General features: G+C 37.2%; 1 protein-coding gene across 10 annotated transcripts; it reads right to left on the reverse strand.

Annotated features, from left to right (window-relative positions):
- Positions 1 to 15,837: 15,837 nt before the first annotated feature.
- LOC129249796 (inhibin beta chain) lies at positions 15,838 to 110,706 on the reverse strand. Of its 10 annotated transcripts, none has more exons than XM_054889438.1 (5): positions 110,117 to 110,706; positions 81,732 to 85,290; positions 72,291 to 73,151; positions 20,077 to 20,300; positions 15,838 to 18,410 (listed from the first exon to the last, which is right to left on the reverse strand). In XM_054889438.1, exons 1-5 carry the CDS (start codon positions 110,150 to 110,152, stop codon positions 17,382 to 17,384), a joined length of 5,709 nt encoding a protein of 1,902 aa, XP_054745413.1. In that variant the 5' UTR covers positions 110,153 to 110,706; the 3' UTR covers positions 15,838 to 17,381. The 10 variants fall into 10 exon arrangements, with proteins under 10 accessions (XP_054745413.1, XP_054745412.1, XP_054745411.1 ...); XM_054889437.1 differs by having other exon boundaries at positions 81,732 to 85,293; XM_054889436.1 differs by having other exon boundaries at positions 110,081 to 110,706.
- Between the last annotated feature and the right edge of the window lie 33,473 nt (positions 110,707 to 144,179).

The following is a 144,179-nucleotide window of genomic DNA, read 5'->3' on the forward strand; positions in this document are numbered from 1 at the left end:
GATTGTTCCAAAGAAGCTAGGTGCGTGAAATGAACCAAAATGGCGCCTTGTAATCCACTACAGGAACAGCGTAACTACTGAGGATAGGTTTCCTATTCCAAATATGGAAGAAATATTTGATAAATTAGGAAGATGTCAGTATTTTACAAAGATCGATGTAGCTAAAGGAGTCCATAAGATAGAAATGGACAAACGAGACATACACAAAACAGCATTTTCTACAGCAAATGGACATTACGAATTCCTAAGAATGCCTTTCGGATTACGTAATGCTCCTGCAACTTTTCAAAGACTAATGAACCAAGTATTAAAAGAATATATTGGGAAAATCTGTATTGTTTACTTAGATGACATTTTAATATTTTCTACTAGCGTAGACGAACATTTAGAATCACTAACTAAAATTTTAGCACGTCTAAAAGAAACGAATTTAAAGGCCCAATTGAATAAATTCAATTTTTTTAAACAAGAAACAGAATTCTTGGGTCACCTGGTAACAAAAGAAGACATTAAACCGAATCCAAAAAAAGTGGAAGCAATAGATAGATTTTACTTCCTAAAAACCAAAAAGAAATTAAATCATTTCTTGGAATTACTGGTTATTACAGGAGATTTATAAGGGATTATTCGAAAGTTGCCTATCATATAATAAAATACTTAAAGAAAAACATCAAAATTAATTTGCAAGATAAATATTACATTGAAGCTTTTGAAAAACTTAAGTTGCTGATCAAATCTGATCCCATTTTAATACATCCAGATTTCAGAAAAGAATTCGCACTGGTTACCGATGCAAGCAATGTTTCGCTCGGAGCAGTTTTAATGCAAAATAACAAAGTTATTTGTTATGCGAGTAGATCACTCAATGGTCATGAGAAAAACTATAGTACAGTAGAAAAAGAGTTATTAGCTATTGTGTGGGCAACAAAATATTTTCGACCATACTTATTTGGTAGAAAGTTTACAATAAAAACCAACCATAGACCTCTTGTTTGGCTGAATAACTTAAAAGAGCCAAACTCTAAACTTCAAAGATGATGAATACGATTTCAACATAGAATATATAAAGGGAAAAGAAAATGTTATTGCAGATGGTTTGAGTAGAATTGTTGTCGATGCAGAAGTCAATTTAAATGAACTATTTGAGGATGATTTAAGTACCGTACACAGTGCAGAGACTGACAGTACTTACTTCATAAAAATAACAGAAAATTCAATTAATTTTGAAATACGCGCAGAAGCAGTAAATAACTAAAAGAATATTATATAAACAAAAAATTCGAACCATAATAAATGTGACATCGGAAAATGACATCTTAGAAATAATAGGAGTAATAAAGCGAAATTCGATCGCAATCCTATTAAACATAATCTTAATGTTACAAAAACTCCAGGAAAGGCTAATGATATAGTTCACTTTGATATTTGGTATCCACAAAGAGGCGTAATGTTCCTTACAAGTATCGATAAATTAACAAAGTATGCCACAGCTCACCTATTAAATGACAGAACATGGGTTTCCATATTAGATGCAATCAAACAAAGAATCCAATATTTAGGTGAGCCAAAAACTCTAGTAACAGGTAATGAACTAGATACGACGCCGATAAGAGAATTCTTGAAAGATAATAAAATTGAACTACATTTAACATAACAAAACCGGTAACGCAGATGTAGAAAGATAGCACTCTATCCTAAATGAACATGTGAGAATTTTTAACGCTGATGCGAAAAATTTTGATGATTTAAAAGGAAAGGTCTTCAAAGCAGTAATTTCTTATAACAACACAATACATTCGACAACAAGATTAAGACCGATTGATTTTATAAATAACTTGCTGTCTGAGCAAGACTTGAATAAGTTTTCTGAAATACTACATAAAGAAAAGGAAGATAAAATAAAAGCCTTGAACAATAAAAATAATAGAACTAATGACCAGAATTTCGAAAATAATTATATAAAAAACTATAGAGTTAGTAAATCACAGCCTAAATATAATATATAAAAATAAACAACTTTCAAAGAGAGGGGGACCATTTAATTTCAAAAAATAATAACTTCAAAAAAGGTTACAAAACACAAGTAAAACGAAAATTTAAATTTCAGCATGAAAATGTTAACTAAAGCTATGACATTAATTACGACGCTGGTAATCATCAACGCATTACTTCAAATAAACCAGATAGAAAATGAAGCAGGATACACAAGAATACAAATAAGGGAAACAGAAATTGTTAATAAAACAGCAACACTTCTTCATATTATTCATTCTAAAGAAATAATATATCTAATCGATAAAATAGAAAATAATATAGAGAGTAACTTAGACCAATTTATGGAGAAATAAAAACAATTAGAGCCAAAATAAATACTCTGATTCCAGTAACTAGCGCTAAGAAAAAACGGGGTTTAGTTAATATTGTAGGCACAACTTACAAGTGGTTATTTGTACTTATGGACGATGACGACAGAGAACAAATATTAAACCATTTAGAAATAACAGACAAAAATAACCATAATATTATAAAAACTGTAAACAAACATCCATATTCATGAGAATTTCAATGAGACTATTAATGTATTAAAAAAAAGCAGATGGCAGAACAAAAGTATTACATGCATTTAATGAATCACGGTTAACAAACAACAGAATAGCCAAACAAATGTTATTTACAGACCTAATGCTCAAACTTAAATATTTAGAAAATAAAATAGAACAATTGCAAGACAATATAGCGAAATATAATATTTTGCACCCTAGTATTTTAGCGGCGGAGGAAATTAAAACATTTAACATAGATTTTTATAAATTAAACTTAGTTGAAATGGGGCTTCTAACATACAAAGATTACTCTTTAATATTAGCAATAAAGCTGCCCACTTCATACATTAAAGGAGATTTAACATTAATAACTCCAGTACCAAACGAACATTTTTTAGAAATAGCAGAAGAAAATAAATATGTTGTCAATATACATAGATAACAAAATGTACGAATATAAAGAAGGCGTTAGTTTTAAGAATCTGAAGAAAACAAACATTTGCAACTTCAACACATGTAAATTAAGAAATAATAATAAAACAATTATAGAAAATATTGGAGAAGATACCTTAATTATCAAAAATGCGTTCGATATGAAAATAAAATAAAATTGTGATAACCGAAACATCGTAATAAAAGGAAATGTTTTGATAAATTTTTATAACTGTAAAATTGAAATATGTAATAAAACATTCTACAACACTAAAACTATTGTAAACGAAAATTACTTCTATCCAGAAACACCATCTAATGAATTGTACTTTGAAAATCAGATAACTTTCTCAGATATCCTCATTAACCAAGAAGATAATATTTCAAAAAGAGACGAACTGAAAATGCATAAAAATGCAAGTTACGCAATAAATGCACTGATCGTGATTTTGATAGGAATTATTGTAATTTATATTATCTATAAAAGAAATAAAGCTAAAATAAATGATAAAATTGTAAATCTAGAGTTAAACATACAACCTGCTTCAACAGAGACTGTTGAAACTAGGGGTGGTGGAGTCATATATGGGCCACTTGAGACACCTCCATAAAGACATACTTAAATACATAAACATAAAGACATACTTGCATACATAAATATATAAATACATAAATCCAAATAAACACACATACGTGCATACATATGAAGACACTTTACCCGCGAGTTCTAAAGACGTGACATAAACGTAAACAAAATGCAGGTGTATGTTATAAAGCTTCAAATTCGGCATGTGAACGGATCACAAAAAGCGTTCTCACGAAATGCCAACAAAAAACATATATTGTATTTTTATATATTTTCTAATGTTAGTTTAGCTTGAAAATTGTTTTGAAGCGAAAATAAATGCAGTTGAAGAAAACTACCGAAGAAGGAGGACTTCTTTCAATTCAACACTTAACTATATACCACAGAAGTATTAAAACAGATAATTGTTGTACTAACACTCATGAATGAAAAAAATAAAGTTATTGAAATGGGGATCTAATTTTTTAGCATTGCTTTTTAGACGTACTTTGGATATACAAAATTTATTCGATTTTGTAAGAGAATACATAAAAACAAAGAGTGCTATAGTATTTTTTTAGACTCCATAGTACCGAGTTAAGTCCAGGCTTAGTTAAATTGTTATAGTCAATTAAGTATGTACTATGTTTTATTAAGAACTAGCCATATAAAATATGGCTCATACTACAACAAGAACAAGGGTATGTTAACAATTTAACTAAACATTTTTATTCGATACACAGTCATTCGAAAATTTCATTTGATTTCAATTGATTCAATAAAACCAACTTTACTATCAACTTGTAGTGGGCTTAAATATTAACCCGGCTCTAAGCTAAAACGAGTTACTAATTCGACTATGTTTAAATAAACTGTGGTTTTTCTTAAACCTGTGATTATAAAAAATTGATTTTTGGCATGAATTCTGTTCGTGGGTTTCTCTTTTAAGCGTTCTCTGGTCTTTGCACCGAAATGAACACAGACGAGTGCAAAATGTTTTCAATGTCCAGCAAGCAGCTTGAAAATTTATACCTCCCGTAACCAATCGACAACGCCAGGCGAGGAATCATTGGCAACAAACTAGACACCCCAGAGACAAAAAAAAACTCTGAACTCGCTTACACAAGAACTCAAGGAACGAACGTAACACTCAACTACAAAACATTCTCAGTAACCTTGATACATCATCTGTTTCAGAGTACTCTCTTTGGAAAGCAAAGAGTTAATGACACCCTGGAGCTCATCCACCAGATGGACACACCCATAGAAACATTTTCAAAAAACGAAGTGAAAGAAGAGATAAAAATCTTGGAGCGAAGAGCTCCTGGATTTGATCTCATCACTGGAGAAGTACTCAAGTAACTCTTACCAGAAGGAGTATCTTTCATCTTGCATATATGTATATAATGCCTCAATATTAACTGGTTTTGTTCCTTTCCAATGGAAAGTCGCACAAATAAAAATGATCCTGAAACCCGGAAAAAGAGCTTAAAAAGTGGAATCTTATCAGCTTGTTGCCTATTACTTCAAAATTTTTGGAGTCACTATATCTGAAAAGATCGATGCCAATAATTGAAGGCCGAAAATTAAACCAAATCAAATATTAATATTTTATGATACTCAAATAAGAATACTTTTAATGATAGTAAACAGCTATGAATATTAAAGAATTAATATCTCACTTCCTAATGCCATGACGCAATTTCAAAAATATTTCTTTTAACTAGGTATTACATTGTTTGTGTTCTTTTTATAATACCTGTACAAGTATATAGTCATATTTTTTCAACTACAACAATTACTCTAGTTTAGAAGTTCTCAAGTACAAAACTTATTGGGCTTATCTTTTTAAATCCACATAAACTCCAAATTCAATGTACTGTTATAACCAGCCTCTAAGTACTCCACTTGATAATGCAATTGATATGCCCATGTAGTCGAACATAACAGCAACAGTTAGTGAGACGTCTCTTTTTTTTCCAGTCGGAAGGCTCGCAACGGTGCAGTCGTATGATTAGCAATAGCAGCGGAACTATAATCGGGACTATCAAGATATCTATTATTTTCTCTTTTCTTTATAAATCATGTTCCCAGTAAAAAAGAAACGAGTTGCATTTTGGATGGTAACAAGACCACCTATTGTTTACATAGAGGCTGGCATAAAAAATAAATTCTTCTCAAGACCGATGACCACTTAAATACTTTCTGAGAACACAGCAGCCTGGTCAGCAACGTTAACTATGGGAGCTAAATGTGAGTTGAAATCGTTTCAAGAAAGATTTGATGAATGGTTTACTGAATCATTTTGATTTTGGAGCAATCAACTTCTTCAATACGAGCAACCAAAAAACCTACCAGCACTAATATCATTTACGTCAGGAACACTTCATTAGTGAGGTGGCCATATTTAGCGGAGATCATAAAGTCATGAATATGACACATATGTATGTTCTAATGGTCAAAGGACACAATTTTGTGTTAAATTGATTTTCTGCTCTTTTCGCCCTAGGTGAATATTTTGTAAGTCATGTCTGATTGTTATCATTGCTTGTAAATAAATACTTAGAAAATTTTAAACTGTGTTCTTAGCGTTCTTTTAAGTTATAAGAACTCTAGTACTTTTCGGTTGAGAAATTTTGAAAAAAATCCAAAAACTAAGCATTTTTGGTGACGGCTAGGCATACACATCGAACATTTACATGCATGCATAGAATAAAAAATGAATGTTTTTTATTATAATCCTAGATTAATTGTTTTTATGTAAAATTTTTAAATTTGAAATTCTTATTCCATCCCTCTAATGTGAGCAAAAATAAGATGTCTCTTAAATTTTTGAGGCTTCCGGAAAAATCTTTGCGAATGTATTGTGTTAGAGACTATAGCATAATTTGGAAACGGTCTACAATCTACCAATATCGAATAGCCAATTTCGATACTTCCGATGCATTCCTAGTGTCGACTTCCAAAAATTAAATCAATAAAAAAATTGTAGATATCAAAAAACAAAGTTTTTTATTGTATTTAAATATATCTTATATTGTTCGGTATGACCTTTAAACTCTCAATATCTTCAATTTTCTTTATAGTACACTTCTCCCAATTAAACAAGGGCATTATTTTTAAACATTGGCTAAACATGATTACATAAAATTGAAAAAACATTTTTTTTTCAACCTTTTTCGCAGTTTTGCATTAGTATCTTATTAAATTAAAAAAAAAAATTTCAAAACTTTTCGAATTTTTTTTCAAAAATTTTCAAATGTTTCTTCAAAAATTTCACTTATTGAGACTATTTAACCGCTGCGTACCTTAATTTTACTAATGTTTATTTTATTGATACCCCCAAGACCTTATTCAGTACTCGATCTACGGAATTCGTGCAATAAATTTACATATTAAATTTTCTACTGACTAAATATACGTCCAAGCAACAGTTTTTTTTCAAAACTAATCTTTTATCAAGATAAAATTATTCAAAAAAATTTGAAATTTTTTCTTTCTTTTTATTTAATAAAATTTTAATGCAAAAATGCGAAAAAAATTGAAAAAAAAAATGTTTTTTCAATTTTATGTAATAATGTTTAGCCAATGTTTAAAAACAATGCACTTGTTCCTATACTGGGTTATTAGTGGAATATTGTGTACTGAGTTATTTGTGGAATATTAAACTGCACAAATCCCCGAAAACATGAGTTCTCGCATTAATATTTGTAAGTGAGCGATAGATTTTCTGAAAAACCGTAAAAAGGCGTTTTTTTGTGTTCACTTCAAACCAACGTTAAGGGTAACACAAAAATTTTGTCTCAAAAAATTAAATTAGGATCTTATAGAAAATTTATTCCACTTTCCAAAACCATTGTTTGATTTATTGTGGGGTTATTAGTTGTTGAGATATCAATGATCAAAGATAAAATGGTCTTTTTTCGTAAAATGCGGATATCTCAGAGAGAAATGATCGTAGCGAAAATTCAAAAAAAGCAAATTGAAGCTATATAATCAAGCTAGTTGACTTTTAGTCGGACAAATTTTTCCAAGCCCGTGCAATCAAAAAACAAAACAAAAAATTTCGAAAATTTTTGTGTTGCCTTTTAACTGACGATTACAAAATAAGCGTTACATAGAAAAAAATGTTGCTTAAAGATCTTAAAACTAGAGGTTTAAAACTTCTAAATGATTTTTGTCGGAACTCCGTGCGCCCATTTTTCACCGAGATACAACTTTTCAAAAAGACTAAAAAATTTAGGAAATTTTACTGTTCCCTTAATGTTTGTGAGAAGTGTATTTTAAATATTAGATAAATAATATTATAGTATTTTTATGGCACATATATGCGTTTTTTTCGCAAATGTTTTTAATTTCTGGTATGTGCATATGTATGCATTTTTCCATATATACATATGTATACATTTATATTCCGTCGATTTGTCGCTTATCTATAATTAATTTGAACCACTATACCTATGGTACTATAAATGGAGAGCAAAACTTATTAAATTAAATTAAAGATATTTTAAACAAAAATAGGACTTTTGAATAAATCGACTTATTTCAAATTATGCAGATATATAAAATATATGCATATAATGACTTAAATATAATAATGTATAGCAATTCACTATAGTATATAAATTACTATTGTTAATTTTAATTAATAGAGCGGCAACATATTTTTGGGACCATAAAATATAATTTATTAAAAGAAAATTTCTTTAAACTTAATCGAAAATACTGTATTTAACTAATGCTCGATTTTTACAAAAAGCTGAAATTTCTCACAAATCTGTCTGCTAGTTTTAATAAACATGTATTCTGGTATACAACTTCTAGTAATCCAACCTATACTATCATATTAAATACGATTTAAGAGGACACTGTTGAATAAATGCAATTATAATGGAATAAGGTAGGTAAAAAAAAGTGTTCAGTAATAAGTTCGTAAGAACTTACATTGATAGCTTTGAACATATTGGAGATTTTTTTTATTGCTCATATGATATACAGTAGGTTCTGTTTTTATGCGGTAGATACGTTCCGCAAGAAACAGCATAAAAAAAAAAAGCATAAAAAAAGCTACTAGTTCTATAGTAAAACTATAGATACGTTTCAAATGCTAAAACCGCATAAATCTGAAATAATGTAATAAAATCGCATAAAAAAGGGCACTAGTCCCATATTATTACTATAGATACGTTCCATAGACCGCATGAGTCTGAAATAATTAAATAAAATCGCATAAACAAAATATTGTATCTTTGAAAATTATATCTTTATATATCTTCCATACTTGTAGGGTTAGCATTTCTGATGTAATCTGTGATGAGTTTTTGCTTAGCTGGTTTAGAATCTTGTTTATATGTACAATTCCCGATAGGTCGACATGCATTTTGTAATTTAAAAAAAAACCGCACTATTTCAAAACCGCATAAAAAAAAGCCGCATAAAAACAGAACCTACTGTATTTATAACGTATAGAGTTGTTTAATCTGTTTTTTATCCATGCAGAGTTTCATCGGAACGAAATATATCTACATATATACATATGTGGCAATTTCACCAGAATATGCAGCGCTCGTTAAAGTGTAAAAGAGGAATATGTATGAATATTTGCTAAGCGAATTTTGTTAACATCCTATCACGTTGGTGTCACGTGGATATTGTGTAACAAGATAAGATAATGCCAGTAGAGCTTAATTTTGACCAAGTCGCTTAGTTATTTAGGAATGTTTCAATTTTGAGCTGCTTTATTTGTTTCTAACTCCATTTTACCTAATCAAACCTCTGATTTGTCAGCGTAGCTGGCATCAGTGTTGAATCATTAAACTTCTTTATCTCTACGGAAAGCAACAAAAAATTTAAAAAGACCAACCACAACTATCATTAAAATAGAAACTAACAAATGGGCACCTTATCCTGTCGGTCTCCTTGCCGCGGGGATTAGGCTTAAATGACGATTTAACCCCATGTTTTAGAGATTAGCTTACCACGAACTAAGAGGGCAGCTCCATATAGGAATTGAATATCCATCCGCAGAGCGGCGGAATTGGTAGCCACCCAAGTACTATGTGGAGAGTACCGTACCGACAACCTGGCAGGAGGTATAAAATGCATTTCCTACAATGTGGAGGTTAACCATGCTATCTCCTTTTCTGCACGAGGTAACCCATTTTCGGGAAATCCTCCCGTCGAGCAATCGACGCAGGTGCTGGTCTATCCGCAAGGCAGATCAAACGAAGAAGACAGAAGGCGAAGAAAGCCGAAGCATTAGCTAAGGTAAGTACTCAAGCTCCGCCAACTTCGACAACTGTAATGGAAACGGGAAGGCGTGGCAGAACAATTGCACTCTTCCGGAAACGAAACGGGGTCTGTGCCAACGAATGAACGAAGAAAGGCAAAGAAGAGGAAAGTCGAAAGACGGAAGTCGGAAATGTCTGCATCCCCGACCCAATCCAAGGCAGACAAACCTTTACCTGATAAGTCAACTGCTAAGGGACCTCAAATGTCGAAGTGTCTGGATTCCGGGTCCTTCCTGTAGTTCAGCAAAACATCTCACACGCATCCGTGTAGAGAGTATACTAGTGCACCAGGCAGAAATCCGCTACCACTTCCGAGGTGGGTTCCCACCTGGTACTGGATATCGATCTTGGGTCTCTCAAGGTGCTGAAGTCGAAGTACGGGTGCCATCCTCACCTACGTCTGTGGCGAATCCATTTCCGTGTCCAGGATGAGGTGGAGGACAAAGCGTAGATATACTCAGAATCATGACTGAAGTAATATTTACACAGATAAACCTGCAGCATAGCAAAGCGTCTACGGCTCTCATGTGCCGTCGGCATGCAAAATTGCAAGCAAAGCCACACATAATACTAATACAAGAACCATGGGTATGTCACAAGCGTATCTGTGGTCTAGGTGCTATGTCGTAGGGACAAATACTTAATTGTAAAGGGAATGTGAGACCGCGAGCATGTATTATCATGCCGAGGTTGATCGAACACACGATGTTAAAAGAGCTATGCTCCGGAGACATCGTTGTTGCAAAAATAAAGTACTGGAAGAGTGGGAACAGTCTTGCAGCTATCATAGTTTCGGCCTACCTACCCAACGACTCTTTACAGCCAGTTTTAGACGAATCAGTTTGACATCGTTCGTATTGAAAAGTCTAGAACGAGTGGTGGAGAAACATATTCGAGTGGGGTATTGCCGAGAAGTCCACTTAGTAGAAATCAACACGCTTACAAGAGAGGAAAATAATGTGAATCAGCCTTACACGATCTTGTTAGCAAGATTGAAGCCGGGCTGGAAGCTGACGAATACACAATGGGCGTGTTCGTGGACATTTAGGGGGCTTTTGATAAGGCCAATTTCGGCTCAATATGTTCTTCTGCCGAATGACATGGAGCTAGTCAAACAATTGTAAAATGGATACATTCCATGCTCTCTGAAAGCCTGTTAACCGCTGGTAAGAACAGTGACGAACTAAACCCCATCAGAGCCAAGCAAGGATGTCCCCAAGAGGGTGTTCTTTCTCCGCTGCTGTGGTGCTTGGTCGTAGACTCTCTACTAGCGGAGATGCAGGAACTCGGTTGTCATGTCCAAGCATATGCGGACGATGTCTGTGCGCTAACATCGGATAAATCCATAAGGAGGCTTTGCACGGAAGTGCAGAGGATTCTTGACAAAATCGATGACTGGTGCATGAGACAAGGCCTTTTCGTTAACCCGAACAAAACAACCACAGTCTTGCTTACGAGAAAACGGAAATTGGATTGACTCAGTCTTCCAACTCTGAAAGGTCTGACACTTGGTCTTTCCGATGAAGTTAAATACCTAGGAGTAATCTTGGATAAGAAGCTTACTTGGGAGATACACGTTTCACTGAAGGTGAATCGCGCATTGAGGATTTTTCAGCAATGCCGTAGAGCCTTTGGCAAAACCTGGGGTCTGAAACCTGCTGTGGTCCTATGGATATACACACACCAATCATCACTTACGCTTCTGTGGTCTGGCGGCGACGGATCGTGGTTAAGTCCACAATCCGGGAACTATACAGGCTACAAAGAAGTGTATGTTTATGAATCACGGGTGACATGAGTACAATCTCTGGTGATGCTCTAAATGCTACGCTCGATTTGCTCCCCCTGGATCTTAAGATACAACAAGAAGGAATAAAAGCAATGTGTAGACTCCATAAATATGGTTTCTGGCACGAAGACGGAACTTCGGGACACAGAGAAATCTTTAAGTTGCCATCTGATGGTATCCACTGTTTTTGGCACCTAAAGACGATCTGATACCCACAGTTTCGTTTGGAAGGAAATTTGATGTCAGATTTCCATTCCGTGAACAATGGGGTAATCCAGAATGCATGCAGGAAGGTTTGACGGATATTTTCTTTGCCGATGGGTCCAAGAATGAAATAAGGTCTACAGCCGGATGGTACTTAAACGAAAGTAATAAGTATCACTATGCTATGGGGGAAACGGCAACTGTTTTCCGGAAGTTTTTCCCATGCTGAAAGCAGCCGAATGGATAATGGAGAGGAGATGGAGCGGGAAACAGATTGGAGTTTTCAGTGACAGCCAGGCTGCACTGAATGCCCTGGAGAACGCGAAGTAAACCTCAAAGATTATTCAAGAATGTAAGAAGAAGCTTAATTCTGTCGCAAGACAATACAGGCTTGTACTTATATGGGTTCCGGGACACTCCGGTGTTCAAAGGAATGAAATTGCCGATGAATTGGCCAACCGTGGATCAGCGATTCCCCCATAAGAGCCAGAGTCAATAATAGGAATCAGTTCCACAGGAATCATGAATTGGATCAGCGGTTATGTGGGCAATTTACACAAAGAGCGATGGTCCGGTCTAGACTGCAGAACTGCAAACTGTTTTGTGACAAGTCCTAACAGAAAACTGTCAAACTTTCTACTAAACTTGGAAGGAAAGACGTTCGGTTGATGGTCGGTATCATTACAAGACACAACCCATGGGGTCAGCATATGACCACCGTTGGAATTATTGAGGAACCAATGTACCTGACGTGCTTGGAGAAGGCGGATGGCTCTGAACACTTTCTCTGTGAGTGTCCTGCCTTTGCTAGAGCACGGCTACGAGTTTTGGGTGCCGATGTCGTGAGAATGAGTAATATTCATTCTCTAAAATCGGAGGATATTTACAGATTTGCCAAAGAATCTGGAAAATTCTCACAAGACGAACTATCTCTATCCCTGTCTCTATTCTTTCCTATCTCTATCTCTGATACTTTTCTCCTTCCCTCCTTGACTATCTACCCTCTTTCCAGAGCTTTAAATAAAATGGGCTTTTCAACCTGAGTGTTTTAGGAGTCACCAAATTTCCTGGTGCTCCTTGGCTGGACCTTTTCAAATTTCAATTTCAAAAAATGGGCTAAAATAGATCTTGAGAAGGCCGATTATTCTGCCTCCACGAAATCAAGCCCTCTTCATGCACTGCTTTAAAAGTAAAAGACACCCACATCAGAAGGATCCACTCATAAAAAAATTCTCGAAAAAAGAATTTAAAGAAGTGATAAAGAAACTTAAAACAAGAAGATACCTGGATATAACATCATTGCAAGAGAAGTCTTGAAGCAACTCCCAGAAGAAGGATTCACTTTCTGTACGTACATATAAAATGCTACGTAATTATAATGCTATTACATTATCTGCCTTTGTTCCTCCTCAATGGGAAGTAGCTCAAGTAAAAATTGTCCTCAAACCAGGAAAAAGCGTCGAACAAGTTGAATCATATTTGCCCATCAGTCTATTGTGATATACCAATGTTATATTATACTCTACCATACACTATTATATATTTATTAAGTCCTACCTCGCAAATCGATATTTCTTTGTCAAGCAAAGCGAGGAACAATCTAAACTGTTATAAAGTTCTGCAGGTACCCAAGGCAGTATTATGGACACCATCCTAAACTTTGTATACACATACGATCTATCAGATTCTGAAGAAACAATTCGAAGGAACGTTCGCGGATGATACTGTCGTACTCACAATAGACTCCCACCCCCAAAACCTCCACAAAGGACTTGATAAAACAACGCATTGATTGAAAGAGTGACGCATTAAGCCAAACAACACAATTTCTTCCCAAGTCACTTTTGCGTTAAATTGAAAAACGTGCCCATCCGTTAAGCTTAATAACATAATCATCCCCCAAACTAAGGTCAGAAAATAGAAAGTGCATGCATATAGCAATCTTACATGAAAAAACAATATTTCCACCATAAAACTTAAAGGCCTATATGAGTCGGTGCGTGACTACCATTAGGAATTCAGAGAGAATGTAGGTTCGAGTCTCGAAAGACCAAATTAATGAGCGGTCGCCCCTCGGCAGGCAATGACAAACCTCCGAGTGTTTTTCTGCCATGTAAAACTCCTTATAAAAAATATCTGCCTTTCGGAGTCGGCTTGAAACTGTAGGTCCCTCCATTTGTGGAACCACATCAAGACGCACGCCACAAATAGGAGGAGGAGCTCGGCCAAACACCCAAAAAGGGTGTACGCGCTAATTTTATATATATATATTGACTACTACTTCTTATGTTTTCATCGAAAGTAAGCTTTCATTTTACTCAGCTATATGGAAACCGATATGGACATATGGCATTCAACTTTGGAGCACTGCAGCTAACTCCAACAACGAAATACTTCAAAGATTCCAGTCGAAAAGTTTCAGAGTGATCTCAAACACCCCTGTTGTATCACAAATGCACAAATTCATCGTGATCTTAATACCAAAAAACAAGTTTTTTTCTAACAGGGGTCGTCCCTCGGTAGACAGTGGCAAATCTCTGTGCGTATTTCTGCCATGATTTTTTTATGAAAGACCAGGTGCCTTCGGAGGCGGCATAAAACATTAGATCCTTACATTTGTGGAAGAATATCAAGGTTCATACAACAAATGCGAGTAGAAGCTCGGCCAAAGAACCAACAAGAGATACACTCGCTAATTATATACATATAACTACATATAAGTTAATATATTACTTTATTATTTTATATGCATCCTAGTTATATTATAATTTTAAAAATTTGTGCTCTTCTCGAGTACGATGTTAAAATTTGTTCAAGACCAACTTTATTCGTATCGAATCGTACAGCTGATTTGACTTTTAAAACTCGAATAAACAACGTTTCATCGTATTATAATTTTAAATAGCTAATACATAACTGGAATGGACCTAACGAAAAAATTAGGTTAAGTTTCTAAAATCACCTTATACCCTAGACAGACGGCGGCGTTGACCGGTATTACCGGCGCATTTAATTCTGATTAAACTTGTTATGTGACAAACGGTTGAATAATGAACAACTGATTTGTTTATTGGATAGTTTTATCAGTAAAAGATAGCTCGTAGGCAACAAATACGGGTATTAAATTACAATTTCTCAAACTGCTCCGAGATATGAAAACAAGTAATTTAATTTTGAACGTGTTAGTGCAAACTAGCATTGCATACAACCTATCTTGGTCTTCTCAACATGGTACTACACACTCCGTTCGCTTTTGCGTATGTCGCCCCACATCTGCATTTGCGATGAGCTATCACATACGAACTGTATTCCATGGTATTTTTGACGTGGGAATTTCATCACATAAATATTAATTAAAAAAAAAAAGTTCAGAATAAGTGCACTCACGAAAGTAAGCGTAGATTAGCGTACGAATGCGAGTGAGTGATTCCAAATCCTACTGAGAGCACCTTAAATTTGTATGGTATGCACGAGCAAGATCCACTTTCGAATTGTGAAAAATGAAAATTTAAGGAATTTACTAGACATTATGCATTTTCATTCATCTCTATGCTACTTAAAAAAATGTACATACAAGGTAAAATTATGCACCACCTTGTACAATGGAGTTAAGTTAGGCTACATATTTATATTTTAAATTGCTTACTTGGCTATTTCATTAACGCTCCAGTAATCAATACGCTACCTTCAAATGTTTCACAATAAATTTTGATATATGAAACAACTGAAAAGTAAAATAAGAACAAAAACTAATAAATGTGTGTAATATATATACATAAGCACACATGTGGTCATAACACATGGCCTATGAGCTCAACTGCCCATTCCATTTCCAAATATAACAAATTTAATTCATACAAATTGTGTAAAGTTGAGGCAGACAATTTGCGAAAAAAATTATTATCCCGCTACTTGAAGTTATATGTAACGTTAGAATTACTGCAATTGATTGTAATTATACAATTAGACAGACTTACTTATGTCAACATTTGTTATGTGAAACACGTAATGTAATTGTTTTCGATTAAGCTTTAATTTTCTTTTGCTGTTCTTAATATTAGTAATTGTTTATGTACCTGTGCAATAATCTTTTTATATCTAAATATTTCTTCATTTACATTCGATCACACATAAATATTCCAAAAAGTATTATTTACGAAAACTTTCGCAAAACTCTAAGGCACCGTCTTAATTTCTCGAATACTGAATAATACGAAATTTTTTATAACATATTGAAAAAAGCATGCCCATATCAAAGTGATTTTTAAATTAGTAAGCTATGCATGTAAACTAGTAGAACCAGGCATATAACTTTAAGTTCCGCTACATAGTGCACACATGTTTTCCAAAAATAAGATATTACACATTGCATGCATTTTGCAGAAAAATTTAATGTCTCTAAAAAGCTGCAATTTTGTGAGTTTTATATAATTCACTTTCTATGAAGAAGCGTAAATTACTTTCAAAGTAAGTCCCTTTAAAGTAATTATGAACTAATGCAAACTATATATAATATAAACATAACATGTTTGTATGCGCATATAGACATAACACAAGTGCTGAAAAGTCCCGGTCCTAACTCGTTGATGGCTCCATTTTTATCGCATTCAGCTCTTTTTCAGTTAAAAGTTATTAAAAAGACGGCTGTTAAAATTTCATGATATTCTGTTCATTAGTTTGTGAGTTATTGTGCTAAGAGCGTGTTTCGTGTTTCAATTTTACACTGCTTCTTGATGCGGAAAAATACCGTTCCAGCAAAAAAATGGCTTGAAAAGTGTTATGAAGACTCCGCTCGATCAGAAACAACAATAAAACGATGGTTTGCTGACTTCAAACGAGGTCGTAGAGACACCGATGATGCACAACGCAGTAGACGTTTAAATGAGGCGGTAACACCAGAAAACATCAAAAACATAAAAAACCCAAAATCGTTTCGAGTGATCGAAAAGTGAAGTTGCGGGAGTTAGCTTACATAGTAAAGATATCAAAAGAACGTGCTGAGTATATGGTATTGCATGATCATTTGACTATGAAGAAGCTCTGTTCAAAGTGGGTGCCGCGTTTGCCCACTGCTGACCAAAAAGAAGACAGCGCACCGTGCCACAAGTCAATCAAAACAATGGCAAAACTACTTGAATTGAACTTCGAATTGCTCCCTCATCCGAGCGATAACTGGCTGTTCGCAGACCTAAAGAAAATGCTCGCCGATAAGGAAATTCGCTCGAATGAAGAGGTTATCGCTGAAACTGAGCCCTTTTTTAAGGCAAAAGGTAAATCGTTCTACGAAAGTGGTATTTAAATGTTAGAGCGGCACTGAAATGACTGCGTTCCTCTTGGTGGAAATTACGTTGATGAATAAAGCTAATTTTGAACAAAAAAACGGGTTTCTTTGTAAGGCCGGGACTTTTCAGCCAATGTGGTACGTACGTGAAGTAATATGGATGTACGGATATTTGTAGGTATGTGGGTAAGGTTTAAAGTTCTGAGTGTATATATATGTACATTTGTATGGGCATTTTGGTCTGAGCAAACAGTCATAGCATATACTTATATTATCATGGACACCCACATTCATCTACTACCATCTTTGGAAGATCTCTTTTAATTATTCCATCATCGCCATAATATATTAAAGACATGCTCGAAAACTTTACTGGTGCACAGCAAGGTTGCATACCATTCAAAAGACCAATCTTCCTGTACTCTTCTATAAAATGTGCGTGAAAAGTTTGAAATGTATCAGGTGTGCGAAAGGGACCCGTACAGTCACCACGACAGTAATTAGCGAAATATCCACGTGGAGCAATGATCCAGTCGTCCCATCCTAATGCTTTAAATGATACATAAAACGATTCCTTGCAACATTGACCGTGGATAGCGCCAACGCAATCAATAGCACGACGGCGAACTCGTCTCAGACGTCTTGTTTCTGTGTGTAGGACCAGAAATGGTCGATTCGGATTTAGCAGTGATGATTTTGGGCTTAGTAAATGCATATCTCTTTGTCGATGCAAATATTGTGCATCTGGATGTTTTGAACGATTTGGTCTGCGGTGTTTTGCGTTTTTTAGTTGCTGTTGCTGGCTATTTCGCTCCAATTTATACTGTTGAAATAATTGCATTTGAATCTTTTTCAACTTATAATTTTCGACAACAGACGTCGAATTTTTCTGCACGTTGCAACCTAAAATAGAGTTGCAAGCCATTGATACATGTTTGGTAACCTGATGTCCTGGTAATACTCCTTGATTTACATCACTCTCTTTTTCTATGATATTGTTGTTTTTTAAAGCCCTGCGCCGTCGTGCCCATTGAACTACCAGATCATTTTGATTTACAGAATGCAAGTCTTGGTCTCGGTGTGTATAAGACTGTTTTCGTCTCGATACTTCAAGTGGCTGGTCAAACAAATTCAAAACATACTGCTTGCCACAACCAGTGCAGTCTATAAGTAGGCGTAGTTTTTTCATCGGCAACCGCTCATACCAGTCCCGGATAGTTGACGTTATATCGAATTTTTGCCATCCTAAGTTTATTGTATCCACGTTAAAAGTAGCACAAAGTTGAGGTGATTGATCGCAGCCCTATGGATAAAATGGGTGAGTACTTTGAAGTAATATAAAAATATAAAAAATAATAATATTTAATATTTTATATACTAAGTTAATAAAAATCTGATATATAAACTTCATGATATTACGAGGTACATGCAAATTATATATTCAAGAAGCTTTTTAATTACTGTACATACATATTTCTAATTTCTGAAGTGACCTAACCCTGAAGGGTGATTTTTTAAGAGCTATAGGAAAGTTTTTCAAAAACACACACGTAAAATTCAGAAAAATGCTTGAAATGTTTATTTAAATCGATAGTACAGTCCATATAATTTAATGTTTAAAGATTATTTCATGCAAATGTTGACCGCGACTGCGCTTCAAATAGTTCATCCGCAAGTCCAATTTTGGCATACTCTTTCCAATGTTTCGGCCGATATCTCACATATAAATGCTTTAATGTTGTCATCCAATGCGTTAATTGAAGCAGGCTTTTCTGAATAGACATGAGCTTTAACATAGCCCACAAAAAATAATCTAAAGGCGTTATATCGCGCGATCTGGGTGGCCAATTGACAGGTCCCGAACGTGAAATAAAATGTTCACCGAACTCGCCTCTCAACAAGTCCATTGTTACGCGTGATGTGTGGCATGTGGCACCGTCTTGCTGAAACCACATGTCATGCAAGTCAAGCCCTTGCATTTTGGGCAAAAAAAAGTTGGATATCATTTCACTGTAGCGCTCACCATTCACAGTTACGTTACGATTCGCAGCATCTTTGAAGAAGTACGGTCCAAAGATACCTCCAGCCCTTACACCGCACCAAACTGTAACCTTTTCTGGATACATTGGTAGCTCATGCAATTCTTCTGGCTGATCTTCACTCCAAAATCGACAATTCTGCTTATTTACGTACCCATTGATCCAAAAATGAGCTTCGTCGCTAAACACAATTTTTCGATAAAAAAAGTGGATCATCGGCCAACTTTCCAAGAGCCCATTCACCAAAAATTCTGCATTGCGGTAGGTCGTTCGGCTTCAATTCTTGCACCAGCTGTATTTTGAAAGGCTTCACACCTAAATCCTTTCGCAAAATTTTCCACGTTGTTCAGTAACAGAGGCCCAATTGCTGCGAATGGCGACGAATCGATAATTGATGGTCATCATTAACAGTGGCCGATACAGCTGCGATATTTTCATCAGTTCGCACTCTAGGTAAGCGTGTTGGTGGTTTGATGTCCAATAATGTAAATTTGGTTCTAAATTTAGTCACAATAGCTCGGATAGCCGCTTCAGTGAGTAATCGACTGGCCATAAAATGGAAGAAGCGCGCGATAATCTTTCTTAACAGAACACGCATTTTTATAATAAAATTCAATGATTTGCAAGCGTTGTTCGTTTCTAAGACGATTCATGGTTAAATTATAGACCAAACTGAAGATGTTTGACAGTGAAACGAAACGTGCGTCAGCTGTTTAAACTAACTGATTCAAAAGATAATAGCTAAAAAATCATCCGTTATCGAAATCAATATAAACATCTAAATATCAATTAAAGGTACTAAGTTAATGAACAATTTACGATCGTGCTATCCAAAAATTTCAAAGTTGCTCTTATTCACGAACGTAAAATTGTGAAATCATTCGGTATGTACCTTACATATAAGTATATATGCTTGTCGTTTAACATTACCTCCTTTGTGGTATTATTTTCCATAATTTGAAATATCCAGAGCTTCAGTTTTGTTTTCTTTCCACCACATCCAAAATTCTTTCTTTTCTTGTTTTCGGTCCCTCTAATTGTTGCTTTGTCAATACGAATATGGATTTCAGCTTTTCTAATGAACAACTTTGGATTAGGCACACCATTTGTCTGTGCTGAGAACTCTACAAGTCGGTGCTGTTTATACATTTTCCCTGCAAATATTTACCACATATGAATTGAATTTGAAATTTTTTGCTTTGTTAAAAAAATTTTAGATTCAATTTAGTTCACAATATTAAAATTAGCTTCATTTGACAATAATTTTTTCAAGTATATCGTAAATTTCAAATATTGATTTCTCGAGTCTAAAAATTTTAAAGTATTGAGCGTATATAGTACATCTCATACAAAGAGTGGTTCTGGCCAAATTTTCAGTTAGCAACAGTTATTACAATACATATTAAACCCTTTATATTTTGCATATATCAAAATATTGTATTTATTGGTTCAATACTTTTTAAGGGAGGTAATGGGTACAACTCTGAAAATAACAGACAAATACGTGGAAGTAAGGGATATTCCAAAAAAGGGCGGATCCAAAGAAAATAAGAAAAATGGCTGTTCACAGGCATAAACTCTTAAAACAAATAAATAAAAAGTTGGGAAGAGGAGTAGAAAAATGTGTAATGAAAGAGCAAGGAAACTAAAACGGTTAAAAATATTTTTCCTTTTTACGAAACCATTAAACGTAAAACTTTTTCATGTGAATGTACTCATATACGGGTATGTATTTTTTTTTTTTTGTTTTTTTTTTTTTTTTTGTCGGGACAACTAGCATGTGCAGCACTCAGACATTAATTAAGTCCATTGTACTACACTTGGATTCCCTTTTAATTTTATTTAAATCTACCTGATCTCCGAAGAAATCTGAGTAGATCTTGTGGTGCCAAGGAGCCAAGATGGTCGCTTCTTAACACATCAGTGCCAAAGACCTCAAACCTGATTCGAGCGAAGGCGGGGCAGACACACAGGAAGTGGTCCGCCGTCTCATCCTCCTCTTCACAAGCTGGGCAGAGTACACCGTCTGAGATGCCCAACCTTTCCATGTGCCTCGCCCACACAAAGTGGCCCGTCATCAGTCCAACCAGCCGTTTGCACTCCCCTCTGCTTAATGACCCTACAAACCCTTCTGCGACAGTCGATCGGACATGACAGGTAACATCAGTTTAGTCCACCTCAGCCTCTCTCAGCCTGCCAAGCTCGCTTGTGGGTGGTAGTTACCCATTTTCTAACCGTGGCTGTGATGGCCGCAGAGGGGGCCAAAGAAGTTGGCCTCAGAGCCCATCTTAGCTAAGGAGTCAGAGGTCTCGTTACCCGCGATACCCACGTGTCCCGGGACCCATGTTAGCATCAGGCTATTATGTCTACCGACATAGTTCAGCCCGGATTTACAGGACTTCACTACCCCTGACGTGGTGGGAGGGCTGTCTCAGGCCATAAGCGCAGCTTGGCTGTCGCTGCAGACACATATAGCTCTGCCTCTCCATCGTTTTCCCACAACAAAGTTCATCGCTTCTTGAACTGCATACACCTCCGCTTGAAACACAGATGAATGCATTCCAAGAGCAAAGTGCAGTTTTGTCCCGCTGGATTCCACGTAGACCCCAGAGCCGGAGCCATGCTCGGTCCTGGAGCCATCTGTAAAAATGCGAAAACAGTGTTTGCCGGGCTCATTTTCTGAGTTTGAGGGCCAAAAGTAGTCGCACTTCTGACTCCCACTAGAGAGAGTCTACTCATCCAGACCACTGATGCATAGGTGATAATAGGTCTTATCATAGCCGTGTAGATCCATAGGACCTTGCTAGGAGAAAGACCCCACGCTTTCCCAAAGACACCTTTGCACTGCCAGAAAGCTGTCAGTGCTTTGGATGTTTTTGTTTCAATACGAATATGTATTATAAACATGGAAATGTAACAACGAAAAATTCTTAACTAAATTAATTGACATAACTTTAAAAATTCTTCATTTATTTGTTTCAGTAAAATTGAGATGCGTATCACGCCCAGCACCGATTAAAAAAATTTTGATTGTTTTGATATACAAGTTTTGAGCTTCTTTATAAAGGCTACCTTATCACCCTTTTTCCAATACAGATGACAAAATGACATATCACATGTCCAAATACATATTTGTTTTCAGTATTCATTGACATTTCATCATGCAAAGACTTACGGCTCAACAATCAACGCTCTGTGAAAAGTGTTCATCGCGCGCTCTGACCAACTTATGCCGTACATAACCATTCTACCGCTGAGACCCATTTTTGACTTAAGGCTATGTCAATAAGCGATATTGCCTTAATTGGGCTGAAGAGAAACCCGAAACTATTGAAGAATAACCATTATATCCGTTGAAAACTGTCCGGCCTACTGTATGGTCCGGCCTATGGGCTGGAGGAATTATCAGCCCATATTTCTTCAAAGAAGAGGCTGGCACTAATGTAACAGTGAAAGGTGAACGCTATCGCGCCATTATAAACGACTTTTTGATGCCAGAAATTGAAGACCGAGATCTCTACAACATTTCCAACAAGATGGCGCCACTTCCCATACAGCCTGTGAAACAATGGATTTACTGCGTCGCCGTTTCATTCAGCAATTTATCTCTCGTCCAGTGGTTTTGCCACAAAGATCGTAGGATCGATTCGAACTTTTATTTGTGGTGGTATATACAGGGTGCGCCATCTTTTATGTCGGTAGATAAACACTGAATAGCTTTATTATTTACCAACCTATCGACTTCAACATACATGTGTTCGATACATCAGTTCAGTACAATTTCAACCATGGATCGCTTTACACCGAAACAACGCGCTGAAATACTGACGCTATATATCGAAAATAGTCGTTCTATTGTTCTAACTCAACGCGCATATCGCATATCTAACAATACTAATTTTTTTGAGCACGGGACAGTAGGAGATCGTCAACATGCCGTTCTTCAACGACCAAGACATTCCAATGAACTTGTTAAAGCAGTGAGGGAGGCGTTGCCTAGGACCCAACAGTGGTGTATCGTCGTCGCGCTCAGCATTTTGGCGTCAGTGAAACCACAACGCGGCGCATTTTAAAGGATGATTTAAATTTGTTCCCGTATAAAGTGCAATTGACATAAAGAGTATTGTCGACAGACCATTCTCGTCGCTTGGAATACAGCAAAACAGTCGCTCGAATGGTTAACACTGAACTCAATCTTTGGAAGCAAATTTTAATGACTGACGAGGCACATTTTAACCTCTCTGGCAGTGTGAATAAAAATAAAATTGCCGCATTTGGGGAACTGACAATCCGCACGAGATCCATGAAACTCCATTGCATGACCGAGAAGTACCTGTTTGGGCCGGCATTTGTGCCAAAACCATCATTGGGCCATATTTTTACCGAGAAATCGAAACGGTCGATGGAAACCGATATCGATGGATGTTGGATCATTATGTCTGCTCGCAAATGCGTGAGAAAGGTTTAGACGGTTACTAGTTTCAACAAGACGTTGCGCCATGCCACACTGCGATTGCAGCAATTGAATTTCTGCAACGAAAATTCCCGGGACGTCTAGTGTCCCAAGGAGGTGACATCTTCTGGCCCCCCAGATCACCTGGCCCCCCGGACTTCTTTTTGTGGGGTTATTTGAAAAAGTAAGGTTTACGCCAACAAGCCGCAGACATTCATGCCGTAATCGACGCTATAAAACCCGAAATGCTTGACAAGTTGATGAAAAACGCAGAAAACAGATCACAGTTTGTTATTGCTAATAAAGGTTGCCACTTGATTGACATTGTATTCCAAAAATTGTTTTATTAAACTGTAAATAACCACAACAAATCGAAATATAAAAAAATGAGTTGTTTTGGTTTTTCAAAGTTATTTAATGTTTTCATACCGACATAAACGATGGCGCACTCTGTACAGAGTCCGGCACTCGAAGTGTAACCAACTTCAGACCGCTCGTGCAGCTGATGCACGGACATCGGCTGTCTGTTAGTTGACTAAATGACAGTCCAGAGTATTGTTTACGAGCGCGAGGAAGCATTTTGCCTAGAGTAAACGCGAAAAAACCAAATCAGTAATAGATTTCTCCCGTAATATGATTGCATTATATTTGCCTGGAAAATCGCAACCAGCGGTTGTTTGTAAGCTCGATCACCTTAAAGTAAATACAGTTTTTGTTTATTGCCCCATTACTCGTTACAATGATACTGGTAGCATCACGAAACGTCATGGAAGTAGTCAACAAAAGACTGCAACATCACGTGAAATGGTTCGAAAAGCGAAGAAACGATTGGAGTAAAATCCCCGACGAAGTGCCAATCAAATGGCAAAAGAACTGGCCGCATACTGAAAAATTATCACAAAGTTAATCCTTACAAGATCCAAAAGGCGCATGATCTCACACCAAAGCAGCGGCAAGTCAGACTCGAAAGAGTGAGTCACTTGCCCGAAAGCGGTCAATTTCTGAGCATTGTGTTTTCTGATGAGAAAATTTTTCAAATTGAACAATTCGTAAACTCCCAAAACGATAGGGTTTATTTGACCGACCGTTCATACGAGAATTTTAGTCATCGATTGTCGAACCAATCGTTTTCATCGAGCCTAGCGTCAAGGTAAATGCGAAATATTATCGGGAAAGTATTCTGGAGGTTGCTTTGAAGCCGTGAGCAGACAAACATTTCGGTGGCAGACCATGGACGTCACCTGCAAGTCACATTCGGACAGCTTGCGATTCGTTTCTGGACCGTCTCAAGGCCATAGTCAAGGAAAAAGGTGGTCATATCGAACAAAAGTAAATTGATTATTAATTTTGTATTATTTTTACACATTTTTTACTTTGAATTGAATAAACGAATTTTTCCAAACTAAATGTATGACCTCTTTAATTGGTTATACTTCGAGTGCGAGAAATTCTAAATGTTTTGTGGTTAAACCAGATTCGATGGAGGCATTGGAGGCCGTTATGTTGGTTAAAGTTACTCATGGGTCGGTGCAGCTTTACAAGATTGCCATCTCTAAAGTTGGCGAAGTATATCCCGGTGCCAAGCTGGCGGTGGTCGAGAAGAAGGAAATTCCGTCTCGTCCAAGAGCAAGAGTTTGGTTACCAACTACTCCATCAGAGCCTGAGGATATCATGCAGCTGTTAAGAGCATGCAATCCTAATCTTCCAGCTGACAAATGGAAATTTGTCAAGTCTTTTGAGGAGAAGTCAACCACCGAGGTGGAGTCGAAAAGAGCCACTATGCAAGTCATGTTACTGCTGACTGAGGACTCACTAGAGCCATTGGCGAAGAGCGATGGCGAAGTCAATTATGGCTTCTGTAAGATTAAAATCAGGACATACAGAAGCGACACGTTAGGCCAGCTTGCTGATGATGAAGATTTGTCTAGCGAGATGGACGTGCACGAGAAAGAGTCTATAGGCGATGTCGGCAGTATTGGACAAGCTTCTTCTGGGGCGGATTTGACAGAAGACTTTGCCAACCTACTGTCGGAGAAAGAGCTCCTGTGTGAGGTAGACGCAGATGTAACCAATGAGGCTCCTTCAAATAAATCTGCACCACAGTAAAGCAGCTACAGCAGCCCTTGTTGAACTAATGGCGGCAGAAAATCCTGATATTGTCCTCATTCAGGAGCCATGGGTGAGACGAGGGCGCATATGCGGATTGAGGGCTCCGCACTATAAGCTTTACGCTGCCAGCTGTGCAGGTAAAAGTAGGACATGCGTATTAGCTAAATCTAAACTTAACGTTTTCTTAATCCCAAAATATAGCAATGAAGACTTCACGACGGTAAGCTGGGAAGCAGTTGACATCGAATTTCGTATGGCATCGATGTACTTGGCCCACGAAGAACCCGTACCTCCACAACTGTTGGTGGATTTAATATCGGACAGCGAAACCTCCAAATGCAGATTAATACTGGGTGGTGACGTGAATGCACACCACTCTGTATGGGGAAGTTCGGATATCAACGAACGTGGTGAGTTACTTTTCAATTACATTTTATGTACTAAATTGCTGTTATGTAATCGTGGGAACGATCCTACTTTTATAATCAGGAATCGTCAGGAAGTTCTTGAGATTACCCTAGTCTCAGATTGTTTAATAGATAAGGTGGTTCAGTGGAGAGTATTAGAGAAGCACTCCTTCTCAGACCATCGCTATATTGAATTAATATTAGAAGAAGAAATCCCTCATCCAACTAGTTTTAGGAATTACAGGAGGACCAACTGGCAGGTGTATAATTACGAGTTCGAGAGAAATCTTCCCGAAATTCCCCCTTATTATCCAGAAAACGAGGAAGAATTAGAAAAGCTAGTCAATTTGTTTACCGGAACATGTTGTAAAGCGCTAAATAAGTCTTGCCCTCTTGTCAGGCACAAGGGGAAGACAAAACCCCCATGGTGGTCCTCAGAACTTAGCCTTCAAAAGATTGTATGTAGAACACTATTTAATAAGGCGAAATACTCTAATTTGGAAGACGATTGGGACTTCTATTATGAGCAACTCAAAGTCTATAAAAAAGAGTTGAGGAAAGCAAAAAGATCTTCATGGAGGTCGTTCTGTGAGGATATCGAAACTACAGCGGAAGCTTCTCGCTTAAGAAAGGTCTTGGCTAGATCAACGACATCTATTGGCTTTTTACAGAAGCCAGACAACGGCTGGACGACTTCTACCAAGGAGTCGCTAAGTTTACTATTAGATACCCACTTTCCGGGGAGCTCTGAAGTCTATAACTCGGGTCCTACCCGAACTTGCAACCCCAGAGTATCAGAATTTGAGATTAGCTCAGATATCTCAGACATAATCAATGGAACTAATATTACTTGGGCTATAGGAAATTTTAAGCCGTATAAATCGCCAGGCCCTGATGGGATAATACCGGCACAACTTCAGCAGCCTCTGGCTCATATCACAAGGTGGTTAGTAACCATTTTCAAAAGTACTCTTCAGTTAAATCACATTCCCTCAGCATGGAGGGAGGTTAAGGTCATTTTTATCCCGAAGGCAGGTAGAAGCTCGCATACCAAACCTAAGGACTTCAGACCGATTAGTCTATCATCTTTTCTACTGAAAACATTAGAAAAGCTGATTGACTCGGTTATCAGGAACAGCATACCCCACTCACGTCTGTCCAAAGCGCAACATGCCTACTGTAAAGGAAAATCTACAGAGACGGCCCTAAACTTACTGGTCACATCAATTGAAAGCTCATTTGAAGTTAAAGATTATACACTGGCAGCCTTTTTAGATATCGAAGGAGCTTTTAACAATATCCTGCCTAAGGTCATAACGAACACGCTGTCAGACCTGCGCATTTCCGGAACCTTTGTGAATTTCATTGAGCAGTTGCTTACGAGGAGGTTCGTGAATTCGACGTTGGGCTCTTCGGTGATGCGCAGATCTGTCTGTAGAGGTACTCCTCAAGGCGGGGTACTTTCTCCTCTTCTGTGGAATCTAGCAATGAACAAGTTGTTGTTGGATCTGGAGGAGAGGAGAATTAAGGTTGTGGCCTACGCGGACGATGTAGCTATATTAATAAGGGGGAAGCTTCCAGACACCCTCTGCAGCCTAATGCATAGAACCTTAAAATATGTGGATACTTGGGCCAAAACATGTGGTTTGAGCCTGAATGCGGCCAAAACGGAACTAGTGTTGTTTACAAGGAAATATAAAATTCCCGACTGTCGGCCTCTGACATTCAACGGAACTCTTTTGCTGGTCGGTGAAAAGGCCAGGTACTTAGGTTTAACCCTTGACAGGAAACTTTCATGGAAGCTGAATGTTCAGGAAAGAATAAAGAAGGCTGCTACGGCGCTTTATTCCTGTAAGAGAACTGTAGGCTTAAAATGGGGATTAGCCCCCAAAATAGTTCACTGGCTATATACGGCCATTGTCAGACCAATTATGACCTACGGAGTCCTGGTCTGGTGGCCATCCCTTGATAAGAAAACTTCCATTAAGAAACTAGATAGTATTCAGAGGGCGGCAAGCCTCAGTATTACTGGGGCGCTCAAAACAACGCCAACTTCGGCTCTAAGCGTTATGTTGCATCTATTACCAATTGAGCTATATTGTAGACAACTGGCCGCCAAAGCGGCTCTAAGATTGAGGGAATCATCGATGCTCAAGACAAACAAATGGGGACACTCGCGCATACTTGGGATGTTTCCAGGTATTCCTAATACCACCGACGTTTGTGACTCGGTGAATACATACCTAGACAGGCCTTATACAGTCCATTTTCCATCCAGAGAGGACTGGGTGAATGGGTTAACAAACAACGAAAACGGGGTTAGTATATATACGGACGGCTCAAAACTCAATGATCAAGTGGGAGGTGGTGTATATTCGGAAACTATTTTCGCCAATTTATCCTTTCGCTTACCTGATCATTGTAGCGTATTCCAGGCCGAAATCCTGGCAATCTCAGAAAGCCTTTTAATGCTAAATAAAAGCGTAGTCACTGTTAGAGATATCTTCATTTATTCCGATAGTCAGGCAGCTCTGAAATCGCTTCTATCAAGCAAACACTCGTCTAAGACAGTAAATGAGTGTTACAAATTATTAACAACACTTGCACAGTACTTTTCTATTAATCTACTCTGGGTGCCAGGACACAGTAACATTATAGGTAACTGTAAGGCAGATGAGTTAGCTAGATTAGGCTTCTCGCTCCAAATTAGACATAGACATAGACATACCTATGCCCTTGGCAACATGTAAACTTTTGATAGACAGATACACCATTAGTGCTGCTAACTCCAACTGGAGGCACTTAAACACCTGCGCTATAAGTAGGCTAGCGTGGCCCGAATGGAACATGGGTCGCACTAAGAGTCTACTTAAGTTGGGCAGGAGGGATCTAAGGATTGTAGTAGGTGTCCTATCTGGGCACTGTCTATCATCTAATGACTACTGTAGAAGCTGTCAAGATATAGAGGAGGTAGAGACAATCGAACACCTTCTATGCGGGTGCATGGCTCTGTGTAGAAGGCGGTGGAGATTGCTCGGTTTCGCTTTTCTGGACAGCATTGCAGATGTTGCAAATCTCAAACTATCTAGTATAGCTAGCTTTTTAAAGGCCACACAATGGTTTAGAGAGGACCAAGTTGAGTAGGATAGGACAGTTCCGGTGGTATCACAAGGGGCCTCTAACTGGCCTAGGTGCGTCGTAGGACAGCCACTTCACCTAACCTAACCTAACCTATTCATGAGATACCGACCAAAGTCCTCAAAAAATTCAGAATTGTTTTTTACTGATGGCCAAAGTACGGCTCACATGCGGACAACAAATGAAGGGGACTATCTTTGAAAAATAAATGACATGAATGGTTATACAGAAAAATAGTAGAGACAGCCTAATGAATTCGAATTTTCGTTGTTTTATTTCCATTTAAAACCCGATACCTTTAAATTGATTATCCTTTACATGTGTAAGTATGTATGTTCTACTTACAAACAGTAGTACAACACAGAAGGTGGGTTCCATTGTCGCATTTCGGTGACATTTGCCACCTGACCATTAAACAGAGAAATTCGCAGAAATTGCTAAAATTTTCAAAAGCTCTTGACTTCAATGTCATCATAGGTGATTTTAACTCCAAGATTGGAAGTGAGAGGACTGAAAACATCACCCTTCTAGTGCTTTCGAGTAATAAATCAGCGGGGACATGGAGAAGCCATGGACACATATGTAGTTATGCTTACCACCGCGACGTTTGTGTTCATGAAAGTCGTTCCAAGACACAAACACAAATATTGCACGCAACCAGATGGACTTTATACTAGGGATTAAAGATTTAGCTCATTCATAACCAAAGCGTTCACATATCCATTTACTGACGTACCAAGTTATCATAATTTCTTAGCGACCAGAATAAAGCTATAGCTATCAACAAATAAAAGGCAACCTCGAAGAAAAAATTTAGGCGTAGATAAACTAAACCAAATTGATATTGCCAACAGATGATTAAATAAGAACTATCAATATATACAGCAGTATTGTTCCTCAATTTCAAATTAATCATCTTCTGTAGTTGAAACCGTACGACTAATGCACTGAAGGAATTAGCTAAAGAAAGAGTGCTAGAGAGATATTAAAGAAACAAACATACAAAAATTCGACTAGCTAAAATCGTGGGTAATCAAGCAATGTTCTGAAATAGAGAGATTACAAGTAACTATAACGTTCATAGGCAAATTAAAGCAAGCTCCGGTGTGTAAAGTATAAAAGTTTTTTTGTTTTAACGAATGATACCTGCCGAATTGTCACGAACCCATCAAATAAGAAAGGGATTTGAGAACATCGAATTCAAGAACTATTTTCTGACAACGCGAACCTAAGTCTATATCCTATATCAATATCTCCCGAACTACTGGATCCACCAATAACAAGTGCTGAAATTGTAAAGGCAATAAAATCATCCATCTAATAAACCTATCGGCATAAACAAAATGCTACTGAAAGGATTAAAACTAATCGGCGAGGAAAATGTATGTGAACTAGAGTTTAATGGAGAATTTATTTATTACAATTCATAACACAGGGCTGTATCCAAATGAATGGTTAAAAGCTTTTATAGCAATTCCAATGAGTTCAGCGACTTAAAAATTAAAATATTTTAGGGTCTGTTGAACTAATATATATTCTTAAAATATTCCTTAAAGTTATTCGCAACAGAATCTACAGGGCGTGTGAATTATGTTAGCAATGCGTCGTTTTTCTTCAGAGGACCTTTGGGTACAAGAGGCATTATTTAGCAAAATTGTAAGGAGCTCTTTGTAGACTACGAAGAAGCTTTTGGTAAAGTACTCGTACAGCATAGCACATTAATTAAAACAACAAAAAAAATAAATATTGACGGAAGAGATATTCGATGTATCAAAAATCTATATTGGAACCAAATAGCCGATGTACTCGCTAACAATGTTACAACAAATGGTATCTGAATAAATCGAGGAGTGAGACAGTATGTAGGTATATTTAACATTTATTAAAAATACATCTTTCAAGAAGTCATTGGTGATTTAAATAAAGGTATTAAAGTTAATGACCAATAATAGATATGAGATTTGAAAAAAAAAATCGTGATTGTTAGCAAATCGCAAAATCAATATCCGGACGCCATTATTAAGATTAATGATCGGTCGATAGAGAGTGTAGTTTGGTTCAAATATTTACGCTCCTAGTTAAATCACGATTGGAATTCGGATAAAGAAATTAGGTGCCGAATCGAGATAGCCAGGAACGCTTTTTTTAAATACATCAAAGTTCTAACTAACCGAGAATTGAATATATAATATAACTTCGGTTACGATACATGAAATGTTATGTGTGGTCTCCCGTAGAAACATAGACAGTAATAAACAAAATGGAAGCTTTCGACATGTATGATACTATCCTCGCTGACTTAAGATTGCCAGGACTGATCATATCACAATTAAAGAAGTTCTAAGAAGATGTCAAAAAGTTTTGGATGAATTAAGCAAATTATTATATTTCGTGCTTCCATCGCAAATTGCAAATTCTTTATTTGTAATTTCATGCAAAATGTAAGCAAAATATTTTGTTTTGAAAATTGAAAAAGCAATTTAAAAATTAAATTTCTAGTTCAATTTAAAATCCAACAAGAAAAAATTCGGCTAGAGTGATTTGTGTACGAAAGTAAAGTTCTTCCGATTAATAAATAATAAATAAACAAATAATAAAACTGAATATTCGGTGGAAGTGGTGGCAAGCATGCAATGTTTCGGTATATGACCTGCCGAAAAGCAACAAGAAGTCGACGGTTTTTTAAATGCTATAATTTCTTTGAATAAAACCAAATAAAAAGTGTAAGTTGAATAAAATCTAATAAAAATACCTTTATTTAATTTTTTTGACTCTTCTTTTTGAGCTTCTTCAGGCTTTGAAAAAATTATTCGATTTCATTTATAGACCATTATAAAGGGTGGTTAAATTTGGATTCGTCAATAAGCAGAATTGCCGCATTTGGGCGAATGATAATCCAAGAGTGATTGCCGGAAAACCAATGCACCCACAAAGAGTGACTGTTTGGTGCGGTTTATGGGACGGCGGCATCATTGGGCCGTATTTTTTTCAAAATGAGGCCGGTCAGGCAGTTACTGTGAATAGAGTTCGCTATCGTGAGAGGATAACGAACTTTTTATGGCCCGAAGTGGAAGATATGGATGTGGACGATATGTGGTTTCAACAGGACGGTGCCACTTATCACACAGCTAACAAAGCAATGGTTCATTTGCGCGAAAAATTTGATGGCCGAATAATCTCACGACGCGGCGATGCCAATTGGCCGCCAATATCATGTGATTTGACACCGTTGGACTTCTTTCTTTGGGGTTATTTGAAAGAAAGGGTGTACGTCGATAAGTCATCAACAATTCAAGAGCTAAAGGATGAGATAATTCGGCACATTAACGGCATAGAACCTCAATTATGCCTCAGCGTCATCGAAAATTTGGACCATCGGATGGAGGTATGCTGCCGAGGCTGCGGCAGCCATTTGGCCGATATTTGGTTCCACTCGTAATTGATCTATACCAATATTATCATAATAAAGAGAAATGACAATAATTTCTTAAAAAAATGGTATTTATTCAAAATTAACAACGGCCCTTAAATCTTAACCACCCTTTATTTACGAAGCCAGTCGTGCGCTATCGCTTATTCTGATTGGTTGTTTCAGTTAAGCCTCAATGTGATTCGAGAGTGTTATTGCGATCTTTACTGTGTGGCTTCGTCTACTTTCCAGTTTCTGATATCCATGCAATGACCGTCCTCCGGATTTGGTCTAGAGAAAAAAGCATAATCCCAAACCATTGATTGCTCTCGGTAAAACTAAAACTTTAAAAATAAAAACGTGTTGACCCACATTTCTGCTTATAGCAAGAAAATTTAGTACACTGGCAAATGTGTCACCATTCTTAATCAAAAAAGTTATTGACCACACCAGGTAATGCGACATAATGAAAAACTAGGTGTCTATAAGAGTTTATCTCTCCGAACTGACATAGCCCTGAATCAATGGCACGAATCATGTGCAAGTATCATAACTGCAGTCGGATGTGTGGCCAACCAACCTTAGTTAATAAGTTTTATATCTTTAGCATCGAACTTACAATTTCTGAACCAGGTGTTTGCTGGTAACTTTGTGAAAATTTGTGCACAAAGATTAGCCCAGAGAAAATGTTACTGCGAATTGTTCTCAAAATTTCTCTGCAGCTTTTGCAATTCGATTTGCCTTCTCAAAGGTGCCTCCAAAGGTGGAGGATGTGCGACATTCTATTTTAAAACCAAAACTTTTTATTTTTGTTCTGATGCCAGCCTCTGCAGCCAACCGAGTTGGCCATGACAGAAACATCAGCAGCAAAAACATCAAAGCCACCAGCTAACTACTCATGTAGTTTATGTGTAAAAGTACCTCTAATTTCTGCCGGTCCCTTTGCTCTTAACGTCCGGGATGGTGTGCGTGTCAACGCATTAACTAACTCTAGCCAATCTTGGTGTTGCTAAATCGTCTGCAATTTTTTTTAATAAACAGGTGTAACTGGGTTCCGAACCTGGGAAGCCTCCAAACGTTGTCTCCAAGTAAAGGCCAACAAGTTTGCTGCCTATTGTTTCTAAACATTATGAAATTTTGCTTCCGAAAATACTTAATCCGATAATTGAGCAAAGAAAACTCATTCCAACACACCAATTTAGATTCCACAAATATTACTTCACTATACAGCAGGTTAATTGTGTGAAAAGGAAAAACTGTGCTGCAGTCCTTTTAGATATTATACGAGCTTGAAATGAGCCTACCGCATAATTACTATACGCTTCTAACATAGTACCTGAATAGGTAGCACTTTGTTCACCACCACTTATGCCGATCATGCGGTTATAATATGGAATAGTAGCCATGACTCAATTGGTTCTTACTACTTACAAGAAAACCTCAACAGTGTTAGTTCCTGGTTGAAAACTTGGCGTATAAAAGTTAACAAAACCAAATCTAAGAAGATTACTTTCACGATTTGATACTGCTCTCTTAAACAACGCTCTAATACCTCAGGAAGATAATGCCAAATATTTAGGTATTCTACTAGACAGGTGTCCCACGTGGCGATCGCATATATTTTTAAAGCTCAAACAACTTGGGCTGGAACTCCGTTCCTTTTACTGATTATTAGAGATCGGATTTTTATTCAAATTGAATATGCAAAATATATGCAAAAGAGGTGCAAATAATATGCAAAAAATATGCAAGAAATATGCAGAGTCTATATATATAAAAATGAAATGTGTTTGTTTTTTTGTACCCAATAAACTGCGAAACTACTCAACCGATTTTTATGAAATTTTCAGGATATACTCTACTTAGAAATGAAAATACTTCTGCATCCAAAAAAAATCAAAGGTACAAAGGTAGTTCTTTCTCTAATTTAGAGTTTAAGGTAATTTTTTTTCTGGGAAGTGGATCAGGGATCGACCTATTCAAAAAATCTTATTATATTGCGGTGCTGGGGCCAATTCCACAAAAAACCCAGAGAAACAAAGAATCACTCACTTTATGCGAAGTTAGAATTTTAAAGAGAATGAAAAGTTTTTCAACCTACATATGTACATATATGTTCGAAACTTGTATCAAGGTACGCCTTTATTCAAATCCGGTATTACAATATGTAATAATAATTTTTTTCCAAATTTTCTATTGAGAGCCTTCGTCGTTTGTCATTTAAAATAAACTAGCATCACCCAGTGGGCTTCGCACCACCATACATAAAATGTTTGTTTTATATCGCAAGAAATTTTTCATATTAAGTTTTCTTTATAGAACTCGTAAAATGTTTAAACAGTTGAATTAGTTGATTTTTTTCATTCAACATACTTTCTAAAGATGTCACAATAGCCTTTTCTGTACTTTTTTAAAATTTGATTGTGGTGGTCACCTATATACAGGTAAGGTACCGGTTCAAACACATCCTAGGGTTATCCAGGTCCACGTTTTGGTCTATATCTCGAGACCCTAGTTACGGAGGGGCATTAAAAATACTCTATACTATAGAATCATCAGCAGCTTCCATTTGCTACCCATATTGTACGAACGCATCCTTAAGTTATCGGGGTCCACATTTTGGGCGATATCTCGAGACCCTAGCCACGGAGCGGCATCAAAAATACTCTATACTATAGAATCATCAGCAGCTTCCATTTGCTACCCATATTGTACAAACACATCCTAGGGTTACCCGGTTCCACGTTTTGGATTATATCTCGAGACCCTAGTCACGGAACGGTATGAAAAATACTCTATACTATAGAAATCATCAACAGCTCTCATTTGCTACCCATATTGTACGAACACATCCTTAAGTTATCGGGGTCCAAATTTTGGGCGATATCTCGAGACCCTAGCCACGGAGCGGCATCAAAAATACTCTATACTATAGAATCATCAGCAGCTTCCATTGGGTATCCATATTGTACAAACACATCCTAGAGTTACCCGGTTCCATGTTTTGGATTATATCTCGAGACCCTAGTCACGGAACGGTATGAAAAATACTCTATACTATAGAAATCATCAACAGCTCCCATTTGCTACCCATATTGTACGAACACATCCTTAAGTTATCGGGGTCCACATTTTGGGCGATATCTCGAGACCCTAGTTACGGAGCGGCATCAAAAATACTCTATACTATAGAATTATCAACAGCTTCCATTTGCTACCCATATTGTACAAACACATCCTAGGGTTACCCGGGTTCACGTCTTGGCCTATTTCTCGAGACCCTGGTATCCGATTCTTAAAATTTTAAAACACAAACCATCTACTGAATAGTCCAAACAAAGCCTAAAAATTTGGTTTGGATAGGTGAGCCCGTTCGCGAGTTTTAAGCGAATATAGGGACAGATTTTCACATTTAGGACTATGAATAAGTTCGTGCGATTTTACAACAGATGGCGTAACTTGATTATTATTCCATCGATCCACATTTCCAAACATTCATTGGAGAGCTACTGTCGTAAGGCACAAACGTCAGTATAAGTTTTTTATTTGAAGCGTAAACAACAATATTTTTACCACACTTGAAAATGTCGAATTTCGTGCCAAATAATGTGTTTTTGCGGGGAATTCTTCTTCATTATTTTAATATGAAGAAAAAAGCAGCCGAAAGTCATCGTATCTTGGTGGAAGTTTATGGTGAGCATGCTCTAGCTGAGCGAACGTGCCAGAAGTGGTTTGCACGCTTTAAAAGTGGTGATTTTGGCTTGGAAGACGAAGAACGCGAGGGTGCGCCGCCAAAGTTCATGGATACCGAATTGGAGGAATTGCTCGATCAAGATCCGGCTCAAACGCAAGAAGAGGTTGCAAAAACTTTGGGAGTTGATCAATCAACCATTTCCAAACGTTTAAAAGCCATGGGAATGATCCGAAAGGTAGGCCATTGGGTGCCGTATGAATTGAAGCCAAGAGACGTTGAATGCCGTTTTATGGCATGCGAACAACTGCTTCAACGGCACAAAAGAAAGGGTTTTTTGCATCGAATTGTGACTGGCGATGAAAAGTGGGTCCATTACGACAATCCAAAACGTCGGGCAACGTATGGATACCCTGGCCATGCTTCAACATCGACGTCGGCGCAGAATATTCATGGCCTGAAGGTTATGCTGTGTATCTGGTGGGACCAGCTGGGTGTTGTGTATTATGAGCTACTGAAACCGAATGAAACGATTACGGGGGATGTCTACCGACGACAATTGATGCGTTTGAGCCGAGCACTGCGAGAAAAACGGCCGCAATACGCCGATAGACACGACAAAGTTATTTTGCAACATGACAATGCTCGGCCACATGTTGCACAAGTGGTCAAAACATACTTAGAAACGCTCAAATGGGATGTCCTACCCCACCCGCCGTATAGTCCAGACCTTGCGCCATCCGATTACTATCTCTTCCGATCGATGCAACATGGCCTGGCTGACCAGCACTTCCGTAATTACGATGAAGTCAAAAAATGGATCGATTCGTGGATTGCGGCAAAACCGACCGAATTTTTCACAAAGGGAATCCGTGAATTGCCAGAAAGATGGGAAAAAGTAGTAGTAAGCGATGGACAATACTTTGAATATTAAATTTGTAACCATTTTACGTCAATAAAGTTTCAAATTTCGAAAAAAACCGCACGAACTTATTCATAGTCCTATTTTTATATTTTTAAATAATTGGGGCATAATTAAATTTCATCGAATATTTATGGTTGATTGATACATCAGTATGTTCTCTCAAAGGACTATCTAAAATTGATGCTAGTTGCTTTAATTCAAAGAATACTGGGTTTTTAGCTATAGTCATCTGTAGTTTTTCGCGAATATTAATACCATGGTCCCCAGGAACGTTTCCCAATGATTTTTCGAATTCCGTTACCACACCAATGGACTCAGCCAGCTTCATTCGTTGTTCCTCTAATTTCTTTATAGAGAGTGGCAAGTTAGCAAAATGTGTTTTTATGAATAGTAGAGAAGTTAGCAAAGATTGATTTTTAATTGCATTCTTTACAGTATCAACACACTCAGCATCAGAAGTTAGAGCTTCAATAACCTGAAATAATTATTCTTAAGTATTGAAATATCATGGAAATATGTATGTACATATGTATATTCCGAGCTATTTATATGAGGTACCTCTTTAATTTTATTAAAGTTTTCTGGATGAAATAGAGCTGCATTAATCCAAGTACCCCATCTGGTATTAACTGGATTTGGTGGCAACGGGGCGTTATTGGTAATTTCTTTATATAAAGCTATTCGAGTAGGCGATTTCAAAAAAACTTTTTTTATTGCGGAAATGAAGTCGTTGACATTTGGAAAAAGTAAACGAATTTTTTCTGCCACCCGGTGAAGTCCGTGGGCTAGGTAAGTTAAATGCTTAAGGTTTTCATAAAACACTTTTAACTGTTTTGCTGCTTTAACCATGTATGGTGCCGCATCAGTTAATAATAATAGAACTTTTTCTGCATTAGTCCCATTTGGCCATAATTTAAGAACCGAACAGTTAACAAAGCGGGCAATAGTTTCACTATCCACGCGAACTAGTTCTGAACAGCAAAGTAAGTGAGGTGATGATGGTTGATTTTCGCAAAGTTTTCCTACCACGAAATTGGCAGCATAGCGCCCGGTTGAATCGGTGGTCTCATCAACTGCAATCCAAATGTTTTCATCTCCAATGTCTAGGCGGATATTTTCTATGGTCTGTTCATAGCCCTGATTAAGAAAATTTTTTCGAATTGTAGACTCATCTGGAATTACACGTTTAGTGCAATTTTCTAAGAAGCTTTTGAATGTTGTATTTGACAATGCATGCCAAGGGATATTCACATCAACTATCGCTTGGCATAGGTCGAAATTAAAGTTATCAGGTGATGCTGCATGATCTTGCTGGTTAATGCGCTCGCCTTTCTTATGAAATTTTGTTGGTATATGCTGCATTAGCTGGGATTTTCTCGAACATCCGATCTGCAATGCATATTAAGCATAACATACATATGTAATTTGTAAAGTAATTCTTCATAAAAATTACATACGAATTTGTTGCACGATTTGCATTGGATTGAATTAGCAACGATCTGTAAACTTCCGTCTTTAATTTCACTAAGCCACTTTTTAAAGTTACGATTTTTTTTAATATTTGCCATGGTTCTTTTTATTATAAACTGTTAGCGCGTGCACAACCGATATCGATATAAATTTGCTTAACTAATAAAAAATATCGAATGTATAGCAAAAAACTATGCTCAGCAGCAATTAAAGTAACAGTTATACTAACAGAACTAATATATTTTTTTAAAGTAAACGATATAAAAATACAAATACAAAAATACAAGCAAGACGATTTGTTATTGTGTTCCTTCTCACAATGAGCATGGAGCAGAGAACTGCACCGGCTCAGTGTAAAACATTCATACGCTTCGCTTGAACAAAAAAACAGGCCTTTGCGTTCAAACGATCGAACTTGTTCAAATAAGTTATTGTCATTGTTCATTTCAGCTCAATCAAATCATGTGCTGCGTTTTAGCTCTCCGATGTTATCACCAATCGCCTTCATAGCAGCCGTTTCGGGTATTTGCTCGTTCGGCTGTGCATTCATTTTTTTGAGCAAGAATAAAAGGGCTATAGAGCCAAATGAGCCGGTTTAAACACGTATGATCCCGCATGAGTTTTTACTTGTAACTAACGATAGCAAAGTAAAAGCAAAATTTTAAAGCAAAAACACTATATTTTCATATTTGTTTTTTTTTTCTTAAAACTTATAATAAAACACGAAAGAAAATAATGTAAATAAGGAAACATTGCTGAAACCAACTAGTCCCTTTCAAATACGAAACGTAATTTACAGCGTACATTGTACGCCAACACTCGTTTGCTCGAACATGTGCTATTTACAATAATGACAATTATTTCTTTGAACAAGTTTGATCGTTTGAAGGCAAAGGCCGATGCTAATTTCATTCAATGCTGCTTTTTGTTCAATGATTAGATTTGAGCCGAAGACATTAGATCATACGTGTTGACTGAGCTGAACTACGCGTTCGCCTGCATGAGCTGACTGCACTTGACCAAAAATATTTTGGTTCAATTGAATGTGAGCAAGAAATTTAGCGTATGAACAACTCAAGAAAACAGTGAGCCATGCAGGTCTCTGGCATGGAGAGAGTAACCAGAACCCTACAAGAACAGTGAAACTCATTTGATATATCATATGACTGTCAGTGCAAACATTTTGCATCACCATTTGCATACTGCCCTTAATATGTTGATGCCAAATATTGACTAACGATCACTCGTTTCTTGCAGGGAAGTTTCTCAACTCTTTTAAGAAGATAAATTTACAGGTGCAATGAATAACAAAGGAGCAGTGGTAGTAGCTACGCGCTGTGAAATGAAATCCAAAGTGAAAAAAAAAAATTATGAAATCATATGTACATACATATGCATGTAAACATTTGTAAATATGCAAAAATATTCAAAAATATGCAAAAATATGCAAATATGCAAAAACATGCAAAAATATGGAAATATGCAAAACATAATAGGATCCTATTAATTCAATTTTTATTATGATGAGTTTCTACCTAGGTGCGAACTTCATGTGATGTTAAACAAAAATATGCACTTGCATAAGAATCCGATGTCTAATCATAATACTACATCGAACATAAGAAAGTGTTTTTATTTGCTACATTTATTTTAAAAAGTTATGGGCCCAGAACCACGCTAAAGCAAGTAAAATCTACTGTTGGTAAATTCGAATGGACAGTGATACCAAGCCTATAGCCTATAGATTCCTAGAAGTTCAAAAATGGCAGAATCAAGAGTGTACCATAATATACATGACTGAAAACAAATTAAAGGTTTATGTTTTTGGAAAAGTCACCAGAATAGAAATTAATGCACAAGAGTGGGACGAGAAGGATGCTGAAGCGCAGGCGCTTATAATGAAAGGTTTGGAATTGGACCAATTAAAGTACATGACAAACTGCACAACGACAGCACAGATGTGGTCTCGTCTTCAGGTGGTTCACTCAGAAAAGAGTGATCAGTCCGCGCAGGTGTTACTAGAAACATTTATTAATTGCTAAATGGATGAGGATTTGTCGAACTTTATTGCCAAGGTAAATTCGCTTGCACAGAGGTTGAAGGATATGGATCTTGGACAAAAGGAGCCTATGATAAAAGCAAAAATAGTAAGGCGTTCACTACCGAAATTTGATCACGTACGCACAGCATGGTATGCAGTTCCGCGAGCTGAACAAAATCTCGATAGCCTCACAGGTCACCTGATAAATGAGGAGTCTCTCATCAATGCACGATGAAAGCAAAGAAGCAAAAACTGCGTATATACTTCAAGGCAAAAAGACGGCCGGGCAAGTGTAACTTTTGTGGAAAACAAGGGCATTGGGCAAGAGAATGCTATATACGGCAGCAGGCGAGCAAGCAAAGAGGTTTTAACGAGAGATCTGATAGTCATTATACATATGTCAGTTCAAAAGGAGACTACAGCAAAAGCTTGTCCTAGTACGCTAGCCGGAGCAGCCAAACATTTATTCGTTTTACATTCGAAGAATGCAGAAGGGAAAATCAGAGCTGAGTGGTACGCCAACTCGGGAGCTACTGACCAATTGTCGTTTCAAGGTGAATTGTTCCATAATTTTACAGCGTTTACCGAAGGTGTATGCCTAATTAAAGTTGGTGACGGCAGGAAGTTGGAAGTGAAGGGAGTGGGTGACATAAAAGTTCATAGCTAATGGAGAACGCTAAGACAGATTGTATAAAATGCATATAAGGGTGCCTCAAGAAAGTGAATTACGGGTAGCAATAACATCATTTCGTGTATGGCATGAGCGTTTAGGCTATGTAAACTTCGAAGCTCTAAGAGAAATGTCGGCTAAAGAAATTGTAAAAGATCTTCACATTGACAACACAGGAGAATCAAATCCGTTTTGTGAAGGTTGTGTTTACGGAAAAGAGCATTGCTTCAGTTTCCCTAAGTCCAGTGCGAAACGTTCATTTAAGGCTGGTGAAGAATTTCATGTTGACTTTTGTGATAAGATGAGCACGCCTTCAGTTTGCGGAGCTAATTATTTCATGCTTTTGAAAATGATTATTCGAGGTATAGTTTTATATATTTTTTTAAATATAAAACAGATGTATTGGACAAATTGATTAAATTTGGCACTGATGTTGAAGCAGATGGGCATCAAGTCAAAAGTTTACGATCTGATTGTGGACTAAAGCTCTGCAATGAGTCCGTAGACAAATTTCTTCTGAAGAAGGGCATTAAGCACGAGATAACGACTCCAAGAGCACCTGCGCAAAATGGTGTTATAGAAAGGAAAAATAGAACGATAGTAGAATGTGCTAAAGTGATGTTGCACATGAAAAATTTGCCTTTACATTTATGGGCAGAAGTATCTAATACTGCTGCATATTTAAAAAACAAAACGACATCGGAAGTCATTAGAGGAATGACGCCATATGAAAAATGGTTTGGCACCATCAGCATCTGCGTGCTTTTGACAGTGAAGTGTACGTACATATTCCAAAAGAATACCGACGCAAGTAATGCTGAAAACAGTGAACACCGTAAACGCAATCCCGACTCAGGTGAAAAGTTCCTTCCTTCCGTATCGTAATACAGTAGATTTTATTTCACGATTTTTAAAAAAATCCCGTAATGCCCTTTAAGCTGATTGCTCTCTCACCACACAGTGTTGCCAAGCAGTACATATAGAAATCATTTATAAAATAAACTTAGAAAAATGATAATTTTTGTTAAAATAGCTTAAAAATACTGTTGAATAATGTTAATTATAGATAAATGAACTATTTGCATTTGTTGGTTTTTGGCTTTGGTTTATTAAACAATGAAAAATTGTAACTGATAACGCGGATGTGTGAAGAAGTGTGTAAGCAAAAATATCAATGGCAACGTAGATACAACCAAACACATACACACACAAACCGATGTATTGTGTAAATATGTAATTAAAAGAACGCAGTTGTTCTCAGTGGTGAGTTTTTGTGCACGGTAAGGGACTGCGGTAAGGGACTGCGTGCGGTGTTCACTGTTTTCAGCATAAGGCGTACAGAATTTACGAGCCATACGGAAGAGAGATTCTCAATAATTATAGCTAACACATATAATGTAACGGAAATTATTTCCAAAAGCTATAAACGCCAACAACAATAAGGAAGCAAAAAATTACTTAAACTAATCTTGGTAAACACTGTCTCAACCTTAATTGACAATGTAGTGTATGTGACTCTAAAGAAAAGAAGAAAAAGAGTTCCAATTCCTCGAAGTCCATACCAGAGAACGTTAATGTATAGAGAAATCTCACGAGCTACGAATAGTGTGAATTGTCAACAATAAAGTCTAACCACCGACGGAGTGTGGTGAAACTTTTAACAGAGCTGATTACAGCGAATTCTCTCTTTAGTATATTGGCTGTGCACAGTTTTTGGCTTCTGTAGGAAATCCAATTGACGAATAGCCGACGGCATTTTGCAAGGAATTTGCTTGTGCATTTTTCTGTTCTCTTGAAAAACGAAAATTTATTCATTATTTTAGACGATAATTCATAGAGCATACAAGTGTTTTGGTACATTGACATATACGTATGTATATCAATATATACATAGTTTATGTTAGTTATGGTTGTGCAAAAGTCCAATTGCATCTTCACTTCTTATAGTGTTACATATGTATGTATGTGTGTGCATACGCACTGCAGCAACCATAACATATCTCACGACGCATCGCCTTATCATATTTACATTTGAATATGCATTTATTTGTTCCTTTGGCAAACGAAATTTTTTCAATTTACATTTTACAACCGGGAATAATATACATATGTATGCATTTTCTAGATAGTATAAAACTTTGAAATTTAAAATAAATAAAAGAAAACTTCAATGAAACATATTTGCATCTATGGGACAACTAAGTTCAATTGCATCTTTAATAAATATAGTGTTGCACGCATATGTATGCACTGAAGCAACCTTTACCTACCTCACGAGCATCGCCTTATCGTATTTCATACAATAATTTAGGAGTAAATATCCTAATGATCAAATCCCTACCTAACAAATGCTAAAACAATTCTCTTTGCATATGAATGTACATATTTGTATGTGCGTATGTACACTTGATGTCCTAGGCTATGTACGTATGTATATATTTGTGTTCTGAGATTCCAGCAAAACAATGCTTATTAATATACACATATGCATGTACATTCAACTGCACACACAGGACACTCACTTTATTCCTCAAAATGCGTATGTCGTTCAAAGCTAAAATTGTATGCCTAGCGACTACAAGAACAAAATGCATTCATAGGTGCAGGCGTAGCGGCCATCATTCTAGTTGTCATTGTGCTGAACAGCCTAAAATAGTCGCGGCGGCGCTGAACAGTTTCAACAAAAACTCATCATCAAAAAATTCATTGATAAATTCGAGCTCATATTTCTACGAGCAAAGTACTTTCATTCATAAAACGAGCCGCCACATGCCAATTCTCTAGACCATTCGAAAATAGTCAATACTGGAATATTTCGCGTTAAATTATTTGCTAATATTTGGTAAATCTTGAATTTTTGTCAAATCGAGTGCCCGCGGCTCCGTACATATGTATGCATCAATATATGTATGTAAATATGCCTTTCTAAATGCTCGACAACCGCAGCTGCTGTGCGTAATGTGCGCGCATGAGCATACAGCAACTTGCAGAAAACAACATAAGTAGCTTATAAAAAAGTTCTGTGTCGGACATTTCAATACTAGGAGAAAATTTCGAAACCATTATTTAATGTTCTCTGATAGTAGGTATGTAAATAGTTAATTAGTATATTACTATATGTATGTGGTTCTTCAATTGATAAAAAGTGTAAAAAAATATATGCATATATTTGCAAAGTTAGAAACTTACTCTGAAATCAGAGTATTTGAAGGTTACTGTACACATTTGAAGGTTACTGTGCATAAAATGCTGTGCCTATGAATGTGCGCGGGATTTCTTGAGAAGTTTTACCGTAATATCTTTTGCTGTGGTAAGTACACATACATACACACAGCATATATATATGCGTATCTCATATATAAAATCTCATATATAAAAATGGAGACGTTTTTTTGTGTTCGTTAGTCGCCGATTCACGCCTAAACGCATTCACCGATTTCAATCAAACTTTCACAGATCATTGGTATTGGTCCATAGATGGTTTATGTGAAGTTTTAAAGAAATCGGTAAAAGTATGCGTGCGTTGTGTAGGTGTGAAAAATGCAATATTTGCGTGTTTCCCTTATACGGACATTATACGGAATGAAAATACATACACGCGAATGAATAGAATATACACAGACATGAATAACATTGCTTCCATGTCGAGTGACGTATGGGACTGTATTATTCGTAACGCAATAGTTGTCCTCTCTTTTGTTTCCCTTTTATGCATGCGTGACACGGCATCAAAGCACATTGCTTTTTTTAACACACTTTTATTAGGTCGGGTTGTATGTATGTATGTATGTATGTATGTTTGTAACGGAATCTTTGAGCTTAATTTTCACTGGCTTCTAAAAATCTGATCGACTTGGAATTTTGCACACCTATCAAGGACCGATGACAATGCAATAATTTGATAAAAGTTTTCCATTATCCTTATTACGACTGCTAGGATTAATATTTTCTTTTTTTACCTGTGGGCAAAAAGTAAGGTGAATTTGGTTGTAAAATGAAAAATCTTTATTTATTCTTGTAAATCAATTTCATCCCCTTCAAAACAATCCCCTCTGGATGAAATACACTTATGCCAACGATTTTTCCAGTCCCCGAAACATGCCAAATAGTCCATTTCCGGTATAGCCATCAGCACCTTCTTCGATTCAGCTTTCATCTCCTCAATCAACTCGAAACGCTTTCCCCAGAGTGGTCTCTTGAGTTTTGGGAATAGCCAGAAGTCACACGGAGCCAAATCAGGCGAATACGGTGGTTGCGGAACGATATGCGTGGAATTTTTGGCGAAATGGTCACGATGAACGAGTGCAGTGTGAGACGGTGCATTATCGTGATGCAAAAACCAAGAGATGTTGGCCCATAATTCTGGTCTTTTTAGATGAATTGCTTCACGTAAACGACGCATAACGCTCAAATAATATTCCTTATTAACAGTTTGGCCAGGTGGAAGGAATTCATAGTGCACTACACCTCGAAAATCGAAAAAAACTGGCCAATGGAGCGGGGTAGCCGCTTCTCAGGCTCCCTCCGCGAAATAAGTTCTTCATCCCGATTACTTCTTTATCACGGCCGATAACTGCATAGCTTTAGACGCACAGTCGATAAGAGAGGAATTAAATATAACACGAATATGTCGAATCATTAATTCACTGCCTGCAATGATAACAATAATTTTCATTCACAATAAAAAATAGTTTAAAAAAAAAACTAAAAAACACGCTTTTTTGCTAATCGAACTAAAAAGTAGAAAATAAAAAATAGCTTAAAAAAACTAAAAAACACGCTTTTATTGCCAATCGAACTAAAAAGTATAAAATAAATTTTAATGACAAAGAGACCTATAATGAAGTAATAGCAAATCGAACGATCAGTCATAGTCAACTACCTCAGAACAGAATTATAACAAAAATTAAGATACAAATAGAATAATTTAAATTAGAGTTAAAAGCGTGGGATGTATTTTGCTTCACTTTCGTAACCTTCTGTACATAGGTAGTTGCCAATAGAATGATTGTAATATTTACTATATAAAGCATCCCAGACAAACACAATAAACAAAGCACAAGGACAATCGCTAGAATTATGCGGAATTGACTTAGAATATCCATGCTTCTCCCACGGACAATTATATGTATCATGTTCACGTGTAGGAAAACCATCAGTTCTGTTTATTTATACCACACCTCAGGGCAAAACAAAAAATGTAGTTTACGAAAAGGCTTTGCGTTAGTTTAAGTTAAAAATTAACATTAATTTTATATTGTAAAAAAAGAATAAAAATACACATAGAGTGAATTTAAATCGAGTGTTCATTATTCATTCTTAATTTTGATATGCCTAGCGAAGCAGGCAGAGGGTCCGCTATATGTATATAAATTCACATATTTAAATTTGCATATGCCATCTTCCTGTGTGCCTGGTAATGAATGAGTTCTCTATGAAGGATTTCGATTTGGTTGAAGGGAAACAGATAGACAATATAATACATATATGTGTGTGAATTGTTTAGCGCTGTTTATAACAACAGCACAATGCTGTGCCTATGAGTGCGCGCTGGATACCTTGGACATTTTTTGCGAAGCGTAATAGTTTTTCTGTGGCAAGTGCACGCGGCCGCATATGTATAAACTCACCAATTTATATTTGCATATACAATCTTCCAGTGTGCCTGGTAATGAAGCGCTTTCTATAGAGGATTTTGATTTGATTGAAGGAACTCAACAAAGTTTTGCAGAAGATGCCTCCTTAGATATGCCAAAGTGCCTGTAGCTAGCCTACAGCGTTAACTTTCTTTCTTCTTTCATACAAACGAATTTTACTCAACTGCTGTTTAATTTGACCAGTTGAGTATATTTCTGTTAACTTTTGGTGGAAAATATGTCTGTGGTAAACTCCGCGCGCAATACGAGTACCCCTCAAAATTCCATGCGTTAATGTCATTGAGACTTCTCTATACATTAACGTTCTCTGTCCATACTTTACACGAAAACACAACAAAGAAGACAACGAAATTCGCAATGAAAAGGAAACTGTGGGAGAAGTTTGTATAGCTGAAATTGAGCCAACAGATTTGGAAGAAGCTTTGAATTGTGAAGACGCAAACATGTGGCTTGCTGCTTTTCAGGAGGAGATAAAAGCTTTGTAAAAAATAAATACTTGGGCTATAGTTTCTCGCACGCCTGATATGCACCTAATTTCAAATCGGCGGGTGTTCAATATGAAATTTAAAGCCCATGGAGATATAAATCGCTTCAAGGCCAGACTCGTTGTAAGAGGTTGTGCACAAAAACGTGGTGTGGATTATACTCATGATTTTTCACCTGTTGTACGATACGAATCAATGACTGCATTTTTAAATGGCGTTGTAGAAGAAAAAATTTTCATGGTACAGTCGTACGGATTTGAGGAGGATGTCAGAGTATGTTTACATAAAAAGGGTTTATATGGTCTTAAACAAGCATCAAGGCAATGGAACAAACGAATTGTTGAATTTTTGCGAAATCATTTAAAGATTTTATCAATCTACTGCAGATCCATGCGTGTTCATTTGCAATAAAAACTCAATTCCTTTATTTCTAGCACTTTATGTGGAAGAACAAGTAAACCACTTTGTGGAAATAATAAACCATTTATTAAAACGCTTTTCGCAGATCTAAATGTGGATTTTGAAACTGTGTTTAAAGAAGCGGAATTTTTTTGGGCTTCCAAATCTTAAGGATTTGGGAAAAACGTAAGCTTAAAATTTTTCAGAGCGCATACACAAAAAGAATATTGAACAATTTCATCATCTTGATTGTATTCCTGTTTCTACACCTGCTGAGCAAAGTATTAAATTTTCAAAAGCAGAGAGCGAACAACAACACATGAAGAAATTCCCGTTTCGAGAGGCATATGGTTCGCTCATGTACTTAATGATTATGACGCGACCTGACATTGCATATTCAGTTGGTGTGCTAAGCAGATTTATGGAACGTCCTACTAACATCACTGGAACGGAATTAAACGAATTTTGAAGTATTCGAAAGGTTCATAAAAGCGTGGTATAATTTTTAAATCTGGTACTCATAATGAAGTATTAAGCTTCTTTTGTGATTCTGACTGGGGTGGTGATGTGTACACTCATCGCAGTGCTTCAGGTTCCTAAATGGTGAACCGATAGCATGGAGTTCTAAAAAATAGAGTGTGACAGCTACCTCTACGACTGCGGCTGAAATTGAGCCTAGGCCTAGTTTGTCTACGGATGGCATAAGGTTTAGTTCCAAAATGGTCTTGTATTGGAAGCGATCCATATTTCCTTCAATGAAAACGAGGTTTCCAACTCCTGTGGCTGCAACTGCTCTCCAAACCATGATACTGCCACCACCATGCTTTACAGTCGGAATCAGATTTCTAGGATCAATGGCAGTGTTTGGTTTTCTCCAAACTTTGGCTTTGCCGTCGTATCCAAATATGTTGTATTTGGACTCATCAGTGAATAAAACTAGTTTCCAAAATTCTATCCCCTTATTAAGGTGCTTTTTTGCAAACTCCAGACGAAGCTATCGGTTTTCCTCGCTTATAAGGGGCTTCTTGCGGGCAGTTCTGCAGTTGTAACCTTCATTATTAAGGTTCCTGGTTATTGTACGTGGGTGAACAACATTTGATATCTCTCGGCTACATCCTTGACCAAATCAGTAGCATGTATTTTCGGATTCTGATTCACTCCCTTACGAATAAAGAATACATCTCTCCGGTTAAGCTTCTTGGGCCGGCCACTACGGGCTTACTCTCCAGAGAATTGGATGTTTCGAAATTTTTACAAGTAGTTTGTACCGTAGACTTGCTTAAATGCAATAAATCAGCTATTTCACCAAAGGATTTCTTATTACTTCTGTACTCAACAACTAATTTTCTCAAATGAGTAGAGATTTCTATGCGGAGCGACATTATTCCGATCGTTCACTTTTTCAAAAGACAAAATGCCATAACCTTTAAGAAAAATGCAACACAAACCACAACATAAAACAAGCGGTACTTTATAGTTAAGTATTCGCAGAAAAAAATAGGAAAATAAGTGTCTTAATATAACGTATGTACACTTATGTCATTGAATTTTTTTGTTTTTCGTGAATAACTTTTAAAGTAAATCCTGAAAATAATTTTTTTACATTTGTTATATAATTGGACTTAAAACTAAACTGCATCATTACATTCCTTTTTTATGATTTAGATCGGTAGAAATTAAGAAAAAAGGGATCATACGTAGAGTTTTGTCCGCAACTGTATGCTAGTTTGTACCCTAGCATTTATGCCTATTCTTTAAAATATACCCTTCTATTCTTTCCTTTAAATGCCTTAAAATAATTCAGTGAAATATTAAAGGTTACGTGAATTATTACAACGATAATTTGATATTATTTAAACAACAGTGTCCACACATAACAACTCTACAGGAAACCCACCTTCATACAACAAAAAATATCACTATTTCTATAAATTTTGAATTGCTTATACATAATCATATACACACGATTTGAAACAACATTAGCAACAATTCATTACAAAAATTAAATTTTCCATTTACTCATTTTATATTATTCATAACACCCATGTTAAAAAACTCAGCTATTTTTAGCACACATTTAGCGAAATTTTTAGATAGCTGTCATTACATTCTTCTCAACGATTACTCCGCTACCCACTTCAACACTCATATAAGGTCTCAATATCCGCATTTAATTCACTTATAAATCCCCATTCTCCCCTTAGAAAAATGTGGTGAAATATTATATATTTGAATTCAAAATCTCGGCATGCCTTGGTCAGAAGAATCCCCTGATTCTAGGCTTCTTAACTTTCTAACTTACTGGAGTACCATACCGATGTGAAAGCCAAAGTTATTGAAAACCCGATATCATAAATTGAGCTATCGATTGCTTTAAAAAAACTGTAGAGTTCATCACCAAGCTTTGATTGAATCATATACAGTATGACCCAACACCTCTCAACTTATACGAAAACTCGAATTTCTTCCTTGCATTAAAAAATTTTGGACAACCAATTACCACAATTGTACAAACTGAGCACAATAACCCCTATCCTAAGGACTTATCATATATGTATATATATATATATATATATATATATATATATATATGTGGCGTATGCACAAACTAGTTGCATTCTACACTAGCCTTAAGATTTCATATGTTGAATTTATATTAATTTTGCTATGGCAACACCGTGCTACTGACATGAGCTGTCATTTCATTTTCAATTTCAATGTTCTTCTCTTTTTGGATCGGGCTCGTGTCGGTAACTAATTTAAAGTTGTAAATTTAATTTTCTTAACAATAAATCACAATAAATCCAAATATATATATATATAATATGTAATATATATATATGATTAGCGCGTACGCCCTTTTGGGGTGTTTGGCCGAGCTCCTCCTCCTATTTGTGGTGTGCGTCTTGATGTTGTTCCACAAATGGAGGGACCTACAGTTGCAAGCCGACTCCGAACGGCAGATATTTTTTTTGAGGAGCTTTTTCATGGCAGAAATACACTCGGAGGTTTGCCCGCCGAGGGGTGGGTTTGTTGGTTGGCTAAAGTGGTGATTCTTCCAGAAATCAACTAGCTCTTCCGCACCATTTTATTGCCACATCCTCGTTACCAACTTGTTTAACGGTTATTAACAGCATGACTGTATCCAGTCTATGCAGCTAGAAGGCAGGAGGTGATTGATCTAATCCTATCAAACTCAAAACTTGGGTGGTCAATCAAGAACTGGAGAGTCCTTGCCGAAGATTCGTGCTCGGACCGCAGGTACATTGAGTTTCAGTGTGGCGAGGAGGCACAAATGCCACTGCCCTCTAGAAACCCAAGAAAAACAGACTGGCAGAAGTTTAGAGAGGCGTTGCGGGACCTTGACGTTGCGCCACCAAGACTTCGAAAAGAACAGGCCATTGCGGCGGCTGTTGAGAAGCTCAACGCTGCCCTTACCGAATGTTTTGAGTCAGCCTGTCCAATTCGACCTCTCCCTAGCCGGACTCCCGTTCCTTGGTGGAATCGAGAGCTCCAGACGTTGAGGCGTGAGTCGAGAAAACTTCTAAACCGGGCCCTCAAGACTAACCTTGCAGAGGACTGGGAGCGATACCTTGATGTTCAGAAGAACTACAAGAGGCTTATTCAGGAATCGAAAAGAGCCTCATTTAGGGAATTCTGCAGCGGTATTGAATCTCTGAGTGACACGGCGAAATTGGTTAGGATCCTGAAAAGGGACCCAACTGCAAAGCTGGGGTCACTTAGGAAATCTGATGGCTCCTTCACGGAGCGGAGAAGTGAGACACTCAGCTTGCTGATGGAATCTCACTTTCCTGGTAATCAGATAAGCATCAGCCGGCAACAGCCCTTATTGATAGAGGCAGTTGTCAGACCTGTTGCACCTTCTCGGCATGACTGGTTCGTTGCCAGATCTGTGGTGAATGAGGCCGCCATTCGATTTGCCATCAAATCTTTTGGCGGCTACAAGTCGCCCGGGCCAGATGGCGTATATCCTGCCATGCTGAAGGAAGGTGCAGAGTTCGTGACAGCAGCCCTGAAGAAGATCTTCTCGGCATGCCTGGCACTGGCTTACATACCACGCTCTTGGAGGATAGTGAGGGTCGCTTTCATCCCAAAGGTTGGAAAAGACGACTACACCAGCCCCAAAAGCTTTAGACCCATCAGCATGACCTCTTTCATGCTGAAAAGTCTCGAACGACTGGTGGAACTGCGCATACGTCAGAAGTCGCTGAAGGCTCACCCTCTGTCTCTATTTCAGCATGCCTATCAGAGTGCAAAATCCTGCGAGTCGGCACTGCAAAACCTTGTTGCTAGGGTAGAGCTGGCCATCGACAGGAGGGACTACGCTATGGGCATCTTTTTAGACATAGAGGGGGCGTTTGATAATGCCACTTTTGAAAGTCTGGTGCATGGTAATCGATCCTCTACTCACCACCTTAAACGATTCGGGAGTCTACGCACAAGCATATGCGGACGATGTTGCTTGTTTGGTAACAGGCCCTTCGCTTATGAACATCTGCAGGAAAGTGCAGAAAACTCTGGATCGGAATGACACTTGGTGCGAATGGGCTATCGGCAAATCCCGCCAAGACTGGTATTGTCCTCTTTACCAGAAAGAGGAAGCTTGATGGACTCGTTCTGCCAAAGCTAAAAGGAGTCACAATCCAGCTATCCAAGGAAATTAAATATCTTGGAGTAATCCTCGATAGTAAGCCCCTATGGAAATCACACGTTGAAACAAAGACATCCAAAGCACTGAAAGCTTTCTGGCAGTGCAAAGGTGTCTTTGGGAAAACGTGGGGTCTCTCTCCTAGCAAGGTCCTATAGATCTACACGGCTATGATAAGACCTATTATCACCTATGCATCAGTGGTCTGGATGAGTAGACTCTCTCTAGTGGGAGTCAGGAGGACCTTATCGAGACTACAACGCACTGTGGCCATCTGTGGTACCGGAGCTTTTCCGACTACTTTAGGCCCGGCACTAGATGGTCTGAGTGGTTTACCACCACTTGATGCTTTCATCCAATGAGAGGCCTTGAAGGCCATCTGCAGACTGAAACACAGTGGGAACTGGTATGGCCCTTGTCCGGCATTGGAACACAGGGAAGGCATGGACATCGATCCAACGATTCTCTCCATGCCCCTTGACTCCATGCCATCAGGAGTTGTACTTGAAAAGAGATACAGTGTAGTGCTACCAGAGGCTCAGTTGTGGGGAGACTCAGAAAATGAGCCCGGCAAATACTGTTTTCGCATTTTTACAGATGGCTCCAGGACCGAGCATGGCTCCGGCTCTGGGGTCTACGTGGAATCCAGCGGGACAAAACTGCACTTTGCTCTTGGAATGCATTCATCTGTGTTTCAAGCGGAGGTGTATGCAGTTCAAGAAGCGATGAACTTTGTTGTGGGAAAACGATGGAGAGGCAGATCTATGTATATGTGTCTGCAGCGACAGCCAAGCTGCGCTTATGGCCTTATACAGCCCTCCAACCACATCATGGGAAGTGAAGTCCTGTAAATCCGGGCTGAACTATGTCGGTAGACATAATAGCCTGATGCTAACATGGGTCCCGGGACACGTGGGTATCGCGGGTAACGAGACCTCTGACTCCTTAGCTAAGATGGGCTCTGAGGGCAACTTCTTTGGGCCAGAGCCCGCTTTGCCACTCCCTTCTGCGGCCATCACGACCACGGTTAGCAAATGGGTAACTACCACCCACAAGCAAGCTTGGCAGGCTGAGAGAGGTTGCAGATGGACAAAACTGATGTTACCTAACATGTCCGATCGACTGTCGCAAACCCTTCTGTCATTAAGCAGAGGGGAGTGCTTGGACTGATGACGGGTTGGACTGATGACGGGCCACTTTCTGTGGGCAAAGCACATGGAAAGGTTGGGCATCTCAGACAGTGTACTCTGCCCAGCTTGTGAAGAGGAGGATGAGACGGCGGACCACTTCCTGTGTGTCTGCCCCGCCTTCGCTCGAATCAGGTTTGAGGTCTTTGGCACTGATGTGTTAAGAAGCGACCATCTTGGCTCCTTGGCACCACAAGATCTACTCAGATTTCTTCGGAGATCGGGTAGATTTAAAGAAAATTAAAAGGGAATCCTAGTGTAGTACAATGTACTCAATTAATGTCTGAGTGCTGCACTTGCTAGTTGTCCCGACAAAAAAAAAATATCCAGTCTATGTTGCTTAAGAACCTTATTAGGTTGTTGACGCCTAAGCCAGACACTCTCGAGACTCTCAAACAGCGGTTGGCCTAGGATTAACATTCTGTTCTTCCATAAGGCAGAGCATTCACAGAGAAAATGGAAGATTGTTTCCTTTTTCTCCTGTTGTTTACAACTGTGTCAGTATGTATTGTGAGGGATGCACATTTTGGCTGCTTGTTCTCCGATAGACCAAACGCCAGTTATGGCTGCCGTTAAGCTCCAGGCGTCCCGTCGTTTCATGCTTATTAATGTCGACGATTGCTTGAGGTTGTAGGTAGGCCATAACGTTTTACTAATTTTGCATTTCGTCTAGTCTTTCCATCTACAATCCGCGATTCGGAGGTATTTTTGGGAAATTATATTCTTGACTGCACCTAATGGTGTGAATACCGATTCTGTAAGAGCATTATTCATGGCAGATCGCCCTCTTGCCAGTTCATCTGCTTTTTCGTTACCTCCAATGTTCCAATGTCCCGGGACCCAGATTAAGGTAACTTTATGGTTTTCACTCAAGGTGGTGAGGCTATTCCTACTTTATTCCACCACTTTAGAGGTTATTGTAGCCGAACCCAGTGCCTGGATTGCAGCTTGGCTATCCGAAAGAATAGCGATATTGCCCTTTAAAAAGAAATCTGCGATTAGTAGCCTACAAGCTTCCCCAATTGCAAGTACCTCCGCCTGGAAGACACTGGCAGACGCACATATTTCTCAATTTTAAGTCTGTGAGAATATACACCAGCTCCAACACCACAGTCCAATTTACTGCCATCTGTATAGACTGTAGTGGCGAAGTTGTTTAGAGAGAATCCCTTATTCCATTCTTCCTTAGATGGGAAGAGAGTGGCAAAATTCCTATTGAACGTTACCGTCGGGATGATGTAGTCAGTCCTCACCGAGGTTAAGTGAGTTTGTCGCAATAATAGACTGGCATGATCATAAGATTTTTCTTTCCAGCGACCCGCTTCATTTAACCTAAATGCACTCATGGTTGCTGTCGTCTTAATATGTAGGTCTATTGGAATAACGTGTGTCAGTGCATTGAGAGCCTCTCTAGGGCGTGATCTGATTGCACCGACCGTTATTGCACAGGTTGATCTTTGTATTCTGCCGAGTAATTTGGTATTATACTCTCTCCCTAGAGCTTTCCACCAAACTACCGAACCATACGATAAAATAGGTTTCCACGACAGTCGGTTCTATGTAACCGAAATGACCCCGATTTATATCCGGCCAAGGACTTTTACTCCAGCAGCATTCCCCGTATGTAAGTATGGGGAAAGTTTATGCTGCTACAACAACAACAACATAAAATAGGTCGTGTAACCGCCTTATACAGCCATAATGTATGCTTAGGTTGAAGAGCCCTTCTTCCTCCAAGCATACGTGAAAGAGTTTTTCCGTTGATATTTGGTAGGGTAAAAGTTGTTACCTTGTATCTGGTGGTAAAAAGAATAATTTCTGTTTTACGCGGGTTTAGACCAACGTCCTAACGTCCTTCGGATGATCCCACTGGGCACAGTCCTGACGACATTAGCACTACATCATCAGCGTACGCCACCGCTTTTACCCCACCTCTATTAAGTTTTGTTAAGATGTTGCTAATAACGCATAAGTGGAGATAATACTCCCTCTTGTGGAGTGCCTCTGTGGACCTTCTTGGTTATGCTGATACAGGGTGGCTGATGAAAGCCGCTACCAAAAAAAATTGAATAACTTTTTTTCTTTTTAAGTTATCTGTTCCATTTTTGTTTTAATTTGCAGATTGATCTTTAAAATTTATTAAAATGGATAACTGGGACACGCAAACAAGAATTTGGATAGTCCGCCGCTATCACGCACTGGAGTCCGTAGTTTTGGTACAGAGAGAGTACAGGCGGATGTTTGGCGGCGATCCCCCGAGCAGATGGACCATAATGAGACTGGTGAATAATTTTGCTGAGCAAGGAACAGTCGCAAGAAGGCCTTATCATCGAAACCCACCGGTTCGGACGGAGGAAACGATCGCTGCTGTAGCTGCAGCTATACAAAGCAATCCAAGGGTTTCAACAAGAAGCTTATCTGCTCAACTTGGTGTCAGCCGACAGTCTTTGCAAACAATAATGCACAAAGACTTAGACTTATTTCCCTACAAAATTCAAATGGTTAACAAACTGAATGAAGCAGACTTTCCGATTCGCTTGGAATTTTGCCAGAAGATCCTGCAAATGGTGGAAGAAGACCAAAACATGTTAAACTGCCTTTTCATGTCTGATGAGGCCCATTTCGATTTAAACGGCAATGTGAACAAACAAAATTGTCGAATATGGAGTACTTCTAACCCACAGATACTCCACGAGACGGAATTGCATCCTCTTCGCGTGACAGTGTGGTGTGCGGTTTCTTCACGCTGTATTGTCGGGCCTTATTTTTTTGAAGAAAATGGTCACACCGTTACGGTTACTGGAGACCGTTATTTGAAAATGCTGAAAGAATTTTTCTATCCAAAACTACGCCGAAAGAGAATTCCTTTCAACTCTGTGTGGTTTCAACAAGATGGGGCAACGTCTCACATAGCCCAGACTGTTATGACAGAGTTGCGACGAAAATTTCCCAATAAACTGATTTCAAGAAACTCCGAATTTCGTTGGCCCCCCAGGTCGCCTGACCTTACTGCACCTGACTTTTTCTTGTGGGGTTTATGTAAACAAGAAGTTTATAAAACAAAGCCAACAAATTTGGATGAACTAAAACAATCCATTCGGGCAACAATTGCGGCTATTCCTGTCGCAACTCTCAAAGCAGCAATGAACAACTTTTTACTAAGATGCCGCACTTGTGTCAACGAGCATGGGGGGCATTTAAATTCAATTATTTTTAAAACTAGTTAAGCTACATTTAATAAAATTTAATGACCTTCAACTTGAAAAAAAAAAAAATAAATGAATTCCATACACTAAAAAAAAGTTATTTGAGTTTCTTAATGTAGCAAAATTCATCAGCCACCCTGTATTACCCGTATTAACTTTGATGATCCTCGTTTCTAGCATAGAGATGACCCAATTACTGATGCAATTGTCCACCCTTAAGTCTATCAACGCCCGTTAGATAGCATCTGTACTAACATTGTTAAAGGCGCCTTCTATATCCCAGAATGCCGCCATGGTATAATGTTTGTTCGCTAGAGAACCCTCTATTGTTCGGATTATTTCGTGAAGCGCTGTCTCTGTAGATTTGCCTTTAAGGTATGCGTGTTGTGCATTTAATATACCAAAGCTCTCCAAAGATCTTGTGAGATATATATCCAAAAGTCATTCAAAGGTTTTTAACAGGAAACAGAAAGACTGATTGGCCTATAGTCCTTCGCTGATTCATGCCCCCTCCTACCTATTTTTGGAATGAAGACGACCTTGACTAGTTTCGAACTATCTGGAGTATGACCTAAATTTAAACAACCTTTAAACATTTCCTCTAGCCATGGTAGGGCAGTCTGAGATTCCCTGTAACATCTTTGGAATGATCCCATCTGGCCCCGCAGATTTAAAAGGTGAACAAGATTTAATTGCCCTTGCCATTTTCTCCTTTGTAATTATTTCTTTTGCAAGATGCTGTGAATTATATGTTATTGGCTCCGCCTGATATTTCTCTTCCCACTATCGTGGACGCTGCTTTCCGGAAAATGCGGGTTCAGCAGAAGTTCTAACAATTCTTCTGTCGTGGCAGACCAAGTACCATCAGACTTCTTGAACCAAGAAGTCATTGAATGATCTTTGGATAGAACATGGCTGAGCCTAACAGAATCCCTGGTGGATTCGATTGACGAACAAAATTCCCTTCACCTCTCTTTCTTGGCTGCCCTAATTGCCTTCTTGTACTCTCTCCGACTCTCTCTGTACAATTACCAATTTCCTGTTAAACGTTGATCTAGATGTTTTCCTTACTTTTAAGAGCTCACTGCTCTACCAAGGAGGGTGAGTTTTTTTGCTAAATTTTATGGGGCAGAAGGTTTTGTAGGCCCTACTAAATGTCTTCTCCAGTGTTGTGACCCTACTCTCAAGGTTTTCGGTGAGAGTGATTTGGTGGATGGGAGTCTTTCCTATTCTTTTATTAACTATGTTTCTGAACCTCTACCAATTGGTTATTAGTGGATTTCTATACGGGCCGAGGGGCGACCGCTCATTCATTTGGTCCTTCGAGATTCGAACCTAAGTTCTCTCTGAATTCCGAATGGTAGTCACGCACCAACCCATTCGGTTACGGCGTAAGGCAGACAAAATTAGCATAAATATTACCAACCCAGATCACAGATAAAACGATAGGTTATGTTGGTTTGCTAATTCAAACAAAATACTAAATAGGAATGAAATGGGATTTAAAATAGGGAGAACAGTTTTTGATAGGCTAGCGTATTTAGACAGCTATGGAGACTCTTTGATAGACAACAAGTTCAACTGCAATATAAGCTCCTTCATTTCTGTTATTAATGCTCTACTCGTATTCGCAATAATGATGTACAAGGCAAACTTCAAATCTCTAGAAGCTAGAACAGACCTCATCCCCACAAACTTTTCCATATTACTTTTGACTACCCAAGACAAACCACTTCACAACCTTATATCCACCGGTACAAAGCGTAAGCAAACGCAAAATGTAGAATCAGTTATCCCAAAACCATAACCAAATGCTCTTCCTCTTTTACAATACCTTTCCGAGCCACGACCAACCAACAAATCTCTGCTGTCGAAGCTTGCTTCATCTGCCCATTTACAAAAATAAAATAATGGTTTAAGATAAATCAATACTTATTTTATGTCGTATTTCAATTTATAGTTTATGTTTTCGACGGCAAATTACATATGTATGTATGTACATTTGCATATGAGAAGCAATAATGCACAAGCTCAAGAACATCGTCTTCCTTTCATATGTACATATGCATGTATGCCCACATAACCTTGACTTATTTATTCACATGTCACAGCACATCACATTCCTACAAGAAATCAGATACACATACGCACTAGTGAACGAGTTTCTTCCTAACAAGTGCAAAAACAATTCTGCTCTTAAGCCTATGTAGGTGTGTATGAGTATATGTATATCCACTTTAAGGGGTAACACCACTGTAGAAATTTCAAAAAATTGATTTTTTTTTATAAGCTTAAAAAATTCTTTGAACCTTTTAAAATACAGAACAAAAAGTTTTATACGTTACCGAAGTCTATTTCATAAATATTTTAAGCTTTTAACCAAGCGTTAGTGACGGCTACCTAACGACTTCTCCAAATTTCCAAACTTTAAACGCGTTTTTCTCAAAACACGTTTTCTGAAATTGGCACGCAGCATAACTCAAACAATTTTAAATATTTTTAATCAGGTTTTTCACTACGTCTGTATAATAACCTTCTTAAGAGAAGAGCGTAGGGGATTTTCGATAGATAAATTTAAACGATTGTTATAATTATTTAAGTCCCGTTTTTTTAGTCCAAAATAGAGTTTGTTCCTTCAAATGCTTGCTAATTCCACAAAAATAAATATTTTTTAAATCCCCTACGTGTTTCTCTAGCTATTCTTATCTAGATTAAGAAAAAAAATGTTTCTTTGTTCCAGATTAAAATTTGCACCCTCTGTGCTGCGTGCCGCGGAGCTCCTTCAAGAGAAACCACATGACAAAAATTTCTCCAATGCCGCCATTTTGTAAAATTTTTCGATCAAACTTTGTAGTTTTGTATTTTAGTATATAAGTAATAACATCCCATTCGATAACATCCCCAATCAGGTTTGAGGTCTTTGGCACTGATGTGTTAAGAAGCGACCATCTTGGCTCCTTGGCACCACAAGATCTACTCAGATTTCTTCGGAGATCGGGTAGATTTAAAGAAAATTAAAAGGGAATCCAAGTGTAGTACAATGGACTCAATTAATGTCTGAGTGCTGCACTTGCTAGTTGTCCCGACAAAAAAAAAAAAAAAAAAAAAAAAAAACAAATTCTTTAAAAATCGTGTTTATTTTACGCGTGTACAGTGGTGTTACCCCTTAAGTCCTAGCATGCTTACATACACATATACCTACTTGCCTTCTAAACTTCCTACAAAATAATTGTATTCATATGTAACTACATCCATGCACGTCCAAACATACATGCATATATGCGCGAGCACAGCGCTCCCTTCTTGCTTCCGTGTACTTTTGTCTTCCACCAGTCGATATTCCGAATATTGCACCTACAAAAACAAAATACCTTGATTGACGCAAAACCAGTAGCAAGCGCAACGCGATAGCCGAATCGTGTTCTTATCGTTAAGCATCCAGGAGGAAATGCAATGGTTTGGGGGTGCACAGTTGCATCTGGAGTAGTAAAAATGGTTTTCATTGATGATAAAATGGACAAACATCTGTATTTAAACATTTTGAAGAATAATATGCATGATAGTATGGTCCCTGCCATGAAAAAGCTCCTCATAAAAATATCTGCCGTTCATAGTCGGCTTAAAACTGTAGGTCCCTCCATTTGTGGAACAACATCAAGACGCACACCACAAATAGGAGGAGGAGCTCGGCCAAACATCCAAAAAGAGTGTACGCGCCAATTAAAACAACAAAAAAAAAGGAGCGTTAAACTTGGACTGGATGCTAAAAGGTTCTTGTTTCAACAAGAAACTGACCCAAAGCACTCATCTTATCTCGTGCAAGAATGGCTTATTTACCACTGTAAGCATCTTAAATATTCACCCCAATCACCGGATCTGAACCCAATTGAACATGTCTAGGAGCTCTTAGAAAGGAGAATCAGAAAGCACAAAATAACATCAAAGGCGTCATTGAAGACAGTTTAAGTGTTGAGTGGGAGAAAATTGCAGCTAATGAAACCAAGCAGTTATTAAAGCTAAAGGCGGTCGAACAAAGTATAAAATACTTGTTTTTTCACTATTTTTTTAATGTACGAATAATATTTTTGCTAAAATTGTGACTTATTTCGTTATGGCCTTAAGTTCTCTAATTCCAGAAATGAAATTGAAAGTGCTTGTTCCTTAAATATTGAATAAATATGTTATTCTCTACGAATATATCAAAATTTTGTTCGTTTGTATACATCGTGCTAAGTATTATAAACTGTGAATGTACGAATAAATTGTGTGACCACTGTAAATATGCTATTTGCATTGACTCACTTTCCTCATTAGACTTTTTTTTTGTACAATAGTAATTTTGAAAAGAGCGAATACTATGCCAGGAAAATCAGAAATTCATTAACTGAACATTTTCCATACCTCTGTAGTATTCTGGACACGCTAGGATTCAAGGAAATGACCTTGCCTGCATATCCATACTTCATCTAATCAAATTCGGACGTCTTCGCTTAGGTTACACCAACGTACGCATCGATATCTTCTTGAAAATATGCCACTGTTATTTTAGCAACTTTCATCAGTCATCGACATTTTCAACCTTTTAACCGATTGCCCACTTTTCCGAACCCATAGAACTAGATCATATTATGCTATTTAACGAATATTTCTCTCAGACTTGTAAATAATAATTCAAAGTTAACCTCAACATCTTCCGCTTTAATTATAATTATAAGTTAATCTTGAAATAAAAAAATTAAATATTAACGAACAATTTATGTCCCCAATGAACATGAGTAAAAACCATCATCCCATATATGATAAGTAAAATCTTTCAAAAACTCTAATAGTGCAACGCTATTGCACTCAATGTATACATCTTGGTAATTACCAAAATTTTAAAATTTCAAATTATTATGAGTAAGACTCGAAGTAGTTGTAGCCTCTATCTTCAAAGTAGCTTTGCAGGGGGAGGCCCCGGAAAAAGAATAAATCTATAGGCATGATCATGAAGCAACGGTACCAGAAGGTTGTCTACATGTTGGACAAGAAAGCCAAGAACACAGCAGCCGGTAGAGGCTGTGATCAAGGAATAGATTTTTTCGGAACATATACCCGCGCCAACTACTAACGCAGGCAGCCAAGCACAAAAAAGAAATCGCTCTCAGGACGCAAGCGGTAACGCCCAGCCCAAGAAGCCCAAAACAGGGAATAAGCATCATGCAATAGAACCAGCAATCTTAAGACACTTCTGCCAGGCCGCAAAGGATCACCTACAAGTGGCAATCGTACATAAAGATACGACAATTCAGCAAAATCGGGCGGAGATCGAATGATGAACCACGTATTTGACAATCCCGAAGATCCTTACTCGGAGTTCGATTCATCAGAAACCTTTAGAGGTTATAGGGTAATCAAATGCGCATACCAATTTTCCTTGGATTTCCTCACCGACAATGCTCAGCCGCACAGTATCAGCTCAGCGATACAGGTATCAGTAACCAGAGTTCGCATTTGGTTGCTGCCGATGAACGAACCAGGGGAAAAACTGCTTCGGTGTATCAAGATGCAGAATAAAAAAATACCAGCTACCAACGAATGGTATCTTTTTGGCCTTCAGAGAAGAATCACTGGAAGAACTGTCCAAGGCGGACAACAAACTCTGCTTTGGCATCCTAATGGCCAAAATAAAGATGTTTAGAGGTGATGCGAACCCAGTGGAAGACGACGTAGAGGAAGTCGTGAACATCACTGACGACAGCAAGGATGTTGAGGTTGATGCAGAAACATTCAAAAGATGCCACTAGCAGTTTAGACATTCTTATCAAGAAAGGTATAAGTGCTTACCTATGTTCTAATTACAGCATATCAGATATCATGGTATTAAAAATAGAAGAAGCCGGCTTCCAGAATTTCTTTTTGGTCTCGGCACACGTGCCTAACGACAGAGAACCACCGCCGGGGAACTGCAAGAGGCTGTTAAGCAGAACCAACAAACATTTGTCTTATCGGATGTGACATGAATGCGAGGCTTACCTTATGAAATAGTAGCGAAACAAACGACAGAGTTGAGTCACTATTTAACTTCATTCTAAATACTATGCTCAGTATACATATGTAACACCTCTATACAAGCCAACTTTCATCTTCCCAAGCTCAGATAGGTTTCAAGGATGGGAGCAAGTCCCGGATCTTACGCCGTTGACAGAGAACAATGCTATGTCCGTGAAGGATTGGATGGTATCAGGTAGGATATCAATGCCTGATCACTGTTTTATACCATTGAAGTTCCAAGGCAGATGCTACACTATCACCATTTTTATAAATCCGAGAAGAACAAATTGGGATGAATTCGTTATAATATGGAGTCTCAAATTAAGAGGTTGTAAACAATGGGAGGTTCCGAAGACTAGTTAGCCTACACAGGTGACTTAAAAATCTTCAAAAAAGCAGGAAACTACAGAAGAGGCAGCTTCAGAAGAATTCTTGTAAAGACACAATGTAACCTAGGCTACATAAGGGTCACGAAATACATGGACCACGTCAAGTAAGGAACCTTAAGGTCTCCTCCTAGACGCACACTTCCCAGGCAAAAAGCCGGTAAAGCACAGGCCCTCACATACTAATCCCAAAGACTTCAGACCTATCAGTTTTACGTCTCTCCTCCTCAAACTTCTAGAAAGGAATGTCGATGAGTATCTATGAGGCGTCATACGAATCAACAGGTTCTCTTCGGCACAACACGCCTACATAAGAGGCAGAAACTGCTTTACACTCGCTTGTCGGGTTCGTCGAAAAGAGCCTGGCAGAAAAAGAGTTTGCTTTGGTAGCTTTTACAGGCATTGAAGGAGCCTTTAACAACATTAATACAAGCGTCATACTTGTCAGAAGAAAAGTAACTGCATGATTAGGCTACACAATAATAAGTAGACAGATCTGCATATATACTCCTCAGAGAGAGGTCCTCCTCCCTCTCCCCTGAATTTTGGCAGTGAAGTCACTGATACTGTCCCTAAGGAGAGGGGGCTGCCACGTCACAGCTTACGCTGACGATTTGGCAATCGCGGTTAAAGGCAAGTATCCCAGCATGCTCATAGAGATCCTGCGCTCTAACATGGTCACGCTTAGTAACTGGACAGAGAATAGGGGACTCGGAATAAGCTCCGATAAAACTGAATTAATTCTCTTTGCAAGAAGTGTGCGGTAATTTTGAATTGTGTGGAGATTCCTTTGGAAGAGAATTGCGCACATGCAAGAAAGCGGTCGGAATCAGATGGAGTCTAACAGTTCGTATCACACAGGTGCTTTACACTTCGGTAGTTCGGCCTATTTTACTATAAATAATACTTGTGTGGTTGCCATCAACAGACAAGTTAAACGACTCTGCTGAGCAAGGTCCAAATAACTGCATTTTTATGCATCACCGGCGATTTAAGAACCACCTCTAATAAAGCGGTCGATGTGCTAGTCAACGTACCTGCTCTAAATCTGGTAGGAAAACACGTGGCCGCTTTAGCGCTTCGACTTTATAGTATGGCGCTATGGAAGACCCGGCGGTTCGGGCACGCTTTTATACTACATACTATGAGTAGTTATAACCAAGAAATCGACTACTCTTTCCCGAAATTCACTTTCAACGAGCTCTTCAAGACTAACATGCCGTCAAGAAGAGAGTCGCAAACTCAAAGACCATGAAGAAGGGGGGAATCAAATTTCTACACGGATGGATCCAAACTAGAAAATAAAGTAGGCTAGGGAGTTTTTCTAAAAGAATTAGGATTAGAACTGTCGGTCCGACTTCCGAACTACTGTAGCATATATCAGGCAGAAGTTTTAGCCATAATGGAGGTAACTATGTGCCTAAACACAAACGCCGTAACAAGAACTACGACAGCGTATTTCTCGAACAGCCAGGCGGCCATCAAATCAATGGAGGCAGTTATACTAAGATCAAAGGTTGATCAGGAATACCAGGCAGCTCTAAATGACATTAACATTGTTTTCAAAGTCAGCATTATAAGGCTTTCGTGGCATAGATAAATTAAAGGAAATTGCAGGGCCGATGAGCTAGTCAGAAAGGGTACTAATCTTCAACTTCTTGAAAACAGAGGCAACATTGGAATCCCTATGGCAACTTGCAAATTAAGTAAACAAAATAATATTATCCGGAAGGCCAATAGGTCATGGAGAGAAGAAAATACGTGTGTTACAACCAGGCTAATTTGGCTGAAAATAAATAAAAGAATATCAGGAGCATCTCGAAGGTCGCGGCTGTGCCACCGGTCATTGGATGTTAGGGAAGCACTCTTCTGAGCTAGAAATTTTTTCGCATGAGTGCTGCTGAAGTTGTAGAGTTAAGGAAGAGGAAGAACCAGTAGAACACTTTTTTGTAACTATCCAGCCTTAGATAGGAGTAAGGCAAAATTATTGGGAAAATACCATTTTGACTCTCTGACGGAACTATCCGCTGTTGGAATAAAATCTATCCTACGCTTCATAAGAGAGTTAACTGGTTCCATGAAAACTAACTGTAACGTTCCAATATTATACAGTAGTATCGCAACGGACCTATATGGTCTAAGTGAGTTTCGCTATTCTAAGTCGACTGCCACAAAAATGTAAACTAAACCTTGGAAGGGATATACACTCCACGGCCAACTTGGATGAGAAGGTCAGCGTGTTGGAGGGGAGGTTTCAAGAAGTCCACACCAATCAGTGGCGTCAAGAAAAGATCACCACCGTGGTGGAACGGTGAATTGAAAAAGCTTAGAGATAAATTAAAGTCTGTTTTTAACGAATGTTATGTGACCGGTGTTCGTCAAAAATGCAAGAAAGCTAAAGCTGAGCCTTGCCAATCTTATTGCACTTGAATAGAAAACTCTAGAGAATCCGCGAGTCTGAGCAAGATATTTTCTAAAGAGGATGCACAAGCTCTGCCAGAGAACCACTATAAACCTTAGTTAAAAGCCACTTTCCTGGGTGTAAGTCCTACGACATGCCAAGAACCAGGAATATCCAGAAGCTTCCAGAAGACGAGATAGATTCAATAGTGGACACATATGGAGAATATTGTCTTCTCAATAAACAGTTTTGAACCATATACCTAAATCAGCTGCTTCAAAAACTTCAGAAGCACTTGCAGATCTGGCTCTTAAGCTTCTTCAAAGCATGCAAAGTAAAGGTAGTATTCATACCCAAGGTGGGTAAGAAGAAACAAGAGGTAACGAAGGATATTCGACCTCCTTAAAACACTAGAAAGAATCATATATATAAACATTAGATCTTTAGCAAAGGGGGATAAGCACGCTAACATGAAATGTAAATCCACAGAAAGTGCCCTTCATGAGATGTTTGGTCACATTGAAAAATCCCTGTATCAAAATAAAATTCACCATGGCGGTCTTCCTAGATATAAAGTGCCTAGCGTACAACGAGCAACCGCGCAGGAGTAACTGGATTTATGGAATTGTGGCACTGAATATCAAACTAAACCAGTTACCGATAGATTTGCAACTACGACTAACAGCAGCAAATAGCGTCATCAAAATAAAAGACGGCGGTTGTTGAAATGCTACGATGTTTGGTCATAATACAATTCTTGGTAGTCGAAATCTAAACGGCAATTCATCGGACTAAATTACCGCTGCCTAGACTAGAATTTAAGGTAATGTTTCCCACACGAAAGGAATGGAAGTTAAATTCAGTAGTCAAGGAAAACACCCCCGGATTTTGCACCGATGGATCCAAAATGGATTGCGGCGTCGGCGCGGGTGTATATTCGAAAGAGCTCAAAACTTCCTAGTCCTTTCGCCTGGGACATTGCAATAGCATCTTTCAAGCAAAGGTTCTCGGGATAAGAAACGCTTGCAGGATAAACAGAAACCACCCACAACAAGCACGTATTTTGTCAAATTGTTAAGCAGCCATATTACCTATAAAGTCTCCAACAACCAATTCAAAAATCGTCAGACAATGCAAATAAGTATAATATTAAATGCCTTAAGCATCTGGGTACCGGGTCATAGAAACATAGAAGGAAATGAGAAAGCTGATGAGCTGGTAAGACAGGGTGCTTCCTTTAGAATATCCGACGTGGTAGCAGGGAGCTGTCCCCGAAGCGTCTACCAAAGGCAGATCTTTTTGCAATTCCAGAAGCATGCTATTCAAAGATAGACTAACACCAATACCTGCAAAATAGCGAAGGGTAGATTACAACAAGTCCTGAACTGACGAGCTGTTAAAAACTTCAAGAACAGACATCTTTAGAATTACGTCAACAATAACCGGCCATTGGCTTATCGGAGACCATGCTAGAAAGATGGAGTGGCTGTATAACGACAGATGTAGAATGTGCAATCTAGAATATTCTAGGAAGACAGTCTTCCACTATCTGTGTGAGTCTGGGTGTTTTACGACATATAATGTTAGGGATATTCTCAATGAACAAATTGGTAGAAGTTGCAGGAAAGACAATAGATGACGACAGATTTATAGTCAAATCAAGATGTTTTGACTAAATAACGGCAATAATTTTACTAGTGGTGTACTACAATACATTTTGGGCTAATTGAGTCACTCAGACAGCACTTCTACCAACCAACCAAGATTCAAATATTCGGTTCGCTTCATTGCTGTCACTGTCACTTGTCAAAAGTCTTCTTGTTCTGAATGGAAAAGTAACTTTAATCAGTGAATAGTTTTTACAAGCATATACACACCCACATAGTAGAAATAAAATGTTATTAGATATTAGATATTTATAAGAGTTACTAGATTAATATGATACATCTTAAAATAATTATGTGCGTGTAAGTTTAAAATGCTAATTCATTTTGTTTTTTTAATTGTTAATATTTTTTTAAACTTGAAACTAAAAACTGTGTAAGATGGAAAACGTGCTAAACGAGTACCGTGCACAGCAGTAATAGATGTATTTATAAAAGATATCATGTTTTTTGCAAGGCTTTTTAAAAGTTGCCTTTATGTGCGTGGTTATTTGCCGATTTCGGCCAATGGCAAAACCAAACAACCTTGGAAAGGAAGTAATATGTGTGCCGAATTTCACGTCATATAATAATATAATAATTCGTAATGTATTAATTTTTGCTCGAGTTGTCGTTCGCACGAACAGACAGACAGCTAAATCGAACCGTTTCATCATTATATGCTTTTTGGTATACAGGGTTGGCCATCTTAAACTGACCCATGTGATTATTAAAAAAATATGGAAAAAGAAACATTTTTTTGTGTTTCATTGTGAAAAACATTTAATTTAGTTCAAGGAGATTCGTTTACATCACTTTTTGAATATGATATCGCGCAAGTGGTCGCCCTTAGCACGTATTTGGATATGTACAGGGTTGGCCATCTTAAACTGACCCATGTGATTATTAAAAAAATATGGAAAAAGAAACATTTTTTTGTGTTTCATTGTGAAAAACATTTAATTTAGTTCAAGGAGATTCGTTTACATCACTTTTTGAATATGATATCGCGCAAGTGGTCGCCCTTAGCTCGTATAGCGTAATGTGCCCGTTTTTCGGCGTTTTCCATAGTTTTGGCCAGCGTCTCGGCCGATATGGCGGCTATTTCCCGTCGGATATTGGCCTTAAGTGCGCCTAGTGTCTTTGGCTTGTTGACGTAAACCTTAGATTTCAAATTACAGTAAAAAGTTATAGGGTTACTCAATGGGTCAGTTTAATATGGCCAACCCTGTATATAGTATACATTTGTCTACTGTTCTCTTGATTCCTTTATATACATACATACTTATGTCTATATGTATATAGGTATTATAATGAAGAAATTAATATACACGTCGTTAATGTTATATACAACCGTTATTTTAATCTTTCAGGAAGACCGCCTGCGTGCTACACATTAATAAATACCTAATTTATAGCGTACTAGCGGACCCTCTGCCTGCTTCGCTAGGCATATCAAAATTAAGAATGAATAATGAACACTCGATTTAAATTCACTCTATGTGTATTTATTCTTTTTTTAGAATATAAAATTAATGTTAATTTTAAACTTAAACTAACGCAAAGCCTTTTCGTAAACTACATTTTTTGTTTTGCCCTGAGTTGTGGTATAAATAAACAGAACTGATGGTTTTCCTACACGTGAACATGATACATATAATTGTCCGTGCGAGAAGCATGGATATTCTAAGTCAATTCCGCATAATTCTAGCGATTGTCCTTGTGCTTTGTTTATTGTGTTTATTTTAATCTATCTTGCTCATTACGTTGTATACGTTCTTCAGGTGAATGGCCTGAACGTGATCTGGCTATACGTTCCCTTTGATTTTGGTTTTGAATTTTTCGCTCTTCTTGTGATTGATTTTGCCTTTCATTTGATCTATTTTGCGTTCTACGCGACCGACGATCGATATCATTTATTCGCATTTGAATTTAATCAAAAAAACATGAAAAACTCACAATGTGCATTACAATCGCTAACAACAACAACGAAACCACCGTTTTTTATTTTCACTGATTATTAAAATTTTTCGCACAATATATTTTATTTTTATACATTTTTTCCCAAAAAAAAAAAAACAACTATGAAAAACGCACTTTAAAATTGTTGACCACTCATCAAATGGTTTTGATACAGCTGATTATTTTGACCTCAGTATATCCAGTAAACAAACTGTGGTGAAAGCCCTTTATAAGGACCAAGTTTATAGTGGTGAAGTTTTAGGTACAACACAATTTTCTGTACGCAAGGTTGCTCTTGGGCAAAAATAAAGTAATCTTTAGAAATCATAAAAAAAAAGTTGCAAATTTTAGATTAATTTCTTAAAGAAAAACTAATACATGCATTTAGTTGAATAAGTAAACACCCAAAGTATACTAAAATGACTATTTAATGCGTTGTTTGATACAAATTTATATTATTGCTCAAAACCCTCTGCGCGCTGTCGCTGTCTTTTTGTTTCTGTATCGTATCGCGGTGAATTCACGTTTTTCAGAAAGTTGGCAACAGAAGAAAATTGAAGAAAGTACATATTTTGCTCATATTTGTTATTTTAGTTGTTAAATGAAAATGTGTTTCAGCAATTTTTTAATGTTGCAACTATTCTTTGGCTTTGAAACCGCTTACACTCACAAAATAATCCAACTCTTTTAAACACACATACAAATATTATATAATTATTTATTTTGGTTTTTCCACTCGTCAAAGCAGAACATAAGGTTGCATTATTTAATTATTACCTAATACAAACTTGTTCTCTTTTAACAATGATAATATTACTATGTGAAATATGCATTTTTGTACTATATCCTGAGCATTTGCCTTCAGCGCTATACCTTTATCTCGTAAACGTACGTTTGCCCATATAAAATTGACTACCTAAATGCATGAAAAAAGTGTTAGCATAACTTTTTCGAGTATATATACATACAGGAGGATTTATTTTTTACATTTTGCTCGTCGGCTTTGAACTTCGAAAAATACAGTCTTATGGTTATTAATGTAATCAAATATATTTAACGAATTTTTATTTTATCTAAATCATAAAACGTTCAAATGAAGCTCAAAATATTTTTCCAGTTTAAAAAAAAGCAATGTGCTTTGATGCCGTGTCACGCATGCATAAAAGGGAAACAAAAGAGAGGACAACTATTGCGTTACGAATAATACAGTCCCATACGTCACTCGACATGGAAGCAATGTTATTCATGTCTGTGTATATTCTATTCATTCGCGTGTATTTTCATTCCGTATACCTAATGTCCGTATAAGGGAAACACGCAAATATTGCATTTTTCACACTTACACAACGCACGCATACTTTTACCGATTTCTTTAAAACTTCACATAAACCATCTATGGACCAATACCAATGATCTGTGAAAGTTTGACTGAAATCGGTGAATGCGTTTAGGCGTGAATCGGCGACTAACGAACACAAAAAAACGTCTCCATTTTTATATATAAGATGGGCATGCTGATTGAGAGGCTGCTTTCCGCACTTTAACAAAGAAAGCAAAGAATAGGCTAGACAACAGCGCAGACAAACAAAGAGCTTAATCACGTGAAAAACGCAGGCAGACAAGGGAGTAAACAATTTATAACTAAGTTGCTCAAACAAGCCGCATATGCGTGTGAGTGACTGCTATGTGGTTGGTCCTGGGTTCGATAGCTACTGTGTACATGTATCATCAAAAGATAGGAAAAGTTCTAATAGCTCGAATGGTAATTGTCAAACTTCTGAGTGCCTTTCTGCCACGAAAAAATTTTCCATAAACACTGCCTGCCGCTGGGAAACGATATATGATAAAAGAGAAGTAGTTTTGCTGCCGCCGTAGCCGAAAGGTTTAGTGCTTGACTGCTATTCGTAGTCGTGTGTTCGAATCTCCGTAAAACACCAAAATGAAGAAAAAGTTGTTTCTAATAGCGGTCGCCCCTCGGCAGGCACTTGCAATCCTCCGAGTGTATTTCTGCCATTAAAAAACTCGTCATAACAAAAATATGTGCCATTCGGAGTCAGCATAAAACTGTAGGTCTCTCCATCTGTGGAACAACATCAAGACGCACATCACAAATAAGAGGAGAAGCTCGGCCAAATACCCATAAAGGGTATATATAATTGGCCCATGTATATATATTTTTTTTATCTGAAGGCAAACATCAAGACATAACCGAAACCGGAGTGAAAGGAACTTGTCCAATCATATAGAGGTGTATGTATTCGCCGAATGTTGGTGTATATGCTCAGGTAAGTTGAAAAACGTGAGTTTGCTTGGTATATAGGTAAATAGGTATATACACATCTATGCTCAGAAAATTGCAAGAGCTTTAGAATTTGTTACATAATACAATTGAGACCTAAGAAAATCCACTTTCTTTTAGTTTCATAAATTGAGGGAAATATATTGCGAAAGTGCCTATATTCTACATGCATACATACATATATAAGTACAGTAAATGTACATATGCCGGTTTTGTAATATTTTTTTCGACAGCAGAACCCGAAAATTAAATATTTAAATAGTTGTCGCTGAAAAGTATACCCATAAAACTCTGCTATTGCCTTCGCCACTTAGTTCTTCATCCTGACCCAGTTTCTCCTATTTAATAATTCATTATATCAATTTTGATTTCAGCTGAATAATTCAATTTTAAAAGGTTCAACAATTATTTTTGAAAATAGGCCAATTCGAGCATGCTTTTCATGATTTGCGAATTTCTAACACAAGCAACTGTGAATTTTCCAAATACAAATTTCATTCTTACCTTTTTCTGCAAATGTGATGATTTCTTGGGTTTCACCGAAAAAATCTTCACTTTCATACTGATTTTGACCTTGTGATATTCCATACTCAAGATGATGCAAATTATATTTATCAAGATTTTTAGCATGTAAAAATGCATCACCATCATTGTTATCGTAAGTTACATCCCCGGTTTCTGCTTCTCGAACTTCAAGAATGTCCACATTTAAGTTAGGCTTTCTACTACGCATAAGATATGTGAGATTATTTGTGCTTTTCCTATTATTTATTTTGCTGGATTCATTGAATCGGACGTTTTGCATGTATCCCTTATACTTCAGGTTATGACTCTTTTCATAAAAAGAACTTTTATTTATCATACGATAATTGGTGTACACTTTAAAAACAGGTCTTTGCGAAGGTGAATTTCTCGCTAATACTCTCTCATTTGCTGTTTTCACCATATCGTCTATACTTTGATAATCATTCGAGGCTTTGATTGGCATCTTAGATCTAGTAGTCTCTTTGTTGTGTTCATCGCCATTATTTCGATTCATAAAATGTCCAATAATTTCCTTCTTACCAATAGTGTTCTCCAATTCTTGGGTGCCCTCTAAGCGAAGTGGCAGCTTTGTAAGGTCATGTTGCCGAATTTCTTGGCTATCATCCGCATCTGCCATCATTTCCAATTGATGTGATCCATTTTCATTGAAATCAAAATCACTGACAACGCTGTGTATACCATCGGCGCGATATATAGTATCCCAAATAAATTGCTTGGGAAGGGGATGAGATACATTGGGCTTATGTTTCAGACCAAGTTTGGTTAGTATTTGCCGCTTAATGGATTCCAGACGTGTACGATCACTTTGCGCATTATGTGCTGCGGGTATTCATTCAAGGATTAATATTATTGATATTATATTCAGAGAATCTATAAATAGTCATGTACGTATACACATTTGTATAAAAACCCTCGATCTTTTTTTATAATTATGATGTCAAAAACAGAGAAGGTATAGAAATTGACAAAATTGAATTACCGAACTATCTATAAAACAATATAATTATTTTAAGTTAACTTGGTGCTATTTACATTATTATTTTTTTTTTTTCAAACTCAGCAAATCTAGAAGAGTCGATTCTGTGCACTTAATAAATTAAACATGAATATGTATTTACTATTTATCGATTTGGGAGAATTAAGATTTCAAGATTTTGCCGCTTATAAACATTAGAAAATCTATTAGAAAATTTCGCCTATTTAAATATATACAAAGGACGTCTCAATAGTGGAAGAACATAATTTGCAGCCTTCCATAAGTGCTAATACATTATTTCTCGAATTCGATGAGGAGTCTACAGGTATTCAATTGAAAGAAACCAGGCTGCAAAATTTTTCTAAATAACTTCCTCTTTTGAATGAAAATCAATATACAGACTCGCATGGCGGGCAATAGCAACCGAAGTAATTTTGTACTTGAATGACAATGATAGGAGAATTGGAGGTTTGCAGCACAAAGCAAATCAAAATTGATTGTTTTCCTACTTTTGTTGCGGTATAATTAAAAGTTTTCACTCAAAATTATGGTTTATTTTGAAAACATTTACTTAAACTGTTTCTACTACCATAGTCTTACTTTTATTCTGTAAGAAGCAGTGTTATGTTATTGAAAAATGTTAGTTATCACTAAAGATTTTCACTGTCACTAAATATGTATATAGCAATAAAGGTTTAGTGATAATGCAATTTTTTCCCTTATGATTAAACGTTTAGTGACAGTGCAAATTTTTCACTATCACTAAATATGCAGTGATAATGGAACCCGTGTTTTAAACACCACTGGAGAAGTAGTGGTAGTAAACGCTTATTGCATTTATTTTTTGGTGCATTACGCTCAATCCTGCGGAGTATATAGAATACCTGGCGAACATCTGCTTTATTCAACCTTGCTTGCACACAGGAGCCTGTGCGAGTGGGCCTTCCCTTGCTCCACACTCGTGGGACCAAAACATGGGATCGAAAGGAAAATCAAAAAGAAAAGCAAAGTCCGGGTCTCTCAAAAAACCGGAAGAAAGCAACTCCCCCAATGCTTCCACCAATGCTCAATCTTTAGGTGTGGCGCTACTAAGGCTTTCGTAGGAACTGATGGCGGAATATTATATAATATTTGATATGGGTGCCAGGTAAAGTGACATACTAGGGAATTGTAAGGTAGACAAATTAGCTAAGTCGCTATTTAATCGGTCAAGGAAAAACGTTTCTATGTTAGTTGCATTAATCACAGGTCACTGTCTCATAGGTTGACATGCTCAAAGATTGAACGTTGCTCAATTTAACTATTGCAGAAGCTGCAAGAGTGATGAGAAGAGTCCGTTGAATATCTTCTCTGTTACTGGCCCGCGTGACATGCCACTAGGTTTAGATACTTTGGGTCATCTTTTCTAAATGTTACTGATGTCCTTAGGGATATAATAAAACAAAATGGTTTATGTACATACATATGTATCGGGTGTTTTTTTAGCTGCATCGGTATTGATAAGAATGGTTGAGAACAGCTCAGACTAGCAAACTGTGTTGACATTTCTGTTCACTGAGGTTTGGAAAGACATCATGAATCGTTTAACGCCAGAACAACGCTTTCAAATTATGGAAATTTACTTTGAAAAAAATAAATCTGTTCTCGAAGTTCATAGAGCTAAGTGTTGAAAAAGACGCCAAAATGTCGAATCGTCATCGTCTTCAACTTGTTGGCTTTGTGCTTCGACTACGTGGAAAACTTTATATAAGGATCTTGCCTTATGTGCCTATAAAATACAGCTCGGGCAAGAATTGAAGCCCATAGTTTGCGTCGCAAGTTTCCAGATTATAATAAAAAAATCATTCCAACATTTCATTCCATATTTCTGTTTTGTATTATCATTTTAAGCTAAACTCACTAAATTAGCATGTAGGTAGTGTTCTATCGATACTTCTCTGGTTATTCGCAGCTAATCAGCTATTAGTATTGACAGGCAAATACCTAGACACCATAAGCTATATAATGAATAACACACTGACAACAATACATCAAACTGCAACGCAGGCAGGCCTGGGACAGGATATTGTATACTAGAAAGTATAAGATCCCGAATTGGCTCCCCCCGAAGCTGAACGGCAGACAATTGGGTCTTAAGGACAAAGCGAAGCCCCTCGGAGTAATTTTAAAGAGCCAACTATCATACAAGTACAATATATAAGAATGGAAGAAAAAGCCCAGTAACGCACTATATGCATATAAAATGATGTTGAGACATAGGGTCCATCTCCTTCTATAATGTACTGTGCTATTGAGGTATAGTCAAGCCGATACGGTGCTCTAGTGTGGTGGACCATCTAAGGAAAGTATTCAACGTCTCGGTGCACTCTGCACTACGGGTGTGATAAGAACTACTCCAACGGCAGCGCCTGTCACCGATTTACATTGCAGCAGAATGTCTAGTAGATAAATCTGTCGTAAGACTTAGCGCAACGACTGAATTTACCTGAAAAACACTCGTAAGGTTTGAATTATAGGGTCAATACGGATTATACGACTCCGAAATGAAATTAGGTGAGGAAAATCCGAACAGTAAAGAAGAAGAGGGGTGGAAAAGAGGAAAGAAGCTTAGCTCCAACACGCCTAATATATTTACTGGCGGCTCGTAAATGTTGAACAGAGTAGGTGCAGCGATGATCTAGCTAGGCATCATGCAGCTGTTCAAACTGCCTCATCACTTCAGTATCTTTTAGTCAGAAGTCTTTGCTGGTGGAAAGGCTGCAGAATTAGCATTCGCAAAGACATCGAGCAACTCCAAAATGAACACTTACGTGTCAACGTAGCGACAAAGGTAATAAACTCATACGAAATTCCATTTAAAAACGTTTTAAAATGCAGGGGAGTCATAGTAAGACTGACCGGAGACAGACGGTTACACATCTAAGGGCATTGCAGAAAACCAAATTGTAGATGATATTTCCTAGATCGCAGTTTACATGAAAACGACATACTAACACCCTTAAAGAAGATCCGGAAAGGCATCATTACGAACATGAAAGGACGGATAAACTGTCGGTGGAACAATCTAGCCACTTGCAAAACTGCGAAAATCATATGTACACAAAATGCAGATAAAAACGCCCGGTTCGTAATAAAGGGTGACTTTTTAAGAGCTATAGGAAAGTTTTTCAAAAGCACACACGTAAAATTCAGAAAAATTCTTGAAATTTTTATTTAAATCGATAGTACAGTCCATATAATTTAATGTTTAAAGATTATTTCATGCAAATGTTGACCGCGACTGCGCTTCAAATAGTTCATCCGCTTAGTCCAATTTTGGCATACTCTTTCCAATGTTTCGGCCGATATCTCACATATAAATGCTTTAATGTTGTCTTCCAATGCGTTAATTGAAGCAGGCTTTTCTGAATAGACATGAGCTTTAACATAGCCCACAAAAAATAATCTAAAGGCGTTATATCGCACGATCTGGGTGGCCAATTGACAGGTCCCGAACGTGAAATAAAATGTTCACCGAACTCGCCTCTCAACAAGTCCATTGTTACGCGTGATGTGTGGCATGTGGCACCGTCTTGCTGAAACCACATATCATGCAAGTCAAGCTCTTGCATTTTGGGCAAAAAAAAGTTGGATATCATTTCACTTTAGCGCTCAATATTCACAGTTACGTTACGATTCGCAGCATCTTTGAAGAAGTACGGTCCAAAGATACCTCCAGCCCTTACACCGCACCAAACTGCGACCTTTTCTGGATACATTGGTAGCTGATCTTCACTCCAAAATTGACAATTCTGCTTATTTACGTACCTATTGATCCAAAAATGAGCTTCGTCGCTAAACACAATTTTTCGATAAAAAAAGTGGATCATCGGCCAACTTTCCAAGAGCCCATTCACCAAAAATTCTGCATTGCGGTAGGTCGTTCGGCTTCAATTCTTGCACCAGCTGTATTTTGAAAGGCTCCTTACCGAAGTCCTTTCGCAAAATTTTCCACGTTGTTCAGTAACAGAGGCCCAATTCCTGCGAATGGCGACGAATCGATAATTGATGGTCATCATTAACAGTGGCCGATACAGCTGCGATATTTTCTTCAGTTCGCACAGAACACACATTTTTATAATATAATTCAATGATTTGCAGGCGTTGTTCGTTTGTAAGACGATTCATGGTTAAGTTATAGACCAAACTGAAGATGTTTGACAGTGAACAAAAAACGAAACGTGCGGCAGCTGTTTAAACTAACTGATTCAAAAGATAATAGCTAAAAAGTCACCCGTTAGTTCTATTTAGAAAAGAAATCAGAACTATCGTTGGTATACTGACGGGGCACAATTTGCCAGCAGCACATGCATACAAGATAGGAATTACATAAAATGATAACTGCAGAAGGAAGGGAAACTTTAGAGCACCTTCCATGTTCTTGCCAAGAACATGAATGTAATGCTTAAGAGCTTTGCAATGTGAGAAGTTGGATTGTATCTCAGGGTTCAAATTTTCGAATTTACTTAGATTCGCAAAAGACTCAGTCTTTCCATAAAAAAATTACCGGTCGCAAAAAAATTTATAAAAAATAAGTGTATTGTGGTGGATAGGAAGCAGATAGGGTACGCGATGCAATAACAGTGTTGTACTACTGCAGCAGGTCAATGGTGGATAGAACCCAGAATAATACACTGCCTCTATACAGCGGGAGTTGTGTGGTTGATTAGCCTCGCAAGGTTCTAATCTCATCATCAGTGCTATGTCAACCACGCCATCGAAAGCTTTATATGCGGCACTAATCTTTCTTACCGTAGATTTGTCATTGATAGTCAGACGGTAAAATCCTTCAAACAATTGACAGAAAATTCTACGGTAGCCATGAAATGCCACGCCTTTCTTAACGAGAAGGCCGAGTTATTTTACCCAAAAGTAACACGAGGGCCTGGCTATTGCGACATCGAGAGGAACTGTAGGGTAGACGAACTGGCGCGACGGGGCACCAAACTGACTGATGAGTACACATACAATCAATAATGACAGAATAAGAGATTGCGCCTCGCTGTGTCGTAAGGACCCATGAATAAAAAAACAAAAGGAAGGGGAATTACTTGTTTGTGAAGAAGAAGAGTAGGCGAAAACAATAGAAACAACCCAACTCAAAAAATAATGTGCACACACATATACTTTCTAGCCACGGCGTCTTCCGCATAAAAACGAAAAAACTATATTTGCAGGTTTTATATTAATTTATGCTTAACAATTTAACATGCGGCACTTCGTTTCCATTCGTTTGTTTAGTTTCAATCTCACAAATCACAATATTACCAAGCCATTCACTGAATTTTCACAAACATGTAGTTCCTCATCCTTTTGTTTGTTCTGTATTGGGCTGACGTCAGACTTGTCAAAATCGCGAAAAATAAAGTAACTGTTTTGGCAGGGCGCCACCTATGCTTTTCAATTCGCCCTGACATACAATGGCACACCAGGAAATTTATAAGAATAGCGAACGAACCAAGGTGGATTTATTATAGGTGACAGCATTCACCTAGCTGAATTTTTCGCCGTAGATATGGCTTACGTCAAAATGATATGCTTTGTTTGTATGTATTGGTATGCTTACATTCGTATGTTTACATTTGATTACTGATTTTGATGTGATGCTTGGACCAAACGCAACAACAAATACATGTAGGGTTTTATTTATATGTGGTTGCTGTCACCTATAATAAATCCACCTTGGAACGAACGCTCGCGTAACGAAACCTTCTGCAGAATCGTCCGACAGTTGTGGCGGCCTCTCATCCCAGCGTTACGCACACGAAATCTCTGTTAAGCCGAAAGAAGTATAGTCTTAGTACGCTGATTTTCGTTATAACGGGGCCCCCGTCTAATAGGTAGATACTTTCTGTGTCATTCTCCTGCTTTATCTAGACCAAGATTTACCATTTTAGGTAGACCATTATTCAGTGAGTCAAAATATTTAACAAAATGTCTTCCTGAAAATATCAAGAATACATTGCAATTAGTACTCAAGTTATGTGACAATTTAATGCGTTACTGAATGAGTAATTATTGATACAAAATATTTTTTATATCCAATTGATTTTTATTAATTACTTTAATCGGTTTAAAATAATTACGCTTTGTTTTTGAAATATTAGATTAGGTTAGGTTGACATGGCTGGCTGAAAGCCATCACATAGACCTACTGGTCCTTAGTAGTACCAGATGGAGCTTGACATTTTCGTTTCCTTGAAGTAGGCTTCTTGTAAGAAGCCTGCGTCTTTTGCGAATCTAAGTAAGCTTTGAAGCTCTAACCCCGAAAGGCATTCTAACCTCTCATATTGTAGAGCTCCTAAACAATTCATTTGGATTCTAGCTAATGCACGGCAAGAACAAAAGGTGTTCTAGAGTTTCCCTCACTTCTAGTTCATTGCAAAATATGCAATGAATCAGTCTTTTATTGTTTGTAATTTCCATCTTGTATGCGTGTGCCGCCAACAAATTTTGGTCTGTCAGTATACCTACGATAGTTCTGTTGTCCTTTCTAGACAGGGCTAGTAGGAATCTGGCGTATTTATCTGCGTTCTGTGTACACATGATTTTCGCGGTTTTACAAGTGGCTAGATTATTCCACCTCCTGTCTATCCGTATTTTCTTGTCCGCAGCGATGTCAGGTATACCGTATTTAAAGGTTTCAGTATGTCGTTTTCTTGTTCGAATTGTGTGTAAACAGCGCTTTTGGCAATCTCATCTACAATTTCGATTCCTGCAATGCCCTTATGTCCGGGTACCAAATACATAGGTATGTCTGCGGTTAGTCTCTCTATGACTTCCCTGGTCCGAAGAACGTTTTTGAAACGTGAAATATTAATATTGAGCACAAAGGCGTCGATTGGATTCAATATTGACTATTTTTGGTGTACAAACTATGTAGATAATTACGCCTAAGCTAACCTACGTGTGGTACCGGTCGTATTTTCCTTTTCTATAAAAATATATGCACATACATACATATACAAATTTTAATTAAATTATTGATAAAATTACTTGAAAAAGAGTTATCAAAGAAATACAGAATCAAGCTGTAAGTTGAATATTGCTTCGACAAAAGCACTGAAATTTATTTTTAACACCAACCATTTTCTTAATACAAAATGCGTATATTACTATTAAAACATCTTTTTTCATATTGATTGAATAAAAAATTATATGTATGTGTTATTAAAATCAAAATCACTTTAAATTGATTAGTGTTAATAATAAACGCTTGTGCATTGCACGTGTTTTCAAACAAACGAAAATCAATATCTAAAGGTTATCTTGTATAAAAATTTTCCTAGGGTAACCAGTAAACAATCCTCCGTTTGATTTAAATCTATTTAATGTGAGTATGAAAATCGTAGACGCCATCTCACATTATCGTACAATGAGTAAGATTTGCGATAACGGTTTTTAACTTATTTGAAAAAAAATCCATATGTATGCACATGTACTGTAAATTCAGTTGATTTAAATCTATTTAATGTGAGTATGAAAATCGTAGACGCCATCTCACATTATCGTACAATGAGTAAGATTTGCGATAACGGTTTTTAACTTATTTGAAAAAAATTCATATGTATGCACATGTACTGTAAGGTCTCTTTTTATGCGGATTATTTTTATGCGATTTTAAAGCTGCGCGTTTCCATCCAAAAATTTCTTGAACAAACATACCTATAGGCTTATTTAGGAAGAGATAGTTTTAATAGCTTCAGCCGAGATGATATAAATGAATTGCTTGTAGACGATGCCTTAAGTGACAATGATATTATTGATCTAATTTTAGATGTCGTCGTAGGTCTATAAAGTGATAGTGACGAGGAAAAAAAAGAAACAAAAGTTTAATTACTGATTGTATTGATTAATTACTGATATTGTGAAAGAGCTGCACAGAACGAGAATGAAGTTTGAGAAGATCCATCGCCTTTACCGCAAGTATTTATTGCAGAGACAGTCTCTTCTGATGATGCAGGTGATTTGGAACCACTTCACAAATGGTGCAAACCATTACCAGATAGCGATGATGATTAAAAAATGTAAAATTATATTATTTTTCAATAAAATAAAATGAATTAAGTTTGAACACAAGTTCATTTAAAGCTTTTATATGAATTCCTTTCAGATATTCGAAATAATTTATTAATTTTACTTCGTTGTTTTGGTTTTATGCGATTTTAGAAAATTACGGAACGTATCCCTACTTCTTCAAGGCAGTAAAGTATTTTTTAATTCGAATTTTTGTATGCGCTTTTCTGTGGAACGTGTCCAGAGACCTTACAGTACATATAAATAAAACCCCCAAAAAATTAACCCTCTTGGAACCTTCTGTTTCATTTGTATACGCATATATGAATAATATATGTATGTATTGTATTCGCGTGATCAAAACTCACCTTCTTCATTTAGAAAATCAACTTCAGCTTCCGATTCGAGCCAGTCGTAATGCTTGCGATTGATGAGCACAATCGAATCGGAATTGTGTGGCCGAGTCTGCTTTTCATTTGTTGCTGCGGCTATTATGGAAGCCCGTCTTCGTGAAGACAAACAATTGTCACTCCGTATGCTCTTGCCATTGATATTGGTGTTTTTTCCATACCTTAATTTGTACTCGAATGACATAGCGGCCTCATCATCAAAAGTTGTTGTTTTTTGTGTTTGTGTCGCTTTGATTATAGGTTTATGATTTGGGGTTAATAAAAGTAAACTTGTCGTTATCCGCGTTGGCTGTGTTTGATATTGCTGCCGTTGGTGCTGGCAAACGTGTGACGGTGTAGAAAGCGGTTGTAGAGGAGCTTTGTCTGCTGTATGTGTTGCTGTTTCTGTTTGCGTTTGAGCTTGAGTAGTAGGCTGCTGTGATTGGTTATTTCCATTTATACTGCAGTTCACGTATTTCGGTCCCTCAAACCATACCAGTCCAATGAACAGCCACACAAGATTTTGTCTAGTTCGGCTTCGGCTGATACGTGCTACACCAGCTGATGCTGTGCAGCTTGGTGACGTTATCATTGTCGGTGTTGGTGGCGGGTTCATCATTTCCTTTCGTGTCCCTTCACTCAAGGCGATCATTTTGTGATTTGATAGACGTATTGCTGCTAACATTGATACAGGCGTTGTGTTTGATAATATCAAGTGCACGGATGGTACATTTGTTGCGATTGTTTTGCACTCTTTAACGTCCCATATATGCAAGCGGTGTAGTACCGTGTCTTTTTCACTACTTATATGTTGCTGCTGGAGTGCAACAGATTGCTGCTGTTGCTGTTCCTGCTTATTTATTCGTCGTCGTCGCCGTCGTCGCCTCCTTCGGCGATGTCGCTTCCAGTTGTTGCAAAAAATTTTACATAAATTATTCATTTTTAATTGTTGATCGTGCGCAATGCAAATCATTTGCTGTTGTTGTTGCTGCTGCTGTTGTTCTTTTGGTACTTTGATTACAATAGCCGCCGATCCCGGTACAGATATTTTCACTCGAAGCACCGCAATGATGTACCGGTAAAAATAGTCCGCTATATGGATTAATTTATCAAATAAATATTTGCCCAAATATATTGTACCGCAACGGACGTATTGCATTAAATTCGATTTTTTTTTAGATATAGTCTCTTCGTTTTCTGTCGTCGCCGTCGTTGCTGTTACCGTAGTGACATCTTTAGTGAAAAGTAAGCAACAGTGATGTAGGTTTTGGTACCGATATAATGTACCAGAGGAATTCAAATGTGGGCAGTCAGAACATGGATAGGTGAAATTTTTTAGATTGGATTGGAAGAAATTTCTATAGTCATCTAATTTGTGTGGTACTCTCTGCTGCTTAGGTTGATTTAGGTGTGTTATTGTGCTTCCTGCTTCCGTATTTCTGTTGAGCTTAATATAGCGCGTAAGGTGTTGATTATTTAACCTGCTGACTAATTGGCAGTATGGACATGTAATTGATGCTGACTGTAATTTTATCCAGCAACAGCAACCGTAACAGTGATTAAAACAGCAATAACAATAGCAATAATAGTAGCAGTATATACAATGCGGATAGTTAAAGGCATATTGCCGCCAATAAGTGTTGCAACTACCACTGAAATTTCTTCCAAATGCGTACTTATACCGACGATAACAATAAAAACACCAAAAACAACAGCATAAGTCGAATTTGATAATATCATGCATGCAATGTTTCCAATCGGTATTATTATTTTTTGTCCTTCGATGTTTTATTGCTGTCACAGGTGTGCAGCTCAAACTCATCGATACGTCAAATTCTGCTGCCATTGCTCCCTTTGTTGATTTTATAGATTTTACTATCTTTGATTTTTGCTTCGTGTTTGCTTGATGGCTGTGAAGCTTTGCCCCCGGCCAAAACAACTCGCAAAATGTTTGCGCCTTCTTTTGCGCAATAGCAACATTTAGGGCATTGTAAAATTCCTGACCACATTTGAAAAGCCAAAGGGTTTTATTAAAAAAGTCATTGGCGGCGTGCCCGAGAGGCAATTTGGCCTTGGCTTTATTTTTATATTTTTTTAATTTAAGTAATTTTTTTCGGGACGATTTCAAATAACGACTATTATTACGTACTTCGACATACTTATTTTCATGGTTTTCTGGTATAGTTTCAGTGTGATCAAATAAAGGTTGTAATATCACGAACACTTTGCGTTTTTGATGGGATCTGTCGTCATTACAACAACTTTCAGACCTATTGGAGTCGGAAAATTTCTGTTTACCGTTGCTGCATACGCCACCATTAAAACAATTACAGTCGTAACAAATATCGATAATTGGTAGCTGTTGAAATATCATTGTAAAAAGAGCTAATCGGCTACGAAATATCCTGTTGTCTTGTGGTATTAAAATGTAAAGTACACGATCTGTTAAAATAGTCTCATTGTGAGTGAATGTAACGGGGCTAATAACAATAGTCGTTAGTAAAAAATGCTGGCATGTATTTTTACAGTTTTTCGAAATTTTAGCAACTGTTGCTCCCGGTACTCCAGACAAAAATATAAGTTTTCCGGCTGTTGTACACACACCTCTGGCATCTGCTGATATCGAAATATCAGTAGATGGACTAGTGGTACCTTGAACGAAAAGTGCAAATATTTTCCCGGTAATCACTGCAAAAACTGTCAACTGATTCTGCCGAATTGTGTATGGCTGCTTCTGCACAAGATCTTGCTTACTTTTCCATTTTATTAAAGCCAGTTTCATTACATCACATACACAGTTCAATGCAATTCCGCGTTGCTGATGTAACCTTTGTCGTTGAAATAGTGTTCTTGCAATGTTCCAATTTGAACAACAGCAAAATAGTTGCAGTTGACGCCAGCAAATTATGGTTCGCTGGCGTACATAGCGCAGAGTAAGAGGAATCACTTCTACGAAAATGGCGAGAAGCATAAACAATGTTACTTCAAATATATCATCAAAGTAACGCTGGTTATTTGCTTTTGAAACACTTCGTTCACCTTTAGCGCTACTACAAGTGATACGCTCTTTTCGTCTCCATTGCTGTTCCAAACTCCAACTATTACTGTTGCCATTTCCATTTGACTGGAGTTCCTTATCTTGGCTTTTACTTTCATTTAGCCGACGAAACAGATCGAAGTTTCTATACCTGATATCATTGCAGTTTTCAGCGTTTTTATAGTTGTAGTTGAAATTGCGCCGATGATAATGATTGATGCATAGTGTGAAGTAAACATTGCATATGATAATAATTGTGGTTGCCGGTGAAGATGGATAATTAGGTTCCGACCGAATATTTGTTATATTTGCTGCTGCTGTTGGCCACAGCCAATTTTGGCTCGCGGCACTTCTGCTGTCGCTAACATTTACTGCACTGGATAGGGGCAGCAATAAAATTGCTAAGTATGTCAGCTCCAAACAGCAAATCATAGAGAATTTAAATGCTTTTATAACTTTCATAACCACATTGGATGTTGTCGCTGAAGCTTTGGTTATCGACTGCTACAGTTAAGAATATACATATGTAACTCACAGGTAAAAATACTAAATTAAACTTTAATCAAAGTATTTTTAAACATACATACATATGTGCAGTAGGGTGGCCTATTGCTCTTCCAAATTCCTGCAATTGAATCATTCACCTCTAAAAATGGTACTCACTGGTGTAAAAATAGGTCCATAAAAATTAAAAATAAAATATTAACAAAGGAGTTCTGTGCTTTATAGCTACTGCCATTTTTATTGTCTTATGAGTAAATAATACATAGGCATTTACACTGAAAGCCCTAGCATCCAGTGTGCTACTATTGCAAGCGTTATACTGTAAAAGGCCTTTCAAGAGTGACGCCTAGATGTCTGTACTACAGAAATAATTCCTAGACGGTACCTTTTTATGTCATCTTCGACACTTGTCATATGTATAATTTTACATGACAGAACAACTCGTTCAAATTATTGAAACGTATTATAAAAATGTCGATCTTAATAGATCTTTTTAATGTAAGCTCTGTTTAGGATATTGCTGCTGTTGCGCAAATCAAACCTTGAACATCTATATCTCGACGTTCTTAACAATTAGGCATTCATAAATAGATTGTTTGGCGGATTTTACTTGAGTCCATGCTCATGGTGGATATTCAATAGTGTAATTTTTCATAAATAGTTGAAAGAAACTAAATTTTTACAAGTTTTATTTTTAAACAAGGTCCAGGCGCATCTTTTGAAAGAGCCTTTATATTACTATTACCCTTACTATTAGGAGTACTAAAACCAATTTCGTTACTTTGGCGGTTTGTTAGTTTTCAGTTCGGCAAATATGTTTAACTATACATATTTTGACTTTTTTCTATTAGTTTGGAAATGCTCTTTCACACCAGCTGAGTAACTTGCGAATTAGCTTCGATTCATTCACTGGATGAAAATACCCTTGAAATATAAATATTTTGAATAAAACAATAACTTACTTGGTTTTTTTCCTTCCCTTCACGTCTGCCAAGCTTGCCACCGCGGTTCAAAGGTGCTTTAGTTGGGTTTACAAAAACAAAATATGCGTGAAACTGCCAAGTAATGAACCAACGAGCTCGTGGGAAGACCCCTATTATATATACCTTTGCTGCGCATCTTGATGTTGTCCACCGAAACGGGCCAACATATTTATGCCGCCTCTGACCGGCACATGTTTTTTTATAATAAGCTGTTCATGTCAGAAGAGGTCTGTTCTTGCCAGAAACTAAGACTAGGGACTACTATTAGCAAAAATATTATATTATACAATATTATATTACATTATATTATATTATATTACATTACATTATATTATATTACAGGTTGGCTGATGAAAGTCGCTACCAAAAAAAAATTGAATAACTTTTTTTCTTTTTAAGTTATCTGTTCCATTTTTGTTTTAATTTGCAGATTGATCTTTAAAATTTAGTAAAATGGATAACTGGGACACGCAAATAAGAATTTGGATAGTCCGCCGCTATCACGCACTGGAGTCTGTAGTTTTGGTACAGAGAGAGTACAGACGGATGTTTGGCGGCGATCCCCCGAGCAGATGGACCATAATGAGACTGGTGAATAATTTTGCTGAGCAAGGAACAGTCGCAAGAAGGCCTTATCATCGAAACCCACCGGTTCGGACGGAGGAAACGATCGCTGCTGTAGCTGCAGCTATACAAAGCAATCCAAGGGTTTCAACAAGAAGCTTATCTGCTCAACTTGGTGTCAGCCGACAGTCTTTGCAAACAATAATGCACAAAGATTTAGACTTATTTCCCTACAAAATTCAAATGGTTAACAAACTGAATGCAGCAGACTTGCCGATTCGCTTGGAATTTTGCCAGAAGATCCTGCAAATGGTGGAAGAAGACCAAAACATGTTAAACTGCCTTTTCATGTCTGATGAGGCCCATTTCGATTTAAACGGCAATGTGAACAAACAAAATTGTCGAATATGGAGTACTTCTAACCCACAGATACTCCACGAGACGGAATTGCATCCTCTTCGCGTGACAGTGTGGTGTGCGGTTTCTTCACGCTGTATTGTCGGGCCTTATTTTTTTGAAGAAAATGGTCACACCGTTACGGTTACTGGAGAGATGACAGAGTTGCGACGAAAATTTCCCAATAAACTGATTTCAAGAAACTCCGAATTTCGTTGCCCCCCAGGTCGCCTAACCTTACTGCACCTGACTTTTTCTTGTGGGGTTTATGTAAACAAGAAGTTTATAAAACAAAGCCAACAAATTTGGATGAACTAAAACAATCCATTCGGGCAACAATTGCGGCTATTCCTGTCGCAACTCTCAAAGCAGCAATGAACAACTTTTTACTAAGATGCCGCACTTGTGTCAACGAGCATGGGGGGCATTTAAATTCAATTATTTTTAAAACTAGTTAAGCTACATTTAATAAAATTTAATGACCTTCAACGTGAAAAAAAATAAATGAATTCCATATATTAAAAAAAAAAGTTATTTGAGTTTCTTAATGTAGCAAAATTCATCACCCACCCTGTATATTATATTATATTATATTATATTATATTATATTATATTATATTATATTATATTATATTATATTATATTATATTATATTATATTATATTATATTATATTATATTATATTATATCAGGAGTGAAATCCTGTGGAAACGGCTCTCAGGTAAATGTTGTAGACCGCCTCCGTCCTGTTAAACCCGTGGCGGGTCTTCAAGTGCGTTCGAAGCTACGTCGCCATTAAGTTGGCGGTACAGGCTCAGATGAGAAATTCCTGACTAATGCCATCCTGGCTCTGAACGCAACAGCCCATAAGGTTTTGCGTCAATCCTTTGCGCGGCCTCCCTGCAATGCATAGATAACCGCGGGGAAAAAGCGGCAACTGTACATCGAGCAGAGATAGCGGCTTGAGGCGAGGACCCTTATAAACATGAACGCACAAACAAAAACACAACAGACTCAACAGATAAGCAAGCTACAGACGCCATTGCAACAGAGGGGATCACCTGGTTACGAAGGCCTGGAAGCTTTCAGAAGAAGAAGTAAAATTCAACATTCGCCACCGCGAATTCTGGGAGGAAAAATGGGACTCAACGAGAGGATTGACGCCTCTCTGACACCATCCTTACCAGAAATAAACAAAAAAGATGCGCTAAACACCCCTACTGATGAACAGGGCCTACCCTCCGAGAAAAGTTCACCAAAGCAGGAGTTCATAGCAAAGATGAGAACAGGAGAAGAGGAAGCTCTCATGAAGTGCCGCCTCACGCTAGGGAAAATGAAACTGGCAATGCTGAAGCAGAAAAATATAAGTATCGACGAAAAAAAAGGTGTATCCGAACTAGACGAGCTCTTCGACATTATTGAAAGCCTGAGACGAAACTGGACTAAAGCGGAACACGAAGCCAAAAAAGTAAGGTCGGTGAAATCAGCAGAAGTCCAAAGTGACCCAAGTAATTTGATCACTCCTGTATCATCGAAACGGGCGGCCTCGAGCCCGGCAGAGCAAGGGACGGGGAAAAGAGTATGTGAGAGTGGCAAAACTGATTGGAAAACAGTGACTAGAAAAAAGACGAAAAAGCAAGACGCTGAAACACAAATGAAGCAGAGACCTCAGACAAAAAAGGACGAAAGGAAACCCAAACAGCGGTCGGAAGCAGTACTCTTCAAACCAGCGGAAGGACGAAGTTACGCCGAAGTTCTGCAAAACCTCCGCCAATATGTCAAATCAGACGAGAACCGTGTGGAAGTTCGGGCAATAAGGAAAACCAAATCGGGCGCACTCCTCCTTGAACTAGACAAAGGTATAAAACTAGGACCAGAGTTCCATGAAGCTCTGAGGAGCAAGATGAAAGATATCGCTTCCGTAAGCGAGCTGAAAAATAAAACAACAATTGAGATACGGGACCTAGATTCACTGACTACAGCAGACGAAGATGCAACGGCCGTTAACCAATTATTAGGCGAGACCAACGAGGAAATCACTGTTAAACTATCAGCACCAAACAGCCGAGAACAGCTAAAAGCGTATGTGACGCTATCATCAGAAGGCGCAAACAAAATTCTCCAGAAGGAACGCGTTAAAATAGGATGGATCAACTGCAAAACGAGACTCTGCATTGACAAAAAGAAATGCTACCGGTGCTTTGAAACCGGATACTTACAATGGCAGTGTAAAGGGCCTGATAGAAGGGGTAAAGGACTGCGTATACGATGCGGGAAGTCAGGACACAAAATTAAAGAATGCAGCAGCCCACCGGATTGTTGTATATGCCGAAGTAAAGGTGTTTCTGACACAGGACATATGCTAGGCTCAGTACGATGTGCGGTCTACAATGAAATCATGTCGAAATGATAAAGATTCTACAAGGAAACATGCACAGGAGCACTACGGCAGACTTACTTCTGCCGCAAATAATGCTGGAACAGGAAGCAGACATAGCGGTTCTAAGCAAACAGTACGCCTCTTCAAGTGTTGGATGGTTTATAGAAGATCCCTCTTCTACAGCAGCAATATGGTGCAAGGATAACACGAAACTCCAAGTGACGAACAGTGGAACCGGAAACGGGTACGTCTGGATGAGGAGCCAATGTCTCACAATTATTAGCTGCTACCTTACAGCTGGCGATAGCATCGCTGACTTCCAAGCTAAATTGGACAATATTGAAGACACAGCTCGCCAAATAACCGGGCACACCATCATCGCCGGAGACTTTAACTCTAAGGCCATGGAATGGGGTAGTCGAACAACAAACCCGAGAGGCCAACGAATAATAGACATGGCCGCTAGACTAGGACTCGCCTTTGCAAACGTGGGCAATAAAGCTACCTTTCGAAGACGAGGGTGTGAAGGCACAATTCCGGATATAGCTCTAGTGTCTGAAAGCTACGCACGCAAAATACGTGAATGGACAGTTCTGGAAGATTACAATGGCAGTGACCACCAGTACATTACCTACTGCGCCGGAGAGACAAACGTAAACGCAACGAAACGCATCAAAATCTCGCGGAAATGGAATACATCAAAACTTGACAAAGCAAAACTTATCGCTAAAATTGACGGTGGCCAACCACACCACGAAGAGCCAAGTAGCGCCAGACACAAAGTAGAGATGACGCTGAATAGGATAACGCAAGCGTGCTCAGCAGCAATCTTCTTCTTAATTGGCGCGATAACCGCTTACGCGATTTTGGCCGAGATTAACAAAGCGCGCCAGTCGTTTCTTTCTCGTGCTAACCGGCGCCAATTGGACACACCAAGTGAAGCCAAGTCCTTCTCCACCTGATCTTTCCAACGCAGAGGAGGCCTTCCTCTTCCTCTGCTACCACCAACTGGTACCGCATCGAATACTTTCAAAGCCGGAGAGTTTGTATCCATTCGGACGATATGACCCAGCCAACGTAGCCGCTGGATCTTTATTCGCTGCGCTATGTCTATGTCGTCGTAAAGCTCATACAGCTCATCATTCCATCGTCTACGATATTCGTCGTTGCCAACGTGCAAAGGTCCAAAATCTTACGCAGAATCTTTCTCTCGAACACTCCAAGCGTCGCTTCATCGGATGTTGTCATCGTCCAAGCTTCTGCGCCATACGTTAGGACGGGCATGATGAGAGTCTTGTAGAGTGTTAGTTTTGTTCGTCGAGAGAGGACTTTACTGCTCAGTTGCCTAATTATTCAAAAGTAGCACTTGTTGGCAAGAGAGATTCTACGTTGGATTTCAAGGCTGACATTGTTATCGGTGTTAATGCTGGTACCTCAATAAACGAAGTCCTTTATAACCTCGAAATTATAACTGTCAACAGTGACGTGGGTGCCGATACGCGAGTGCGCCGACTGTTTGACTGAATACAGGAGGTACTTCGTTTTGTCCTCGTTCACCACCAGACCCATTCGCTTTGCCTCTTCATCCAGTTTGGAGAAGGCAGAACTAACAGCGCGGTTGTTAAGGCCGATGATATCGATATCATCGGCATACGCCAACAATTGTACGCTCTTATAAAATATTGTGCCTGAGCGATTAAGTTCTGCGGCTCGTACGATGCTCTCCAACATCAGGTTAAAGAAGTCTCACGACAGTGAGTCACCCTGTCTGAAACCTCGTTTGGTATCAAACGGCTCGGAGAGGTCCTTCCCAATTCTGACGGCGCTGCCTCTTGTTGAGCAACGTCATCTTACATAGCCGTATTAGTTTTGCGGGGATACCAAATTCAGACATAGCGTAACTCCAGGTAACTCCTTTCTGTACTGTCGAATGCAGCTTTGAAGTCGACGAAAAGATGGTGTGTGTCGATTCTCCTTTCGTGGGTCTTTTCCAAGATTTGGCGTATTGTGAATATTTGGTCGATGGTAGACTTTCCAGGTCTGAAGCCACACTGATAAGGTCCAATCAGTTGGTTGACGGTGGGCTTCAGCCTTTCACACAATACGCTCGCTAGAACCTTATAGGCAATATTTAGAAGACTAATCCCGCGGTAATTGGCGCAAATTGCAGGATCGCCCTTCTTATGGATTGGGCAGAGCACACTTAAATTCCAATCGGCAGGCATGCTTTCATCCGACCATATTTTGCATAGGAGCTGATGCATGCACCTTACCAGCTCCTCGCCGCCATGTTTGAATAGCTCAGCCGGCAGTCCGTCGGCGCCCGCGGCTTTGTTCTTCTTTAGCCGTGATATTGCTATTCTCACCTCGTCATGGTCGGGTAACGGTACGACAATTCCGTCGTCAAAGATTGGGGTATCGGGATCTTCACATTCTCTATGGCATGCGCAGCTGTCACCGTTTAACAGGTTCGAGAAGTGTTCCCTCCATAATTTAAGATTGCTCTGTACGTCAGTCACCAGATCGCTGTCTTTGTTCTTACAGGAAAACACCCCGGTCTTAAAACCTTCTGTAAGCCGCCGAACTTTCTGGTAAAATTTTCGGGCGTTGTTCCTATTGGCCAGCATCTCAATCTCCTCGCACTCACGTATTTCGGTCTCGCGTTTCTTCTGTCGGATAATACGTCTCTCTTCCTTTTTCAGCTCTCTGTAGCGATCCCACATGGCTCGCGTTGCGCCCGATCGCAGCGTGGCTCTATAGGCGGCATCCTTTCTTTCTGCGGCAGCATGACATTCCTCGTCGTACCAATTGTTTTTTCGGGCTCGCCGGAATCCGATTTCTTCTTCGGCGGCGGTACGTAGGGAACGAGAAATGTTGCTCCATTGCTCGTGCATGCCAATTTCGTTGGGCAGTGCTCTCCGAGAGCAGGAGTGAGAGCCGAGTGGCGAATCTTCTGGCTGTCTGTTGTGATTGCAGCTTTTCGATGTCGAACATTCTTTGCGTAGGTAGATGTACGTTTTTTGCTGCACAGAGGCGGGTGCGCAGCTTGGCTGCAACAAGGTAGTGATCCGAGTCAATGTTGGGCCCTCGGATCGTGCGTACACCTAATACACTAGAAGCGTGTCTTCCATCTCTTACAACATGATCGATCTGGTTTCGCGTTTTTCGATCAGGAGACAGCCAGGTAGCTTGGTGTATCTTTTTATGCTGGAATCTGGTGCTGCAGACTACCATGTTTCGGGCCCTGGCGAAGTCGATCAGCCTCTGTCCGTTACCGGATGTTTCGTTGTGCAGGCTGAATTTTTCGACTGTGGGACCAAAAATTCCCTCCTTGCCCACCCTGGCATTGAAGTCGCCAAGCACGATTTTTATGTCGTGGCGGGGGCAGCGCTTATAGGAACGTTCCAAGCGCTCATAGAAGGAGCGCGAAGGTCCACAATTGGAGCAAAGAGCATAGTAAAAGCACGGAGCATAAATCATGTTTCCCGATCAATCGTGCTCCTCGCTACAATCGATGTAAAAAACGCTTTCAACAGCGCAAAGTGGAAAAATATGATAGACGTATTTGAGAAGCGGTTCAAAATACCCCAACACCTGATGAAGATGATCCGCAGCTACCTCAAAGATCGCGTACTCATTTATGGTACAAGAAGAGGACATCGGACAAAAATGATAACCTCTGGCGCGGCCCAAGGGTCCATACTAGGCCCCGATCTCTGGAACGTCAGCTATGACGGCATCCTCGCCATCGACATGCCCGACGATTGCTGCCTAGTAGGATATGCGGACGTTGTTGCGGCAGTAATTACCGCACGGGACTTAGACGCAGCAAGGCGAAAACTTACACAAACGATGACAAGAATCAAGACATGGCTCGATTCGCAAGTCCTTAGCTTAGCTCGGGAAAAAAACAGAGCTGATACTATTCACGAGAGCGCGCATACCTGTAGGAGTGGTAATGCCAGTCTACACAGAGAACAAAACAACCTCAAAAGTGGTGAAATATTTGGGCATCAAATTCGACAACAAGCTGACATACTGGGCACAAATCCAGTCCGCTGCTGAAAAATCCACCAAAACAATCTCAAGGCTATCAAGACTAATGGCTAACATCAGAGGACCCATCGCAAGCAGGCGGAAGCTGCTCATGGACACGACGGTATCCATTTTACTATACTATCCTGGCCAAGGCCTAAAGAACCGCCGCCCTCCGCGTTGCTTCAGCTTATCGCACTGTATCTGAAGCAGCAGTACTCATAATTAGCGGCACGGTACCTATGAACCTGCTAGCGAGAGAGCGAAAAGAACTATGGAATTTTAAAAAGAGCGAGCCATAGGAGACTACACACGCGCCCGCACTAAAACGAGCGCAAAGCAGCAAATTAGAGCACATACACCGCAAATATGGCAAGAGCGATGGGAGTCAGAGACGAAAGGCAGATGGACGAAGAGACTTATACCAAATCTAGACAAAAGGTAAACAGACAGTTCGGCGAGGTAAACTATTATACTACACAGATGCTATCTGGACATGGATACTTTTACAAATACTTTAACAAAATAGGCAAGCAGAAACCACTAAATGCATCTACGGAGGTGCACTTATTGACGACGCAGATCACACTTTCTTCAAATGTGAGAGATGAAAACTAGATCGCAAAGCTGTCGAATGCAGACTAGGCCCCTTAAGAGCTGACAACATCACTGATAAAATGATAGAAAGTGCAGAAAATTGGCAAATTATTCGCACGTATATAGAGCGAGTCCTACGTGCCAAAAAACTTGACATGGACAGAGATACTTAATCGACATGCTAATATATCTGACTAGAAGATAAGCCGACAACATGAAGCCCCGCAGATAGAGACACAAGAAGACGAGCCTATAGCATGAATGCTGGCTACAAATATGGTGGACCCAGCGTTGGTGAATAGAATTGGTCCTTTTCATGGACACCGTTCTGGACCCTCCCGAAGTAATGCACAAAGCAGTTCCGACAGGGGAGTCTCCCCAGTAGAGGAGGAGGGACTGTTTTAGTAGCCACACCATACGACGCAGTAGACGACGGTTGCTGTAAGTGCGAAGGCATTTTGAACCCTACCTCACCCACCCAAAAAAAAAAAAATTATATTTTATTATATTACATTATATTATATTATATTATATTATATTATACTATATTATATTATATTATATTATATTATACAATATTATATTATATTATATTATATTATACAATATTATATTATATTATATTATATTATATTATATTATATTATATTATATTATATTATACTAGCAAACCCGGCCCGCTCCGCTGGGCACGCTAAAATAGAATAGATATGGTTTAGAACAGAAAAGATATGGTTTTCATATTATTTATTTCTTTATTCTTTGTTCAAGCGCTTTGCCATAAACAATATTTTTTGTTTTTCTATTTGTTTTTGAGTAAATATATAATGCTGTTGGCTTCCCAACATGTGAACAGCCAACGTATAGTTGGCCATGGGTGAATACTGGTTCTTCTAAATTCATCCCGCATATTTCTAAAGTTTGCCCTTGTGATTTATTGATTATTGCAAATGCTAAACGAATGGGCAGTTGCAAACGCTTGAATTCAAATGGCAATTCAGGTGGAGTCATTGGAGTTCTCGGTATTAGAACGTATTCATTCGTTTGACTACAAGTCTAGTTCCGTTACATAGCAGCTTTGTTCAAATTGATGTCTCTTGGTCGATTTGATCTGGACCGTGCCATTCGTTGCCGATTTGCTTCATTTTCTTCTTGACGTTCTTCTGATGTCGCGTTATTCCGAGCATTTCTCATGCGCCTATTATTATTTGTCGAGCGACTAAGATGAATACGCGATTGTCTTGGCATTTGTACTGTAATAAACATTATTGTAATTATGGTATTCTGAAATTTTGTGGATTATATTTTTTGTTTTTTTATTTTTTTTATCATTTGATTCACTCATGGTGCAACGTAGTTTATCGCATATGAACCGAAAAAATAAATCCACTAAATTTGATGAAAACTTACATTAATTAATTCCAATTTACCACGTAAAAATTCCTAAATGTATAAGAAAAATATAAGCACGTGAGCGATTGTTAATTGAAAAAATAATAAATTTCTTTTTTGTTTTTGACGATTGTTTCTTAGTTTTTCATTTGCGTTGATTTGAAATTTAAAAAAATATTCTTTTTTCATGATCATCAAGTGTTAACAATGTGTGTAAGTTTGGTTTAATTCGGCGCAAAGACACGGCGGGTCCACGTTTTGGCATATATTTCGAGACCCTAGTCATCAATAGGTATAAAAATTACCCCGTATTAAAGCACTTATCGACAGCTTTCATTTGATGCCCATATTGTACATACACAACCAAAGGTTACCCGGGTCCACATTTTGACCTATATCTCGAGACCCCAGTCACGGAGCGGCATGAAAAATACTCTGTACTAAAGCATTCACCAACAGCTTCCATCTGATATCCATATTGTACAAACACATTCTAGGTTCCCCTTTTGGTCTCTATATCGAGACCCTAGTCACGGAGCAGCATGAAAAATACTCTGAACTAAAGCATTCACCAACAGCTTCCATCTGATATCCATATTGTACAAACACATTCTAGGCTCCACGTTTTGGTCTCTATCTCGACCCTAGTCACGGAGCGGCATGAAAAATATTCTGAACTAAAGTATTCACCAACAGCATCCATCTGATATCCATATTGTACAAACACATACTAGGCTCCACGTTTTGGTCTCTATCTCGAGACCCTAGTCACGGAGCGGCATGAAAAATACTCTGTACTAAAGCATTCACCAACAGCTTCCATTTGATATCCATATTGTACAAACACATTCTAGGCTCCACGTTTTGGTCTCTATCTCGACCCTAGTCACGGAGCGGCATGAAAAATATTCTGAACTAAAGCATTCACCAACAGCTTCCATCTGATATCCATATTGTACAAACACATTCTAGGCTCCACGTTTTGGTCTCTATCTCGACCCTAGTCACGGAGCGGCATGAAAAATATTCTGAACTAAAGTATTCACCAACAGCATCCATCTGATATCCATATTGTACAAACACATACTAGGCTCCACGTTTTGGTCTCTATCTCGAGACCCTAGTCACGGAGCGGCATGAAAAATACTCTGTACTAAAGCATTCACCAACAGCTTCCATCTGATATCCATATTGTACAAACACATTCTAGGCTCCACGTTTTGGTCTCTATCTCGACCCTAGTCACGGAGCGGCATGAAAAATATTCTGAACTAAAGTATTCACCAACAGCATCCATCTGATATCCATATTGTACAAACACATACTAGGCTCCACGTTTTGGTCTCTATCTCGAGACCCTAGTCACGGAGCGGCATGAAAAATACTCTGTACTAAAGCATTCACCAACAGCTTCCATTTAATATCCATATTGTACAAACACATTCTAGGCTCCACGTTTTGGTCTCTATCTCGAGACCCTAGTCACGGAGCGGCATGAAAAATACTCTGTACTAAAGCATTCACCAACAGCTTCAATTTGATATCCATATTGTACATCCATATTGTGCATCCAAACTATACGTAAACCATCTTCAATACCTACTTAACAATGTGAGTAAGTTTGGTTTAATTCGGTGCAAAGACACGGCCGGTTAGCGAACACACACAAAAAGTTGACTTTATTTTATATATAAGATTATATTATATTATATTATATTATATTATATTATATTATATTATATTATATTATATTATATTATATTATATTATATTATATTATATTATATTACAATATATTATATTATATTATATTATATTATATTATATTATATTATATTATATTATATTATATTATATTATATTATATTACTTAACAATGTGCGTAAGTTTGGTTTAATTCGGTGCAAAGACACGGCCGGTTAGCGAACACACACAAAAAGTTGACTTTATTTTATATATAAGATTATATTATATTATATTATATTATATTATATTACAATATATTATATTATATATTATTATATTATATTATATTATATTATATTATATTATATTATATTATATTATATTATATTATATTATATTATATTATATTATATTATATTATATTATATTATATTATATTAATATATATTATATTATATTATATTATATTATATTATATTATATTATATTATATTATATTATATTATATTATATTATATTATATTATATTATATTATATTATATTATAATATACTAAATCGAAAACAGCTTTAAATAAGAGTGGCAAAAAGCCATTCATCAAGAATTTCCTCCTGCGATTGACTAAAAAATCAACTAACATGTAACTATAAAAAAAAACTAAAAACCATCACTTGACCCAAATAGTTCCAGCATCATACAATTCTCATTTTTCACGCTAGGTCTTTCCTTATTCTACATATAATTGAAGAGATTAAAAACTCCTTGAAGTACGGCAAAGCAGGAAAGAAATTGCATGCCCGAAATTTATAAAAAAAACACCTTAGACAGAATCTTTTTCTATGTATAACACTTGTGTGGGCTAAATGAAAGGCGAACGAACTTCGGCTTCAGCCACAAAAATTCAGTCCGGTTTCTAGCTTTGGTCGGACATTTATAAAAATTCTTTTGTTCAAAGTTTTATAAAGTCTCATATTATGTAAATGCTGGTATCAAGGCATACTTTTCTGTTGGAACAAATTACATTGAAAAATCTATCTAAGTCTCCATGATGGAAAGAATAATGAGATGGCGCCTATTGTGGTACCGTTACTTTGTTCTCAGCGAATTTGACAGTGAGTTACGTCGTTATAGCACCAGTATGGCCAGATTACCATTTTCTTAACTTGATTTAGAATTTTTTTTTATTTAGTCTCGGAGTATTAGTTCTTTCTTCATGACATTTTTCTAGCCTGTTCTAATTAAAAGTAATGTTTATAATTTTGTAAAATATACATTTCTTAAAAATTAGTTCAATAATTCACTCAGTTTTATTTAGCTTTACTCTTTCTTAACATCTGGTTGCATTACTCGCGATTGCGGTTCTTCTCTTTTTAGCAGTCAAATCTCTCTCTTGCTACTGCAGTGTTGCCTAGCTTTGGATATAAAAACGCACTAAAATGCCCATTTAAGGAAAATAAAATACCAAATTTTTATTGCATTACTTAAAGCACTTTGTAAGCGTGACAAATTGTATTTAAAATGTGCGTTTTTTTTAAATAAATATGTTATGGATATGTACAATTTAATTTATGAGTTTTTTTGTTAAAAGAAACTCTTTTGTTGAGGGAACGACTTATTTGCTATATTTCAGGTTAAGTAACAAAATAAGGTACTCTTTTTGTAAAAATTACGTTATGGTTTTTCAGTATTTTCTGGTATTTTGTTGCTTATTTTTACTGTGAATACACCTCTTGATGTCCTATGTCCCATTAAGGGTTAAGGACCGGAGGAAACGATTACACCTGTATGGCTTTTATTCACATTCAGTAAATTCAAATGCTTTTTAAAATGTGTAAAAAGGTTTTGAATGTTAAGAAGAGTTGAGAGAGGGAGATTTAGTATTCTTGTATAACCTTAAAGAGAGCAAAAAATTAAATTTAAGATTTCAAAATATCAAATTTTATAAGAACCAACAAATTTTCATTAACACTAAAATCTTGTCAGAGCGACCGCTTTTAACATTCTTTTATTTATATTAATAGTAAAATGTTTTTAACTTATAGTTTCGGTAGCTTTAAATTAAAAATAAAAAGGAACAAACACCAAACTTAAAATATTTCGCATTTTGGGTATAAAAAAGCGCTAAATTTATTGTGAAGAGCAAATGGAATTGACACTGCACAACTTGGCAAAAGTGACGTCACACACTCTCTGATGGGCGCAATCTTGTTTCTATCATTCTTGCGTCTCCATCGAATGTGGCTGATGAGCAATTATTCAGTACTGCAAGTCCGCTCTATACCGATAGACGCTAGCAAAATGAAAATGCCGATACTACTGTAGGTAAAATATCAATTCCTGAAATGACAGAAGCGTTATGGTACACTAATTGCGGTAGAAAAACTAAACTCCTTATTAGTTGCCAATTATGTCCAGGTGTAGAAATTAAAAACATAGGGAGTGTGAAAAACAAAATGTAAGGAGTAGGTTATGCAAAGTAAAAGGCGTCTGACAAATTATTAAATTATTATTCCAAAGTACACTTTCTATCAGTCGAGTTTTAGTGATTGAACGGAAAGTGCATGTCGGTAACGGAGTGAAGTGTAGAATAGTGTAATGATTGACGAATCGTTACATTTGGAAATTGGAAGGCCCGATAAGTTATATTATGAGCTGAAAGTAATTGAAACTTATGTACCTCTTTTTTCCTTTATTAACAAAAATATTGGACTTTTAAAGACATTACTTTTTTACTACTTAGGTATTTGAAAATGTTTAAAAGTCGATGTTCCTTCTCAAAAATTTTTTATTTCTTAAGTTTTTACTAAATATTGTTTTCTACGTACATATGTATATGCAATGATACAAAATTGCTGTTTCGGTCACAAAAAAGAATTCACAATCCAATGAGTTAAAATATTCGTACATATCAATAATTTTTTTTAACGATAAATTATAAGCAAAGCTCTGCAACAGCTCAACCCCTAACTTTGCCAAATTCACTGAGAACCGAGTAGCGGTACTACGAAATGCGCGACTTCTAATTTTTTCAAACGCGCTCCAGCGAAGGGTTTTGGAATTGAAAGAGTATTTGAAATTGAATAAAGTTGCCACATAAGAAAAATCGCTGCTAGTGATTCGGCAAAAATATTAAAAATGTTTCTGTCACAATGGAAATATCTAATTTAATAAAAAGAAGGATTCAATTACTAGCGTTGTACAATGCTCTCAAAATCTCAAAACTATTACAGAGTTGCATATAATTTAATCATAGAATGCGTTTGCAAACTTTGTAAATTCTCTGTATGTATATCCCTCGGGTCGAAGCCACGTGCACCTCAAGTTCTAGGCTTACTTCGGACATGAAACATCATAATGATAGAAGTTAATAGTGATTTCCGGTAACACATTCTTTGTGAATTATTGCTTTCTTTTTTTCGAAGTTATTACATATGTTTTAAGTATGCACTAATTTATATTTAAATGATTTAGTTCTGATTTTTGTGAGTATTTTTTAGGTAAATGTAGGTCACTGACAGGAATTTGCATAAGAAAAATAGGCCGTAAATTTTATTGTTCAACAATGTAACTACATAATAATATTTAAAACAGCCAATAATAAAATCGAAAGTCTATTCATTTTTTGACAGCAATTGGAAAATGTATTTTTTACAACAAAGTAAAATATCCTTAATACAAAAATCAGAATATTGTCATTCTGTTGCACGCAATCTATTTGGTCCATCACATGACCTGCTTCTCACTTATTTGTTCACTTCCTTCTTCCTCCGACCTTTCACCATAAGTAAGGTAAGGGTCCGGCACTCGGAGTGTAACCAACTTCAGACCGCTCGCGCACCGGCACGGGCATCAGCTGTCTGTTAGTTGGCTAAATGACAGTCCAGAGTATTGTTTACAAGCGCGGGGAAGCATTTTGCGAGGGTAAATGCGAAAAAGAAAATGAGTAATGAATATCAAACGTAATAGTGTGATTGCATTATATCTGGATGAAAAATCACAAACAGCGATTTTTCCTGAGCTCGAGCACCTTAAAGTAAATAAAGTTTTTGTTTATCGCACAACGATACTGGTACCATCGCGAAATGTCATGGAGGTGGCCATCAGAAGACTGCAACGTCACGTGAAATAGTTCAAAAAGTGAAGAAACGACTTGAGCGAAATCCCCGACGAAGTGCCAATCAAGTGGCGAAAGAACTGAAAATATCTGACTGTAGCCTCCGCCGCATCTGAAAAATGATTGTAAAGTCGAGCCTTACAATATCCAAAACGCGTATGATCTCACACCAAAGCAGCAACAAGTCAGACTTGAGAGAGCGAAGAGCTACTTCGCTTGCCCCAAAGCGGTCAATTTCCAAACATTGTGCTTCCTGACGAAATTTGTTTTTTCGTAAACTCCCAAAACGATAGAGTTTGTTTGCCCGACCGTTCATACGAGAATATGAGTCATCGATTGGCCACCAGGAAGCAGCAACCAATCATTTTCATCGAGCCTGTCGTCAAAGTAAATGCGAAATATTATCGGGCAAGTATTCTGGACGTTGCTTTGAAGCCGTGGGCAGACAAAAATTTCGGTGGCAGACCATGGACGTTTCAACAGGACTCGGCACCGCCTCACAAAGCTCGAGTGAACGAAGAATGGCTAAAAAACACACGTTCCGAACTTCATAACGTCCACACAATGGATCTCACATTCAGCAGACGCGAATCCGATCGATTATTCTCTTTGAGCCATTTTGGTGAGCAAGGTCCGAACTAAAACCAGCCTCGAGTCGTTGAAAAAATCAATTATCCGCGAGTGAACCAAAACACCTGCAAGTCACATTCGGGCAGCTTGCGATTCGTTTCTGGACCGTCTCAAGGCTACAGTCAAGGCAAAAGGTTGTCATATCGAGAAAAAGTAAATTGATTCTTAATTTTGTATTGTATTCACACATTTTTTACTTTGAATTGAATAAAAGTAATTTTCCAAACTAAATTTATAGCCTTTTTAATTGGTTACACTACGAGTTCCGGACCCTGAATAAGTACAATGTATTCATTCGTGCCAAGTTTCAGTTGCTAGCTTAATTGGTGTTAGAGATACATATGTATATTAGGTTTCACAGTTTGGTCTATGGTATATGTCACATGTCACGACCCCTATATATCAGTGAGATCAGTGTAGCGTATTTGCATGTATTAATGGGTGCTTTTTTAGCAGCTTGAGAACTATCGATATGGATAACTAGGGACTGACAGCTGAGAATGGCAAAGTGAGTTGGCATTTCTGTTCAGGAAGGTTTAGTAAGTCATCAAGAATCGTTTCACGTTAGAAAAACGTTTCCAAATTGTGGAAATGTGAAAAAAAAATCAATTCGTCTATTTTACGTGCGGCATCATCGACCCTTATTTCTTTGGAAATGAGGAAGGAGCTGACTTTGCGGCGAATGGCAACGACAATTAGTGGCGCATCTTGCCATACAGCGCGCTTAACGATCGATTTATTGGACTGATCGAATAGACCATGTAACTCGTAGCCATGGCGGACATATGATGGATAGGGTAGGTTAGGTTGAAATTGTTGCCCAAAGAATGGGCGAAGAAATCAAATTCATCCGTTGTGATACCATTGCAAAGGGAGTAAGGTTGAGATTACTGAGTTACGGTTGTGTTAACCGTTTTATGCTGCTGAAGAATTTGATCAGGTTTTTAATATCAAGGCCTGCTATATAAGCATGCATAGCAAAGAAATGAGAACCAATATGCCGAAATCTTAGCCCCGCGAAAACAGGGCACCCAAAGAGGAAGTGCTAAGATGATTTCACCTCATCCCCCATATAGCTGACGCGAAAGGACTCGAAGTAATTCCGAGCTTCACAGCATGCATACCTCGCAGATAGTGTTCTGTGAGAACACTAGAAATTCGATAAATTCGAACGTCTCCGATCAACACGGGTCCAGAAAAATTTCGCGACTTTACAAGTTTGTGTACTTTCCCAGCGCTCGCTGAGTTGACGCGAAGCCCACCTTTCCAACAGCAGACCGCATTTAGCCAATGGAATCCCAGTTCTCTTCTTTCGTAGTGAAACTACCTCACAGGTCCCTTGTGTGACCAGCTCATCTGCCTCGTAGTTTCCTGCAATGTCGCTATGGCCATGTACCCAGATGAGCCTTATATCGAAGAATTTGCATGCGATCGAAAGTGAAGCCAGGTATTTCCTAACCAGGTTCTTTCTCCAAATGTTGCATCCCACCCACTCCTTCCTTGATAGAATGTGAATGTAGAATATTCCGCTTGAACTAAGCGAGGGTGTACATTGGTCTGTCGTCTAGGGGATAAACCCAAACTTTCTAAGGACACTTTAGTGTCCATAAGTGAACTCGAGTCTGTAGCCCGAGCCTCTCAGTCTGATTGCGCCACGTGCACCGGCAGTTTTGATCGCGATGTTTACAGGTACTAAATTTTACATTGCGTTAGGCGCTAGAATAAGAGTAGCTCGAAGGGTGATTCTAATGAGCACTAGCCTTTGAGCTCTCCCATCTTTACTTGGCTTTATAATGGTATTATAGATCCATAATACAAGTCTAGGCGAGAGGTCCCGTCTTTTGCCAGTAGCATCCTTAAATACATACAAGGTTATTGTTGCCGTCGTTAGCTTTCTGTCAAGGATCGGACCTAAGTATGTCATCTTGTCAGAAAGCACCAAATTATAATAAAAAAAATTTTTTCCAATAATATCTCTTTTTTGTATTTTCATTTTAAGTTCTCAAGCTCTTAAAAACACCCGATTCATATAATGCTGATGATTCTAAATATACATCCATATGTATGTAAACTTAGTAGTAAACAAATTAGAGGTTTCATTTTTATAAAGTATTTTCTAACTTTATATGTAAAAAATATTTATTGACCTACATATGTATATTTTATAAAATTTCAAAAGTAGCGTAGTAAATTATTTTTATTGAACATAATTTACTCAAATTTATGCTTATATTGGCCCAGCCTTGAAATTTTACTACTCTTTTCTACTTATAAAATAATTATTTAAAAATATTTTCGTTTATCTTTTATTTTTTTATTATAATACAATTTGAAAAGTAGATGTTTGTGAGATTGCCCCAACTTAATTAGTATATTATATTATTTATAATAGTAATGTAATATATGCACATACAATCGCAAGGTTGGGCTTGTTCGAGTTGTAATCCCAACCGTTATTTTGCACGATTTTTTAAAGTATCACGTTCGATGTGAAAATTTGGTAACTTAGGAAAATGTATGGCGTTGTACCTATTGTGAATTCGGACATTGTTGCGTGCAAAGTCTTTTAAATCGGCATCAAGTTTTTAAATATTTATATAAAACTCCAGTATTTTCCAACTCCGTATTCATCTTCACCTACATACATACATATGTATGTATATTAGGGTGTCCCAAAAAAATTAAAGTGTTTTTTTTTTAACGCACACCCTCTTATTTTGTTCGAATGGTCTCAAAACATCTAAAAATAAAGTTTCGTCTATTTAGAATCACGGCAACCCGTGCCGAGTTGCGCGGAAACCTAACGGTACTTGTAACGTACGGCGCGCGGGAACTGTCGGATTGATTGCGTGTAATTACTTGTTTGTTTTATTAGTAATCGCGGGTTTTTCGTGTAGTCAACATGTCGGTGGAGTTACGAAGTTCCAAAAAGGAGATATTTTTAATAGGGGACGTAAAACATCAAATTACCGGTTCTAAACTTCCCTCTAACGGGCAAGTACTGGCAGTTTTGTTCTATAATATTCGTGAAGTGAACTTGAGTGTCAATGAAAGTGCAAATCTCACAATTCGTGAGTGTATTATTTATTGGGAAAAGGCACGTGTACCGACCAGATCAATATCTCACTGTGTTAAGAAACTAGTTAACTTATACCAAGTTTGGAGAGAATTGCAAAAAAATGCGAAAAAAACTCAAGAAGTGTTTGAACAGCGTCGACAGGAGTTTGTTTCAAACTTAAACAATTTGTTTGACATCGCACATGCCAATGCTCTTCAATCGATTAAAATAAATGAAGATAAGATCTTCTTGCAGCGCTAAAGAGAACCAGGTCGGCCCGGTCACTTAGCCGGAGTGGACAAAAAACTAACAAAAAAAGAGGAAAGGACGCGCCTTAGAATCATCGAGGAGGAAAAGCGACGTGCTAAAAATTTTTCATCCTTAGCACCATCAACATCATCTTGCGAACCACCACTAGAAAAGTCATCTTCTGACTCTGAAATAATAGAATTAGAAGAAAATAGGCCCAGCGCAAGAGAAGCCTCCTCTCAGCCCGATAAAACTTCTATGCGGAAAAATATTATCACTCCCAAGTTAGTTGCCGCATTAGACAGGTGTCAATTAAGTGTGAGGGATTCTGTCTTTATAATTGAAGCTACTATTGAGGCTCTGGGTCACAATACGGATGAATTCCCTATAAGCAAGTCCTCCATCCATAGAGTTCGTACGGAAATGCGAAAAGAACGGGCTGAAGCTATAAAAATTGATTTTCAAAACAAGGTCCCGGACACGGTAACTGTCCACTGGGACGGAAAACTGTTGCCAGCTCTAGATTCACGTAAAAGTAAAGAAGAACGCCTACCGGTAGTTATTACGTACGATAATAAAGAACAAATTATTGCTGTTCCTAAATTGGATAGCTCGACAGGAAGAGGACAGGCAGACGCAGTTTGGGATGCTATTACGAACTGGAACCTTGAAGACAAAGCGCAGATTCTCTGTTGTGATACTACTGCTTCTAACATAGGCCGCATAAATGGAGCATGTGTGCTTCTCGAACAAAAACTGGGTAGAGAAGTGCTTATTTTTGCTTGCCGTCATCACGTTTACGAATTAGTACTTAAAGGCGTGTTTGAAGCGAAAATCAGTCAAATAACTACAAGCCCAGACATCCCATTATTCAAGAAATTCCGAGAAAACTGGAAAAATATCGATCCTGAGAAAAAACAAAGCTGTACAGAAAAGCTATCTTGTTTTAATGTTTCGGAAATTGACAAGCTGCTAGAATTCTACAAAAATGAATTAACCAAAGAAATCGTTAGAGATGACTATCGCGAATTAATTGAGCTTTCAATTATATTTCTTGGCGGAGATTCAGAAAAGAAATATAAGATTCGGCCTCCAGGTGCTATGCACCAGGCTCGATGGATGGCGAGAGCCATTTATTCATTAAAAATATCGTTACTTAGCTCTCAATTCAGAATTTCAAGCAAGGATAAGGCAGCTCTGTTGGACGTTTGTCTGTTCATCGTGACATCCTACGTAAAACCCTGGCTCCAATGTATTTTAGCAGTAAAGGCGCCGTATCAGGATTTGTGTTTTTTGAAGGCCATGAAAAATTACGAAACAATAGACAAAAGCATTTCAAAAGCAGCTTTGCAGAAGTTTTGCCAGCATTTGTGGTATTTGACAGATGAAGTATCTATTCTGGCTTTATTTGATGATGATGTCGATCTAGAAACTAAAGTAAGAATGATTGCTAACTTAACTAGAGAAAACCCAACAGCCCACAATAAACGCTACATTGCATCCAAAGAAGAACTCTGTGGCCCACTTTTTGGTACGTTAATTAAGGTTTGATTTTGTTCTATGACTAAGTTTGCTAATAGGTATAATTGATAACTGATCTATCTGTTTTAATTTCAGAGAGAAACATTGATGACTTCGTCTCTGTCAAAAGCAAGTTCCTGTTTAATCGACTCCAGATTGCCGACAGTTTTCTGAACAAGTGCCCCTCTTCGTGGTCAAATAATGACTCGTTTCTACAGGCTAAAAAGAAGCTGCTAGGACTGAAAGCAGTTAATGATACGGCAGAAAGAGCGGTTAAGTTAATGCAAGACTTCCATGGTTTGATCACTGTTCAAGAGGAGCAAAAGCAATTTTTATTACGTTGCGTACAAGAACACCGACAGGTATATCCCGACTGTAAAAAGCAAACTTTGAAAAGAAAATTCGATGTTTTATAATAAAAAGAAAATGAATACGAAATATGTGTTTTATATTTATTTATTTAATTAATCTAAAAATTCAATTAAATCTTTCTCTATTGTGAGCCTATAGCTTTCATACTAACTTTTAAACTCAAAGTTTGACATCAAGTCGGCACGGGTTAATGACATCCGATCTCAATAATATTTTATATTTAAGTTTTTAGAGTCAAATGGAAAAAAAATAAAGGGTGTGCGTATTGAAATTCCGAAAAAAAAATCCCCCTTGTAGCCTGGGACACCCTAATGTATATACATACATATATAACTATGCACAATAAGTGCCGAACATCAGATAAGTACCAGCTTAGCATTTGCAACAGGATTGCAAATGTAAATAAGCGCGGCTGTATTACGTATGTATCTGGAACAAGCTTTGTCAATGACATACATATGTATGGTATATAATATTTCCAGAAAAATATGGAATCCTTACGACATGTATGCAAAATGTGCTAGGAAATTATGTGTTTGCGTATGTTCGTAATAGTACATCGTATATATTATTAGTACGTTTCTTTGTAGGTTTGGTTGAATATGATAACTTCAATAGTCGAAATTGGGGATGATTTACCCCTTTCCTTCCGAGTAAAACTACGGGTTATAAGGCATAGTCCACGCAGTTCGTTGGTTTATTATAGCGACATGGCAAAGAACGAACAAGTGAAATGAATGAATGTGCAAAAGAAACAAACACAAGCTGTAATACCAACTACCACGACAATTTCAGGAACACAGCAAGCGGGTACCAGACAAGAGGCACTTGTCAAACGGCGACATCGTGGCGTCTACGTTGATTTAACTATTCAAATTTAGTTTTTGTTATGCCATTCATATGTACATATGTATGGTATGAGTGATATACTCGTTTGCTGCGACGCTGCCAATGCATAAAAGGGGATATTTGCGTTTTTGTTGAAAGCAAACTCTTACTTTATATTGTATTTTCCTCAGATTCCTTTTAGATTAATAATTATTTCATAATGATGTATGCATGTAAAAGTAAAACTTACTGTATAAAATTTCAGCCGAGAACAGATATGTATGTATGTGCATATATACATTCATACACATGCATATACATATATATATATATATGTATGTATACGAATGGCAAATTTATTTTTATCGACGAACAAATTTTGCGACCTACGAAGTTGCTGCGCTCTAAATGAGCAGCTTGAAATTACAAGCGTTTGTATGTATATTCATATATGCGGCATTTACAAAGAATTGGATTCATATAATATATACATACATATACATATTCGTAAGTGTATAAAAGTATACATAAGTTTTTAAATCATAAATGTAATACTAAGTCTACTCCTTAAACTTTAGAAAACAATCACTTCCATACAAATATATGTAAGTACGTAAATACGTACTTTTGTAAGTATGTACTCAACCAGACGCGAGCACATACATACATATGTATGTATCTTAATGGCTGATATATAGCCTATTTAACACTACCCTTGTATGGCGAAGTGTAATCGCAAATATCGCCGTATGTATGAATATGTGTATGGTCGGGTAGTTCTTGAACACATTAGAACTGAATATTGAAGAGGTCTTGACACATACCAGTGTAAATGATACACAACATGTAACTAAAACAATACGATAAACATAAGATCCACAGGACTGCGATATCAATTTATCATCAAATTCTACCGAACATAAACTTAATAAGAAATAATTACATACATACATATGCATGGATTTTCTTAAAAAGTTTTGTTTATTCTGCTGACTTCTTATTTAGAGAACACTCAAAGAAGTCACTCACCCTAGATAAGGGCTAGTTTTTTAAACAAAGCTCGTCTCAGCTGAATTTTTAGAGTAGGTTTTACCCTGCTATTTAAACTTTAGCTTCACAGTAAGCACGAGTTAAAATTAATGTTCAATTTATTTAGAAAAAGCTTATTTGTTTAATGTAGTTCACATATATTTACACATGCATACTTAATAATGGCGGCCGCCGTAGCTGAATGGGTTGGTGCGTGACTGCCATCGGAGAGAACATAGGTTCGAATTTCGGCGAAACACCAAATTAAGGAAAAACATTTTTCTAATAGCGGTCGCCCCTCGGCAGGCAATAGCAAACCTCCGAGTGTATCTCTGCCATGAAAAATCTCCTCATAAAAATATCTGCCGTTCGGACTCGGCTTGAAACTGTTGTGGAACAACATCAAGACGTACACCACAAATAGGAGGAGGAGCTCGGCCAAACACCCAAAATGGGTGTACGCGGCAACTATATATACATATACAATGATGCATACATATATGTACATATGTACATATGTATGCAGGGATGCAGATGCGGCTTCATACCTATGTACATATATAATAAGTTATGAGCACGTGGTGGTTATGTCTTTCGACTCACATATTGAATACATACAGACGTTCATATACTGGGAAATCTTTTCTGGCTTTCGTTTAATTCGGAAATATACATATTTTCCTTTAGGAAGATTATTTCCTTATATATTATCACTATATTATATCGAAATTTGAATTCCAGCACTTTGTTATGCTTTCATATATATACACTGATTAGGGAACACAGCTTTTTCTATAATTTGTCTTATTCAAGTATACTAACCATACCAACTAAAGGTTTAAAAACTACAGTTTTATAATTCCCGATTTAAATATACATCTGTTAAGCAAAAAAAGTATTAGCATACCAATGTCACAAATAACTGAAACCAAAGATAAGATTTCTTATTTCACCTTGAAAATCACGTGAACAATTTGCCCGGTACTCACGCTTTGAAATTCGCAACGCAAACTTTTTGTATACATTTTATTTCTTTATTCTATTGGATTGTTTGGAGAGCAATTCAACACAATTCACCAATTTTAAATTTATAAAATAGCAACTTAATGTCCACAATAAGCAAAATAACCGAAGTACTATAAATGTATGACAGAATCTAACGTTGGCATTATAGTCATGCTCGTATGGCGTGTTGTGACCGTTATGTTTCATTTGATTTGACCAATTTTGCGAGGCAGCCAACCAAAGCTGCTTTTAAGACTGAAAGCAACAACAGCAAGCGCCAGTCAGGCTGCCAAATTTACGAACACAGCAACAACTGCGAATAAGAAGCGGCTCAACAGCATTTACAACAACCACAATATTGAGAAATACTTATAAAATGGAATGCGTTGAATACGAATATTACCTCGCAACAGTTTGGAAATGAAACTAAATTTGTGAAACCAACAACATTTGCAATAACATCAAACATTAACAACCCGATGAAGAATAAATCGTTATAAAGGTTATCAAGCATTAAAAATAAATGTTCTGGCTTCAAACTTTGAAATGTAAAACTGTGCATAAATATGTATGTATGTATGCAATTTTACGTAAGAGTTACATATGTCTGTGAATTCAATTGAACTAGCTTAGGAACAGTGCAAAACTCCCTTCTTCATTTCTAAACTGAACGCAACCTCACTAAACGCAATTAAACCTCGTTTCCTCATACATTTATATATGTATGTACATAGATACATACTCGTACTATATAATTGGCGCTTTCATCTCTGTTAGGTGTTCCTAAATATCCCAAAAAGTACAAAACCGCAGAGCTTGTAAGAACTAGCAAGCTTTCAAGGCACATTTAAATGTACGTACATATATGTATATGTATGTAAGTATAGCTATACACTTTTCTTATGTTACCTTATTTTTATTTAAATTTTTTCACGACAGATTTTTTCTGTTTATGGTCTCAGCCCACGCTTGAAAACACTTGATTTTCTTATTGACAAATTCACAAAAATACAAATATATCCAGTAAAAACTTACGAGTTTCCTTTAAACTGGAATCCTATTTTGTGCCCCCAATTTACCTTTTATCGTAAGTTTTCAGGTAAAAGAACTACAAACTAGCTGGTAATTGGTACAACTTTCGCATAAAAGAACATTGTTCCTGTTATGATTCAAAACCGACCCCCTAGCCATTACCAATATACTATATTGTATATATTTATATACTTAGTCCTGGCATAAGTTCTGTTAGAAGTTAAGTCCATTATAGACAGGAAATGGTACTTTTATTACTGAAGTTAGTTTTATTTAATCTTGTAAATATTAAAAAAAACTACTTTTAAATTTTCATTTTAAATGGTCACCATTTGCTTTTACACAAGCCTTCAAACGATTAGGTCATTCAGCTGTTGCAGCACACACTGTTTCCATATATATTGACGTCACTGCTCGAACCAAAGATTGTTTAAGACTCTCCCAATTTTTGTGAGGTTTTCGACAAGCCATGTCCTCCACTTCTGACTTCCGGACGGCCAATATTCTGATCAACTGCTTCCCCACGCCTTCTGAGATATGCTACAGGTACAATTTTGCCCTGGTATTAACCCCTTTTTCGCAGAAATGAAGAAATGTAACGCCAAACCATTACGGATGCTGGATGGTAGCTGTGCTGAACCCTTGGAACAACAATTTTGCGTCTTTAGAAGTATTAGCATAGATTTTGTCGTTTCGCTTATGAAAGTTTTCTTCAACAGTGAAAATTGTTTCATCTGTGAAGAGAATATTTTCACGTGTCACCGAAGAAGCTGCTTGCATCTGTTGAGATCCAACATCAAGAGGCTGTAGCTTACGGGTACAGTGGGGTGGCAGTGTTAATAATATAATCCCATTCTCTTTGCAGAACTTTAGAGATATTTTGTATTAAGAATATCAAGTGATACTTGATCATATGATCATAAGAGCAAGTATCCCTTTAAAGCAATGATCAAGTATCCTTTAAAACAGGTGGTATCTTAACCTAAAAAAGAATCACTTACCTTGAAATATAAAACATCTACAACATGTTCAAGAGATGCACAATAGCCAACAAACTTAAAAGGAAATGAGAGAAAATCAAAGAATACAATACTATTCAAATCAGGAAAAAAAATCGTAGAACCGAATTTTTATCGCGGCAAAGCCGAAAACTGCTGATCGTCGTATCGAGTTGACACATGAACTGATTTTAGGCGCGAAATTTTTGCAGGTTTGCAATATCATATTAAACTATTCTAAATGTAAGAATTGGCTTTACATAATATAGGTTAGTGAAAACTGTAATTTGATCAAGTATCCCTCGTGATCAAGTATCCCCCACTTCTCCTACATATTAGCAGCTACTGGCGACAAAGTAATGTATCAGTTCACTTCTAAAGTGCGGTGTGCTTCTGATTGTTTTGAGTTTCAGTGCTCAGAGGTTCCAAAGACGGACAGCAAGGATCAAGAACTGACGTTCTAATACTAGGTAACTGTATTTCATACTAAGTAAGTTAAGAGATCGAGACGATTTTGCAAATTGAAATTGGTCCATAAGGTATTTGGGCTCCAGAGAAGTAATGACTTTGTGGAGAAGTTTTAAACATTTTAACTTTAGCAAGTCATTAAATCGTATGGAGAATATTAATTTAGAAAAAGCGGATATGTGCTCGGGGTGTTTTATACAATACACGTATCTAGCAATATTGTTGTAAACGACATTAAGCGTACTACGACATAGACTGTCACAGTCGTCATACAGTTCAAGACCATAAAGTAACGTTGGTATTAAGAACGTTTTTGCTAAAATCAGTCGAATTTTCACTGGGGCAAAGTGCTGAGTAGTCCATAATGATCATAGCATACCATAGACTTTGTCTATTGTGCTATAGATGTGGTTATTCCAAGTCAGATTTCTATTCAAAGTTATGACTAGGTTATTGGCAGTGTCCACAAATTTTATAATTGAATTGTTCAGTTTCACTTAATTGCAGTCGTCAAGTTTAATTGCCTTTTTATAAATAACGATGCATTGTGATTTGTTTGGATTTAAGAGCAACCCACTATCGCAAGTCAACTTGTTAACGTTTTCTAAGTCAGTGTTGAGAGAAAAGGCAACCCTGGGCTAAAGGAAAGTGAAAAGATCAACCGTGAAGTAATTATTATCGAATATTCAGTGATTATTGTGAAAATATTTTACAAATCAGTGTTAATTCGATAGAAGAAAGTTTTCCCTATCGGAAGTGTATAAAAACAAGCCAATTTTACGGCTAATAAAGCAAATATTGCTTTAATAAAACATCGGCGCTCAAATTCTGAGCAGTGAATAGTGCAATCAAACAAAACAAAGAAGAAAAAAAAAAAAAAGAGCTAAGTCATCTAACTGAGCTCAAATCAGCCAGCTGAAAATAAGCTCGGCCTAAAACTATGCTAACTTTTTATGCTCCAGTAGCTAATCCTTATAGAGTTGCCATCGCGTAAAATATTTCCAAATAAATAAATGGATTCTAGCCGCTTTCCTCCTCCGGGCGGTGGAACGATCCCTAATTTTCTTATAAATAAAGACTCTGAAATATCAGAACTAAAAAAAAGATTAAGTGAACTAGAAACTTTTTGCCGTCAACTCAAAGAAGAAAATGAAAAACTCAAACTCGAAAATAAAAGTGTTGCTAATTATAAAGCCTTTAAAAATAATGAAAATGAAATAGAAAAAATACACTATGAGACAGATGAAGAAGAACTAGCATTAGAAACCAATTGGATTCTAAAAAAAAATAATAAGCGACCAAGCAAAAAACGAAAAGCTGACGGTTCACCTGAGCCGATTATAGTTGAACTGAGCCCTAAAAATCGCTCAATCAAGGAAAATCAGCAGATAATAATACCCAGAAATATGAGCCTCGTCCTCCGCCAATTATGATATCGAATGCTAAAAATTATCGAAAGCTAAGCGGCGCAATCAAAGAGCTGGCAAAAAATCAATTTACTATTAAATTATTAAATAATGATATTTACAAAATTAACGTAATTCAAAGTGATGACTATAGGTCAATAACAAAAATGTTAACCGAATCCGGAACACCTTGGTATTCTTATGAAAACAAACAAACACGACCAATCAAAGTAATGGTAAAGAACTTACACTATTCGTGTGACCCCAAGTCAATCATCGCTGATTTAAAAAATCAAGGTCTTGACGCCATAAACGCCTGTAACAAATTGAAATGGAAAACTAAGGAGCCATTGAATATGTTTCTGGTTACATTTGATCCAAAAGAAGACGTCAAAAAAGTATACAACATTAAGCATATCCTCCATTCAATTGTTAAGGTTGAGCCAGTCAAACTGTCAAACCTAATCCCACAGTGTAAAATTTGTCAAGCATTTGGGCATACGAAAAACTATTGCGGAAAAGAGCCAAGATGTGTAAAATGTAGTGGAAAGCATAGTACAATAGACTGCAAGAAACTGTCAGACCAAAAACCAAAATGTTGCAATTGCGGTCAAGACCACCCTGCAAATTATCGGGGATGTGTTGTTGCTAAAGAACTACAAAAAATTCGCGATAAGAAGAACTTAAAACCAACAATACAAAATAACCGTGCTGAAAGTACTGGCACTACAAATGGTGTTACCCAAAGCAATGGAGCCAATACTTTGAAGGCAAAGAAACTATCTTTCGCTGAAGTAACAAAAGAAACTGTAAAAAGCATAAAACCAAATGTCAAAGCAAGTAATGATGAAATTCTAGCTCAGATACTTAACAAATTAAATAAGCAGGAAGAATTCAACAAAAACCTTCAAAAACGGCTGAGTGAACTTGAACAACAAATCAAATCTCAGTATTAAATAATGGTTGACATGTTAAGAATTATGGCATGGAATGCGAACGGTTTAAAAAAACACCAAAATGAGCTAGAAGTACTATTAGATTTAGAAAAAATTGACATTTGTCTAATATCTGAGACACACTTCACTAGACAATCCCATATAGAATTTAAATACTACAACGTTTATCATACCGTCCACCCGAGTAATTGTGCAAGAGGTGGTAGTGCCATAATTGTAAAGAAAAACATTGATCAATACGAAGAACCCAATATAAGTGCTGATATTTTTCAAACTACCACTATCACAATTAAAAAAAAAAACCAGCCTCTCTCAATCACTGCTATATACTGCCCCCCGAGATACTCTATCTCCTCAGGCAAACTTAAAGAACTTATAAATATGCATAAATTTAAGTTTATAATGGGTGGAGACTTCAACGCGAAAAATACCATCTGGGGGTCGCGCTTAACTACGACAAAAGGACGGGAACTATATAAAGCAGCACAAGAAACGGGCTGTGAGTTTCTATCAACAGCTAAACCAACCTACTGGCCGACAAATGTCAACAAAACCCCAGACTTGATCGACTTTTTCTTAGTAAAAAAAATATCACACAACTATGTTCAAATCAGTGAGGGAACTGATCTTAACTCAGATCATTCCCCAATATATCTAACAATCAGCGAAGCAATTGTCGAAAAAGACCAACCACCAACTCTATACAATAAACACACAAATTGGAAATTCTTTAAAAAAGTCATCCAAGGCAATACATACAATAATTCCTCGATCACAACAGAGGAACAACTAGAAGTAGAAGTTTTCAAGTTTACACAAGATATCCAACAAGCAGCGTGGAGTAATATAGCACACCTCTTTTAAAAAAGAAAGTAATCGGATTCAACTATCCCAAAGAAATAAAGCAACTCATAGCAAGGAAGAGACAACTCCGGCGAAAATGGCAACACACACGATTCCCTGGAGATAAGGCCACTCTTAACAAAGCTTCTCAGGAACTAAGACGAGAAATAAATAATTTAAAAAACGAGTCAATGAGTCGATATTTGTCTGAGTTGACAGCTGATAATATAAAAGAAATGACTACTCTCTTTGGAAATGCACAAAATATTTAAAAAGACCAAACTGTCACGTTCCGCCAGTAAAAAATGCAAATGACACCTGGATGAGAAGTGATAAAGATAAAGCTATAACATTTGCAAACCATCTATCCAACACCTTTCAACCGAACGAGAGCCAATCCGATGACTTATATCCCTCCTTAAATCAAGAAACAACTCCAATCCCACATATAACTGTGAGCGAACTGAAAAGAGAAATCAAGCAACTAAAAGACAAAAAGGCACCTGGATTTGATTTAATCACAGCGGAAGTATTAAAGCAACTACCCAACAAAAGTCTAGTAAAATTAGCCAATCTATTCAATTCGTCGATCCGACTCCAGTATGTTCCAAGCCTGTGGAAAGTTGCAGAGATGATTATGATTGCCAAACCAGGAAAGGATCCACATATTGTTTCTTCATACCGCCCAATCTCCTTGTTGCCACAAATTTCTAAACTACTAGAAAAGCTTATTCTAAATCGCTTAAAACCAATAATTGAATTTCGCAACTTGATACCTTCACACCAGTTTGGATTCCGCTGTAAACACTCCACCTAGATCAGGTGCACAGAATTACAGCTGAAATAGATAAATCGTTCGAAGAGAAAAACATATGCTCAGCAGTCTTCCTGGACGTCGCGCAAGCATTTGACAAGGTTTGGCATGAAGGCCTTATCAACAAATTGAACTCATGCTTGCCACTTCAATATAGTGCATTTATGAAATCGTATATAACTGAACGGTATTTCCGCGTAAAACAAGGGAATGAGTATTCCAAATTGCAGAAAATAAACGCTGGCGTGCCGCAAGGAAGTATCCTTGGACCCCTTCTTTACCTTATATATACGAAAGATATACCAATACCTCCAAGCACTATGATCGCCACCTTTGCTGACGACACAGCAATCCTCGCAACAGGAAAAACCGCCGAAGTAGCTGCAACTAAACTTCAAACTGCTATAAACGCAGTAGAAAAATGGACGAAAATTTGGCGAATAAAATTAAATAGTAACAAATCAATTCATGTGACCTTTACCAATAAAAAAGTAAACCATCACCCAATAATGCTACTAGGCGCTCCAATTCCATACGCAAATACTGCCAAATATCTTGGTATAACCCTCGATGCTAAGCTACGTTGGAAGGAGCATATAAAAATAAAACGAACCGAACTTAATTTGAAAATATTAAAAATGAACTGGCTCATTGGACGGAATTCAAAACTCTCCATATAATATATAACAAAATAATGATATACAATCAAATTATCAAACCCGTGTGGTCTTATGGCGCTCAAATTTGGGGCTGTGCCAGTCAAAGTAATATTAACATAATTCAACGATTTCAAAATAAAATTATCAAAAATATTGTCAACGCACCTTGGTACGTTCGCACTGCAGATATTCATCGTGACCTCTGCATTCCTACGGTCGCTGAAGTTATTAAAATACAAGCAGAAGCCCACTCTATGAGGCTCCACAGGCACATTAACGAGGAAGCCAGCAAACTTCTCAACACCGCAGGCCTAACCCGACGACTCCAGCGAAAAAAACCATATGATCTTATCGGTAGTTAATATAAAGAAGAGATTTTAAAATTCTCTTCATAAAAACCCCACATAATTGTTAAAATCGTACTGCTTGTTAGTTTCCCTTAAACTAGTTGTAGTGTCAACAAACATTGTATACCTATATATAGTTAAATGTTTGTAATAAAAAAAAAAAAAAAAAAAAAAAAAAGTGTTGAGATTATTAATACATTTATTGATGGACACAAAAGCATAGCTAACACACAATTGAACATCATCGGCATAAACTTGAATATTACAATATTTTAGTAAGTTTGGAAGATCATTAACGTATAGTAGAAACAAAAGCGGACCAAGAATAGAACCTTAGGGAACACCCTTAGTTATAGGCAAATAGCTGAATCAGCTGTGGCTGACATATACAGCTTGCGTACGACCACTAAGGTATGATTTTATAAGACTCAATGCTGGCGCTGAAGAGTTGAATAATTTATCAAGTCAAGTAGTCCGTGATCAACAGCGTCGAAAGCTTTCGAATGGTCCAGAAGCGTTAAACAAGTTACGAGGTTGTTGCTGATGTTAAGTCTGATATCATCTGAAACCTTAATAAGCGCTGCGGTACAGAAAAAACAGGTTTTTACCTGGTTGTTTATAAAAAAACACTTGGGTTTTAGTTTGTTGAGTTTATCACTGATAGCTGATAACTGAACTTTATTTCTTTAAAGTTTCTTATTTATAATAAATATTTGATTGATGGAAAATTCTTGGAAAATTGCTTAATAGTTCGTTAGTCTTTTATTAATTTTGTTTTCAACAAAATTATGATTACTTGACAATATTTACAATATTCCATTTATAATTCTTAGAAAAATAGTTCATTGGTCTTTTTAATAATTGCTTAATTTTTTTTGTAAACTTGACAATATTTACAATATTCAATTTACAATTCTTGGAAAAATAGTTCATTGGCCTTTTTAATAATTGCTTAATTTTGTTTACAGTAAAAGTATGATTACTTGGCAATATTCAATTTACAATTCTTGTCGTAATTAATTGCAATTGCTTATAAAGCAGTAAAGTTTAAACAAAGGAAGTGTGTATGTTTGTTCATATTCTTAAATCTATAATTTAAATTATATTTTAATAAGAAATAATAATAATAATAGTAAAAACGACAGGAGCTTTGTTTTGATAACTCCGAGTTTATTTATTCAAAGTAGTCTCCTCTGGCCTCGATACACTGTTTTGCGCTATCTAAAAGCTTTTCGAAAAAGTGTTTCAGGTCATGTCCTTCAGAATGCCGGTACAAGTCTTTTGGATGGCCTCGACGGACGCAACACGTTTTCCTTTCATGGCCAAATGCAGTTTCCTGAATAGATAGAAGTCACAGAGAGCCATATCAAATGAACACAGTGAGTGATTGTTAGTTAAAATGCGTTTTCTAGTCAAAAAAGTAGATCGATAAGATGATGCACTATTATGCAATAAGCGTCAGCTTCGTGCTTCGCAGTATTCAGGGCGAATTCGACGAATCCGATGCAACAAACGCTTCAAAACGACAAGAAAGAAAATTGCATTGACAGTTTGGCCCGTTGGCGCGAACTCCTTGGGGACAATTCCCTTGGAATCGTAAAAACAAAAGAGCATCGACTTGATTTTGGACTTCTTCAAACGCAATTTTTTGGGTGGTGATGTTCATCTGGGGCCTTCCATTCGGCACTTTGACGCTTAGTTTCAGATTCATGTTGGAAACACCACGTTTCATCACCAGTTACAATGCTGTAAAAGAGTTCTCGTCTTTTCTCGCCTCTTTAATGAGGTCTTTCGAATGTTGAATTCTGAGCAATTTTCGGTCCTCAGTTAACTTGTACGGAATGAAACGTACACGTGTTAAAATGCGATAAATCGATGCTTTGGAGATATTCAACTCCGATTCCATGAATTTCTACGATGATTTCGGTTAATTTTTGATAAATTTACGAACAACTTCGATGGAGTTTTCGATGATTACTGATTTCGGGCGGCCCGTATGTTTATTGTCGTTTATGACCTCACAACCATCTTTGAAAGGTGTAAACCACTCATGAACTTTGGCACGAGATAGACAATCATCGCTTTAAACTTTTTTCGTCAATTCAAATGTTTCGGTAAACGTTTTACAGATTTTAAAACAAAATTTGATATTACCATAGCTCTTTGTTCGAAACTTATTTTAGTACCGATGGCATAAACATACTGACACTTTAGACGCAATAACTTAGGTTCACTGTACCGAATGTCACCAAGCTTTCACTGGAAGTCAGCTAGGGATGTAACTTCCAACGCACAAAGTTCTAAAAAGATGGCGCCATCAAAAACGTTTTTATGAAGACAGTCCTATTTACTTTGGACTTCACCTTGTATATACGAATACATTTCCAAGTTTTTTTGGAACCTATTGCCGTGCTAAATTGATACTCATAATATTTAAGCTTTTGTTGTTTAATGGCTCTAGCGGCTTCTCTTCTATAATTCTTAAATATATGTAATAGCTGGTAATTGGTACAACTTTCGCATAAAAGAACATTGTTCCTGTTATGATTCAAAACCGACCCCCTAGCCATTACCAATATACTATATTGTATATATTTATATACTTAGTCCTGGCATAAGTTCTGTTAGAAGTTAAGTCCATTATAGACAGGAAATGGTACTTTTATTACTGAAGTTAGTTTTATTTAATCTTGTAAATATTAAAAAAAACTACTTTTAAATTTTCATTTTAAATGGTCACCATTTGCTTTTACACAAGCCTTCAAACGATTAGGTCATTCAGCTGTAGCAGCACACACTGTTTCCATATATATTGACGTCACTGCTCGAACCAAAGATTGTTTAAGACTCTCCCAATTTTTGTGAGGTTTTCGACAAGCCATGTCCTCCACTTCTGACTTCCGGACGGCCAATATTCTGATCAACTGCTTCCCCACGCCTTCTGAGATATCCTACAGGTACACTTTTGCCCTGGTATTAACCCCTTTTTCGCAGAAATGAAGAAATGTAACGCCAAACCATTACGGAGGCTGGATGGTAGCTGTGCTGAACCCTTGGAACAACAATTTTGCGTCTTTAGAAGTATTAGCATAGATTTTGTCGTTTCGCTTATGAAAGTTTTCTTCAACAGTGAAAATTGTTTCATCTGTGAAGAGAATATTTTCACGTGTCACCGAAGAAGCTGCTTGCATCTGTTGAGTCCAATTTTATTCGAGCACATTGACAAAAGATGATCTGTTGAACGAAGAAAGGGTTTCATGTGAGATTATCTCTAATTAGTCTTGGCATGGATCTGGTCCATACATTAATTTAATTGGACATGATTTTCTGTTTCCTAAAGGGATTTCTACAAATACTTTCTCAAACGGCTGCACTGATTCGGGCCACGCGAGGACTTCACTTCTTTTTCTGTCTGTCGCTTCAGACGTTTGGGCAAAACGATTGATCGTGTGGTAAACAAAAATTCTCGAAATATTAAGTTTTTTCAGCAATTCGTAAATCTCACTTGCACTTTTACCACACTTACGTAATGCAATCACTTTTCCTTAGCTTTCCACTCCATTGTTAACAAACGAAATGTCCCACCAAACTGACTATAATTTATCAGTAAACAATGCATACGAACGAAAGCAAAAACAACGGAACTTTGTTTGCGAATTTGTTCTCGTCGTATACATTGTAAAATTTGTCACTGAATTTGTGGCAAGACCATATATACTATGCATATGTACTTATGAAAAAGCTTCACATTATCAAGGTTCATTAGAAACTTTGAATGTACTTCTTCTTCTTAATTGGTTAGATAACCGCTTACGCGATTTTGACCGAGTTTAACACAGCTTACTTATCGTTTCTTTCTCATCTCTAACCGGCGCCAGTTGGGCACACCATGTTAAGCCAAGTCCTTCTCCATCTAATCGTTTCAACGTAGAGGAGGCCTTCCTCTTCCTCTACTACCACCAGCTAGTACCGCATCGAATACTTTGGGAGTTTGTATGCATTCGGACGACATGACCTGCGATATTCGCCGTCGCCAACGTGCAAAGGTCCAAAAATTTTCCGCAGAATCTTTCTCTCATACACTCCAAGCGACGCTTTATCGGATATTAGGGCGGCCATGACGAGAGCTTTGTGGAGTGTTAGTTTTATTCGTCGAGAGAGGACTTTACTACTCAATTGCCTGCTTAGTCCAAAGTGACACTTGTTGTTGTAAGAGAGATTCTTCGTTGAATATTTGAGTTTTGAACTATTTTGTTTGAGATATTTTAAAGTAAATACTATTGATAACTATTTTTAAGTTAAAAAAAGTAATGGTTACCTTCGTTAACCACTATTTTTATTTTTAGTTTGCTTTAACTTACTCTGTTTGTTGTTTTACAAATTTGCTTTTCTTATGCACTATTTATGCTGTATTAAAAAATTTCAATATTTATACTTTTTATTTTTTTATCTTATTTATTTGTTTATCAAACACACAACCAAAAAGTTATTTTACCGTGTTTGAACTCATGACTTCTTTTCGTAATAACAACATAGTGTAAGTACACATAAAGGTAATGTTTGTGGAGTTAGCAGAGGGACTCAGTAGGATATAAAATATATTTAATGTTGAAGTTGTGAAAGTATAGAAATAGAAGAGGAGAGAAAAGGTAAAAATAAATATATGTATACGTAGGGGAAGTGGGGGATAGTTGATCATAGTTTTGGTTTAGGTCAATATTTATGAATTTCTGAATAAATTAGATAACAATAATGACAACTCACGAAAGTGACAACATTCCAGCACATTATTTTTATCACGTTAGTTTTTAAATAGGTGGGCAAATTATTTTATTATTATTATTTAAAAAATAGTGCAAAATGATCAAGTGTTCCCAATAGTGGGATACTTGAGCATAAACAAGGGATACTTGATCACAGATTAAATAAAAAGAAATTTAACTCAAAAACAAAAACAAAACCATTATTTCAAAATACAGTCGGTTATCTTAAATACTTTCAAATATATCCAGAGCCTTTATGAAGGAATAATACATTCTTTCACCTTTTAAAATAATATTTGGATCTGGAACTAATCCAATAATGTCTTAAAATTCAACATCGCTGACATCAGATTCTATTAACGAGAACAATTTTTTAGTTTCATCCGCACATTTCAAAGAAATAACGCGACAACCAAGATCGTCATAATATACCTGGTCAATTATGCATAAGTACCGGTATATTGACGACATTCTCTTGCCTCCTTTAAAACGCACAACAATGAATTTCCCCTTTTTTAAATTGTCTGAATTCACTGCCTTTAACTCCTCAAATTCTTCTTCAAATTAATTTAAAGAATCTTCAGATTCTCTAACCGAAAGTTCCCCTTCACTATAAGAAGATGAAAACACTCTTTTCCTTTACCCTCTCCTTAGGATTCTTGTCTTTAAGAGTTTTTTTGTTAGTCTTGTCTGCCTTTTGTTTCTTCTTTTCCTCTCTTAATTTTAGCTCTGTTTCTAAGTCTTGTTTGACTGGTGTGTCAGTTAAAATTGCAGATTTTAACTTTTTCTTCCCGTTTCTATTAACTGCGCTTCTTGTACCAGCTTTTGGAAAGGGTATAACTTCAGTAGGACTATCAATGAAGCTTGATTCTTCCCTTTGATGTTTTGCAGAACTGGGTCCTGGTTTTTCATCCTAAATTACTTGATCACAGCAATCAGAGAAGTTAGATGGCCCCGGGAGTGAAGTACAACTTGTTACTGCTTCCTCATTTTGTGCAAATTGGGAATGGATATCAAGCAAGTCGGGTGGCCTTGCCTCTTCACACTGGGTCTGGTCTGATTCACTTTGATGCTCAAGCAGTAGTGGACTATTGTTTTGTTTATTATTGTCTTTTTCTGTGCAATTTTCTATGGTTGTGACTTGAGAAAGCTCATGCTCAGGGCGGTCTGTAACATATGCACAGAGAAAGTCATCATCAGTGAATATAAATCGATCAACAGGTTGTATACCTGTTTTTTTTAAACTATTTAAAATATTTGTTGCAGTAAATGCAAGAGGATATGCTTTTCCAATAATATATGAGACATCATATATTGTTATAACTCTTCCCGGGTTTTTTGACATCCATTCATAAACAGCCCGGTCATATGCATTTTTAAAAGGCCCAAAGACTCCAACATCAAGAGGCTGTAGCTTACTGCTACAGTGGGGTGGCAGTGTTAATAATATAATCCCATTCTCTTTGCAGAACTTTAGAGATATTTTGTATTAAGAATATCAAGGGATACTTGATCATATGAGAAATGTTTAAGGATTTTTCCTTATATAAAATAATACGACTTTTGTCTTTTGCTGTGTTTTCACAACTGAACTTCTTTATTCAATTTCTTTTCTTATATTCTAAAATTACAATTTACTTATTAACTAAAAATGTTATTTTCGTCGGTTTTTGCCTACTAATCATAAGTGTTAATAAATTAGGTTGAATTGCATTTTCGTTGTGAGAACGGAAATGCAGTTGATTTGGAAATAATATTAAGTTACATTTTTGTCAAGTGAAATAAACTTAAATATGTATACAATGCATGTATATATTTATATACATATGCTTTTCATAAGGTTGAATTGCATTTTCGTTGTGAGAACGGAAATGCAGTTGATTTGGAAATAATATTAAGTTACATTTTTGTCAAGTGAAATAAACATAAATATGTATACAATGCATATATATATTAATATACATATGCTTTTATATTATATTAACCCTTGTTATGGGGATAATGGTTGGTGTTGTAACACCCCCAATTTTTAGTATTCGTTTTGGTCTTAAAATATATATTACGATTAAAATAATGATACTTAGTATAATTACAGTATCGATGGTATAACTAATAGTTTTTGTTTGTTTATCATGATTTATCATTTGATCTAAATTTTCTTCATATTTAGTTTGTTTAATATACAAATCTTTTAAATTTAATTCTAAAATTTTTTTATTTTCTTTAACTTTAGTTATAAGATGAGGCTGAATGGTTTTTTCAATAAGTGATATTTTATCATTGTAGAAGGTTTTATTTCTTATATTTATTTCACAATTCTCAAAAATAATTAGGAAAGTTGAACTTACATTTAAATTGTTTTGTTTATAATTGCAATTGTTTGAATAGCTTTCAAAGAAATTCTTTACTAAAATAAGTCCTGGTTTAATTTCTTTTACTTCTGACAAAGTGTTTTTCTTCATGATACAACTTGCTATGTTATTTTTCACAATATTTTGAATACATTCATCGTGCAATATTTGCATATCTTTGCGTAAATTAGTTATATTTGGATAAAATATATTTTTGTTTTCATCTATTTATTATAATTTTATTAATTTCAAAGTTTACAGATTTATTTTCTTTATTAGGTATCGGTTCGGGGATTATTTGGGAAAAGGATGAATTTGAGAATTCGGGAATAGACAGGATAATAATTATTTGTTCTTCATGGAAGGATACGGAAACTTTAGTATTGGTGTATGTCTCAAAGTTATCTACAATTTCGATTTCCTTTTCGCCTAGCAAGTCAGTGGGGATAATACCTCATTTGCTAGTAAATATAACTCTAGCAATGTCGTCCATATGGTTTTTGAGTAAGTTTATGTCACTGTCAATCTGATATATATGGCTTAGAAACATATCTTCGTTTTCTAAGGAAAGTATTTGGTTCTCTATGTCCCGTCGGAATTGTTTAATATATTTACTGACAATAAATTGTTGCTTATTTATATGAGAGGTGATATTCTGAATCTGTTGAGAAAGGGTGTTACTTATCCGTACCAATGTATTTGTCTGTTCTGAGTTGTGTTTTATATTGTCTGTGATGTTTAGTAAAGCTGATTTGATTTCTTCTTCGTCATCGCTGTCCATGTTACCTGTAATAAACTTTATGCCTTTACCTAATCCGTTTATTAGTCCTCTTCTTGTTCTTGTCTTAAAGTTGGGTGAAATATTGTCTAATTTAGTCTTTAGTATTTTGAAGTTAGTTTTCATTGTATCGAGCAAGGGTAATAAGTCCGATAAAAGGCTATCTAACAAATTTATGTTATTGTATATGGCTTCCGTTGTGTGATAGTAGTCAGTTAAGTTTATAAAATGAAATATTCTTTTGTAGTGGTCTATGATTCTTATATCTTTTTCCTTAATTGGGATATAATCTTCGTTTTCCTCAAGGTCTTGTATGTCCATCTTTTGCGATTGTGTCAGGTGTAGAACCAAAATTAATCTCAATATTGTTGGTAATAGTTTCATCTGAAAAAGAATGTATGTATTCTTATTTTATGCTGTTTGTCTGTTATTTGTTAAATTTTGAAATTTCTTTTTTCTTTTAATATGGGATTTGTAATATTTATGATTTCGATTTGTAACAACATGATCGTCATCTATCCTAGATACTACTACTTTCCTAAACTTTGAGTGGTTTTTCCCTCCTCTTTCATCTTTTAAGTATACCGGTCCTGTTTGTACTTCTACATTTTCCCTTTGTTTATTTAATTTCTCTAAAATTCTTTCTTTTTGTTTAATGATTTTCTCTCTAATTAAAGGGTATTCCGAGTTGCTTATATTACCATTTCTAAAATCTATTGGTTTTCTACCAGTAGTTGAGTGTACGGAATTGTTATAGTATATGATTATTTTGTACATTTTCTCTTCGACACTTTCCGTATCTCTATTTGAATCGTGTTTTAAAATCCTTACATGTTCGTTTATAGTATTATGTAATCGTTCTATGTCAGAATTTGAAGTGCGGTTGTTGTTGGATGTGTAGTGAATGTCAATGTTCTGTTCTCTTAAAAATTCTAATAGTGGTAACGCCTTAAATCCAAGTTCATTGTCAATTATCAATTTATTTACATATCCCATTATGGACAAGAATTGAGTTAGTGCAATTTTGAATTCAATCCATGATCTGTTTTTAATTTTAATAGCTTGATCATATTTAGAAAATTTATCGATGAATGTTAAAAATAGGGTTTTTTCAAGACTGTAAAATACATCGACATGTATTACTTCACCTGGGCTTTCGGGTGTTTCGGTTAATTTGAATTTTTGTTTTACCGGGTTTCTATATTGCAATTATTAATGAACTGATTAATTCTCAATTTTAAATTTGGATGGTAAATTTCGGTTTTTAAAGCAGTAAAGTTTTCGTTAACTCCTCTGTGGTTATTTTTTGCATGTTCTGTTTCTATTCTTTGTGCTAGTTCTGTTTCATCTAGGATATCTAAAAGGAATGTTTTGCATTTAACAATTTTAAAATTTCTATTTTCCGTAAAGTACCTATTTGCAGCTTCTTTTAGGTTCTCGTATATCCTTTCATCATCCATGAACACGGCATTTGTTTTATCAGGGCAGAAATGGTTTTTCAATATTATTTTGAGATTTCCTTCATCAAAGTTTTTTGCGTAAATGGTTTTTCTGTTATTTTTAAAAATGTTTTCATTTTTAATTTTGAGTGATCCTGATGTAATTACTTTGAAGACTATTTGCCTTTTATAAAAGTTGAGAGGATTACTTGTTTCTGTACATACGGTGTGTTCTGCTTCTAGTATGTTTTGGTTCAAAAGTATATTTGCTCTTGACAACGCGTCTGCGTTCCCATTAAGGACTCCTTTTTTGTATGTTATTTCGTAGTCAAATTTCTGGAGTCTTAACCTCCATCTAATTAATTTAGAATTCGGCTCTTTTACGAAGAATAACCAGGTTAGAGGCCTGTGATCGGTTTCTATGAGAAATCGTCTACCGAACAGATATGGTCTAAAATATTTCGTGGACCAGACGATTGCAAGCAACTCCTTTTCAATGGTGCTGTAATTTTGTTCTGCGCCATTTAAAGTTCGGCTTGCAAAACAAATCGGATGACCCTTTTGGGACAGGATTGCACCTAGAGCGTAATTACTCGCATCAGTTTGGAGTATGAATTTTTCATTGAAATCGGGATATGCTAATACGGGGGCGTTTGTTAAAAATCTTTCAGGGTTTCGAAACTTTCGACATACTCTGAATTTTTCGTGTTTACTTTTGCGTCTTTTTTCAAGCACCTCGTCATAGGTCGAGCAATTTTTGAATAATCTCTTATGAATTTACGGTAATAACCCGCTAAACCTAAAAATTGTTTTATTTCTTTTTGTGTTGTTGGCAGTGGGAATCTCTGCACACAACTTATTTTGTCAGGGTTGGGCTCTATGCCCCTATCTGACACAACATGTCCGAGGAAATTTGTTTCCCTCTTCAAAAACTCGCATTTATCAATTTGAATTTTAAGATTTACTTCTTTGAGGCATTGTAGAACCTTTGTTAAAGATTCCACATGCTCTTGGAGCGAAGTGCTGAATATAATGATATCATCAAGATATACTAGGCATATCTTGTTTATTAAATCGGATAGCACATTATTCATCAGCCGTTGGAATGTAGCTGGAGCCGTCTTCAGTCCAAATGGCATACGTAAAAATTCGTAATGACCATTTTCTACACTGAAGGCCGTCTTAGCCACGTCTTTTTCATGAATTTCGATTTGGTGGAAACCCTTTGCCAAATCCAAAGTCGTGAAATATTGGCAGCGTCCGAGCTTTTCTAAAATTTCATCTATATTTGGAATAGGGTATTTGTCGTCTATAGTTACTTCATTAAGCTTCCTATAGTCTACGACAAGTCTCCACTTCTGTTTGCCGCTGGCGTGCAATTTTTTGGGCACAATCCAGACAGGTGCAGAATAAGGAGAGTGGCTGGGTCGGATTATTCCTTTGTCCAACATCTCTTGTATCTGCCGTTGTACCTCCAGTTTGTGTACATACGGGTAACGATACGTTTTGGCTGTAATAGGGATATTATTAACCGTCCTTATTTCATGCTTTATAGCATTAGTAAAGGATAGGTCGCTATCATCTGAATAAAATATATTTTTATATTTTTTTATTGCACCTAGAAACTTTTGTTTCTCTTCCTCATTTAAGTGATCTATACGAATTTGGTTCAAGACGTCTTTCTTTATTTCCTCTTTTTCATTTCATTTCGCTGTTTTCTTTAGAGTAATGTATGGGGATTTTATTTTTCCCGATTATTAAAATGTTGTCTTTTAAAATAATTATCGTATTAAGTTTTCTTAATATATTGTTGCCTATCAGCCCACTATATTGTTTATGGAAATCATATATTAGGAATTCCATTTTGTTATTTAAAGTTTCGCCGAATTCCTTCAAAATAGGAATTGCGACTTTTTCGCTGATTTGTATGGTCTGGGAGAGTGTCTTAATGTATATCGGTTTGCAGGGTACTTTCCACTTTGGGTGGCATATCCCTGGATTAATTACAGAATGTGTTGCTCCACTATCAAGGATAAACTTCAAATAACCTTGTTTAGATTTAATTATTATATGGGGTAATTGCCCGTGGAGGCAGTTGGTTGAAAATTTTGAGCAGTGTTTACTTCCATTGGCTCCACTTCCTGGTGTTGTTGGTTACTCTGCCACCTCTGACCTTGTTGGAAGGGTCTGTAGAGTCTTCGTCGTTCATCATGTTGATTTTGTCTATGTAAATTTTGATAGTCATCTATTTGATTTCTCCTGGGGAAATCATTTCTATTAAAGTTTCCGTTCTGGGACCTTTGTGGTCGGTTACCACGAGATTGTGGATTATTTCCAAACTTTTGGTTTTCTCTAACCATTTTAGTTTTTCTAGGGTAAATTTGCCCATCCTTTCCTATTTTGTCATACCCATTCTCATAAAGAATATTGATCGCACTTTCGAGAGATTGAGGATTCCTACATGCAAGAACTGTTTTCATGGGTTCGGGGATTTTACTTTTAAATATGTTCGGAGCCGACCTCTGATTATTGATAGCAACCTGATTAGCGGCTTCGCCTTCTCCTAATATGAGGACGGATTTATTATTTAGTCGCCTCAATCTATACTTGATATTGTTATAAAAATCTATTGTATTAATTAGTTTCAAAAGTCACTGAACGTAAGTCGTCGAAAAGCTCTTCGCAGCTTTTCCTTTCTCCAAAATTATTGCTAAGCAATTCTTTGATTCAGCTGCCATGTAAAGGAGCGCAAATTCGGTGTCGGATTTGTTGTGGGAGAGAGACTTCGTCGCCAAGTACTGTCGTTCACTCCGGTGGACGAGCGTCTCGCAACAATCCGCATCAAAGCCAGATTTTTCAACATATCGCTAATTTGCGCCCACGCCCCGACGGAAGAGAAGGACGATGCGACCAAAGATTCCTTCTATGAGCGCCTGGAACGTTCCTATGAGCGCTACCCCCGCCACGACATAAAAATCGTGCTTGGCGACTTCAACGCCAGGGTGGGCAAGGAGGGAATTTTTGGTCCCACAGTCGGAAAATTCAGCCTGCACAACGAAACATCCTGTAACGGACAGAGGCTGATCGACTTCGCCGGGGCCCGAAACATGGTAGTCTGCAGCACCAGATTCCAGCATAAGAAAATCCACCACGCTACCTAGTTGTCTCCTGATCGAAAAACGCGAAACCAGATCGATCATGTTGTGATAGATGGAAGACACGCTTCTAGTGTATTAGATGTACGTACGATCCGAGGATCCAACATCGACTCGGATCATTACCTTGTTGCAGCCAAACTGCGCACCCGCCTCTGTGCAGCAAAAAACGTGCATCTACCTACGCAAAGAATGTTCGACATCGAAAAGCTGCAATCACAACAGACAGCCAGAAGATTCGCCACTCGACTCTCACTCCTGCTCTCCGAAAGCACTGCCCAACAAATCGGCATACGCGAGCAATGGAGCAACATTTCTCGTTCCCTACGTACCGCCGCCGAAGAAGAAATCGGATTCCGGCGAGCCCGAAAAAACAATTGGTACGACGAGGAGTGTCATGCTGCCGCCGAAAGAAAAGATGCCGCCTATAGAGCCACGCTGCGATCGGGCGCAACGCGAGCCATGTGGGATCGCTACAGAGAGCTGAAAAAGGAAGAGAGACGTATTATCCGACAGAAGAAACGAGAGGCCGAAATACGTGAGTGCGAGGAGCTTGAGATGCTGGCCAATAGGAACAACGCCCGAAAATTCTACCAGAAAGTTCGGCGGCTTACAGAAGGTTTTAAGACCGGGGCGTTTTCCTGTAAGAACAAAGACGGCGATGTGGTGACTGACGTACAGAGCAATCTTAAATTATGGAGGGAACACTTCTCGAACCTGTTAAACAGTGACAGCTGCGCATGTCATAGAGAATGTGAAGATCCCGATACCCCAATCGATGACGACGGAATTGTAGTTCCGTTACCCGATCATGACGAGGTGAGAATAGCGATAACGCGCCTAAAGAACAACAAAGCCGCGGGCGCCGACGGACTCCCGGCTGAGCTATTCAAACATGGCGGAGAGGAGCTGGTAAGGTGCATGCATCAGCTCCTATGCAAAATATGGTCGGATGAAAGCATGCCTGCCGATTGGAATTTAAGTGTGCTCTGCCCAATCCATAAGAAAGGCGATCCTGCAATTTGCGCCAATTAGCGCGGGATTAGTCTTCTAAATATCGCCTATAAGGTTCTAGCGAGCGTATTGTGTGAAAGGCTGAAGCCCACCGTCAACCAACTGATTGGACCTTATCAGTGTGGCTTCAGACCTGGAAAGTCTACCATCGACCAAATATTCACAATACGCCAAATCTTGGAAAAGACCCACGAAAGGAGAATCGACACACACCATCTTTTCGTCGACTTCAAAGCTGCATTCGACAGTACAGAAAGGAGTTACCTGTATGCCGCTATGTCTGAATTTGGTATCCCCGCAAAACTAATACGGCTATGTAAGATGACGTTGCTCAACACCAGCAGCGCCGTCAGAATTGGGAAGGACCTCTCCGAGCCGTTTGATACCAAACGAGGTTTCAGACAGGGTGACTCACTGTCGTGTGACTTCTTTAACCTGATGTTGGAGAGCATCGTACGATCCGCAGAACTTAATCGCTCAGGCACAATATTTTATAAGAGCGTACAATTGTTGGCGTATGCCGATGATATCGATATCATCGGCCTTAACAACCGCGCTGTTAGTTCTGCCTTCTCCAAACTGGATAAAGAGGCAAAGCGAATGGGTCTGGTGGTGAACGAGGACAAAACGAAGTACCTCCTGTCTTCAAACAAACATTCGGCGCACTCGCGTATCGGCACCCACGTCACTGTTGACAGTTATAATTTTGAGGTTGTAAAAGACTTCGTGTATTTGGGAACCAGCATTAACACCTATAACAATGTCAGCCTTGAAATCCAACGTAGAATCTCTCTTGCCAACAAGTGCTACTTTGGACTAAGTAGGCAACTGAGCAGTAAAGTCCTCTCTCGACGAACAAAACTAACACTCTACAAGACTCTCATCATGCCCGTCCTGACGTATGGCGCAGAAGCTTGGACGATGACAACATCCGATGAAGCGACGCTTGGAGTGTTCGAGAGAAAGATTCTGCGTAAGATTTTTGGACCTTTGCACGTTGGCAACGGCGAATATCGCAGACGATGGAACGATGAGCCGTATGAGCTTTACGACGACATAGACATAGCGCTGCGAATAAAGATCCAGCGGCTACGTTGGCTGGGTCATGTCGTCCGAATGGATACAAACGCTCCGGCTTTGAAAGTATTCGATGCGGTACCAGCTGGTGGTAGCAGAGGAAGAGGAAGGCCTCCTCTGCGTTGGAAAGATTAGGTGGAGAAGGACTTGGCTTCACTTGGTGTGTCCAATTGGCGCCGGTTAGCACGAGAAAGAAATGACTGGCGCGCTTTATTAAGCTCGGCCAAAATCGCGTAAGCGGTTAACGCGCCAATTAAGAAGAAGAAGAAGAAGAATTCTTTGATTTGGTTCCACGATTGCGCTTGTGTGTTAATTTCTAGAATTTCTCTGGCCCTACCCGTAATTCGACTTTTTATTATATCTGAGAACAGTGATTGGGACAAATCATCGTAGGCTAAAAGAACCGGGTGGATCCTGTCAATAAGTCTCGTGAAAGTTGAAAGTTCGTTTATGTTTCCAGAGAATTGTGGGATGCTGTTTAGATACTTAATTGGATCTAATTGGATTTGAGGAGGATTTGCCATTTTTAGTAGTTATTTTCTTTTAACGTTTACGGTTTTTATAAAAAGATTTTGTGGTCTTTTCAAGAAGAATTATTAAAGGGTAAAATTTATTGGGAGGTTGAATTAGTTTTAAAGGTTTTTTTCGAAGATTTGGGGCTTTATTGTGAAAAAACGGTACAAAATATTTTATTCGAAGTATTGGCCATCGCTAGCTACAACTTTCGCCCATCTTTCGGGCAATTTTCGGATGGCGTTTCTCTAAAATTCTGGCCGCTGCTTGGCTATCCATGACTCAACCCATATTTTGGTAGCCTCGTACGAGGAGAACCACTGGTCCGCCAAATCGAGACTCATATGCCGGAACAAATGATAATCGGAGGGAGCTATGTCTGGACTATACGGCGGGTGGGGTAACACTTCCCAGCCAAGCGTTCCAAGGTATTTTTTGACAGGTTGAGCAACATGCGGCCGAGCGTTGTCATGTTGCAAAATAACCTTGTCGTGCCTTTTTACCGTTTACGGCCGTTTTTCTTTCAATGCCCGGCTTAAACGCATCAATTGCAGTCGGTAACGATCCCCCGTGATTGTTTCGCCCGGTTGGAGCAGCTCAAAATATACGACGCCGACCTGATCCCACTAAATGCAGAGCATGCTTCAACTCGTACGGGACCCAATGTCCTTGCTTTTGGATCATTCCCATCGCTTTTAGACGCTTGCAAACGGTTGATTTATCAACGCCCAATGATTCAGCAAGCTCTTCTTGGGTTTGGCACGAGTCCTCGTTTACCAATTCCCCCAATTCCGCGTCCTCGAACTTTTTGGGCTGGCCAAGACGCTCCTTGTCTTCGGTGTGAAAATCACCACTTTTGAATCGTCGAAACCAGTACTCACATGTTGAAATCGACGGAGTATGGTCTTGGTAGGCCTCCTGCAGCAATTCACGGGCGTGGGCTGTATTTTTTTCAAATTGAAGCAGAAAAGCAAAGCTTCCCGCAAATTGCGTTTCGACGGCACGAAAGTTGACATACTCGGAGTACGAAAACACTGCGTTGTTTATACTTCAGCGAAATGACAGATACTGATAAACAAAGCCTAGGGATGAGGCTTTGTCATGAATATATATTCAGTATTGCCAACGCGATAAAGTGATAAATAGCGCCATCTGTGTGTCACCTTTAAAACTAATTCAACCTCCCAATATTTGTTCTGAATTTAAAATTTACAGAGATTTACCGAATTTTCCCTTCGTTAGATTGAAAAAACTTTCACAAAAAATTCACATTCTAATTAAATAATATTTTTCTTTTGTTTGTTTGAACCTTCTCTTTTTTTTTGTTCTAAGTTTTCTTATATATGTATATGTATAAACTAATATATATATCAATAAATTATTTACTAGCTTACTTTGTATTTCTTTTAATTATTGTAGATGATATGGTATTCTTCTTCTTGTTGTTTTGGCGTTGATTGTTGTTTGTGACGTCAGAATTTTGAAATTGTTCAGTTGTAGTTGTTTGCCCTCTGTATACTTTTCTGTGGATGATATGCTGTGGTATTCTTCTCCTTGTATCTTTTGGTGTTGATTGTTGTTTGAATTGTTCAACATACAATAGATTTTTTTTTTTCAAAATTATTCACTTCAAAAAATTTTAATTTTTGTTCATAGATTTTTTTTTTCAAAATTGTTCATATAAAAAAGTTTTAATTTAAGTTCGTGTATTTTTACACATAGATTTTTTTTTCAAAATTATTCACTTCGAAAAATTTTAATTTTTATTCAGAGATTTTTTTTTTTTTCTCAAAATTATTCACTTCGAAAAAAATTTAATTTTTGTTCATAGATTTTTTTTTTCAAAATTGTTCATTTCAAAAAGTTTTAATTTAAGTTCGTGTATTTTTACACATAGATTTTTTTTTTCACTTTTTTTGTTCATAAAATCTTTTTCACTTCAAAAAAATTTTAAATTTAGTCCATGTATTTTTACACAGGAGTTCACTAAAATTATAGGGATAATTTATGTATTTTTACATAATAATTTATGATAATTTATAATATTTTTACATAAATTATTATATGGATATTAAAATATCAAATCCCATCCTCGTCGCCAGAAACGTTTAAGGATTTTTCCTTATATAAAAAAATACGACTTTTGTCTTTTGCTGTGTTTTCACAACTGAACTTCTTTATTCAATTTCTTTTCTTATATTCTAAAATTACAATTTACTTATTAACTAAAAATGTTATTTTCGTCGGTTTTTGCCTACTAATCATAAGTGTTAATAAATTAGGTTGAATTGCATTTTCGTTGTGAGAACGGAAATGCAGTTGATTTGGAAATAATATTAAGTTACATTTTTGTCAAGTGAAATAAACATAAATATGTATACAATGCATGTATATATTTATATACATATGCTTTTCATAAGGTTGAATTGCATTTTCGTTGTGAGAACAATGCATATATATATTAATATACATATGCTTTTATATTATATTAACCCTTGTTATGGGGATAATGGTTGGTGTTGTAACACATATGATCATATGATCAAGTATCCCTTAAAAAGAAATTTAACTCAAAAACAAAAACAAAACATTTATTTCAAAATACAGTCGGTTATCTTAAATACTTTCAAATATATCCAGAGCCTTTATGAAGGAATAATACATTCTTTCACCTTTTAAAATAATATTTGGATCTGGAACTAATCCAATAATGTCTTTAAATTCAACATCGCTGACATCAGATTCTATTAACGAGAACAATTTTTTAGTTTCATCCGCACATTTCAAAGAAATAACGCGACAACCAAGATCGTCATAATATACCTGGTCAATTATGCATAAGTACCGGTATATTGACGACATTCTCTTGCCTCCTTTAAAACGCACAACAATGAATTTCCCCTTTTTTAAATTGTCTGAATTCACTGCCTTTAACTCCTCAAATTCTTCTTCAAATTAATTTAAAGAATCTTCAGATTCTCTAACCGAAAGTTCCCCTTCACTATAAGAAGATGAAAACACTCTTTTCCTTTACCCTCTCCTTAGGTTTCTTGTCTTTAAGAGTTTTTTTGTTAGTTTTGTCTGCCTTTTGTTTCTTCTTTTCCTCTCTTAATTTTAGCTCTGTTTCTAAGTCTTGTTTGACTGGTGTGTCAGTTAAAATTGCAGATTTTAACTTTTTCTTCCCTTTTCTATTAACTGCGCTTCTTGGACCAGCTTTTGGAAAGGGTATAACTTCAGTAGGACTAACAAGGAAGCTTGATTCTTCCCTTTGATGTGAAGCAGAACTGGGTCCTGGTTTTTCATCCTAAATTACTTGATCACAGCAATCAGAGAAGTTAGATGGCCCCGGGAGTGAAGTACAACTTGTTACTGCTTCCTCATTTTGTGCAAATTGGGAATGGATATCAAGCAAGTCGGGTGGCCTTGCCTCTTCACACTGCGTCTGGTCTGATTCACTTTGATGCTCAAGCAGTAGTGGACTATTGTTTTGTTTATTATTGTCTTTTTCTGTGCAATTTTCTATGGTTGTGACTTGAGAAAGCTCATGCTCAGGGCGGTCTGTAACATATGCACAGAGAAAGTCATCATCAGTGAATATAAATCAATCAACAGGTTGTATACCTGTTTTTTTTAAACTATTTAAAATATTTGTTGCAGTAAATGCAAGAGGATATGCTTTTCCAATAATATATGAGACATCATATATTGTTATAACTCTTCCCGGGTTTTTTGACATCCATTCATAAACAGCCCGGTCATATGCATTTTTGAAAGGCCCAAAGACTCCAACATCAAGAGGCTGTAGCTTACTGCTACAGTGGGGTGGCAGTGTTAATAATATAATCCCATTCTCTTTGCAGAACTTTAGAGATATTTTGTATTAAGAATATCAAGGGATACTTGATCATATGATCATATGAAAATCAGGAAAAAAAATCGTAGAACCGAATTTTTATCGCGGCAAAGCCGAAAACTGCTGATCGTCGTATCGAGTTGACACATGAACTGATTTTAGGCGCGAAATTTTTGCAGGTTTGCAATATCTTATTAAACTATTCTAAATGTAAGAATTGGCTTTACATAATATAGGTTAGTGAAAACTGTAATTTGATCAAGTATCCCTCGTGATCAAGTATCCCCCACTTCCCCTACATATTAGCAGCTACTGGCGACAAAGTAATGTATCAGTTCACTTCTAAAGTGCGGTGTGCTTCTGATTGTTTTGATTTTCAGTGCTCAGAGGTTCCAAAGACGGACAGCAAGGATCAAGAACTGACGTTCTAATACTAGGTAACTGTATTTCATACTAAGTAAGTTAAGAGATCGAGACGATTTTGCAAATTGAAATTGGTCCATAAGGTATTTGGGCTCCAGAGAAGTAATGACTTTGTGGAGAAGTTTTAAACATTTTAACTTTAGCAAGTCATTAAATCGTATGGAGAATATTAATTTAGAAAAAGCGGATATGTGCTCGGGGTGTTTTATACAATACACGTATCTAGCAATATTGTTGTAAACGACATTAAGCGTACTACGACATATACTGTCACAGTCGTCATACAGTTCAAGACCATAAAGTAACGTTGGTATTAAGAACGTTTTTGCTAAAATCAGTCGAATTTTCACTGGGGCAAAGTGCTGAGTAGTCCATAATGATCATAGCATACCATAGACTTTGCCTATTGTGCTATAGATATGGTTATTCCAAGTCAGATTTCTATTCAAAGTTATGACTAGGTTATTTGCAGTGTCCACAAATTTTATAATTGAATTGTTCAGTTTCACTTAATTGCAGTCGTCAAGTTTAATTGCCTTTTTATAAATAACGATTTGCATTGTGATTTGTTTGGATTTAAGAGCAACCCACTATCGCAAGTCAACTTGTTAACGTTTTCTAAGTCAGTGTTGAGATTATTAATACATTTATTGATGGACACAAAAGCATAGCTAACACACAATTGAACATCATCGGCATAAACTTGAATATTACAATATTTTAGTAAGTTTGGAAGATCATTAACGTATAGTAGAAACAAAAGCGGACCAAGGATAGAACCTTAGGGAACACCCTTAGTTATAGGCAAATAGCTGGATCAGCTGTGGCTGACATATACAGCTTGCGTACGACCACTAAGGTATGATTTTATAAGACTCAATGCTGGCGCTGAAGAGTTGAATAATTTATCAAGTCAAGTAGTCCGTGCTCAACAGCGTCGAAAGCTTTCGAATGGTCCAGAAGCGTTAAACAAGTTACGAGGTTGTTGCTGATGTTAAGTCTGATATCATCTGAAACCTTAATAAGCGCTGAGGTAGAGAAAAAACAGGTTTTTACCTGGTTGTTTATAAAAAAACACTTGGGTTTTAGTTTGTTGAGTTTATCACTGATAGCTGATAACTGAACTTTATTTCTTTTATAATAAATTTTAATTTTAATTTTAAATTAAATATAATTTATTTCTTATTTATAATAAATATTTCATTGGTGGAAAATTCTTGGAAAATTGCTTAATAGTTCGTTAGTCTTTTATTAATTTTGTTTTCAACAAAATTATGATTACTTGACAATATTTACAATATTCCATTTATAATTCTTAGAAAAATAGTTCATTGGTCTTTTTAATAATTGCTTAATTTTTTTTGTAAACTTGACAATATTTACAATATTCAATTTACAATTCTTGGAAAAATAGTTCATTGGCCTTTTTAATAATTGCTTAATTTTGTTTACAGTAAAAGTATGATTACTTGGCAATATTCAATTTACAATTCTTGTCGTAATTAATTGCAATTGCTTATAAAGCAGTAAAGTTTAAACAAAGGAAGTGTGTATGTTTGTTCATATTCTTAAATCTATAATTTAAATTATATTTTAATAAGAAATAATAATAAAAATAGTAAAAACGACAGGAGCTTTGTTTTGATAACTCCGAGTTTATTTATTCAAAGTAGTCTCCTCTGGCCTCGATACACTGTTTTGCGCTATCTAAAAGCTTTTCGAAAAAGTGTTTCAGGTCATGTCCTTCAGAATGCCGGTACAAGTCTTTTGGATGGCCTCGACGGACGCAACACGTTTTCCTTTCATGGCCAAATGCAGTTTCCTGAATAGATAGAAGTCACAGAGAGCCATATCAAATGAACACAGTGAGTGATTGTTAGTTAAAATGCGTTTTCTAGTCAAAAAAGTAGATCGATAAGATGATGCACTATTATGCAATAAGCGTCAGCTTCGTGCTTCGCAGTATTCAGGGCGAATTCGACGAATCCGATGCAACAAACGCTTCAAAACGACAAGAAAGAAAATTGCATTGACAGTTTGGCCCGTTGGCGCGAACTCCTTGGGGACAATTCCCTTGGAATCGTAAAAACAAAAGAGCATCGACTTGATTTTGGACTTCTTCAAACGCAATTTTTTGGGTGGTGATGTTCATCTGGGGCCTTCCATTCGGTACTTTGACGCTTAGTTTCAGATTCATGTTGGAAACACCACGTTTCATCACCAGTTACAATGCTGTAAAAGAGTTCTCGTCTTTTCTCGCCTCTTTAATGAGGTCTTTCGAATGTCTAATTCTGAGCAATTTTCGGTCCTCAGTTAACTTGTACGGAATGAAACGTACACGTGTTAAAATGCGATAAATCGATGCTTTGGAGATATTCAACTCCGATTCCATGAATTTCTACGATGATTTCGGTTAATTTTTGATAAATTTACGAACAACTTCGATGGAGTTTTCGGTGATTACTGATTTTGGGCGGCCCGTATGTTTATTGTCGTTTATGACCTCACAACCATCTTTGAAAGGTGTAAACCACTCATGAACTCTGGCACGAGATAGACAATCATCGCTTTAAACTTTTTTCATCAATTCAAATGTTTCGGTAAACGTTTTACAGATTTTAAAACAAAATTTGATATTACCATAGCTCTTTGTTCGAAACTTATTTTAGTACCAATGGCATAAACATACTGACACTTTAGACGCAATAACTTAGGTTCACTGTACCGAATGTCACCAAGCTTTCACTGAAAGTCAGCTAGGGATGTAACTTCCAACGCACAAAGTTTTAAAAAGATGGCGCCATCAAAAACGTTTTTATGAAGACAGTCCTATTTACTTTGGACTTCACCTTGTATATACGAATACATTTCCAAGTTTTTTTGGAACCTATTGCCGTGCTAAATTGATACTCATAATATTTAAGCTTTTGTTGTTTAATGGCTCTAGCGGCTTCTCTTCTATAATTCTTAAATATATGTAATAGCTGGTAATTGGTACAACTTTCGCATAAAAGAACATTGTTCCTGTTATGATTCAAAACCGACCCCCTAGCCATTACCAATATACTATATTGTATATATTTATATACTTAGTCCTGGCATAAGTTCTGTTAGAAGTTAAGTCCATTATAGACAGGAAATGGTACTTTTATTACTGAAGTTAGTTTTATTTAATCTTGTAAATATTAAAAAAAACTACTTTTAAATTTTCATTTTAAAAGGTCACCATTTGCTTTTACACAAGCCTTCAAACGATTAGGTCATTCAGCTGTAGCAGCACACACTGTTTCCATATATATTGACGTCACTGCTCGAACCAAAGATTGTTTAAGACTCTCCCAATTTTTGTGAGGTTTTCGACAAGCCATGTCCTCCACTTCTGACTTCCGGACGGCCAATATTCTGATCAACTGCTTCCCCACGCCTTCTGAGATATGCTACAGGTACACTTTTGCCCTGGTATTAACTCCTTTTTCGCAGAAATGAAGAAATGTAACGCCAAACCATTACGGAGGCTGGATGGTAGCTGTGCTGAACCCTTGGAACAACAATTTTGCGTCTTTAGAAGTATTAGCATAGATTTTGTCGTTTCGCTTATGAAAGTTTTCTTCAACAGTGAAAATTGTTTCATCTGTGAAGAGAATATTTTCACGTGTCACCGAAGAAGCTGCTTGCATCTGTTGAGTCCAATTTTATTCGAGCACATTGACAAAAGATGATCTGTTGAGCGAAGAAAGGGTTTCATGTGAGATTATCTCTAATTAGTCTTGGCATGGATCTGGTCCATACATTAATTTAATTGGACATGATTTTCTGTTTCCTAAAGGGATTTCTACAAATACTTTCTCAAACGGCTGCACTGATTCGGGCCACGCGAGGACTTCACTTCTTTTTCTGTCTGTCGCTTCAGACGTTTGGGCAAAACGATTGATCGTGTGGTAAACAAAAATTCTCGAAATATTAAGTTTTTTCAGCAATTCGTAAATCTCACTTGCACTTTTACCACACTTACGTAATGCAATCACTTTTCCTTAGCTTTCCACTCCATTGTTAACAAACGAAATGTCCCACCAAACTGACTATAATTTATCAGTAAACAATGCATACGAACGAAAGCAAAAACAACGGAACTTTGTTTGCGAATTTGTTCTTGTCGTATGCATTGTAAAATTTGTCACAGAATTTGTGGCAAGACCATATATATGTATAATACTTATGAAAAAGCTTCACATTATCAAGGTTCAATAGAAACTTTGAATGTACTTCTTCTTCTTAATTGGTTAGATAACCGCTTACGCGATTTTGACCGTGTTTAACACAGCTTACTTATCGTTTCTTTCTCATCTCTAACCGGCGCCAGTTGGGCACACCATGTTAAGCCAAGTCCTTCTCCATCTAATCGTTTCAACGTAGAGGAGGCCTTCCTCTTCCTCTACTACCACCAGCTAGTACCGCATCGAATACTTTGGGAGTTTGTATGCATTTGGACGACATGACCTGCGATATTCGCCGTCGCCAACGTGCAAAGGTCCAAAAATTTTCCGCAGAATCTTTCTCTCATACACTCCAAGCGACGCTTTATCGGATATTAGGACGGCCATGACGAGAGCTTTGTGGAGTGTTAGTTTTATTCGTCGAGAGAGGACTTTACTACTCAATTGCCTGCTTAGTCCAAAGTGACACTTGTTGGTAAGAGGGATTCTTCGTTGAATATTTGAGTTTTGAACTTTTTTGTTTGAGATATTTTAAAGTAAATACTATTGATAACTATTTTTAAGTTAAAAAAAGTAATGGTTACCTTCGTTAACCACTATTTTTATTTTTAGTTTGCTTTAACTTACTCTGTTTGTTGTTTTACAAATTTGCTTTTCTTATGCACTATTTATGCTGTATTAAAAAATTTCAATATTTATACTTTTTATTTTTTTATCTTATTTATTTGTTTATCAAACACACAACCAAAAAGTTATTTTACCGTGTTTGAACTCATGACTTCTTTTCTTAATAACAACATAGTGTAAGTACACATAAAGGTAATGTTTGTGGAGTTAGCAGAGGGACTCAGTAGGATATAAAATATATTTAATATTGAAGTTGTGAAAGTATAGAAATAGAAGAGGAGAGAAAAGGTAAAAATAAATATATGTATACGTAGGGGAAGTGGGGGATAGTTGATCATAGTTTTGGTTTAGGTCAATATTTATGAATTTCTGAATAAATTAGATAACAATAATGACAACTCACGAAAGTGACAACATTCCAGCACATTATTTTTATCACGTTAGTTTTTAAATAGGTGGGCAAATTATTTTATTATTATTATTTAAAAAATAGTGCAAAATGATCAAGTGTCCCCAATAGTGGGATACTTGAGCATAAACAAGGGATACTTGATCACAGATTAAATAAAAAGAAATTTAACTCAAAAACAAAAACAAAACATTTATTTCAAAATACAGTCGGTTATCTTAAATACTTTCAAATATATCCAGAGCCTTTATGAAGGAATAATACATTCTTTCACCTTTTAAAATAATATTTGGATCTGGAACTAATCCAATAATGTCTTTAAATTCAACATCGCTGACATCAGATTCTATTAACGAGAACAATTTTTTAGTTTCATCCGCACATTTCAAAGAAATAACGCGACAACCAAGATCGTCATAATATACCTGGTCAATTATGCATAAGTACCGGTATATTGACGACATTCTCTTGCCTCCTTTAAAACGCACAACAATGAATTTCCCCTTTTTTAAATTGTCTGAATTCACTGCCTTTAACTCCTCAAATTCTTCTTCAAATTAATTTAAAGAATCTTCAGATTCTCTAACCGAAAGTTCCCCTTCACTATAAGAAGATGAAAACACTCTTTTCCTTTACCCTCTCCTTAGGTTTCTTGTCTTTAAGAGTTTTTTTGTTAGTTTTGTCTGCCTTTTGTTTCTTCTTTTCCTCTCTTAATTTTAGCTCTGTTTCTAAGTCTTGTTTGACTGGTGTGTCAGTTAAAATTGCAGATTTTAACTTTTTCTTCCCTTTTCTATTAACTGCGCTTCTTGGACCAGCTTTTGGAAAGGGTATAACTTCAGTAGGACTAACAAGGAAGCTTGATTCTTCCCTTTGATGTGAAGCAGAACTGGGTCCTGGTTTTTCATCCTAAATTACTTGATCACAGCAATCAGAGAAGTTAGATGGCCCCGGGAGTGAAGTACAACTTGTTACTGCTTCCTCATTTTGTGCAAATTGGGAATGGATATCAAGCAAGTCGGGTGGCCTTGCCTCTTCACACTGCGTCTGGTCTGATTCACTTTGATGCTCAAGCAGTAGTGGACTATTGTTTTGTTTATTATTGTCTTTTTCTGTGCAATTTTCTATGGTTGTGACTTGAGAAAGCTCATGCTCAGGGCGGTCTGTAACATATGCACAGAGAAAGTCATCATCAGTGAATATAAATCGATCAACAGGTTGTATACCTGTTTTTTTTAAACTGTTTAAAATATTTGTTGCAGTAAATGCAAGAGGATATGCTTTTCCAATAATATATGAGACATCATATATTGTTATAACTCTTCCCGGGTTTTTTGACATCCATTCATAAACAGCCCGGTCATATGCATTTTTGAAAGGCCCAAAGACTCCAACATCAAGAGGATGTAGCTTACTGCTACAGTGGGGTGGCAGTGTTAATAATATAATCCCATTCTCTTTGCAGAACTTTAGAGATATTTTGTATTAAGAATATCAAGGGATACTTGATCATATGATCATATGAAAATCAGGAAAAAAAATCGTAGAACCGAATTTTTATCGCGGCAAAGCCGAAAACTGCTGATCGTCGTATCGAGTTGACACATGAACTGATTTTAGGCGCGAAAATTTTGCAGGTTTGCAATATCATATTAAACTATTCTAAATGTAAGAATTGGCTTTACATATTATCTGAAACCTTAATAAGCGCTGCGGTACAGAAAAAACAGGTTTTTACCTGGTTGTTTATAAAAAAACACTTGGGTTTTAGTTTGTTGAGTTTATCACTGATAGCTGATAACTGAACTTTATTTCTTTAAAGTTTCTTATTTATAATAAATATTTGATTGATGGAAAATTCTTGGAAAATTGCTTAATAGTTCGTTAGTCTTTTATTAATTTTGTTTTCAA

Source organism: Anastrepha obliqua, chromosome 6 (assembly GCF_027943255.1).
Source record: "Anastrepha obliqua isolate idAnaObli1 chromosome 6, idAnaObli1_1.0, whole genome shotgun sequence".
NCBI lineage: Eukaryota > Metazoa > Arthropoda > Insecta > Diptera > Tephritidae > Anastrepha > Anastrepha obliqua.

Bases quoted from the DNA above. Each gene is read 5' to 3' on its own strand.
- LOC129249796 (XM_054889435.1), bottom strand. From the start codon at position 110,152: ATGTATACAAAAAGTTTGCGTTGCGAATTTCAAAGCGTGAGTACCGGG. The intron at 85,294-110,080 runs GTGAAATAAGAA...TCTTAACTGTAG, and splicing joins TTGTTCACGTGATTTTCAAG to CAGTCGATAACCAAAGCTTC. The intron at 18,411-20,076 runs GTAATGTTAAAC...TTTTATCCATAG, and splicing joins AAAATAATACCACAAAGGAG to GGCTGCGATCAATCACCTCA.